The sequence below is a fragment of the Hemiscyllium ocellatum genome, chromosome 6 (genome assembly GCF_020745735.1).
Source record: "Hemiscyllium ocellatum isolate sHemOce1 chromosome 6, sHemOce1.pat.X.cur, whole genome shotgun sequence".
Lineage (NCBI taxonomy): Eukaryota > Metazoa > Chordata > Chondrichthyes > Orectolobiformes > Hemiscylliidae > Hemiscyllium > Hemiscyllium ocellatum.
This window is the reverse complement of record NC_083406.1, coordinates 73,109,457-73,253,635: the sequence shown is the minus strand read 5'-3', so window position 1 is coordinate 73,253,635 and position 144,179 is coordinate 73,109,457. Positions and strand designations below refer to the sequence as shown.

The 144,179-nt window shown below is 40.8% G+C and overlaps 1 protein-coding gene across 1 annotated transcript; it reads right to left on the bottom strand.

The window, feature by feature from the left end:
* Window positions 1-28,824: 28,824 nt before the first annotated feature.
* LOC132816752 (high-affinity choline transporter 1-like) lies at window positions 28,825-125,876 on the bottom strand. Its single transcript, XM_060826666.1, has 8 exons — window positions 125,693-125,876; window positions 124,204-124,317; window positions 91,180-91,335; window positions 50,486-50,634; window positions 50,236-50,379; window positions 33,284-33,437; window positions 32,536-32,753; window positions 28,825-30,398 (listed from the first exon to the last, which is right to left on the bottom strand). The coding sequence occupies exons 1-8, from the start codon at window positions 125,874-125,876 to the stop codon at window positions 29,787-29,789; spliced, it is 1,731 nt and encodes a 576-aa protein (XP_060682649.1). The 3' UTR covers window positions 28,825-29,786.
* Between the last annotated feature and the right edge of the window lie 18,303 nt (window positions 125,877-144,179).

The window sequence follows — 144,179 nt, the reverse complement described above, 5'->3', positions numbered from 1 at the left end:
TGGAGGAAAAAATGGAATAAGTTAAACCTGTTATAATTCTGAATCACTTTTTTACTCCACAATTATTTCACTTGCATTGTTGCTGAACTAGTGTAGAATTTGTAATGGTAATAAGCTCTACTCAGGCACCTTTTGAACATCTAAACTGACTCTTCTGCATAGAACTGGAACTGAACTAAGTTATCATCGAGCATGTCACAGATCACCAGAGGATACCCACTAAAGTCATCTGAGGCAAGCCAGCAAAACAGTTAGCATTGCCTCTATTCCTTTCCACCTAGGCTCCAATTAGCTCAATATGAGTCTTGACCCCTTTATTATTCCACGCGATGCAGCCCAACAGCCTTGAATCACCAGCCTGGTTAACAGTTCATGCCCTGCCCTTTTACTTGCAGACACACAGGTCGGTGAATGGTGACTGAGTGTAGACTAATCACTGCCACTGGGGAGTCTGAGGTGTTGGTGGCAGTTTTGGTGGGCTTGGCACAGGATGTATGGCAGCAGCAGTTAGCTCCAGGCCCATGGCAAGCTGGAAAAGTCCACGGAATACCGGCTCAGGTGCTGGAGATGCTAATTGTTGTGAGCCGTAACAAGAAGGAAATGTGAAGATGAACTCTTTTACTTTATTTTCTGATTTTATATTCTGTTTCTTGTCTTGTTTTCTGTGTTTCAAGATAGCACTGGAGAGTGATGACACTCAACAACACTTTTCACTGTATTTTTAATACGCTTAACAATAAATAAATTGAATTGAATCAAGGTGTCCTTCTCTTCAGCATTGAATGAATCCCAGGACATGGTTGGGATGCTGATGTCAGGAGTCATAGAGCTGTACAGCACAGAAATAGACCCTTCGGTCCAACTCGCCTAAGCTGAACAGATATCTGAACTTAATCTAGTCCCATTTGCCTGCACTTGGCCCATATCCCTCTAAATCTGTCTTATACATATACCCATCCAGATGCCTTTCAAATATTGTAATTGTATCAGCCTCTACCATCTCCTCTGGCAGCACATTCCATACACATATCACCCTCTGTATGAAATTGTTGTCCCAGAGGTCACTTTTAAATTATTTCCCCTCTCAACTTAAAACCTATGCCCTCAAGTTCTGGACTCCCCCACCTCAGGGTAAAGATCTTGTTTATTTATCCTATCCATGCTCCGCAGGATTTTATAAACTTCTATAAGGTCACCCTTCAGCCTCCAACACTCCAAGGAAAATAGCTCCATCCTGCTCAGACTCTCCCTATAGCTCAAACCCTCAAAGATTCAAAGGCAATATCCTTTGAATATTTTCTGAACCCTTTCAAGTTTCACAACATCCTTCCTATAGCTAGAGACCAGACTTGCACACAATATTCCAAAAGTGGCTTAACCAATGTCTTGTATAGCCACAACATGACTTCCCAATCCATGTACTCAATGCATTGACCAATAAATGAAAGCTTACCAAACACCTTCAGTATTCTATGCACCTCAATAGAGCTTATTCATCGTTATTCAATATAGTGTAACCTTTAGTACGGGGGCTTTGACTAATTACTTACACAACAGTATATTTCAGTTTTTATTTAGCTTGCCTCAGTTAAGAATATTTGTGGGAAATTGTGTAAGTGGATCTCAGATCCCTTCCATTTGTAATGTCTATTCTCTTCTAGGCTTGCCTTTGGGAGAACTGTTCATGCTTTATTTGGTTTGGTTGATCTTTACCCTCTTCCACTACACTATAGATTTCTCCTCATTACTCTAGATGATCTTCTCCTTTCCTCTGGCTCTCCCTGCAATCTTTATCGATCTCCGTAACTATCAGCCCTTTCACTACCTCCCTTTGATATTCCTGCTTTTATTGCTGACACTTTGTATTGCACTGGATGAGTGCAGCAAGCCCAGGACAGAATAATCAGCATGACAGCACGGTGGCTTATTGAACTGGCAAGCAACAAGAAGCTTGAGGTCCATCCTATGGACAGGGTGGACATGTTCTGCAAGGTGGTCACCCAGTCTGTGTTTGGCCTTGCTAGTGTCAAGGAGACTGCAATGTGAGCAACAAACATCGGAGACTAAGTTGAAAGAAATACAAAGAAAATTGGAAGGTGTGTTTGGGCCTTGGACAGATGAATGGGCCAGTGTTACACTTTCAGTGATTGAATGGGAAGTGCCTTGGGCAGGGTGAGGAAGTGTTAGGAGTGATAGAGAAGTAGACCAGGGTGTCATGGAGGAAACAGCCCCTGTGGAGTATTGATATTGGAGAGGAGCTGAAGAAGTGTTGTGGTGATATCCTTCTGGAGGTGGCAGAAGTGGCAGAGAATGATCCTTTGAATGCAGAGAACATTGGGGTGTAATGTGAAGCCAAATGAAACCCTACTGTTGTTCTGGAAAGGGATGAGGGAAGAAGTGTGAGAGACGGTTTGGAAATGGCTCAAGGCTCTGTCAACCACAACTGGGGGGATCCTCAGTTGAACAAAATTAAAGTCATGGTGTATGCATCACCAGAACAGATGTGATAGATGGAGAAACTGGAAGGATGGAACTGGATCCTTGCAAGAGGCAGGATGTGAGGAAGTGTAGTCAAATTGTCTGAAGGAGTTAGTAGGCTTGTAATGGATATTGGTGGAAAGTCTATCTCCAAAAATTGAAATAGAGAAGTCACAAGAGTGGGGGGGGGTAAGAGCTAGTGTTGGACAAGGTGAAGGTGAGAGAAGGATGGAAATTGGAAGCAAAACTGATGAGTTGTTCCAATTCTGGCCAAGAGCAGGAAGCAACAACAGTAACATTTTTCATGTATTAGAAAGAAAGGTTTGTATGGTTACCTGAGTAGGACTGGAACAAGGAGTGTTCCACATTCCCCACTAAGTAACAGGCATAGCTGGGAATCATGAGGTTGCTTTGACTTGGGGAAAATAAGATGAATTAAAGGGAAAGTTGATCAAATTGAGAACAAGTACAGCCAGGTAAAGGTGAATGGTAGATGGAGACTGTACAGGTATCTTTTCAAGGAAGAGGTGGAGAGCCTTTAGGCCATTCCTGGTGGGGAATGAATGTGAAAAGGGATTGTACATCCATGAAGAGGAGATGGCTAGGACCAGAAAACCAGAAATTGTGGAACTGGTGCATGGAATTAAAAGAAGAAAAAAAATGTGGGGAAAGACCGAACAGTAAGGGAGAAATAGAGTCAAAATAAAATGAAATATTGTCAAGGGGGCAGGAGCAGGCTGAAATGGCAGGTCTTCCTGTGGTTCCTGTTTTTGGATTTTGCAAAGGAGGTCAAAGTGAAGTCAAAGTGTGCAGGCTTGGGGGACAATTATGTGCAAAGCTATGGAGGGGGAATCTCCAGAAGAGATGAGCTCTATGACAGTCCAGGGAACCACAGACCAATGTTCAACCAAAGTTGGCACAGCCTCTGCCAGATAAAGGTCAGCAAACCAAACAACAACTACTCCTTCTAACTGGCAGATTTAATAACAGAGTCAGGATTGGTCCTGAGGAAAGAGAGTACAACAAGTTTAGAGGGAGACAGGTTAGAGTGGGTGAGGGGACCAGACAAATGAAGGTGGCCAAAGTCAAGTCAGAATCTCTCGATGATCGAGTACAGTAAAAGGCCAGAGACAGAGTTCTAGGTCTGGTGGGAACATTACAGACAGTGTGGCAGGGGATAGGACCCTTGTTGGAAGAAGTGAGCGCTCACGTACAAATCCCTATAACTCACCTGAGTGTAACACCATTCCGTATTCACTTGGCCGTTCTCCCTCCACTGGGTTCCTCACTCTAAATATGTAGCTTCCATCCTTCCTTGTTCCCCTTGCTGCTATCATCATGACATTACCATCTGCATCCCAGTTTCCTCTCTTCATCCCACAGAATCCTTCTAGCGCTCTTTGAAACCAGCCCCCTTACAATCCATTCCCTCTTGTTCCTTTGTACATAGCTGACCTTTATCTGAACACCTTCAGTTCAGCCTCTTTTGGTGTTATGCCACACACACTTGCTGTAGTCAGGATTTCTGGTCTCAGCCAGTGTGATTGCCTCACTTGGGCAGGCTTGTTGACCCAATCAGTCTTCATCTCTTATATAGTAAGCATTTAACAACAAGTACCATCGTATAGAGCTGAGACTTCTCAAAAGCCTGTTGACTTGGTCAGACTTCACTCTTATACTGCAAGTGCTTGCACAAATAAGTGGCTCGGTTATGAAGAAGCTAAGTAGTTGAAGAAGTTTGTACTCTCTGAAGTTTGGAAATAGAAATATACCCCATGAGATAAGTGTTTCATATAGATATTTGGATTAGTGAATGGAATATATGTGTTGTTTATGCTGATCAAGACTGCACCTTGTGATTGTAAGTCCCGTGGTTTGTGTTGCTAATGAGTATTTACGGTGTGCTAATGAAGAGAAAGGAAAAAGCTAACCGACATGAATGCCTTTGAGAGAACTTGAATTTTAAAGCAGGAATGTAAATCTGAGGCTCTATAAGGCTCTGGTCAGACCACATTGTGCCCAGTTTTGGGCCCAAAATCAAAAGGGTGTACTGGCCAGGGAGAAGGTTCAGAGGAGGTTCACGAGAATGGTCCCAGGACTGAAAAGCTTAACATATGAGGAACATTTGAGGACTCTAGGTCTGTACTCAATGGAGTTTAGAAGGATGACGGGACATCTAATTGAAACTAACAGAATACTGAATGGCCTGGACAGAGTAGATGTTGGGAAGATATTCCCATTGGTAAGAGAGACTAGGACCCGAGCTCACAGCCTTAGAGTAAAGGGAAGACCTTTTAGAACAGAGATAAGGAGAAACATCTTCAGCCAGAGAGTGGTGAATCTATGGAATTCATTGCCACAGAAGGCTGTGGAGACTAGGACATTGAGTATATTTAAGACTGTGTTAGATAGGTTCTTAATTGTCAAGAGGATCAAGGGTTATGGGGAGAAAGCAGGAGAATGGGGTTGAGAAACGTATCAGCCATGATTGAATGTCGGAGCAGACTTGATGGGTTGAATGGCCTAATTTCTGCTTCTGGATATTATGGTCCTACGAAAGCTTCTGAGAACTTCAGACCACAACTGTAACATGCTATGGGGAAGCTGCATTTTTAACTCCTGCCCAATTAAAATTAACCCAACCCCTGCCCATTTTCACTTTCAATTGCAAGAAGTGGATCGGGTCAATTCCCTTCCAGGGAATTTGTGCAGCACTGTGAGGTTGGAAAGGGCTATTTTTGGTGATGAGATCGGAACACCAAAATCTGTTAGTATCAACAGAATGAGCTATCTGCAAAGAAGATAAAATGGATTTAAACTTTATAAATGCAATTTCCCTTACCCATGTACCTCTGGAGAGAAAGTCTCGCCTTTGTCTTCAGCTGAGGTCGGTCTGAAAATGCAGATGTGGGCTTTCCTCTCAGCTTTGCCTTATTTATGTGGGCATCTCTCTGCTGAGGCTGTCTCCAAGCCATTTAATTGGATACAACAGAAGGCAGAAGCATGTAAGGACTGCACAGATGCAGTACTCTTCAGTGCTATCCTGTTTAACCCCTAGGAACAGAACCTCAAAATAAATTGGCCTTCATAGGCAACTGATAGAGGGCCTCTCTTCTGGAGTCATGTTTAGATTCAGAAGTCATTATCTGTGCTCACCTCATTTCTGCTAAATCAATTACATCAATTTGCTAATGCATAGTACTTCAATAAAATAATCACAATTACTTAAAGATAAACCAGTGGCCCTGTAGGATTTTTAGGTTGAATTTCCCAGCTTAAGTGCATACTTGCCACATTCCAAGTTACCTGAGCTCTGAATATACGTTATTCTAACCATCTTCTTTTTTTTTATGTTGAGAGGAGAGGAGCTGAATCCAACATGGAGGACAGGAAAAATTTCTGGATGTAGCAGGCTGCTCCTTTTTTGAGGTATTTAATGTGTTGGGGATGATTTCCGTGAATTCCAGGAGCAGCAATTACTGTTTTATATACTGTTGCAATTATTTTGGAACTTGGGAGAAAAATCAAAACAACAGCACTTTTAAAAAGGAGAAAGACAGACAAACGCAGCAAGCACATGCTCTGTAAGCAAGAGAGAGAAAGAAGCCCACACTACTAACTGACACAGTGTATCTGTGCAGTTACTGTCTTTGCTGTTTGAATTCACGTATTGCTGGACATCAGAGTGTGTCGAGGAAAAATTCATAAACAGTGAAATTCACAACTCATCTTGGAGGTTGGGAGAGGTCACAGCACAGAAACAGATAAGTGAATACTTTTAAGAATAGCCTTGCTGTAAATCCACAATAGCGCATAGAGTGGGTTCTTTCTTGATTATATGTTCTATTAGGATCTGTCTCTTGATTAAATTTTAAAAATATAAGCTGTAATTAAATTTGCCTGGAGCGGTGTTTTGTAGAGCAATAAGACTATACTATTGTCTGGGTCTGTAGATTGGAAGGAGCAAAATGGTCTTTAGTAAAGTGATATACTCTTCTTGTCAGATGTGGGAGTTTCGGGAGAGCTTAAGGGTTACTGAGGATTATATCTTCAACAAATATTGTTGGTTGCAGATCCTGTCAGATCGAATGGATAGGTTGGAGCGGTAGTTGGGGGAAATGAGGAATTTACAAGAACAAGGAGGTGTGATGGACGCCAGTTATAGGAAGGAAGAAAAGCTGCAGATATAGTCACATAGATGGGTTAATTCCAGGAAAGGTAAGATAGGAAGGCAGATAGTACAGGAATCTCCTGTGGCTATCCCCATTTCAAGCAAGTATGCTGATTAGGAAAATGTAGGGGGTGATGGATTTTCAAGGGAATGCAGCATGAGCAGGAAAGTTTCTGTTATCAAGAATGGCTCTAATGTAATGAGGCATAGATCGGGTTCCAAGTGATTGATTGTGTTAAGGAACTCTCTAGTGCGAGAGACAGGCAGACATTTCTGCGGCCAGTAGCGAAAAATCAGAATGGAGTGTTGTCTCCCTGGTGCCAGGATCAAGAATGTCTCAGAGAGGGTGCAGAATGTTCTCAAGGGGGAGTGAGCCCAGCAGAAGGTCGTTGTATACATTGGAAACAACAACATAGGAAGGGAGAAGGATGAGGTTCTGAAGGGAGAATATAGAAAGTTAGGCAGTAATTTAAAAAGGAGGTCTTTCAGAGTAGTAATATCTGGATTACTCCCGGTGCTACGAGCTAGTGAGGACAGGAAGACGAGGATAGACCAGATGAATGCATGGCTGAGGAGCTGGCGTATGGGAGAAGGATTCACATTTTTGGATCATTGGAATCTCTTCTGAGGTAGAAGTGACTTGAACAAGAAGGATGGATTGCACCTCAATTGGAAGGGGACTAATATACTGGCAGGGAGATTTGCTAGAGCTGCTTGGGGCAATTTAAACTAGTGAGGTAGGTGGGTAAGACCTGGAACGGGTGAGATACTGAGTTAAGAGATCTGTCTGACACTGGTACAGTTGAGAAAAGAAGTGAGTCAAACAATCAGGGCAGACAGGAACTAAGCAGAGAACAAGGTAGGTTTGATAAATTAAACTCTATTTATTTCAATGCAAGAGGTCTAACGGGAAGGCAGATGAACTCAGGGCATGGTTAGGAATAAGGGACTAGGATATCATACAATTATACAAATGTGGCTCAGGAATGGACAGGACTAGCAGCCGAACGTTCCAGAATACATATGCTACAGGAAGGATCGAAAGGGAGGCAAGAGAGGACGGGGTGTGGCATTTTTGATAAGGATAGCATTACAGCTGTACTGAGGGAGGATATTCCCGGAAATACATCCAGGGAAGATATTTGGTTGAAACTGAGAAATAAGAAAGGGATGAAAACCTTATTGGGATTGTATTATAGACCCCCCCTAATAGCCAGCGGGAAATTGAAAACAAATTTGTTAGAAGATCCCAGTTATCTGTAAGAATAATAAGGTGGTTATGATGGGGGATTTTAACTTTCCAAATATAGACTGGGACTGCCATAGTGTAAAGGTATTAGATGGAGAGGAATTTGTCAAGAGTGGACAAGAAAATTCTCTCATTAATGTGAATGTACCTACTAGAGGAGGTGCAAAACTTGACCTACTCTTGGGGAAATAAGGCAGGGCAGATGACTGAGGTGTTAGTCGGGGAGCACTTTGGGGCCAATGACTATAATTCTATTAGTTTCAAAATAGTGATGGAAAAGGATAGAACAGATCTGACAGTTAAAGTTCTAAATTTGAGGAAGGCTAATTTTGACATTATTAGGCAATAACTGTCAAAAGCTGATTGGGTGCAGATGTTTGCGGGTGAAGAGATAGCTGGAAAATGGGAAACCTTCAGAAATGAGAAAATGAGAATCCAGAGACAGCATTTTCCTGTTATGGTGAAAGGAAAGGCTGGTAGGTATAGGGAATGCTGGATAACTAAATAAATTGAGGGTTTGTTTTAAAAAAAAGAAGGAATCATATGTCAGGTATAGACAGGTGAGATCAAATGAATCCTTAGAAGAGTATAAAGGCAGTAGGAGTATACTTAAGAGGGAATCAGGAGGGCAAAAAGGGGACATGAGATAGTTTTGGCAAATAAGGTTAAGGAGAATTCAAAGGGGTTTTTACAAATATGTTAAGGACAAAAGGGTAACAAGAGAGCGAATAGGGTCCGTCAAAGATCAGCAAGGTGGCCTTTATGCAGAGCCACAGGAGATGGGGGAAATACTAAACAAATATTTTGCATCAGTGTTTATTATGGAGAAGGACATGGAAGATATAGAATGTGGGGAAATAATTGGTGACATCTTGAAACATGTCCATAATACAGAGGAGGAAGTGCTGGATGTCTTCAAATGCATAAAGGTGGATAAATCCCCAAGACCTGATCAGGTGTACCCTCAAACACTGTGGGAAGCTAGGGAAGTGATTGCTGAGATATTTGTATCATTGGTAGTCACAGGTGAGGTGCCAGAAAACTGGAGGTTGGTTAACGTGAGAAAGTTGGTAAGGACAAGCCAGGGAACTATAAACCAGTGAGCCTGATGGCAGTGGTGGGCACATTGTTGGAGGGAATCCTGTAGGATGGAATTTACACATATTTGGAAAGGTGTGGACTGATTAAGAATAGAGAACGTGGATTTGTGCGTGGAAAATTGTGTCTCACAAACTTGATTGAATTTTTTTGAAAAGTACAAAAGAGGATTGATGAGGGCAGAGTGGTGGACGTGATCTATATGGACTTCAGTAAGGCGTTCAACAAGTTTCCCATTGGAGACTGGTTAGCAAGGTTTAAGCTCATGGAAAACAGGGAGAACTAGCCATTTGGATACAGAATTGGCTCAAAGGTAGAAGACAGAGGGTGGTGGTGGAGAGTTGTTTTTCAGACTGGAGGCCTGTGACCAGTGGAGTGCCACAAGGATCGGTGCTGAGTCCATTACTTTTCGTCATTTATATAAATGATTTGGACATGAACATAGGAGGTATAGTTAGTAAGTTTGCAGATGACACCAAAATTGGAGATATAGTGGACAGCGAAGAAGGTTTCCTCAAATTACAACAGTACCTTGACCAGATGAGCCAATGCACTGTTCAGCCACTTTTGGCATATTGCTTGCAATTCTGGTCTCCTTCCTATTGGAAGGATGTTGTGAAACTTAAAACGGCTCAGAAAAGATTTACCAGGATGTTGCCAGGGTTGGAGGGTTTGAGCTACAGAGAGAGGTTGAATAGGCTAGGGCTGTTTTCCCTGGAGCATCAGAGGCTGAGGGGTGACCTTATAGAGGTTTATAAAATCATGAGGGGCATGGATAAGATAAATAGACAAAGTCTTTGCCCTGGGGTGGGAGAGTCCAGAACTAGAGGGCATAGGTTTAGGATGAGAGGGGAAAGATATAAAAGAGATCTGAGGGGGCAACTTTTTCATGCAGAGGGTAGTACGTGTATGGATTAAGCTGCCAGAGGAAGTGATGGAGGCTGAACCAATTGTAACATTTAAAAGGCACCTGGATGGGTAGATGAATAGAAAGGGTTTAGAGGGGTATGGGCCAAGTGGTGGCAAATGGGGATAAATTAAGTTGGGATACCTGGTTGGCATGGACGAGTTGGACCGAAGGGTCTGTTTCTGTGCGATACATCTCGATGACTCTATGACTGTATAACAGGATTTACTCTTTGCACCTTCCCACTGATGAATTAATATAGAACATAATCAAATCCTGGTGCCATCAAAGGGGTTGGTATATTTACCCACAAAATAGTCTGCTGCTCTAATGTTGCAGAAACTCTAATTAGGTACTGAAAGACAACTGTAAAACCATTGTCGATGGTAGTAAATACAAATCTAGTTTACTGATGCTGTATGAGATTGGAAATCTGCTCACCTTACCAAGTCTGGCTTACAAATGTCTCCAGACCCATGGCAATGTGATTAAATCTTAACTGCCCTCTGAAAATACCAAGCAAGCCAACCAAATGATCAATGCTGATCTTGTTAGTGCTGCATGAAACCTTGAAATGAAACAATAAGTACTTTTAGGGATAAACATTAAATAAATTGTGCTATTCTCTGCAGAATTTATTTCTTTAACCAATCAGATAATGTGAAATAAATGCTGCTGTGTTCAGTTCAATGAGAAACAGCATATTTTTGGTTGTGTCCAACCAGATGAGATGCGGTCCAGATTAGCAACTGACGTTTGAACAAGATGTTGGGGAGAAAGGACTCAATCAACCATCAAAGGCTTTTTGCCCTTACTACAAGAGTATCGACATAATTGAGAAGCCATACTTACCACCTTTTTGTTTGAAGGAAAATTCAGTTTCAATTTAGTACATTGTACTAACTATCCACAATGGCATTTCCTCTACAGTGTTATGGATTCAAATGCAGGTGAGATGATTGTTTTGTGGAACACCTCTGTTCAGTCTGCAAACATGATCTGATTACCTGGTCATTTAATTCCCTGCCCCAATCCATTGTAACTGTCTGTCCTTTGCCTCCTGCACTGCATGTTCAAATCCAATGGAATTGTAAAGACGACACCTTATCTTTCTGTTAAGCACTTTACACCTTCTGGACTTAACATGATTATGTTTGGCATTGTGATTATGATACTCTCCATGTAATCAATGGTCTGAAAATATGAATCTAAATCCTATCAGGAGAACAGATGAATTTAAAACAAATGCATCAATGTGTCAAGAATAGATGCTATGATTAAACTGCTGCATTATTGTAAAAATCCATCTGATTCCCAATGTTCTTTAAAGAGGGAGATAGACCAGCCTTATCCAGTCCTGACAACGTGATTCTCATCTTCAGAAAGGTGTTTGACTCTTAACTGCCTCTGAAACAACTTTGTGAACAATTTAGTTGTGTTGAAAAAGGTGTCTTACCTTCACGTTCTCCAGTTAATGATCATTTTGCACGCATGATCTGAAATTAATGAACTCAATGTTTTAGATTCATTAATATTAGATAAGGACTGCTTCCAGGGTTTTAGTCAGATGTTTCTGGTTATGACGAGGCTCTTGTCATTTTCTGGTCTCCGAGATGCATCTTATCTTTCGCTGATTGTCCCATCATCATCGCATTTGGCCTTGCACCATCATTAGCTTTCAACCCTGTCACAAACCTTTCCCCTTGCTCTGTCTTTTCCTCTCAGCAATTCCTGCCTTTGAAGTTTTTTAATATCAGATACATCTCTTACTTTCAGTTCTCACTGAACTAATAGATTAACTGTTTTTCTCTTAAATTTTCTCTGATCACTGGAGTGTTTCCAGTGTTTTTCTTGTTGTTTCAGTTTGGCTTACTACTCGGAAAGGTATTAACATGTTCACATTGGTACTAAATGGTTCATTGTTCTGGGTGTGAGAAAAAATCCTTCATTTTTTTGTCCCATTTTTGAGTGGACTAGCAGTGATTCAGGGGAGAGACCTTTCTAATATTCTGAAAACAGCAAGAGCGTTGGAAGCTCCAGGTATCTGATGAAATAACAATACATTCACTCCGATGAGTATTAAGTGATGTCATTTGAGGAAGGTATTCTAAAGATAAATTACAATTCTCAGCATTGTTAAAACCTCAGGAGATAACAGATTGCTTCACAGCCAATAGAATGTTTGTTGAAATCTACTTAATATTGTAATATATGGAAACATGATGGCTATTTGTGTACAACATGCTCATACAATGAAGTCAATCTGAAGTAATGAGATTAACAAAATCTGTTTTAGTGGTGTAATTAGAGGGGTAGATATTGACCAAGACTAAGGAGTATTCTGTCCTTTTGCAAATACGGATGTGGAGCCTTCTAAATTCATTTAAGAATGTAAACAGAGTTTTGTTTTAACATCTCATCCAACACAGTGCCTCATGTTTGACTGAAGTGTCACCTTGGTACAGGAAACCATTCAAGCAGAGAGAGCAACAATGAATGTATTGGTAATAGGGGATAGTTGACACTGTTCTTTGCAGCAAAGAGCATGACTCCAGGTGTTGTGTTGTCTGCCCAGTGCCAGGGTCAGGATATTTGTTCTGGGCTTGAGAAGAAGCTGCAGTAGGAGGGAAGAATCTAGTGATTCTATAGTCACTGTCAGTTCCAACAACAGAGAATGAACTAGAAAAAAGGTTCTGGTGAAGGTCTACGAGAAGCTCGGCTGTAAAATAGTAAGCAGAACTTCAAAGACAATAATCTCTGGAGTACTACCAACTTGGCAAATAAAAAATCAACATGTGGCTTTGAGTCTGATATGGGAGTAGAGGCATGGGGCATTGAAACTGGTACTGGGGGCTGTGGGATCTGTATGGTCATATGGCTTATGTTTGAACTGTGCTGGGATAAGTGTTCGAGTGAGCTTCACTACTAAGAAATTATAGAAGTCTTTAACCTAAACAAGAGGTTGGATGAATAACCTTGCAAAGATGTCATTGGCAAACATTCACTAATGAGTATGACTGTTCACCTAGGAAATTCTGTGTCACTGGTAATGGATTTGATGGCTTCTTGTGTGGCTGATTAACCAGATCCTAGAGCCACATCTCTGATCTCACCCTTGTGTTTCCAGGAGGTGGAAATGGATCTTGACCTTGAGATTGGTACAGGAAGCCATTCCTTTTCCATACTTCCTCTTATTGACTGGTGTTCTTAAAGAATCGAGTCCCTTCATGCAGGAGTTTCCTCCAAACTGGTTTATTTTGAATGAGGGTCTCCCATGCATTGATATCTATGTTGCATGACCCCTTCAGTGAATCTTTAAAATCCTTCCTTGTCCTCCTCCCGCTCGAGTGTTTTCCTTGAGCTGGTAAAGAAGATTTGTCTGGGTAGTTGGAACTCAGGCATCCTAAGCACATGGCTGGCCCAGCAGAGTTGGTTTCAGATGATCAAGACCTCAATGCTGTGTCATTAACTGCATCAAGGTTGCTGATATTAGTACATCTGTCCTCCCAGCTGATGGGAAGAATCTGCTTCTAACAGCATTGATTGTACTGCTCAGGGATCCTGAGGTGGTTTCTATACATAGTTTAAGTTTCTGAGCCATGAGGAAGACTTAGAAGGAATATTGTTTTATGTACAAGGATCTTGCTATCAGCACTGGTGTCATAGGCATTGAAGATTTTCATCTTCAGGCATCTGAAAGCAGCTCTTGCAGATTGGTTGCAGTGTTGAATCTCTGCTTCAATGTAAGCCTTAGATGAGAGGTAGCTTCCCAAGTAAGGGAAATATTCCATGCCTGGGAGAATTTCTCTATTGATTTTAATGGCGAGACGGACTGGAACTTGTTAGAACAGATTAGTAAAGGATTTGAGACGTCTTGAGTTTGAGGCTGAGACTCCTATGTTCATCCCAAAGGATTTTGTCATAATTACCATCAGTGAGAACATTGCTGAAATCTTGACATGGAGATGACAGAGGACATTGATGTATTTCTCTGGACAGCAGACCTTTGACAGGGTTTTCTATCGCATTTCCCAAACGATGATTTAAAAGCCTTGGTTAGATTGAGGAAGGCAATGTAGAGTGGTTGGTGTTATTCCTCTTGGAATTGCTGAGCAGTGAGAATCATGTCCATTGTTCCATGGTTTGGTTTGAAGCCACACTGGCTTTCAGGAAGGATTTCCTCCACAATTGGGAAAAAACGTTGAGGAAGAATTTGGGCGATTATGTTCCCAATGACGGTTAGTAGGGTATTCCTCAGTCATGCCCACAGTCTACTTTGTCTCCTTTCTTAAAAGTGATGGCTGCATCCGTGAGATCGATGGAGATTTCTTCTTATTTTTCTCTAAGTGTAGATTTACCGTATCCCATATTATTGCTTCCATCAGTTTGCCCACTATTGATGTCAAGCTGATGGGTCTATAGTTTCCTGGGTCATCCTTTGTCCCTTTCATAAACAATGGTGTCACATTTGTAATCCTCCAGTTTCCCAGGATTAATCCTGTGTTCAGAAAGGCCTGGAAAATTTCTGCCAATGGCTCCGTGATTTGCTCCCTTATCTCTCAGCAATTTTAGGATGTATCCCATCTGGGTGTGGTGCCTTCTCTACCTGGAGTGCTGCCAGCTTTTTTAGCACCACTTCTTCATCTATCATTATACTGCTCAGTTGCTCATCTCCCACATTTTCAACTGGGTTATTGTCATCTTTTTCTAATTTGGGAAAGATAGAAGCAAAATATTCATTTAGTACCTCTGCCATATTCTTTGCTTCAGTGAGCATTTTACTCTGCTTGTTCTGTATGGGCCCCACACTATCCTTCAATTACAATTAATATGTTTGAAGACAATTTTATTGTTTGTTTTAGCGCAGTCTGCCATGTTTTCCTCAGGCTTCCTCTTAGCCTTCTTTATTCTAGCCTTAGCCTCTCTCCTGCATTTGCGATATTCCTCCTGAATTCTACTGTTATTATTATTTCAATATGCATCATATATCTTTTTTCTCCTTCCTTATTTTTTCATCCAGGGTACTCTAGCTTTGCATACCCTATACTTATTGCGCGTGGATATTAATCTCTCTCCTGAAATTCTCCCATTTTTTCATCCACTGTCTTATCCATCAAAATGTGATTCCAATAAACGTGTCAAAGTTCAACTGTTAGATCCCAGAAACATGCCCTTTTCCAGTCTGGGATCTTAAAAATTCACTGATTTTTAATCCTTTTTCAAATTAATATCGAACCTTATTATGTTATGAACACTACTTCCCAAACACCTCCCCACCTCCCCTCCCCCACCCGTCCCCACACACACAACCACTGCCGAAGTTCTCCAATTCACTTGCCTCATTTCCTAAGACCAATTCCAAGACAGATCCCTCCTGGTAGGAATGGAAACATACTGTTCCAGAAAGTTGTCCTTCACACCTTGCAGGGCTTTCCCTCCTTCCCTGCCCGACATTCTACCTTTTATCCCAGACTATTCTAGGGTAATAGAAATCACCAAATATCAGAACACTACTTGTCCTGTAGGCTTCTATAATCTGCTTACAAATACACTTTTCTATCTCTTATCCCCTCTTCAGAGGTCTCTGCTAAATACCCAACAAGGTCACTACTCCTTTCCTGTTTCTCACCTTTAACTATTTAGATTCTAATTCAGAAGCTGCATCTGGGTTAAGGGAAATTATTGTATTTTTGACCAAGAATGCTGCACCTTCTTCCTTTTGTACCCACTGTGTTTCCATTAAAAGTCTCACAACTCGGGATATTAGGTATCCAGTTCTCTTCTGTCTTCAGACAGGTTTCTGTCAATTCTACTATGTTATATTCCCCTCGAGTAATTTCCGCTTCCAGTTCCCCTATTTTGTTCACTATGTGCATGCACGTTCAAACATCGTCTTCTCATCAATATTTCAATCCTTCCTGTAGAGAGTCATGTGACTATTGTGCTCTTGTTAAATACTTGAGTTACATTTTTTTTTGTCCGTTGGTTTTCCCTCAATTTCCAGTACAGTTTAGGATGTAGGTTTGCTCGCTGAGCTGTAGTTTTGATATCCAGACATTTCATTACCTGGCTAGGTAACATCATCAGTGGCAACCTCCAAGTGAAGCAAAGCTGTTGTCTCCTGCTTTCTATTTATATGTTTGTCCTGGATGGGGTTTCTGGGGTTTGTGGTGATGTCATTTCCTGTTTGTTTTCAGAGGGGTTGATAGATGGTATTTAGATCTATGTGTTTGTTTGTGGCATTGTGGTTGGAGTGCCAGGCCTCTAGGAATTCTCTGGCATGTCTTTGCTTAGCCTGTCCCAGGATAGATGTGTTGTCCCAGTCGAAATGGTGTTTTTTTTTCATTTGTGTGTAGGGCTACGAGGGAGAGAGGGTTGTGTCTTTTTGTGGCTAGCTGGCGTTCATGTATCCTGGTGACTAACTTTCTTCCTGTTTGTCCTATGTAGTATTTGTGGCAGTCCTTGCATGGAATTTTGTAGATGATGTTGGTTTTGTCCATGGGTTGTACTGGGTCTTTTAAGTTTGTTAGTTTTTGTTTGAGTGTTGGTGGGTTTGTGTGCTACTAGGATTCCGAGGGGTCTTAGTAGTCTGGCTGTCATTTCTGAGACTTCTTTGATGTATGGTACACCTACAGCTCAGCGAGCAAACCTACACCCTAAACCTCAACCTGAGCTCCAAACTTTCACAAACCTTGCAAAAATTACAGTACAGTATTTGTTATAACCATTGAGTAAAATACCACCACTATTACAAGAGTGGAATTGTTATTACACCAGTATGGAAAGTGGTATGTTTGTTTTGTAGGGAAATAGCCACAGGGGATTCCTGCACTGCCTGTCCAGTCTGCTTTCTCTGCATGATGGTCATCCATCCCCACAATGCCTATGCCTGTGGAGTTTAGCCTACGGAGTGACCACATCTCTATACATGTTATCCATTAAATGCTCAGCCTAGTCTATGAATTAGACAGACAGTACAGGAGTCCTGCATGGCCATTTCTCTACAAAATAGATATTCTACTTTCCATATAGTTGGAAGAAACATCTTCTCAGAGTAAAGTAGTAGCAGCCAACTTAATTGCACTATAGTTAGCCCTGCTGCACAGGAGTTGTGGGGTATATGTGGGAAGGCTAGAGTAATCAGGGGTTCAATTGTAAAGGGAACAAATGGTTGTTTCTGTGGCCACAAATAGATCTCCAGGATAGTCTGTTGCCTCCCTTGTATGAGGTTCAAAGATATCTTGGAGCAGCTGAGGAACATTCTGGATTGGGTGAGTGAACAGCTAATGATTGTGGTCAAACATTGTTGTTATCTCTGGTTTGTTACCCATGCCACATGATAGCGAAGCAAGCAATAGGGAGAGATATCAGCTGAACACGTGGCTGCAGGGATGATGCAGGAGGGAGGGTTTCAGGTACATGGATAATTGAGGCTCAATTTGGGGAAGGTGTGACCTCTAGAAACAGATGTTTTTCACTTGAACCTGAGGGGTGCTAATATCTTGGTGGGAAATTTGGTGGCGCTATTTGGGTGGGATTAAACTAGTTCAGCAGGGGGATGGGAACCTGAGGTGTAGTTCCAGTGCACAGGAGGATGAGCATAAGGAGGGCATGGACAGGGCTTCACGGTCACAGGAATGTGTTGGTAGATAGCAAGCTGGTTTGAATTGTGTCTACTTCAACGACAGAAGTATCTGAAATAAGGTAATTGAGCTTGCAACATGGATAGGTACCTGGGACTTCGATGTCGTGGCCTTTTCAGAGACATGGCTAGAGCAGGGTCAGGGATAGATGTTGCAAGTTCCAGTTATTAGATTTTCATTAAGAACTGGGAAGGCAGTAAAAAAAGGGGGCAGTGTGGCCTTGTTAGTCAAGGGCAGTATCATGGACTTGTCTACTGAGGGAGTATGGGCTGAGGTTAGAAACAGGAGAGGAGAGGTCACACTGCTGGGAGATTTTTATAGGCCTCCACAGAGTTCCAGGGAGGTAGAAGAGAGGATTAGTAAAATGATTCTGGGTAGGAGTGGAAGGAATAGAGTGGTCATTATGGGGGACTTTAACTTCCCCAACATTGACTGGGAATGTTATAACTCTGATACATCAGATGGATCAGTTTTGTCCAATGTGTGCAAGAGGGTTTCCTGACAATGTATGTCAAAGGGCTGACAAGAGGGGAGGCCACACTTGATCTGGTTCTTGGTAATGAACCAGGCCAGGTGTTTGAGTCAGTGGTGGGTGAGCACTTTAGAGAGAGTGACCATAATTCAGTTACATTTAGTTTAGCGATGGAAAGCAATAGGTACATGCCACAGGGCAAGAGTTATTGGTGGGGCAAAGGCAATTGTAATGCGATTAGGCAAGACTTAGGATGCGTAGAATGGGGTAGCAAAACGCAGGGGATGCAGACAATCAAAATGTGGAGCTGCTTTAAGGAACAGATATTGTGTGTTCTTGATAGTATAGGGTAAGGGAAACATGATTTACTAAAGAAATTGCATTTCTTGTTAAGTGGAAGAAGGAGGCTTATATGACAATGAGACGAGATGATTCCGTTGAGGCGATGGGGAGTTACAGATTAGCTAGGAAGGATTTAAAAAGAGAGTTAAGAAGAACAAAGAGAGGACATGAGCAGTCTTTAGCAAGTAGAATAAAGGAGAACCCTAAAGCTTTCTATAGGTATGTGAGGAATAAAAGGATGACTAGGGTAGGAATAGGGCCAGTCAAAGACAGAAGTGGGAAGTTGTGTGTGAGAGATCGGAGAGGTGCTAAATGACTATTTCTCATCGGTTTTCATTCAGGAAAAGGAAAGTATTATAGAGGAGAAGAATGAGATTTGAGGTATTAGACTAAAAAGGATAGAGGTTAGTAAGGAAGAGGAGTAAAAGTAGACAAGTCCCCTGGACCGGATGGGATTTACCTGAGGATTCTCTGGGAAGTTAGTGAAGAGGCGGTGTTGGAGCCTTTGGCTTTGATCTTTGAGTCAGCATTGTCTACAGATTTAGTACCCGAGGACTGAAGGATTGCAAATGTTGTGCCTTTGTTCAAGAAGGGTAGTTGAGATGACTCAGGTAATTATAGACCAGTGAGCCTTATGTCTTTTGTAGGAAAAGTTTTAGATTTGGAAAGTTTTGGAAAGGATTATAAGAGATAGGATTAATACTCATCTAGCAAACAACAATTTGATTTCAGTCAACATGGTTTTGTCAAGGGCAGGTCATGTCTCACAAACCTCATTGAGTTTTTTGAGAAGGTGACAAGCATGTAGATGAGGGTAGGGCAGTTGACATGGTGCACATGGACTTCAGTAAAGCCTTTGATTAGGTTCCACATGGTAGGCTGTTGGAGAAAATGCAGCGGCATGGGATTGAGGGTGATTTAGCAGTTTGGATTAGAAACTGGCTTTCTGAAAGATGGCAGAAAGTGGTGGTTGATGGAAAATATTCATTCAGGAGTCTAATTACTAGTGATGTGCCACAATGATCTGTTTTGGGACCACTGCTGTTTGTCATTTTTATAAATGACTTAGACGCAAGCATAGGTGGATGGGGTAGTAAGTTTGCAGACGACACTAAAGTCGGTGGAGTAGTGGACAGTGTGGAAGAATGTTGCAGGTTGCAGGAGGACTTGGATAAACTGCAGAATTGGGCTGACAGGTGGCAAATGGAGTTCAATGCAGATAAATGTGAGTTTATTCACCTTGGGAAGAATAACAGGAAGGCAGAATACTGGTCAATGGAAAGATTCTTGGTCGTGTACATATGCAGAGGGATCTTGGAGTCCATGTACGTAAATGCCTGAAAGTTGCCACCCAGGTTGATAGTGCTGTTAAGAAGATATACGGTGTGTTAGGTTTTATTGGTGGAGGGATTGAGTTCTGGAGCCAAAATGTCATAGTGTGACGATACAAGACTCTAGTTCTGTCACACTTGAATATTGTGCACAGTTCTGGTCGCCCCATTACAGGAAGAATGTGGAAGCCTTGGAAAAGGTACGGATGAGATTTGCCCGGATGTTGCCTGGTCTGAAGGGAAGGTCTTATGAGGAAAGGCTGAGGGACTTGAGTCTGTTCTCATTGGAAAGAAGAAGGCTAAGAGGGGATTTGATACAGGCATAGAAGATGATCAGAGGATTAGATAGGGTAGACAGTGAAAGACTTTTCCCTTGGATGATGGCATCAGCTTGTATGAGGGGGCATAACTACAAATTGAGGGGTGATAGATTTAAGACAAATGTCAGAGGCAAGTTCTTTATTCAGAGAGTGGTAAGGGTATGGAATGCCCTGCCTGCCAATGTAGTTAATTCAGCCACATTAGGGAGATTTAAACAATCCTTGGATAAGCACATGGATGATGATGGGATAGTGGAGGGGGATGGGCTTAGATTAGTTCACAGGTTGGTGCAACATCAAGAGCCAGAGGGCCTGTTCTGCGCTGTATTGTTCTATGTTCTAACAGTGCCAATGACATGCGTGAAAAAATGGATAAGATCCTAAAAGAAGGAAAAACAGAGTTAGAAAGCAAGTTAACAAATAATATTTGAAAGATATGGATCTCAGAGTTGGTGCCAGTGCCATGTGGTAATCAGCATAGAAATAGCAGGATCCATTAGATGAATACATGGCTGGAGAAATGGTTAAATGAGGGTGTCAGATTCTGGGAATACTGGAACTGGGTGCTGTTGGCGGTCACATCAGTACAAGGGAGAGAGTTTGCAACTGGGCATGAATGGAACTGATGTCCGAAGAGAAGTATTTGCTTGTGCAGTTGGGAGGGTTTGAACTAAAATAGCACGGGATCGGAATCTATACAGGATAGGACAGAACAGAGGGAAACAAGGGCAAAGACAAAAGACAGAATGTGAAACAAGAAAAGAGATAAGCAAAGGATTCAAGAGCAAGAATCAAAGAAGGCCATGGTGCAAAATAATCCAAATGGGACTAAGAATGTTAAAACAAAACAAGCTTTAAGCCTTTGCTGTCTTAATGCATGGAACATTCAAAATGAAGTGGATGAATTAGTCACTCAAATTGATTTAAATGGTTACGAGATGTGGCTGTATGGTGACCAGAGATGGGAACCAAATATCCAGGGGTATCCAGTTTTTAGGAAGGACAGACAAAGCAAAAAAAAAGAAGGTGGGGTAACGTTGTTGGTTAAAGAGGACATGAACACAATAGAGAGGAAGGATATTACCTCTGATGAAGTGGAATCTGAATAGGTTGAGCTTAGGAACAACAAAGGGCAGAAAACAATAGTGAGATTTGTATATAGACCTCCAAACTGTACTGGCAACATTGGGGAAAGCAATAAACAGGAAATTAGAGACACAAGCATTAAAGGTACAGATGTAATTATGGGCGACTTTAAACTGTACGCAAATTTGGCAAATCAAATCAGTAACAGTACGATAAATGAGGAATCCCTGGAGTGTGTATGAGATGGTTTTCTGAATCAACATATTCAGGAACAAATTAGAGAACAGGACATTCTAAACTGGAAATTGTGTTATGAGAAAGGAAAAATTGGCAATCTAACTGTGCGATGCCCCTTGTTGAAGAGAGACTACAATCTGATAGAAATCTTCATTAAAATAGGCAGGGGATTAGCTGATTCTGAGACTAGAATCCTGAATCTAAATAAAATACACTACAGTCACATTAGGTGTGAACTGACATTGATAAGTTGGGGAATATTACTTGAAAGCTGGATCGGAAAAGGGAACCATTTAAAGTGCACATAGAGGAACTGCAACAACTGCTCATTCCTGTGTGACACAAAATTAAATGGAAAAGGTGGCCCAACCAGGGCTAATAAAGAACATGAGGGATACTATTAGATCTATGGAAGGTGCAAATAAATTGGGGGTGGGCAGAAACTGAATGAAAATGCTCTAATTCATTCTCAAAGATTTAATAGAAAAGCACTGGGAAAACAGTGACAGTATTGTACAGACTCAGCATGAATTATAAAGGGGCACTCAAATTTGAGAAACCTACTGGAATTTGTAGAGTATGTAACTAGTAGAATTGATATGGGGGAGCCTGTGGATGTAGTTTACTTGGACTTTCAGAAAGTGTTCCATAAGATCCCATGTAAGAGATTAGCATGTAAAATTAAAATGTGTGGGATTGAGGGTAGTATACTGACATAGATATAGAACTGGTTAACAGACAGGAAACAAAGAGGAGAAATAAACATGTTCTTATCTGAATGGCAGCCAGTGACTAGTGGCGATACATAGGGATCAGAGTACCCAGATATTCAAAATATGTATTAATGAATTAGATGAGGGAGCTAAATGTAATATCCCCAAGTTTGCAGGTGACACAAAACTGGATAAGAGATTGAACTATGAGGAGGTTGCATCAGTTGATGTGCACAAGTTGAGTGAGTAGGCAAGTACATAGGAAATGAATTATAATATGAATAAATGTGAGGTCATCCACTGCTAGTGGTCCTGACTTTCACTTCCACATTAATCCTCTTTCTCATCCAAAAATTCTGTGTTTCTCCATTCTGTGATGTTATATCTTGCTGAAATACTTGGTGTAGCTGCAGGAGGATGAAATGTAGAACGGAAAAAAAAACATGATTTTAAGCTTTATATTTAACTAGCAAGGCTTGGGAACCAGGAAAGTACTGAAGATGAAAGAAAGTAATTTCTTAGTCTTTCAAAATTAAACTTGTCAAATTTAGCAAGCTGAGAAACTCAAAACACATTCCATCAAAAGAAACATCAAAGATAATTTAGACTTGTGAGAGTCATTATCATTTTAGTTTATGTAGAGTGAGACTTGAATTGGTATAAAGTGGAGTGCTTTGGTACAACAAATGTGTTTTCCTGGAAAATTAGCAATAACAGATTTGACATAATGGAAATTTACTGAAGAAAATGAAAGAAACACAGACAAACATGAGTTAAATAAAGGGTCAGAATACAATTGGGTATTGTGCTCTTTAAAAATTTTCAGAGGGCGTTAAGATAATAAATTTTCTGTGAAAGAGCATAAAAATTGAATAAATCAGAGATCTTTATGGCAGGCATGAGAGATCAGCGTTGTAGTTGAGGAAAAATCTAGGGAGAGATTTTTGGGAGATTCTTGGAAAATCTGCAACCACAGAACTCAGACACGTTAGCTGCAGTGTCCAGTATTTTCCAAGAAAAGATGCTGCGGTGAGTCCAAAAAGATGTTGTCCTGCCTGTTGCACAATTCAGAATTCCAGTGCCACTCTGTTGCCAGGTATGTCATGTCCTGATGATTGGCAGATCGAATGTTGTTTACAATTGGAGGAATAGAGACTACATCCTACCAAGTCACACTTTTAAAATCCAAAACAAAAGATCTAGGGTTAGGTACGACTCTGAGATTGGCTAACATTGCAGAACAATCCTGAGCGCACTAACAGTTATAATCGTAAATGACATAAGGTCGAGCTCATAATGTGGCATCTATTTTTGTAGAAGTGACATTCATTAATACACAGGCACACATTCTCTGCTCACATATTGCACCTTTTTGAATCCCCTGGAAATCTAGGGAAACCTATCGAGTAATGGAGGTACACAGCATGGTATCATACCCTTTGGTCCAGCATGTTTGTGCTGACCAGATATTCTAATCTGGTCTAGTCCCATTTGCCAGCATTTGACTCTTGTCTTTCTAAACCATTCTGATTCATTTACTCATCCAAATGGCTTTTAAATATTGTAATTGTAACTGCCTCCACCACTTCTTCTGGCAGCTTGTTCCATATACACCCCTTCCTCTGTGTGAAGAAATGGCCCCTTTGGTCTTTTTAACATTTTTCCTCTCTTACCTTAAACCAATGCACTGTAGTTTTGGACTCCCCCACTCTAGGAATTTGGCTGTTCACCCAATCCATGCCCTTCATGATTTTATAAACCTCTATAAGGTCACCCCAAAGTCTCCAATGCTCCAGGGAAAAAGTCTGCAGTCTATTCAGCCTCTCCCTGTAGTTCAAACCCTCTAGTCCTGGCAACATCATTATAGATCTTTAATGCACATTCTCAAGTTTAACAACACTCTTCTTATAGCAGAGCGACCAGAATTGTATGAGGTATTCTAAATGTGACCTGTCAACCTGCAACTCCACTTTCAAGGGACTATGCACCTGCAGGTTTATTTGTTCAGCTCAACTCCCTGGGACCCTACCATTAACTGCATCAGGCCTGCCCTGATTTGCCTTACCAAAGTGCAACATCTCATTTTTATCTAAATTCAACTCCATCTGCCACTCTTTGGCCTATTCGCCCATCTAATCAAGGTCTCATTGTGCTCTGAGATAACTTTTTTCACTCTCCACTACACCACCTATTTTGGTGTTATCTGCAAACTTACTAACCATGCCTCTGATGTTCACATCCAAATCATTTATATAAATGGTAAAAGGCAGTGGACTCAGCACACAACCCTGTGGCACACCACTGGTTACAGGCCTCCAAGCTGAAAAGTAACCATCTACCACCATCCTCTGTCGCTATCTTCAAGCTAATTTTGTATCCAATTGGCTGGCTTTTCCTGGATCCCATGTGATCTAACCTTGCTAACCAGTCTACCATGTGGATCAATAGTTCACTGTTGCTTTCCCCATAGCAGTATCTCATTATCTTGCTAACCAATCATCACTCCTTTCTCCTTTAACCTAACTTGTGACTGTTTGAAAGTTGGCATTTTTGTGTTTTCCCTGATGAATGTCAAGATGAAATGCTTCAGCAACATTCAAGCAATCTTCAACTTTTAGTATTCAAGTTCTGTACTAACTTGCAATTGTTAAATGCAAACATTTAAGCAAAGGTGAAGCCTGGCCCAAATATCCCATCCTGTTGCTTCAAGCAGCAGACACTGTGGGTAAAACCACATCACAAAGCAGCAGTTCAAGAAGGCTGGTCATCTCCACTTTCTCAAGGAAATTAGGAATTGACAATAAATACTTGCCTTGCCAGCAATGTGCACAACTTATGAATTAGTATATATGTGTGTGTCAAAAAAAAAGCCAAAACCAAGATTTTAACCCTCCATGCCTGATAGGAACTCGGCATCTGGAAGGTTAAAATTCTTGCAAAGATGTATTTGCCACATAGTCATCAGCCTTGCAACCTGTCTTACTTCAACCAGTGTGGCTGGTAAGCTAAAAGTCTTGCAGCAAGCCAGTAGAGTTTCATTGAAATTAAGTCAAAGTCTGATGAATTCATTAAGAGCCCATCTGTATTTTAACACATACATTTGGCACCCAATGCAAACCCCACTTGGTACACCATACCTGAAAGAATAGCAAGCTTAAAAGAAATCCAATGTAGCAAATCTTTTTTTTTGTTTTGAAAGGATGACCTGAGATCAGGAATGCTATTCCTTTCAAATAACTCTAAGGCATTTTTACCCCAGGCGCAATCATTTACCTAAACACTAGCTGTTTGTACTGCCTTAGTCTATTTCAGAGTCATATAGCCAGACAGCTTAGAAACAGACCCTTTGATCCAACCAGTCTCCCCATGCTCACTGTAATCCCAAACTAAACTAGCCCCATCTGCCTGCCTGTGCTTGGCCTATGTCCCTCCAAACATTTCTTATTTACTTACTTATCTAAATGTCATTTAAATGTTGTAATTGTGCCCGTATCTACCACCTTTTCTGCAAGTTCACTTCACACATGAACCACTCTCTGTGAAAAAAAAAGCCCTCTAATCTATTTCCCCCATCCTAGGGAAAAGAAATCTGCCATCCACCTTATCTATACCCCTAATTATTTAATAAACGTCTGGAAAGTCACCCCTCAATCTCCTGTGACCCAGACAAAATACAATCTATCCAGCCTCTCCGTATAATTTAAGCCTTCCATTCTTGATAACATCCTGGTTAATCTTTTCTGAACCCTCTCCAGCTTAATAGTATCCTTCCTATAACAAGGCAAGCAGAACTGGACACAGTAGAACAGAAGAGGCCTCACCATCATGTTGTACTACTTCAATATAACATCCTAACTCCAATACTCAAAGGTCTGAGCAATGAATGCAAGTGTGAAAAACACATTCTTAACCACCCAAACTTGAAAAAATTATATGCCTGAACCTCTAGGTCTTCTGTTCTACAATTCTATTTAGGGCCCTACTTTTAATTGTAGAATACCTTACATTTATCCAAATTAAACTACATCCGCCACTCTTCAGCTCACTGACCCAATTGATCAAGTTTTTTTGTAACCTTAGATGACCTTCTTTTAATTTTTGTGCCACCAATTTTGATATAAATCTGCAAACTTACGACCAATGTCTTCTATACTCTCATGGAAATCACTTATATAAATGACAAACAAAAATGGACCCAACACTAATCCCTGTAGATCACCACTGGTCACAGGCCTCCAGTCCAAAAAACAACCCTCTACCATCACTCTCTGTCTCGTGCATTAAGCCAAATTTGTAACCAATTGGCAAGATCACCCTGAATCCCATGTGATCTAACTTTACTAATTAGTCTACTGTTATGCAGTTGAAGTCATGTACTGTACCTTTAAGGGAGAGTGAATGCTGTTCTGAACTGAGACATTACAAGCATCTGTGTATATGACTAGATGGCAGCCCCAGAGTGCACTGGAAAATTGAAAATATGTAACATTTGGTTGTGAAATGGGTACCTGATGCTGTTTTGACAACAACTTGAATTTAACGAATCAACTTCAATTATACCTCAGGATACTAAAACTCAATCGAGTTTGAATTTATTGTTTGCCAACATTGAACCAATGACATGATCTGATGTTGAGGATGTAAAAATGCAAGCATTTTGAAAATTAGCAAGAGTGCAACTTCCATCGAGAGAAACCTAAGAAATTAGGAAACACCCTCTATCCAAGACACCTTTTTATATGAAACATATTTGTAGTAAAAAGAAAGAAGATGGCCCAGGGAGATCTTTAGCTGGAAGAAGAACGACACCAAAGATGATAATGGCTGTGTGGTTTGAAATTAAGTTGATGTTATTTTAATAAGTGTCTTATTAGAACCGTATATTGTGATAGAGTTGGAGGTAGGTAATACGCAGTTAAGAAAAAGGGGGCTTAGTGTTGTGAATAGTTGTTGTTTAATGTTCACTTTGGGAGTTAAACATAAATTGATGTTATTTTCTTTAAATAGTGGAATTTCGGAGTTCTCTGTCACTCATATTTTACAGATTATGAGGTGATGTTAGCTTTTCTGGGTGTTTAGTTTAATTAACAGAAGGGTTCACTAGTGTGTTGTAATACTACCATGTGAAATTTTGTCAAAGGCTTTACTAAAATTCAAATAAACAATGTCTACCTCTCTGCCCTCACCAATCTTTTGGGTACGTTATAAAAAAACTCAATCAAGTTGTGAGACATGATTTCTCTTGGGTTTTCAGTTCAAACCATAATCTCTTGCTGTGCTTTCTTATTTTCTGAAAAATCTGTTGCTGGAAAAGTGCAGCAGGTCAGGCAGCATCAGAGGAGCAGGAGAATCGATGTTTCGGGCATAAGCCCTTCTTCAAGAATGAGGAGGGTGTGCCAAGCAGGCTAAGATAAAAGGTAGGGAGTAGGGATTTGGGGGAGGGGCATTGGGAATGTGATAGGTGGAAGGAGGTTAAGGTGAGGGTGATAGGCTGGAGAGGGGTTGGGGGCGGAGAAGTCGGGAAGAAGATTGCAGGTCAACCTTGTTATCTGCTGTTGACCTGCAATCTTCTTCCCGACCTCTCCGCCCCAACCCATCTCCGGCCTATCACCCTCACCTTAACCTCCTTCCACCTATCGCATTCCCAATGCCCCTCCCCTAAGTCCCTCCTCCCTACCTTTTATCTTAGCCTGCTTGGCACACCCTCCTCATTCTTGAAGAAGGGCTTATGCCTGAAACATCGATTCTCCTGTTCCTTTGATGCTGCCTGACCTGCTGCGCTTTTCCAGCAACACATTTTTCAGCTCTGATCTCCAGCATCTGCAGTCCTCACTTTCTCCTTTCTTATTTTCTGTCATATTGACACCATATTTGGAAACATTTTATGTTTGAATTGAAATGTTAAAAATTAATTCTAGGAGTTTAAATGTCCATATCTTCATGTCAATTAACCAACAAAAGGATAACACTTGCCAAATCTACATCATGTACTCCCTTCACTCACAATTAAAATACGGTTTAAATGACAGCAAGCTATCTGTGCAGATCCACTATTCGAGGAAACCTAAGTGCAAGTTCTATTATTGGGGCATTTCTATCAGTTGTATATAACTTAGATTGTTAATAGGTGTAATCAGGCAAAAAAAAACACAGCAAGTCAATTTAGGAAATCAAGAGAAGCAGTATTTAAGCACAAAACCGAGGAAAGGATTAACATCCATTTTACCTCTAACGTGCTGAAATAATTCACAAATTACTTGAGCTGAGGAATAAAGTCTCCTCTTACCTTTAATGAGTGGTTATTGTCCCCTACTGTTTAATGACCTTTCATATCACATTACAGAAAGAACTATAAATTGAATCAAAATACATTTTACATTGGTACTGCCTTATGAAGCCAGATTTCGGAGGAGAAAATCTTCTCATCAACTTACTATAAAAGGAACTTCTTTCGCATTACGTGGCATAGAGTAATTTTAGGAAGAATGCTATATTTTCATATCAGTGACTTTTTTATAATGCCGGATGCATTATACAGGATGTAGAAGAACACTTCAAGAACTGTCCATTTTGAGATTCAATGTTCACTTTGAAGATATTTGAAATGTAACTGCACGTATTGGCATGGAGCGAATTATACACCAATCTTGACTTCAGTCAGCTTTCATTTACTTATAGTAAAAGTTTAGCCATCCAATTATCATTAATAATTGCTTAAACACTGAAACAATATGGATATGAACCCTTGACTATCATAAGTAAGCAAACAGCAATAGAAACAGCAAAGCTGATTAGAAAATAATTAACAGAATTTTTTTTTGAAAATCCAGGAATTCCAGCTTTATTGAGCAAAGGTAAATGTGCTGTAGAAGGTCATAATTAAGTGTCTAACCTCTTCAATCATTTCCCTGACCTGTCTCGCTGCTTTTCCATCCATCCCCACCCGTGTATTGTTGGAAGTTTGATCTATGGTTTTGTTAACTTCAGTCTCAAATATTACATTTTTTTGGCAGATATCATACCTTTGACACTATATGAACATTAAGCTCTTTTAAACTTTTCTACCTATATCCAACCCTTTCTCAAGCCTCATTCATTCCATTTGTTGATGTGAATTGACTACTGGTCCAGCAACACTTTGATTTTAAAATCCTTATCTCATGGTTCAGCTTCTTCATGGCTTTGTTCCTCCCTATCCCCATAAACTTCTTTGGGCCTACATTTTACAAATAATTCTGATACTTCTACTTTTGGCCTCTTGTGTACCATTTACATCTTTCATCCTAGCATTGCTGTCAGAGTTGTCAGCCATCTAGCCTGTAATCTCTGAAATTCTCTCCTGAAGCTTTACTTTTCTCCTTTGAAACCTATCTTCTTGAGTAAGCCACTTTTCCCAATGTCTCTTTGTTTGACTTAGTATCAATTTTCATCTGATTACACTCCTGGGAAATGCCTCGGAGTGCTGTCCTACCTTAAGGGTGTTAAATAAATGCAAGTTGGTGTTGTAAACTAACTGGAATAGTAACTAGCTAACAATATCCAATGCTAATAATTGACTCAATTGGGATTTTTAGTCCACTAGCTTTACGTGTTTATCAGTGAGTTTTGTTTTATTTATTACAGCTCCTAACCAAAACCACTCGGCATTTGCTTCAGGTGTAATACATTTTTTTTTGCTACAATATCCACGTTTGAATTTACTTTCAAGTGAGGCATGTGTCAATCATCCATTTTTGAAGTCACTGGACTTGAGCTTGATGAATGTTTGGTTCCATATTTTCAGAAGTAGTATTAAAAGGGTCCATAGCTTCTTTATCTGTAGGTGTCTGTTCAACTATATCCGTGTTATCATTGTTCAGTGATCCTACTTTATTATTTCTTTCTTTTTTAGACTGTGAATCAAAGCCTTTAAGAATGTCCATTTTCTGTGATAACACTCCCCTATCGAAGAGAAGTTTGGTCAGATATGAAACACTGAGGTTCATCAGTAAACATGACAACATCGACAAAGTTTTGAATGGAAATGTTTGGATATATATTGGTCCACTTGGAAATGTGATATCCAAATAGCATCCAGCATAACAGACCAATGGTTGTAATCGTAGGTACGGTTCACCACCACTAATGCGGAGAAAAATACCTAAGATGTAACTAGTGAGGCAACCATAAACATTGGTTCCCTTGATATACAGTACGGATACCAGCTGAGGAAAAAGCAGAACAAAGATGAGATCCGAGCTTAGGTACCATAACCCATAGACAGAAGTGGACATCCATGTCATTCCTGCTGCTATTGATCCAAACATAATGATGCCTGCTCTCATTACCCACACCAGTTCATTATCTGTGGCCTGTAATGCACAAGAAGAGAAATAAAGGAAAAATAGTTGACTATTTTAATGTAACAAGTTTACTCTCAAATAATTTATGAAAAATATATTCTTTGTGCAGTTTTCACAATATCCTGAAATTTGTTGAGGTGATTGTAGTCAGATTTGTTACCTTGCCCAAATGACCAATTTTCAAATATGAACCTAAACAGTGATTGCCAGAATACTGGTTGTGATTTATCATTTCAGAAATAACCAATACTTTAAGTATTTTTAATCAAAAAGCTCAGGCATATTATGACACATCACGGGAGCAAGTGGAACTTGAATCCAGACCTTCTGGCCTTGAGGTAGAAGTAGTGATGTTATTGTGTCGCAAGAGACTTAACTAACTTTTTAAAGCATGTGGTTCCAAGTGAGAATCATTCAATGCTGATCAGGAATAGGATCCTTTAGGCTATTGTATCATTAATATAGCCATCTTGCCTGATGCTAGTTAGCCTGGAGCACAGAATCACATTCCTGCACTATGTTTTAATAATAGCTTCTGACATTTTCTCTATGCCAGATGTCAAGTTAACTGGCCTGTAGTTTCCTGTTTTTCTATCTCCATCCTTTTTTGAATAAAGGAGCTACATTAGCTATTTTCCAGTTTAAATGAGCCGTTCCTGATTCTAATGAGGTTTGGAAAATTAAAACTAATACGTCAACTATCGCACTAGCTACTTCTTATTAAGATCTAGGATGAAGTCCACCAGAGCCTGGGGACTTATCACCTTGCAGTTCCAACTATTTACTCAGTACTATTTTATCGGTAATTGCAATTTTCTTCAGTTCCTCCCTCCCTTTCAATTCCCGAGTTGCAGCTATTTCCAGGATGTTCTGGTTGTATCCTCTCTAGAGAAGATTAAGGCAAAATATCTGTTCAAATCGTTTACCATTCTTCATCTTTCATTACTAATTCCCCAGATTGATTTTCTATAGCACCAGCACTTTATCTTGTCTCCTTTTTAAATATCTAAGTATCTAAAGAAAGTTTTCCTATTTTTAAAAATACTTTTAGTTAATTTTCTCTTGCACTCTAATTTTTTCCTCCTTGTTAATCTTTTGTTGCTTTTCTTCTGTCCAATCTTCTGATCTGCACAACCACATATCTGTTCTTTTAGATTAATACTATCACTGGCAGGTCTGTCCCTTAGAATTTTTCTTGTTTGATCGAAATTACCTAACTATGCATTCTGGAATATCACCTTAACTGTTTCTCACTGCATCTCTATTGACCTACTCCTTTACTTAAATTGCCAGTTCAATTTTGCTTGTTCTGCTTGCATGCCCTTGTCAGAACTACCCTTGTTTAAATTCAAAATAATTATCGTGGACCCACCCTTCCCATGTGATTGCTTTATTTTATCATTCCTCAACTCTCTCCACACGGCTTTAATATCCTGATTTCCTGAATTTAGGTCATCCTTCTCTGTTGTGCTAATACCATCTTTTATTAACTCAGCCACTCCTCTACCCTTGCTGAGCTTCCTGTTCTTCCTAACTTCATTATTCAAGTCCCAATCTAGATCATACTGCAGCAATGTTTTAGTTATGGCCACTAGATAGTAGTTACTTATCTCAATTTGTACAACTAGTTCACATGCATTCAAATACATTATCCTTGTTTTGTTTTTTATTTTAGTAACTTCTAGTCTTATCTGCTGATTTTCTCTTAGATCTGCATTCTCTGTCCATTCATGTCATTATCTGCTTACTCTTTCCCACATTAATTCCTTCCTCTGTTGCAGTTTTTCCATTCATTGAAATACCATAACTTCCCAAATTTGCACCCGTGACACCACTTTTTAGGTTGAAACCCACTCTACTTCTCCTGCTATGCAATTAGCAAGACCATATATATTTGTGGATAAATATATTTTTAAAAAAGGTATTAATATAGATATACTGCAGTAACCACCTTCAGTAGTAAAAAATCAATCGACTTGATAGAAAATGCGGTTAAAATAAATTGTTACTCATATGACAGATTGAAATATAACTTTACATACAACTTAAAATCACATTACTAGGTAAAATACATGAAATATCATAAAAGAAAATAAATATGTACAATAAATAAACTTGAAGACTTGTAGGTTTAAGACATGCTCACTTCACGCCTAAGTACACCATGATAAAGATTCCTAGTAAACATGGAACTTGCTGATAGGATGGAAGAGTCAGCTGATGACATCACTGCAGCAGAAACTGCTCCAAGGCCAAAAAATGCAATATAACTTGGACAAAGGTGCCGCAGTATAATTGGCAAAATCATCTGAGTTTCATTTCTCCCCATAGGATCTGGAAGACCATAGTTTGTCTGATTCCAGTCTGTAACAATAATGTGAAACAAAAATAACCCTTAGACTTCTAGCAAGCAGAATCCTCTGTTTAGTTGTATTCTAGTGCCTGAATTTAAAAAAACAAAGTAAGTTGAAATTTGCATTACACATTTAGCAATCCATAATTTCTGGATAAATATTGTTTTGGTAAAAAGCAGCTTAAAATCAATGATCATATTGAAATAGGTCCACAGAGGCTGGTATCCTGTCAATAAGTCTTCCCTTATTTACACATGGAGAGACTTGACACTGATCCAATGTTCTCAGAGCCAGCTCTCAGAGTGATGTCTGACATTCCTATTCTTAAGTGTCAGCCAGGGTTCCCTGATTGGATAACAAGGAACAGTCCCAATCCGGAAATTCATATTTTGTGAGGTCAACCTGACTGACCTTGTTACAATCACTACATATGTGCTTTGATAATTTTGCTGTCTGTACACTTATATCTGTATGTTTGATTGTTTCACCCTGATTAGACATTGATGATTTTTCATATGATTTAGAACAGTTTCACATTACCAGTTGATGCTCCTACTGCGCCAATGATTACAGCTGGGAGAGCCAGTATTAAACTACTGAAAGCAGCCACAAAGGAAAGTATTTGTGCTTGAGTAGCTGTGGAGGCCGAAAGTACCCTTTGAAAATATGCCTGCCAAGGAATTCCTCCTAAAATCTGCAAAAACAGAAAAATAAAATTAGCCTTAATATCTATAAGTTGTGGGTCTTTGACACAGAAATATATCATGGATGAATATTTACATCCAGAGAAACACTTTTAAAAGGGAGGTATTTTTATTATACATACTTAAGTGTGTAGTCTTGATTTAAGACCAATTCTGTACATTTCTCATTAATTTGTTGATATGGTTGGATATTGATGAAAATTATGCTGTCATGTTTTATTACATAGTTGTCTTTGGTCCCCAGCTACGAACTTGGATTCCTAGTCATTGATTCCATCCCTCTGTCTAATTAAACTGAGGTTTATCAAGACTATTCACAACCTTGAAGTCATAGCTAGGCCTGTAATGAGCTTTTAAGCATGTGTTTGTGCAATCACTAAAAGTGCCTGACCAGCATTACCCAACTCCTTCTATGGCTCAGCTCATCTGCTGATGAAAACCTCATTTATGCCTTTGTTACTTTTAGACTTGACTATTTCATCCCTGGCTTTTATCCCATTTAGTCTTCCTCGGTAAACTTTCAATCATTTAAAAATCTAATACCCATGCTCTAACTCACACTATATATCAGTCACCCATCGCTCCTTTGCTCACGAAGATGTACTTGGCTCTGCCTCACTTAAAATTTGTATTCTTGTTTTCAAATTTATCCATGGTCTTGCCATTAATAATGTTTGTACTCTTCTCTAGTCTCAAGTCCACCAGGGTGACACAGTGGCTGAGTGATTAGCACTGCTGCCTCACAGCACCAGGGACCAGGTTTGATTCCAGCCTCAGGTGACTGTGTGGAGTTTGAACATTCTCCCTGTGCCTGCGTGGGTTTCCTCCAGGTGCTCTAGTTTCCTCCCACAATCTGAAGATGTGTAGGTTCTGTGAATTAGCCATGCTAAATTGCCCATAGTATTCAGGTATGTGTAGATTAGATGCATTAGTCTGAGGGTAAATATAGGATAATAGGGAAGGGGAATGAATCTGGGTGGGTTACTCTTCGGAGGGTCAGTGTGGACTTGTTGGGTCAAAGGGCTTGTTTCAACACCATAGGTATTTTATGATTCTGAAACATTCTGTGGTAACTCTATTTCTTGAATTCTGGCCTCTTGTTCCATTATTGGTGATCGTACCTTCAGCTACATTGATGCTAAAGACTTCCTTCATTCAATTCTCCCTCCTTAACTTGCTTTCCTCCTTCCAAATTCTTTTTTATATATCCACTTCTTACACGAACCTTTCAGTCATCTGTCCTTCTATCACCCTATGTGGTTTTATGTTGTATTGATGTGTGTTGATGGGTGATATTTATGACATTAAAGGCAATCGATAAATAAAAGGTTTTGTAATTCAACACTGGCTGAGTAAGAAGGTGAACTCTTGTCATTTTAGTAAAAATCTAGGTCTTTTAGATTTATACAGCGCAGAGGCAGGCTATTGAACTCGCTACCAATATTTACGCTGTGCACAAGCCTCCTTCTACCTTATTCACCTAACTCTACTAGAACATCCTTTTTTTCTATCTCATGTACTTCAAGTCATCGAGACATACAGCATGGAAACAGACCCTTTGGTTCAGCCAGGCAACTTACCTAGTTCGCCCTTAAGTATATTTATGCTATTTGCCTCAAGTATCCTATATAATAGTGAGTTCCACATTTTCATTACTGGTTAGCTGAAGATAGCTTTCTTAAATCTGCTATTGGAATTTATTAGCGATTATCTGATACTTAAGAGCTTTGGCTTTGCTTATTCCTACAAATGGAAAGACCATCTTTACACATCACCTGAAAAAAAATCATTGGTATTTTAGAGACGTCTAATGGGCCAGCCCTTCGTTGTCTCTGTTCCAGAGGAAAAGAAACCAACTTGTTCAGTCTTTTCTAACACAGTCAGTTCTGCTGTAACGCAGTGTGCTTGCATTCTTGTGTTACCCTGGGCTGCGCGATAGAAATAATGGGGCCTATGGGAAAAACAGGGTTGGGGCAAATGACCAAAAATATCAGTAAAAATCAAAACAAAAATAGTAGTTAGTCTAACACAAATGATAGCACAGTCTAAGTAAATGCTAATATCATATATTTTAATGAAATAACACAATAAGTTTAACACTTTAAGGGATTTTTGAGTTTGCTGAGTTACAGTACTGTATTAAGATGGGACTGAGGTCATCATTACTTTCAGGTGCAGTTCTGGGTGCAGGATTATGACAAAAAAACAATTTAGTCCAGAAGTGGATGGCTGCAGTTCATTGTCCTCGGAATGTTTCTTGAGGTTGGCTTTAAAAAAGGCATCTAGTTTTTGCTACTTTGCCATCTTTCTTTGTTCATGAAGAAGCTATTCGTAAGGTGCCAGATACAACTTATGCCACGAACTGCCACTTTGTTTCATTCCGGATTGTAATCATTGTCTTCTAAGAGCTGCAACAGCTTCTCAACTTCCCTCAGGATAGAAGACAAAAGAGAAGTGCAAAGTTCTTGCCTGTAAAATCATGAAGAAAATCTGGGAGAAGCTTCTGCCAAACTGCAAGCAGGCAGTCCTTACTGACATCACCCCAGGCCAAAATAATGTCAATAGCATCCTTAATGTTAAAGCTCTTCCAAAATTGAAGATCACTGTCCTCATTACCCCCCTTAGTTGCTGCGGTCAGCTTTCTGAATGTGCACCTTAAATAATAAGCTTTAAAAGTTGCTATTGCATCCTGGTCCATGGGTTGAATGAACCATGAGGTTGTGTTTGGAGGTAGAAAGAGCACTTTGATGTTTTCAGAAAGCTCACCAACAGTGGGAGGATGGCCTGGTGCTTTGTCCAGAATAAGGAAAATCGTGAAATCCAAATCTTTTCTCCAGCAATAATTTCTAAAATCATCCTCGAAAACATCAACAATGAGGTCAGAAAAAAGTTGTCCCATCATCCAACCTCTCTTGCTTGACTGAAATAAACACCTAGTTTGGACTTAAGGTAGCTGGGGATGGAATCACATAATAGCCAAAAGGAGTTTGTGTTTTAAAAAAATCGTTCCCCAATTCACTAATCATCTTACAGCCAAAACGCATTGATACTGACATGTTACTTGAGGTTGGATCCATTTCTGTCAGTTTTCTGAATTAAAACAGATGTGCTCGAGACACCAGTCATTGTTGGACTTTTAAAAATAATTCTTTGTTAGAACAATATACTTCACCCAGCAGAGAGTCAAAGACGGTGCAAGTTTCTACATAATGTCTTTTATGAAGAATTATCCTACCTGTATTGCACATACAGAAATGCACTGCGTGATGCCTTATTGAGAGCTCCATCATATTTAAAGCTATATGAAAACTGGATGCTCATCTAAAATTACCTGTACTAGAGGTATTATTTAGGTCATTCATTGTGGCTGACTGAAAACAGTCATTACAGGGAGATTTTTCGTAGATACATGGAAAGTTTCAGTGCAGATTCATACCAAATACCCAGGATATAGCTATTATTTAACATAAAGTGCTATATTGTACAGAAGGAATTAAAGACAGAATTCCATTGCCAGTTACTAATTCTGAAGATTCATACTGAAGAATCAATGATGGCACATTAGGGTGATCTCATAGCTGTGTTCTTTCTCTTAGTTTTTATGTGACAGTTGATGTTTGTATTTGTGGACAGTTGCCTTGTCAGATAATTTCAATTCATTATGAACTGTGGCCCACCTGGTCTTCAAAGCAGGATTGAAGCCTGGTATCCAAAAATAATCAAGAAATTTATTTCAATTTCACCTTCACTCAAATGAAAATACTGGGAAACATATTGCTTCCAACACCTCACATAACCAACCACTGCTGCAGACTTTTAGACCTTCTCCATGGTAGAAGTTTCAAACAAGAACATAAGACCATAAGATATAGGAGTAGAAAAAGGCTGTTCATCCCAGAGTCTGCACCACCATTTGATCACAGCTGATATTTTTCTCAACCCCATTCTCCTGCCCTGTCTCCATAATCCTTGGTCCCCTCACTAATCAAGAGCCTATCTATCTCTGTCTCAAATACACTCAATGACTTGGCCTCCAGAGCTTTCTTTGGTAAAGGGTTCCATGGATTCACCACTCTCTGGCGGAAGAAATTCCACTTCATCTCAGTTCTAAAGGGTCATCCCTCCATTCTGAGTACAGCTTGGATAGAAGAACCTGGCATTGACATTAGAATATAAAATAGGAATAGGAAAGTAAGTCCTATAAGCTGTTTCTTCACATAATTGGATGATTACTGTGATAAGGCATATATACTTGGGTCAGGTTACCAACAGCTACAGGTTTACATGCTCATGATTAAGTTGGGAGCTTTCTGTCAGGTTTGAACTTATCAGTTCAAGTGAAGAACTTGTAAGTATGTGCACATGTAAATTGTGTGACATTACTGAGGTTCAGAAAGCAGCACTTTAACCTATAGAAAACAAGATATAACTCTAATTGATATTGAAGGGGTAAGGGATATTTATTTCAGGCATTGAAATTGAGGCATTCAACAAGATAAGTTGTGAGTACGTGTTCTTTCTAATGTATATGTCTGTGTTATAGACATCAGTTCAGACTGAGGCAATGCATTGTGTGTTTTAGCAGATCTGTATCCAAAGAGGAACTGCACGTTCAAAGTAATTAAGCAAAATTTACTTTCTTGGGTTTCTGGTCTGGTTTAATTTTTATTATAAACAAGTCTGATATAGTTTCTAAAGCACAGAGATTCCTAATATCTGACACCTGGGAGAAAACAAAATGTTTGAATTTATTCAAGAATCATGTAACAAATGCTTTTGTTCAATTGTTGGACAATATTAAATCACCAGATTTAGTGTTTATAATGTGGTTCCTGGCTACAGGTTATATACTACCTAATCATGCACAGACTAGCTAATGTCTCAGACCAGAACTTGACCTCCAATCCTGACTTAGAAATATATTGCTGTTTCCTCACTTTCACTGGATCAACACCCTGAAACTCCCTCCCTAACGGCATTGTAGATCTACCTATAATACACGCACTGTGTCATTCAAGAAGGCAGCTCACCACCTTCTCAAAGGCAATTATTGATGGATCATAAATGTTGGCCCAAACAGTGAAGCCCATTTCCCATCAGTGAATAAAAAAATCTTCAAATCCCCCTTGCCATTGGATCCAGTTCCAATCTGCGGAGAATGTATGGCATGAAATAATCCAGTCACATTTTGTGAAAACAAAATCATATTGAGACATCTTTCCATTCATCAAAAGGAACTTTGGGATTTGGAGCATCAGAACCCTCGTGGGCAATTCAGTAATGACAGCCCTGAATGCTGCACTACCATTGTAGCTTGGAAACCTGATACCATCAGTGTCGCACAAAGTATGATACCTAAGGTATATTCAGGAATGCACAAAAACATTAAGAGATCTTGTCAGAAGCATAAAGTGTCAAGTTATAGGAAAGAGCAGACAAACGTTCAAGCAGTTCAACTGTGTAACCCTTTCATGCACCACCTGCTCCACATGTGATGCAGTCCACTGATTACACATCAGTCTTACCAACCATTTCAAAATTTGTCAAACACAAGTGAAACCAAGTCATCTTCAATCAAAGGGACTGCTTAGGTATGTATTGGGTAATGGCTTTCCTACAGAGATATCTATCAAAACCTTATATGCGTTACGAAAGGCCTTCCAAAACTCCAAAAAAGAGATTAGGAGATGGTTGGGAGACCTTAAATACTTAACGAATAATGGAACACATTGGCAGCAGAGCCTACCATCTACAAGATGCTCTACCATAACTCACCATGGGTTTCTTGGAGAAAATGTGCAGCAGACAATGGAGTCAGTAAGGCTGCTAACTCCCAACTTTTGTCTTGAGAGAAAATCATTCTCCTAATGTCACCCTTGCAGGTATTAAAAATGTTGTCAGGAAATGCAATACCAACACAAGATGTATACATCTGTGCTTAATGCATAAATGGACCTAGCTGGAAAATTGCTTATGGAAATAAATAGGAAACTTAAAGCTTGACAATCTATTTTTCTAACCCTTTTGCACCTGCACAATTTGCATTTATAAATATGAAATCTACTTTATAATATTATTCAGAAAGTGTTGGAATGCCCACAAACCAATCATATCTATAAGAGTAAGGTAGGCCAAATGTTGGGAGAAACCATCATCAGAGTTGATGAGTTAAAACATGGAACATCACTTATCATACAAATTTGACTGTCCTGCAGTGTAATCATGTCCCTTTGCCATTTCCTCAACATTTATTTTTATGCTTTAATTTGAAAATTTTGCTATTTATTGGTGAAGAAATTCAGAAGCACCATTCTTGGGCTCCCTCACCCTGTATTGCTGGGCAGGATAAGTACCTGAAAAAGAATGTTGGGTAACATGGATGTTTTGGGCTGGATTTGTGTCAAAAGTAAAAATTGAAAGATTCATAAAAGTGTTTGCATATAGAAGTTTCTCCTCATCTCAATCTTAAATGATTAACTCCTTCTGCTCAGGCTACGACTCCTGTGTTCTAAATTTCCTGGCCAAGGAAAACAGCTTTTACTGCCTACCATATTAAGCCTTTAAGAATTTTGTGTGTTTCAATGTGATAATCTTTCATTTTTCTAACATTCAGAGAGCATAAAACCAATTTACTCAGCCTCGCAAATAGGGCAACTTTTCCATTAGCATGAAAACATCTAGTGAACTTGCAATTTGAATTTCAAATTTCGTGTGCTGTTTCCAAGACATGCATGTCCTTCCTTGGTTATAGAGACCAAGTCTGTATGCAATTCTCTAGGTGTGGTTTCACTATAGCCTGCTAAAATTTATTTTAAGACTTCATTCTTGTATTCCAATTCTCTTTCAATAAAGTCAACATGCCACTTGCCTTCCAAATTCCTTGCTGTATCTTATGCTAGCCTTATCTGTTCCTTGCATGAGTAGATCAAAAATACCTTTTAACATTGAAAGAAACAGTGTCCAGCACAGATGGAATCCCCACAGAGGCACACTTGATATGAAACCGCAAACATATCACCCTTGTCTGGAAAGAAGACAGCATGCCAGGAGATACATAATTGTAACCATCTTCAAAAAAGGAGAAAAGTCCAAAGGATTTCACACCTGTCTGCCACAGAAAGATCATCATGAGAATCCTCCTCAACACCTCCTTCCAATGACTGAAGAACTCCTTTTCGAGTCTTAATGCAGTGTCTGCCCATCAGGAGGAGCAATGGACATGATTTTCAGGGCACAATAAATCCAAGAAAAGTGCATCAAACAGCACTGACTTCTGTACTTGGCCTTCTTCAATCTCACAAAGGCCTTTGACTCTGCCGACCATGTGGGATTGTGGAATATCCTTTCAAATTCAGCTGCAAACAGAAATTTGTCACCATTGCCTGCCTATTTAACAATGACATGCAAGCCATGATCCTCACCAATGGATCCTCCACACACCAAATGTGAGTGCAAACCAAGGTCACCTGCGTCATCACATCAATGCTCTTTTCCACCTTCCTCATGCAACACTTCATCCAATTTTTATGAAGCACCCCATTGGAGTGGGGCTAATCTACAGGGCTTGTGGGAAACTCTTCAAATGTCAATCTGACCACCCCAACTTCTGTCACTGGGCTGCAGTATGCAGATAATGCCTTCATGTGCATACACTCAGAGGTCATGCTGTAAGTCTTCATTGATTCATTCACCAATTTCAAAAATACTTCTATAAAAGAAAAGTTATCTACTGGCCATTCTTGCCCATACCTGCTACATAACAACAGACCCCCAACCATCAAACTCCACTAGGTGCCCCCGGATAGCATGGATTATTTCCCACACCTTGGGAGCCCATCTTGATGCGAGAAGCCAACATTGATTCCAATCTGCCAATGCATCATTTTGATGCCTGAGAAACAGAGTGTTCAAAGTCCAAGACGTCAAATCTAGCACCTACAAAACAGCCATGGTCCTCAGCCTCCTGCATGCATCAGAAACATGGACCATGTACAGCAGACACTTCAAATTCCTACAGAGTTATCACCAGCACTGCCTTCACAAATTCTGCAAATCCATTGGTAGGAGAGGCATACCTAGGTGTTCTCTTCCTGGCCAATATCCCCACTTTTGAGGCACTGGTCACATATGACCAGCAGTTACAATGGGTGGCCTATATTATTTAGCTATATCATCATGCCTAGCACATGACACCCTAAACAGGTGCTCTACTCTGACCTCTGCAATGGTAAGTGATCATTAGGAGGGCAGGTGAAATGCAATGAAGACAGCCTGAAAGCCACTCTCAACAAATGCAACTTCCCCACTGACATATCAGAATCGCTTGCATTAAAACACACAAACTGGAGGAGCAGCATCTCCAAGCAGCAGAAACAGTGTGCAGAATCCAGCGTGTGCCCCTCATCTGGATTGGACATTTCAGTCACTGTAGAACCACTGTAGAGTCATCCTTAACCCTGAGGGACTGCCAAAGAAGGAGTCACTTTAAGTCTCTATGAATATCAACATCAAAAAATCATAACGTCTTTTAAGAAATATTCTGTTTTTCTATCCTTCTGACTAAAGTAATTAATTTCACACTTCCTTACATTTTATTCCATCTGCCACATTGTTGCTCACTTAATGAACCTGTCTATATTCCTTTATAGCATTTGTGTCTCTTCCTCATTGCGTACATTTTACACCTAGTTTTGTGCCATCAGCAAATGTATAAATATTACACAGTCTCTTTGTTTAAGTTATTGATATAGATTTAAAATAGCTGACAACCCAGCACTGATGAAGGAAATTGCCTTTTTATACCTCTGTTAACCAATCTTCAATACATATTAATAAATAACTTCCAAGTCTATTGTGTATTAACATTTGGGTGAGGCACCTTATCAAATACCTGTTGGGAATCCACATATATTCCATCTGCTGGTTCCCTTTATTTACTCTACAACTTACATCTCTAATAAACTGTAATAAACTTTCCAAACATGATTTTTCTTTCATAGAGTCAATTTGGTTTTGTCTTCTCTCAGTTCATCAATAAAACTTCGTTAATAAGGGATTCCAGCAATTTCCTGAACACTGATATCAGGTGAACTGGCATGTAGTTCCTTGTTTTCTCACCCTTTCTTAAATAACAATTACTTCTGATGACTTTCCCTGTTGGAGTCATTCTAGAAAAACTCTGTAATGACCACTTTTAGCATTCTAGAGTGCTAGTTATAAAGTTCAGGAATTTGATATTGTGTTAGTTCCGTACACTTGTCCAATTTGTTTTCCCTCATGATACTAATTACCTTAAATTTCTCTCTTCTATTAGGCCTTTGGTTATACTTTATTTCTGCTGTATGATTTGTATACTTTATTGTGCTAATTGTACATACATTTTCATAATCACCTGTTCAGAGATATTATTTCACACCTCTGGCAAAGATGGGAATTGAATTTGGGTTCCTAGCTCAGACATAGGGGCATTACCACTATACCGTAAGAGTCTCTCTTCTTTATTTTATTTTCTATTTGGAAATGTTATCACATACAACTGAATGTCTTTCGCCATCACTAAATCACAGTGACTTCTTTAACTATTAATAGTCACCAGTAATTACTCTGCTAATTTTATGATATTTTTATATTTTTTATTTAACCTATTTTTCTACTCAACATGCTCAGAGATACTATTTCGCACTACTAGATAAACTTGATGAATAACTTGCAGGTTATTAACTAGGTTTTAACTTGAGCAAATTCTAAGAAATACTCATTAAAACAGGGTGTAGTTGAAATGGCAGACAATTAAATAAGAAATGGCAAGTCAATTAAATACATATGTTGTTTCTGTCTTCAAAAAAGAGGACAAAAATAACATCCTAAAAACATTGGGGAACACACGGTCTATTGAGATGAAGGAACTGAAAGAAACCAGTTAGGGAAATGATTTCAGGGAAATTGATAGGTCTCAATACTGATATATCCTTAGGGAATGAAAATCTACATCCCAGAAGGAAGTGGCCCTAAAAATAATGGGTGCATTGATGGTAATCTTTCAGGATTTTAAAGTCTCTAGAACAGTTCCTACAGATTGTAGAGTAGCTAATATAGTCCCATCATTTAAAAAAAGAGGTAGCGCGAAAACAGTACATTAGAGATTGGCTAGCCTGACATCAGTAGTAGGAAAAATACAAGAGTCCAGTACAAAAGTTTAATAGTATAGGACTTGGAAAATAATGACAGGACTGGACAGAGTCGGCATGAAGTTATGAAAGGGAAATCATGTTTGATAAATTTACTGGAATATTTTGAGGATGCAATGTGGTTTAATTGGACTTTCAGATGATTTTTGATATGGTGCCACATAAAAGATTAGCACGTAAAATTAAAGTGCATGCATTTGGGGGTGGAGAACTGTCTAGCAAACAGGAAACAAAGAGTAGGAATAGCCAAATCTTTCTTATGAGTGGCAATCAGTGACTACTGGGGAACCACAAGGGTCACTGCTTATTAGACACCAGCTATTCACAACAGTATAATAATAATTTAGATGGGGGACCTAAATATAACATCTCCAGGTTTGCAGACAGCACAAAACTGGTCTGTGAGGAAGCTGCAGAGATGATTCAGTGTGAATTGGACAAGTTGAGTGAGTGGGTAAATACAAGGCAGATGAAATGTATGTGGATTAATGTGAGATTTTCTACTTTTGTAGCAAAAGCAGAAAAGTGGATTATTATCTGAACAGTGAAAGATTGGGAAAAGGGGAGATGCAACGTGACCTGGTGTCTGTGAACACCAGTCACTGAAAGGAGGCTGTGACTGCAGTAAATGGTATGTTTGCCTTCATAACAAGAGGATTTAGATATACGAGTAGGAATATCTTTCTGTAATTCCTGAAGAAGGGCTTATGCCCGAAATGTCGATTCTCCTGCTCCTTGGATGCTGCCTGACCTGCTGTGCTTTTCCAGCAACACATTTTTCAGCTCTGATCTCCAGCATCTGTAGTTCTCACTTTCTCCTGTAATTCTACAGTGCCTTGGCCAGACTATACCTGGACTATTCTGTGACACCTGATCTTATCTGAGGAAGAATGTTCTTCCTACAAAGGGTGAGGAACAAAGATTTACCCGACTGATTCCACCGATAGTAGGATTGATGTATGAAGAGAGACTGACATAGGGTAAGCCATCTAGGACTGAGGTGAGAAAAACTTTCTTCACCCAGATAATAGTGAGCATGTGGAATTTTCTTCCACAGTCAGTAGTTGAGGCCAAAACAAAATGTTTTCAAGAAGGAGTTAGATATAGTTCTTACAGTTGAGGTGATCAAAAGAAACCAGGAGAAGATGGGAACAGGGGACTGAGTTGGACATTTAAACATGATCATATCAAATGGTGGAGCAGGCTTGAAGGGCTGGCCTACAGCAGCTCCTATCTTCTAGTTTCAACCTAGAGTTATTGTTTTGAGTGAAAATGACACTTATTTGGAAGTCATGCTGATTGAAATATTAACTATGTTTTTTTCTCTCCACAGATACTGACAGACAGGCTGAATGTTCCAGGCAACCACACTTTGAAACTACGAAATGTTACTATTCTTCCCGAAATAGAAAGTCAATTAATATGGAGAAATTCTATAGGATTTCAGTAGCCTAATAAGATGATTTGTAATGGTGACTTAAGGCTGTTTCTTAAGTGACTCATAGCGTGCAAAGACAAATGAGGAAATTCTGCAATTGAAGATGAGAAGGTATGAAAACAATATGTTAAAGCTCACTTGATCAAAGGCGTGTGACTCAAATATCTCCACAGAAGCCGGTATCTTGTCAGCAAGTCACCCTTTATTTACATGTGGAGCGTCCTTGACACTGAAGTCAGCTCTCTCAGAGCCAGCTCTCCAAGAGAACAGAGCCTCTGACACTGCCTTTGTTTTCCTTCCCAACATTAGCACAGCACCCAAAGGCCTAGCAGTGGTGCTTATATTTTCCCTATACTCCTGTTATTTTTTATCTGTCAGCCAGGCTCCCTGATTGGACCAGATTAATAGTCCCAATAAGGAATTCATATTCTATGAAGTCCACCTGGCTGATCTTGTTAGAAACATTACATCCTTCCTCCTCTGAGTCCAAGGATATAGGCCGTTTCTTTTATTTGCAGTGTCTCCTGGGGTGTTTTAACACCAGGTCAGTTTTCTCCAACTCTGCCTCTGATTCGGGCGGCATGTAACATACAATAGCTCACCTCCTGCGCCCGGAGTGTTTTGGAAAAAGTTCATTCTCTTCTTCAAGAGGCAAAGGCGTGAGGTGGTGACATTCGCTATGTCTATCTCAGATTCTGATGTATCTTCAAACTTGACAAAGCGGGAGAACCCATGGATTCTGGAACAGACACAAAACGCTGTCGCGGAGCCTAGCACATTTTGTTCCTGTACGGTTTGGGAGCTTGCAGCTTTCATATGGTCCACATATTTGTATGGTACTGTAGTAACTATCTAAACGTCATATGTTAATGGACCTGACCTTGTGTTGAATATGCCTTTTGCCCATGCAGGACCATTTCTGCTGTTCTTGCACCAAACTTTGTCACCTGAAGTAAACTGGCTCTCTTACTTAGCAGAGTCTTGTGTTCAGCATTGGCGTTCCAGATGCCATTTTTCTCTCTCCTTCCCAGGTCCAGGAAGATCAGAATTAATCTCTTGTGGAATCTTCTCCCCATTAGCGACTCTGCTGAAGCTAACCCTGGAGATGCAAAAAGGGTGATCCGATAATCAAATAGGAACCAGGACAGTTTGGTGTCTAGTGAAGCTGTAGGCTGTTTCTTTAAGCCTGCTTTCAAAGTTTGGACTGCTTTTTGGCCATTGGATGATGGATAGTATATGTCAAATCTCATTCAACTTTAGGAAATACTCAAATTCACTGCTGGTAAATGATGGCCTATTATGTGAGACCAACACTTCTGGGAGTCCGTGTACTAAAAAAGATGTGCACAGTTTTTCTATCATTATTGCTGTGTTTGATGAATGAACTCCATGCATGTTCAACCACTTTGAGTAAGAACATTTAGCCCATGGAAGCAGCTACCACAGTTGATGTGTAACTGAGTCTGGAGTTTACCCAGCCATTCTCATGAAGGTGGGGAAGCTGCGAGCAGTAACTTTTGTTCTTGTTGGCAATCTACGGCACTGTCCCACTAATGCAGCTATGTCAGCATCCAATCCTGACCACCAGACATAACTTCTCATCTGCCTTTTGGAAACTCCTGGGTGACCCTGGTGGAGTTCAGTCAATGCATGTCAGGCAGCATCCAAGGAACAGGAGAATTGATGTTTCGGACATGAGCCCTTCTTCAAGAATGAGGAAAGTATGTCCAGCAGGCTAAGATAAAAGGTAGGGAGGAGGGACTTGGGTAGGGGCATTGGAAATGCGATAGGTGGAAGGAGGTCAAGGTGAGGGTGATAGGTCGGAGTGGGGGGTGGGGGCGGAGAGGTCAGGAAGAAGATTGCAGGTTAGGAAGGCGGTGCTGAGTTCTAGGGATTTGACTGAGACAAGGTAGGGGGAGGGGAAATGAGGAAACTGGAGAAATCTGAGTTCATCCCTTGTGGTTGGAGGGTTCCTAGGCGGAAGATGAGGCGCTCTTCCTCCAACTGTTGTGTTGCTATGGTCTGGCGATGGAGGAGTCCAAGGACCTGCATGTCCTTGGTGGAGTGGGAGGGGGAGTTGCTAACTCCCTACCTATTGTTAGCCACTAATCGTCCCCATTAATAGGCATTCCTTCTCCAGGCTGGCCCTTATCCACTCCTTTGTCCGTCCAACTGTTCTTTTCTCTCTTTGGTTTCTATCTGCAACTGTTATTTACTCCTTACCCTGATTTCTCTCCACAGATGCTGTTAGATTTCCTGAGATTTTCCAGCAATTTCTGTTTTTGTGTCTGATTTCCAGCATCCACAGTTCTTTAGTATTTTTTAATTTAATGATATGAGCTGAAGAAATTTTCTTAAATTGGTTGAAGTGCAGGTATTAGCACATTCAGGTTGTTTTAGCAAGTGCTGCCCAATCGCAGAATCACATCAACTGTAAATATTTTGTTTCAGATTATATTAGGCACAGGCAAGTTAAATGAAGTCTGAAATTCATGCATGATATTACTCAATTATGTAGTTGGGAGATTGCCTTTTCAGACTGCCAGCAGTATCCTGACAGTAGAAAATGCCACTCTTGTACAGTGTCAGCATGGAACAGCTTCCAGAAGCCATTTTTCAAATGCATCTCAAATTACCTTCAGAAAGGCAAAGTATCTCAAAAATCTGAATGACAGGTTAATTTTACTGTTAGTGAGATGCAAAATAGATAGGCTGTATGCCCCTGTAATTGCCTGATCAAATTAAATAGCATGCTTCTTTTGTTGTTTCTGAAATGAAGTGATCAGAATTGAAAGCAGTGATCGGTTGTTGCCTAATCAGCATTTTATACAGTTCCAGCATAATGTCTGTGCTTTTGTATTCTATGGGTGGTTAATAAAGGCAAGTATCCCATATAGCTTCTTCATCACCTTATCTACTTGCCCAAATATCTCAAGGATCTGTGGAAATGCAAACCAAGATGCCTTTGATCTTCAGTGCTTTCCAGGGCCCTATTATCCATAGTGTAATCCCTCACCTTATTAGTCCTCCTTAAGTGCATTATCTCACACTTTTTATTCTATTTGCCACTTGTTGTCTACCTGACCAGTCTTTTGATATCTTCCTGCAGTTTATTGCTATCTTCTTCCTTATTTAACACCCTATTGACTTTTTGATGTTTTCAGACTTCCTGATCATATCTCCCCTGTTTAAGTACATTGATGAACAGCACAAACATGAAGGGCACCAGCAACAAGCCCTGAGAAATCTCCACTGGAAACAGAATTTCAGTTGCAGATGCATCTCAGTATATCCTTCCTTAGATAAGAATATCGATATGATACACAATAATTTGGGAACAGTCTCACCATAGTTCCATAACATTGTAATAAAACATCTTTACAATATTTACAAATCCCTCTTGGTCAATATTGGATCCAATGTGCCACTTTGTCTTAAATCCCCTGAACTTTGATTTTCTTGAACAGTATGCCATGAGGGACTTCTTTAAAAGTCTTGCTCAAGTCCACATAGACTACATCAGATGTGTTACCTTCATCAACAATCCTGGTTATCTCCTGAAAGAATTCCATCAAATTTGTCAAATACAACCTCACCTTGACAAATTCATGCTGACTATATAAGTTTAATCCATGTCTCTCCGAGTGCCAATATTTTCTGTCCCTCAGAATTTCTGATAATAATCTCCCCACCACCAAGGTTAGATTGACAGACTGTAATTTACTGGTCTATTACCTCCTCAATTTTTTTTATTAATGACTTAACATTTAACCTCAAGGATGCCTAGTTTTGAGATTAGATCTGAACAAAATCTAACCTATTTCATACAGCTGTGATAGGTGGGTATCTCCACGAGGATTGTAGGGTAAGCACTCTTACCAATATTTCAGCAAGTAAAATAATGGGCACAAGGCCTAATGGGTTTTGTTCCCCCTACCACAGACCAATCTAGCAGCAAAGTCATTTATGACTTGGTTAGTTCAGTTAGCAGCAGTTTTGTTTCACCACTTGTGGTGATGAACATTAAAATTCTCCTCCAGAGTGCATTCTTTGTCTTTGCCACAGTTGGTGCTTCATTCAAGTGTTGTTCAATGTGAAACAGGACTGATTCATAAGCCAAAAGATGATGGAGCAGGAGACGGTAATCACCAGTTTTCCTTGCTCATGTATAAACTGATGCTATAAGACTTCATGAGATCCAATGTCATGGATTGTCAGTGTCATCCCCTCCCAAATGTACATCACTAGAACATCACCTCTGGTGTTAGTCTGTATTAATCTGTGAAGGATGCTTCAATGAGTATTTTTATGTTAGAGCTTTGCTTGACTGGTTTGTGGGACAGCTTTCCTAATTTTGGCACAACTCCACATGTTAATAAGGTGAACATTGCAGCATTTATGGTGGCAGGCAACATTCCCTCAAAGCTTTGTTCCGTGTACACTGGTTGATGTACTGTCATTGTCCCGTGGATTCACTTCTGTTTTCTCCAGTCACTGCCACACATAGACCCCTGAGGTCAATGCAGTGGCTATTGAAATCAGAGGAAAGGGTGTGCTGTTGCAAGTTTGGTGCCAAGTGGTCTCTCAAGCTTTATTCCATTTTGACTTTGTAGTCATGTGATAAAGCTGACTAGTTTGTTCAGCCATTTCAATGAACAGTTAAGAATCACCCACATTGTTGCTGGTCTGAAGTCACGTGTAGGCCAGACTGGGTAAGATTTCCTTCCCTAAAGGAAATAAGTGAACCAGATTGATTCTGACAAAAAATGATTACAGTTTCATGGACAAAATTTCAGAGACTAGCTAATAAATTTCAGATTTACTAATTGCATATAAATTGCACCAACTGCCTTTTGATTATTAAACCAATGGTGTTAACATTCACTGCCACTTCCTTATCTGGATCTGCAAAATAGAAACTTGTCTTCCAGTGCTACAATTATTATCAGCAATTAAATATTTTAGCTCTCTGCAGCCCTGTGAAGGGAAATACCTTGTGTTATGACAAATAATGGCATCTTGAAATGTCACTGGAAACCATTCACATTGCTAATGTGGTACTCATGTATTTAAAGAAAAAAACAGAAAAAATCTTCAATTGGAGCCTGTGCTTTGTGTGAATTTATCTTAGACGGATTATAATCATTGATACTGCATACGTACCATCAGAATGTAATTGTCAACCCAAATCCATGCATTTCCAGGGCTTATGTATCCAAGCCAAGGTTCACGGTAAACATACTCTGTAGCGGTGATGGCAATACTTGTGACCGCAGGATTCAAAACAGCAAAAGGCAGGCTCATGTACTGTATGGAAAATTAAAGCAAGAAATCTTAATCCACCACAAAATGGATTCTCTACCAGAAGTTTTAAAGTTAAATGGATCATTTTAAACATAATTTAAAAACTCACCAATCCTACAAAGATACATAATAGTTGAGCCATGTCTGTATATGCGACTGAGTACAAACCGCCAATCAGAGTGTAACAAACTGCTATCACAGTAGAAATAATAATGGCCAAGTGGACATCAATTTCGAAAATTACACTCAATGATGAACCTGAAGGAGGAAATGTCATTAGCTATGAATCTGGATGTAATAGCTGGAACAACAATATCAATTTGTAGCTATCAAATGATAACGTCTTTAAATCAATTACTTTTCATGCAAGCTAAAACATCGAGTTATACATGTTTTCAGACACACAACTTTGTTAAGTCAGAATGAAGGAAAGGGCAAAGGATATGTCTAGCAACACAGAACTCTCAGCAGTCACAGGATTATGCATTACTTCAATCTTGCCTCATGGTCTTGCATATGCCTCGCTTGTTTATCACCAGTTAACTAGAAGACTGGAATAACTGCACAGAGCCCAGGTCCAGTCACCAAGTCACCTTTTATTTGCTAGTGTACAGTACACTGGCTATGCCCAGCCATCTCAGAGTTAGTCCTCAACTGAGGAAATTCTAATCCCCTGATTATATTGGTCAGCCAAGGCTTTCCTGCTTGGCCCAGGTGAACAACCCCAATCACGAACCTCAAAGTCAACCTGGTTCGAATCACTATACTCTTCCCCCTGCTAAGTCTGGGGATATAAGCCTTGTAGCTTTCACCCAGATGTGGTTCCTCTGAAACGGACCCAGACAGAGGTGGCGTGCACAAGACTGTGGCTTATCTCTTGCATTCGGAACGTCTGAGAAGAGATTAAACTTCTTTATCTTCCAGCAGTAACGGTTTTGAAGCTGCATCCTTTTCAGACTCTGAGGTTTCTTTGATGCGAGATGGAGAGGAAGCACACACGATTTCTGCCAGGCCTTCTGAGTGTAGTGAGGGGCCAGGCATGTTTGGAGTCAAGAGACTCAGGTGATCCATGTGGTTGCTCAGGACTGTTTCACCTACCTACACTTTATCATTCACAGGACCTGAGCTCGTGTCAACCTTGCCTTGTACCCATACAGGGCCAACTACATCCCCTGAATTAAATTGTCTCTCTCACTTAAAGGTGGCATTTGGCTGCCTTGGAGTTCCTACTGCTGTTTCACCTTCCCTTTCAGGTCCGGAAATATCAGGATAAGTTGGTGAGAAGTCTTCTTCCCATCAACGACGCTGCTAGAACTATCCTCATTGTTGCATGTGGGACGATCCTATAATCGAACAGGAGCCAGGACAGTTTGGTATTGAATGAAGCTGACAGCTGTTTGTTTAGGCCTGCCTTCAAAGGTTGGATCACTTTTTTCGCTAGGCCATTGGATGATCGATGATCTGGAGCTGTCCTCATCTGCCGAATACCTTTGGACTTTGGGAAATATTTGAATTCCCTGCTGGTAAATATTGTCCCATTGTCTGCGACCAATACTTCTAGGAGTCTGTGCATCACAAGTGATGCTCACAGCTTCTCATTCAGAGGTACCCCAAAATCACATGCCTCTGCCAGTCAATTATAACCTTGTCAAAAATCCTGAAATGGATTCCCCAGTTCTCAAACAGCCAAATAAAACTCTTAGCCTTTCAGGATTAGAAAAAGTCCAGGTTCATAGTATTCCTAAACCAACTCTGTCAACTCTTGGAAGATTTTAGTGTCTAGTACCTTTGAGAAAGTTAAACCCTTAAAACCAGAAACACTGCGGGTCTACACATAGTCAGAAGGATTACTTATTGCTTTTCATCTGCCCCAATGTCATTTGCCTAGAAAATGTATTGCATTCTTTTACATACTGGGCCCAGTCTTCCAGAGCAGATTCAAATGAGTCAAACTTCCCAAATAGAGGCATGAGGCTTTTCCTAACTCTAAGATGGCAGTTGCAAATGAATGTTCTAGAACCCTAGAATCCCTACAGTGTGGAAATAGGGCATTTGGCCCAACAAGTCCACACCGACTTTCCAAAGAGCATCCTGCCCAGACCCATCTCCCTAGCTTATACCTGGAACCCTGTATTTCCCATGGCTAATCCATATTTCGCTGGACACTACGGGCAATTTAGCATGGCCAATCTACATAACCTGCACATCGTTGGACTGCAGGAGGAAACTGGAGCCCCCTGATGAAACCCACACAGACACGGTGAGAATTTACAAACTCCGCACAGACAGTCGCCTGAGGCTGGAATCGAATCCAGGTCCCTGGCGCTGTGAGTCAGCAGTGCTAACTGCTGAGTCACCATGCCACCCCGTTCTTCAGGCATGTCTTGCTTCTCCCATTGCCACTGAAATAACTGCACAAAGGCCGAGTACCATCACCAAGTTACCCTTTATTTACTAGTGCACAGTACACTGGCTGTGACCAGCCAGCTTAGAGTCAGTCCTCAATTCAGGAGATTCTAATCTCCTGGTTATATTCTATTTTAAATGGAAGGCAATGTCTCCTTCATCCTGATTATATTTTTTTCTCCTGGTTATGTATATATTTTAACTTTATTAAACAATACAGTTTACAAAACAGTTAACATTAACAGCTGTATTCAGAGAAACAGCAATTTACAAGGGAGAGGAGCAGCAAAGCCAGGCCCCAAACCCTACCGACAAACCTCAAATCCCAGTTTCAGTCATCACAAAGCAGTAACAGTAACAAATACATATAACATAGTCCAATTAGATAAAAAAAAAGTGCATAGAATACAGATCTCCCCAGCAATCCAACAAGCCACCTGTCCGTCCATCCCACCTTCCCGCCACGCTAAGGCAGCCCGCCCCTATGCCTGTTCTGGCTCCTTGTCCGCCCTGACACACCTTCCTCCTGGTTATATTGGTCAGCCAGGTGTTACCTGATTGACCCAGGTTAAAAACCCCTATCAAAAACCTCATAGTCGACAAGGTCCACCTGGTCCCAATCACTACAAAGACCAAAAGTGCAGTTTTGCCCTTGTTGGAGGTGACGTGGAAGGGAAATAATGGAGTGACTTGGCATGGGAGAGAATCTCATTTCCTGTTCCTGGATGTCTCTTTATAAGCAGAAAAGACATTTCATATCAGGGCTGTTTACAGGAAGTGGTTTTAGCGTGTCAAATCTGTTGTCTGTTCGCCCATTGTCAGAGTCTTCGGTTATCGTTTGATCTAGATAGAAAAATTGTTATCCTTCTCTTTATAGAATAAGTTTCAGATTTAAGGTTTTCTTCCAACAATAACAGAGAGTTTGCCAACGATTCCCAGTGATTCCAATTTTGCTCCTGGGTGCCATACTAAGTCTCCAAATCAGCATCAAGTCAGGTAAAATCTTGAATGACATTATTTACTTAATTACTGTGACCACCATCTAATGACAGTAACCTACTACTATAGGCCTGTACATATTAAAGTAAATGTTTGAAATACATCAAAACTCAGCAAGGGAACAGCAACAATGGCAATAAAAACAAAAGAGGGAGAACCAAATGGACATAACAGTAAATGAGAATAAAAAAGAAATTCAACAAGAAATGGAGGTCCAACAGTAATGTATGGATAGGACTGCAATTTACATCTTCACTGAATTACAACTATTCAAGCAGTTCTGCTTTGCAAAGCAAGTGAAAATTATCCAGAGAAGAAATCTCTGCAAATCCTTCTTGCAATCAGCAAGTTGGGTCTCGCAGGATCAATCTTGTCTTACTGTGGAAAATGAGGAAAATCCAGAGAAAATCTGGATACCACCTGAAAAAATGCTCCAAGTGAGAATTAACTTCAGGATTAACAGATTTTAACTTGCCTCATCTTCAGTAACACTAGGTCAAAATCCTATAATTCTCTCCCTAACGGCATTGCGTCCAACTACAGCACATGGACTGCAGTAGTTCAAGTAGGCAGCTCACTACCACCTTTTCAAGAGCAACTAGGGACAGGCATAAAATGCTGATTAGCCCTCAATGCCTACATTCCACAAAAAAAAGAATAAAACTATCTTTTGAAAGTTGTATTTGATCCTGAAGAGTTTTGCACTGTGAACGCCTTTCAGCTTGCATTTTTTCTTTTAATGCAAGAAGCCTTTCCTTGGCCTTATTTTTATAATTTAATTAGGAAATCAAGCTGTCAGCTTATTGTTGTTGAAAAGGAGACATTATAATTAATAGAATATAAATGTTAAGGAGACAGAAGGCAGATTCACCCTCTGACTGTTTGATCTGCACTCCTTGAACTCTCAGAAATTGGTGCTGCTAATTTCTGCATGCTTTAAAGAATGGCATTGTTGTCTCCTGATCTACAGTGATGTTTCCAAGTGTTTACCACTAAGAACTTGGATTCTTTTGTAAATGGCCACTGCTGCTTATCACTATGCAACCATCCTGACCTGCCACTGCAATGTGGGACCTTGCCTTTAAGGGCAGCAGATCAGGCAGCATCCAAAGAGCAGGAGAATCAATGTTTCGGGCATGAGCCTGACCTGAAGAAGGGCTCATGCCCGAAACGTCGATTCTCCTGCTCCTTGGATGCTGCCTGATCTGCTGCACTTTTCCAGCAACACATTTTTAGCTCTGATCTCCAGCATTTGCAGTCCTCACTTTCTCCTTGCCTTTAAGGTACTTGCATTTGATGAGGTAGTACTTAAAATTAACTGACAATCTTCAACTCTCATGATATGATATTTATGTTAGCTCCAATAATATAAATATGAATGCAAAGTGAATCACACAGTACTGAAGGATTCAGTAAATATTTATTACAGCTCCTGATATTTACATATGTACATTAAACTCACAGGCACTTATGTCCTATTTAGATGACCTATAGCATACTTCCCTTAGAATGTCATGCTGCAAGAAGACAGAGCTCAGTAAGATGGGCAGAGGATGAGATCCTGTGAGTAGTTAAGAGGGAGGTTTCATTGAAGTGGATGAAAAGTTAAAACTTGAGTAAATTAATCTGACAGAGCTGAAAATGTGTTGCTGGAAAAGCGCAGCAGTTCAGGCAGCATCCAAGGAGCAGGAGAATCGACGTTTCAGGCATGAGCCCTTCTTCAGGAATGAGGAAAGTGTGTCCAGCAGGCTAAGATAAAATATAGGGAGGAGGAGCTTGGAGGAGGGGTGTTGGAAATGCGATAGGTGGAAAGAGGTCAAGGTAAGGGTGATAGGCTGGAGTGGAGGTGGGGGCGGAGAGGTCAGGAAGAAGATTGCAGGTTAGGAAGGCGGTGCTGAGTTCGAGGGATTTGACTGAGACAAGGTGGGGGAAGGGGAAATGAGGAAATTGGAGAAATCTGAGTTCATCCCTTGTGGTTGGAGGGTTCCTAGGCGGAAGATGAGACACTCTTCCTCCAGCCGTCGTGTTGTTATGGTCTGGCGATGGAGGAGTCCAAGGACCTGCATGTCCTTGGTGGAGTGGGAGGGGGAGTTGAAGTGTTGAGCCACGGGGTGATTGGGTTGGTTGGTCCGGGTGTCCCAGAGGTATTCTCTGAAATGTTCCGCAAGAAGGCTAAATGGAATATATTTCAATGCAAAGTGCAGAGGAATAAGACAGATGAACCGAGGGAACAGACATTCTGATGTGCTTTTCATGTCATATCTTTGACCAAACCTTGGCTGAAAGATGGGCTGGATTAGCAGCTCACCATTACTGGTTATAGGGGATTTCAGGCAAGATAGAGGGGGATCGAAGTGGAGTGGCAAGTTGTAGTTTGGGATCTAAATAATTGGAAATCAGTGGGGGGTCATTTTGGAGGTAGTGACCATAACTCAATTTGATTTAGGATAGTTCTCAAAACAAAGGATAAACTTGGGATGGGAATAAAATTCTAAATAGGAGAAAGACTAATTTTATTAAAATCAGATTCAAACTGGCCCAAGTGGACTTGGAACAGTTATTCACAGATAAAAATCATGTCAGAGTAATGGGAGGCACTCAAGGAAGAATGGACTAGTTGGACTGAAGGGTCTGTTTCCATGCTATATGACTCAAAGAAAACTGAATGCCACATGTATGAGATCTTAATGCACTTAAAAGCAAAATAATGTGGATGCTGGAGTTCTGAAATAAAAATAGAAGTGATGGAGAAAATCAACACCTCTGGCATCATCGATGCAGAGGGAAACAGAATTAACATTTCAAATCCAATCATGACACTTCTTCAGAACAGGATTCCTCGCCACTGACCTATCCTTGCCACGAAAGTAATGGTCTGGCAAGTCCAGTTCAGCGTATGAGCCAATGGTAAGGCCCAAGAATGTTGACAGTGGGGGATTCAGAGATGCTAATGCCATTCGATGTCAAGGAACTTTGATGAGATTCTCTCATTGCTGGCATTTGTGTGGATATTGTCTTGCAATTTGATGTGGATGGCTTCAGCATGTAAGGTGTGAGAATGGTGCTGCATATTGAACAATCACTCATCTGAGGACATCCACACTTCTGACTTTATGATGGAGGGAAGGCCATTGATGAAGCAACTGAAGATGGTTGGATAATTCCCTGAGGAACTCCTACGAGAGATGTCCTGGAACTAATATGATGAACCTCAAACACCGACAACCATATTCCTTTGTGGCAGATATGACACCAACCAGCAGAGAGCTTTCCTGATTCGCATTGAATTCAGTTTTGCTAGGGATCAATGATGCCACACTTTGTCAAATATGGCCTTGATGCCAAAGAGAAGCCACTCTCACCTCATCTCTGGAATCCATCTGTATTGATCATGTTTTATCAAAAGTTATAATGAGATCAGGAGCTGAGTAGCCCTGGCAGAACTTAAACTGAGCAATAATGAGCAGGTTATTACAAAGCAAGCGTTGCTGATAGCACTATTGATGACTCTATCACTTTACAAATGATGTGTAGACTGATGCGGTGGTAATTACCTGGCTTGGATTTGTCCTACTTTGTGTACAGGACACAACTGTTCAATTTTCCACATTGTTGGGTCAGTGTCAGTGTTGAAGCTGTACTTGAACAGACTGGCTAGGGAGCGGCAAGTATTGAAGCATAGGTCTTCATGCTGGAATATTGTCAGGGCCCGTAGCATTTACAATAACCTGCGCCTCTAACTGTTTCCTGGTATCATATGAAGTGAATCAAATTGGCTAAAGACTGGTATCTGTGATACTGGGGACCACAGGAAGAGGCCAAAATGGATCTTTCATTTGGCACCTTTGGCTGATAATTGCAACAAATGTTTTAGCCTGGTTATGTTGAGCTCTCCCACTACTGAGGATGGGGGTACTTGCGGAACCTCCTCCTCCAGTGATGTGTTTAATTGTCCATCAGCTTTACAGCTAGATATGGCAGGATGACTGAGCTTAGATTTGGTCCATTGTTGTAGAATTGCTCAGCTCCATTGTTGGCTGTTTGGCTCTCAAGTAGTCCTGTTTGGTAGCTTCACCAGATTGCCACCTAATTTTCAACTATGCCTGGTGTTGCTCTGGATCCACCGTCCAGAAATCTTTGGTGTACTTGATTTAATGGTAGTGGTAGAATGAGAGCTATGCTGGGCTGTGAGGTTGCTGCTGGTATTTGAATATAATGCTGCAGCAGCTGATGGCTCTCAGTGTCTTGGGGATGGTCAGCCCAGCATGGCTCCATCCGTTCAAAGTTTCTCTCATTAACCACATGATAGTGTCACATGATGTTTGAGATAATATCATAAATGTGAAGACAAGATTTTGTTTCCACCACAACTGGAAATTCAGCATTCCTACTGACACTGTAATGGACAAATACAGGCAGATTGCTGTGAATAGATAATAAATTATCTTCTTCTCTCTTGTTCATTCTTTCACCATCTGCTCCTGAACTTGGCTCACAGCAATGTCCTTTAGGACTCGACCAGATCTGTCTGTAGTGGTGCTGTGAAGACACTGGACATTGAAATCCTGCACCAGAGTACATTCTGCATCATTGCCACTCTCAGGGATATTACAAAATAGTGTTCAATGCGGAAGAGCATTAATTTACCAGTTGAAGGGTAGAGGATACGGGATTACCATCAGCAGCTCTCCTTGTCCACTTTTGAAATGGTGCCATGAGATTCCTGAGGTCTGGAGTCAATGCTAAGGACTTCTGGAGTAATTCCCACCCAATGTAACATCACATCTACTGACCTGGACTGATTGTGCGGCAGAATATATCCCAGGATGGTGATAGTGTTTTCTGGGCATTGGTTGTGAGGTATGATTCCATGAGCATGGCTGAGCTTGTTGATGTCACTGTGAGGCTGTTGTTTGACTAATCAAGTGCTAGCAGGGAGGATTTTACATAGTTGACAGTGCCATGTTTGATGTTCTAATTTCCAGTGCCCAGGTCAATGCCAGGTGGTTTGTCTGGTTTTATTCCTTTGAAATTTTTTCACAGTTTGATATACCAGAGAGGCTTGCTAGGTAATGTCAGCCACATTGCTGAGGGGCTGGAGCCATATGTAGCCCAACACATTTCCTTCCCTAACTGGCATGAGTCAATCAAATGTTTTTTTGCAACAATGGCTTCATGGTCATTTATCATTCAATTTTTAATTCAATGTTGTTAGAATTCATGCCATGGTGAGATTTGAAACTGGGTTATCAGGTCATTATCTGCCTCTGTACATTACCTGTCCAAAGACAATATCACTATGCCACGTCTCCCCTTTCTTTACAGCTCCAGGTTTCTCATTATTTATAAAGTATGTTGATCTAACAGTTCTCCACTTTAAATTCTAGCTGTTGTAGTTTTTTTAATTAAATAATGCATTTTGTTACTTAGCATTATCAGAAAGTTGAACACATTGCTCTGTTTTCCTCTTTTAGGTCATTTATATACATAGTGAAGAGCTAAGGCTGCTGTACTGATCCCTGATGGACACTAGTCATGTCCTTTCAATTGGAGTACACACACTCATTAGCCCAGAGTCCATCTCCTTCCTCCTAAACAGTTCCCTATCAATGTCAAAATATTATCTCCAATTCCATCTATTCCTATTTTTGGGAACAGTCCATTGAGTGGAACCTTTTCCATCTCTTTATTTGTCCATATTCTGTCACTGTCCCTAATAACAGTACCCATGACTTCCCAATAATATACATTAGACAGTTAAGCTTGTTATTTCCTAGTTTACCTCTCCTCTCCTAATATTCAGCATCCATCAATGCATATTTGTTCTGAAAGAGTATATGCTACTTGCACCAATAGATGTGGTTGCAACAAAGGAGGGAACTGACACTGTCCAGTATAGAGCTTTATTTTTTAATTTATTCATGGGCATCACTGGATGGCCAATACTTATTTCTTGTCCTTTGTTGCCCTTGAAAAGGTGGTAATGAGCTGCCTTCTTGAACCACTGCAGCTTCCACTGCTGTAGGGACACCAACAATACTGTTATGGAGAGAATTCCAGGGTTTTGACTCAGTCACACTGAAGGCACAACGATATATTTCCAAGACAGGATGGTGATTAGCTTGGCTATTGCAAACAATGTTGTTCTCATGTATCTGCTGTCCTTGTCTTTCTAGATGGAATTGGTCATGGAAGTTGGTATCTGAGGATCTTTGGCAAATCTTTGCAGTGTATCTTGGAGATAGTACATGCTGTTGCTATGGAGCATCAATGGTGGAGGGAATGGATGCTTGTAAATGTTGTGTCAAACAAACTGGCTGCTTTGTCCTGTTGTCAACCTTCTGGAGTTGTTGGAGCTACATGTGGGAAGCATTCCATTACATTCCTGGCTCTGCATTGTTGAGCATAGAGAAGCCTTGGGGAGTCAGGAAGTGAGTTATCAACTGCAGGATTCCTTCCCTCTGGACCTGCTCTATACTTGAGTTTCTGGCCAGGATGTTGTTTGTGGGGGAATCAGTGATGGTAATTTCATTGAATGTCAAGAGACAGTGGTTTGTCCCTATTGGAGATGGTCATTGCTTGGCATTTGTGTGACAGAAATTTCACTTGGCACTTTTAAGCCCAAGTCTGGGTCCTGTGTTTTATTGCAATTGAACATGGACTGCTTCAGTATCTGAGGACTCAGAATGTGTAGGACATTGTGCAATCATCAACAAACATCCCCACTTCTGACCTTATGACGAAGGGAAGGTCATTGATGAAGCAGCTGAAGATGTTTGGGCCTAGGACACTACCCTGAGGAACTCCTGCAGAGATGCCCTAGAAATGAGTTGACTGGCATCCAGCAACTACAACCATCTTCCTGTCAGGTATGACTCCAACCAGTAGTGAGATTTCCCCCAATTTCCATTGATTGTAGTTTTGCTGGGCATGTTGAATGTTGTTGCTGCCATGAGACTCACTAGTAACCTTTTCCATTTGTTCCCATACAGTGGCAGCAATGCACAATGTCCATAAGATATCCTTCAGCATACCTCAGTCATGCAACCTCAATGTCAAGTACAGCAGGCTTGTGGAAACAGCATCATGTGCAAATACTCTTTATAGCACACTGTTTTGAATTAGACATTGTCATCCCTTCATTACCACTGAGTCAATATGATGTAACTCCCTTCCTTAAATTATGGAGGAAATATCACCACAAAAACTGCAATAGTTAAAAAAGAAATCCCTCCCATCATCTTAGAATAACACGAGAAGTCATAGCTATAACTTTGCCACCGTTTTGCAGAGGAATAAGAATTACCAACAACAATTGGTTTCGACTGGTGAAAGATGCATTGGAACCATTCTTCATCAGGCATTTAAGAGGGGTTAAATTGGATAACCTCCGAAATGGACATAGGCACAATAAACATATAGCCAGCACTCCATGCACTGCTTTCTCAGGAACTCCTGAAATTATTACTGCACAACTCTATTTCCAACTAACAATGACTGATCATGGAAGAGCATGCATTTTAATGGACACGCAAAGGAGAATCTAGTTGAGGAGATGGAACAAAGAAAAGACATTTCCATCAAAAGTGCGTCAGGAGGTCCCTCCAGGCATTTACTGAGACAGCACTGGAAAGAGAGGTCAACTGAAGCAGTGAAGGAAGAAGATTATCTCACATGAGTAATCAGGTTCATTGAATATACATTCACATGTAATTGCATTACTAGCCTCAGCCATTGCTCAGATCTTCATTATCACTGTTGTATGAGGGCATCAGGACTGAAGGCCAAATTTATGATGGCACAGAGCTACACACCACTAAGCATAAATAGAGCAATGTGGGTAGAAAGAGAAGACCCTGCACTCTCTGGATGAAGACTTCAAGAATCTAGACTGGAAGATTCAGTTGAGCACACAAACACATGAAGATAAGTTAGCCCCTACCGTTATAAATATATTAGGTTAGAGCCCATTATATCTATGATAGCCATGGACAGCAGCATTCACAATAAATATGAAGTTACTTTGAAATTTATGCTTGAAGACATTTCTTGACTTTGACTTTTCATAGATCACCCTCTCTCAAATCCAAAATCATATTGTAAAATACCACCTCCCAATAATCTAAGAATATTTATCTTCTTCACCTCACCCTTGCACATGGAGCACTGCTACAGATCTCAGACCCATAACTCACAGCTTGCACACATTAGCAACTATTCAAACAAAATAGCCTTAAGGCACATGGGAAGCACTATGTACAATCAATGCTATTCAACGCCATGGGAACATTTGTCCAAACCCTTGTGTTCACCCTTTCTGTTTACTACACACAGGAGAGAATGAAATAAAAAGGTCTCTCTTTGCAGACAGCTTTAGTGACCTGTTTTATGCAGAATTGCAAATTGTAATTGCTGCTTTTGTCTGCTGCAGCAATCAGCCAGGAGTCACATACATAATAGTTTAGAGGCACAGTTATCTTGACAGGCATAGAAAATACAATCCATGTACTGCTCCGAAGTTGGATTTGTGACTATGGGACATAAGAACATAAAAATATAAGAACTAGGAGCAGGAGTAGGCCATCTGGCCCTTCAAGCCTGCTCCGCCACTCAATAAGACCATGGCTAACCTTTTCATGGACTCAGCTCCACTTACTCGCGTTTTCACCATATCTCTTACTTCCTATAGTTTTCAAAAAATATCTACCTTAGTTTGAAAAGCGATTACTGAAGTCGCGTCAACTACTTCCCTGGGCAAAGAATTTCATAAATTAACAATCCTTTGGTGAAGAAGTTCCTTCTCAGTTCAGTCCTAAACCTGCTTTCTCTAAGCTTGAGGCAATGCCCTCTTGTCCTAGTTCACCTACTTGTGGAAACATTCTATCTAGTTCTATTTTATTGATTCCCTTCATAACCTTATTTGTTTCTATAAGGTCCCCTCTCATTCTTGCAAATTCCAACAAATATAATACCAGTCTACTCAGCTTCTCCTTGTGAGCTAATCCTCTCAATTCCAGAATTGACCTAGTGAACCTCCTCTGCACCCCCTCTAGTGCCCGCACATTCTTTCTTAAGTAAGGAGACCAAAACTGCATGCAGAACTGCATGCAGTACTCCAACTGTGGCCTCACCAGCATCTTGTATAGCTGTAACATTACCGCTCTGCTTTTAACCTCAATCGCTTTAGCAATGAAGGACAAAATTCCATTTGCCTTCCTAATTACTTGTTGTACGTGCAGACCAACCTTTTGTGATTCGTGCACAAAGACACCCAGGTCCCTCTGCAAATCAGCACACTATAACTTTTTACCATTCAAGTAATAAATTATTTACTGTTACTTCTATGAAAATGTATGATTTCACCTTTACTAACATTGTATTCCATATGCCAAGCTTTTGCCCCCAATGTGGGTAAAATTTCACAGTCCTCCACGTACTTTGCTTTGCCACTCATCTTAGTGTCATCAGCAAATTTTGACACTGTATACATGGTCTCCAACTCCAAATCAACTATATAAATTGTAAATAGTTGTGGTCCCAACACCGATCCCTGAGGCACACCACTAGTCACTGATTGCCAGTCAGAATAGCACTCATTTATCCCCACTCTTCACTTCCTGTCAGTCAACCAATCCTCTATCCATGCTAATACTCTACCCATAACGCCATGTATCCTTATGCAGCAGCCTCATGTGCGGCATAAGGTTAGTTACGGGATATGATGAAATAGCTGAGGCATTAAATTCAATGGCAATCTTTCATGTGAAAGGCAATCATCACAGAAGATCAGGCAGGAGAATTATTTCAATGTGTGGTTTCATGCTGCGCTGAGTTTGGGTTCTTTAATGACTAATTAAGGAGAAGGTAAAAACAAGGACAGCCTTAAGGTTCAGGCTTCAAAGTAACATTATTTATAAATTATTAATGCTAAATATTGGTGACATGTGGCAATATACCAGGCTTAATTTAATTAAGTTAGGGAATGACTATGAGTTCAAGTCCATGTGCTCCATCCAGACAGTGAAGCGTTCTGGTGTGTAGTGTTATAGTCTTCTTCCATACAGCATTCCCACTCCATCTAATCTGTAAGGCTTATACTAGTGCTGTGCAGCTCTGTAAAATCACAAAGTCAGTCCAGGTTCCTAATCTTATACAACATACCCTGACAGCTCTGCCAAAATGTACCCATTCCTTGACATTAACATTGACTATAAGTTATGTACATATTCAAAGGAGTTACTTAGATTGCTGTATAATTTATGCTTGCTTCTCTGACTCTTCCTCAAATAATACTTGTTTAGCAGTAACCTGCTCAATGGCGTTCAGTTTGGGTTCTGCCAAGGCCACTCAGTTCCTGACCACATTATAACCTTGGCATACGCATGGACTGAAGTGTTAAATTCCAGAGGTGAGGTCAGAGTGACTGCCTTCGACAGTAAGGCTACGTTTAACAGAATGTGGCATCAAGGAGCCCAAGCAAAACTGGAGTCAAGGGGAAAACTTTCTGCTGTTTGGAGTTATTCCTGACACAACGGATAAGTGCTAAAGCGGTTGAGGTTAGCTGTATCAGTTTCAGGACAGTTCTGCAGGAGTTCCTCAGGATAGTGTTCTCGGCCCAACCATCTTCAGCTGCTTTATCAATGACCTTCCCTCCATCATAAGACCAGAAATGGGGATTCACAATATTCAGCACCATTCATAACTCCAGATACTGAAGCAGACTGTGTTCAAATGCAGCAGGATATGCACAACATGAAGTTTCGGTCTGGCAAGTGCCAAACCACATTCATGCTATTGAAGTGCCAGGCAATGATGATTTCCAACAAGAGAAAATCTAACATTACTCTTAACATTCAATTGCATTGCTATTGCTGAATTCCCCCAGTATCAATACCCCGGGCTGTTACCATCAACCAGAACGTGACTCCATTAGACATATGAATACAGTGGCTACAAGAACAGGTCTGTCCGAGAATTTAGTCCAATTAATCAGGGATTACAAACACACATTTTGGACTGAGACCTGACAAGGATTTATTTTTAAAAACAGCAATATCACAGAAGAGGCTCGACCCAGCTGAAACACTCACTGACAGGGTGTTCAGAAGGAACCACAGCTTCTTCCTCAAACAGAGAATAAAGTGGAGTTTTATACCTTTACTACAATGAAGTGTGAGTTATGAGAGTATGGTGTGAGTTGTACAACAAAGAGAAATAAAGTTCATTCATTGAAAAGATTTAAGTGTCCAGTGTCTGACAATAAGTTTCTTAATTGACTCAGGAGATTCCGATCCTTGGCTGGAGTGAACGGGTAGAAAGTAGGAGAAAATGAGGACTGGGGTTAATGGGTGTCATCCTAATATCAATGTGTTCGTATTGTTGAGGGGGTAAGCAAAGTATCTTTGGTGACTTCTTGTCTGAGTACCCTTTGTGAAGGCTTGACTCCTAGTGGGAGCAGCTGTATCCCAAGAACATCAGAGATGCTGGACTATTGTGGAGTGTGAGGCTCATTATCATTTACTCTGAAGAAGTATATTCTCTTGGTCTGGGGCTGGATGAATCATGTCCTGAGGTATGTGTGATGTCTGGGGCAGCTGGTTTGGCCAGTTTGAAGCATTGTGGGTAGGCTCATTGACTAAGTGCAGACATTTTGTGTTGTCTATTTTGTGGCCATGTCATGGGTGGCCGGGATCTGTATTTTCTCCCACAAGGTCAGAGGCTGGGAATATTGTAGCAAATAGCTCATCACTTCACTTCCCAGAGCCTGATCACCACTTACAAGGGACAAACAAGAGTTATAATGTGATTGTGATCATCAATGTTCTTTGGATGAATGTAGCTCCAAAACACTCAAGTTTGACACTATATGGGATAAAGCAGCTCGCTCATTTGGCATCACATGCACACATAAACATTCACTGCCTCCATCAAGGATGCTCAGGAGCAGAGGGGTGTACCATCTATAAGATGCACTGCAGTAACTCACACAGGCTTCTTAGATAGAAGCTTCCAAATCAATGACCTCTACCGTCTATTCAGACAAGTGCCACAGTCAACAAGTTCACCTCCAAGCCACTCACCAATTGACTTGGAAATATATTGCTCAGTGTTGCTGGGTCAAAGTTCCTGGAATCCTTCTTAAAAGCATTGTGGGTCTGCCTACAGCACGTGGGCTGCAGCACCTCAAGAATATTGTTAGAATTTTGATCTCCTTGTACTACACTCATTTTTGCTCTGTTGTATTCTGTGATGAATGTTAAATTCTGCTGTAAAGGCTGTTGCTGTCACATCAAAATTGAAAACAGTCACAGTTTCTGCTGGTTTAATTATGATTTTTAATGTGAAGTTCAGTTTCCTTTTCATAAAGACTTCTTCATGGAGCAGAGTTGAAGATATTCCTCTTCTAAGATGACTGAAGGTTACCCAAATGTCTGTGAGTGGAAACTTTTCAAAATGGCTTCATTTCAATTCATTAATTTTCATTTCTTTTTTAACCATATCAAATAGGTCCATTTCAATGTCATTCGTTCCAATGTTTTTCTGTATCTAAGGTATTTTCACACCCAGTTTGAAATCACATAATTAGATTAGTGCATTTTATCTTTACTCAATTTTTCATATTTTCATGAATAGAATCGATAAAACAGCTGAGTTGTTGAATAAAACTTGAATGTGTGATCCAAATTATTAAACTAATCAAAGTTTCATTAACCGTACTGTCAAAAGCTCTGTTAAAGGATTTTTATCTCTAACCTCTTAAAATTTTTTTTTCAATTGATTGTCTTTAAACCTGTGCCTGAAACTTCTTAATTTGCTGTTGTCAAATTTTTAAAAAATCAGGTCCTTATTTCACAATTTTGTGAATTCGGTTTTAGAAGTAAGCCATATTCCTCAAAGTTTTGATTTCATTTGAAAATCTAATCCATGTTTTTTCAGTGAAGATAAGAAACCTGCCCGACAATTGGCTTTGGATACGTGATTGAGATTTCTCCCTGGAAATGCTGATGGGCATTTACTGCTCTTACTGCTTTTTTTGTTTTTTCCCAAAGCTCCTTTGATGCTTCTAGTTTTTTTTGGTGGTTTCTCTGGAGAATTTTCTTTTTGGGAATATTTCCTCGCAAGTGCTGTTCCCCCTGTACTTTAAACCCACTTCTATGGGGGATCCAAGATGGCGGCGACCCAGCAAGTCTGAGTCTATAGTGCTCCTCCCAAGACTTGGGCAAAGTGGATCACCCGCCTCCACCACACTCACCAAATCATTCAAAATAGTTTTTACTTAATGTAATTAGTAGCTTAGTACTGAGTTTAAACAATTTAATCTCTAATAAAAAATGACTAAAGGGAAGGGAGCCCACAGTTCTCAGCAGGCAGGAATGCCTCCCCCACCCTCTCCAGTTGTAACAGAGGTATCTGCAGCCGCCCCGGGGGACTTACCTATGATAACGAGCCTCGCGGAAATAATCTCTAAACTCGATGCGAAGATCGACACCTTCATCGAAGAATCCCGGAGCCGATGGGACTCACTCGTGGCCGTGCGACAAAAGCAAGACTGAGACATCAAGGAAATTGAGCGCCGAGTCGAAGGGGCGGAGCTAACGGCCAGAACCTCTGAGATTACAGCAGAATCGGCCGTGGATTGGGTCCGGACTCTCGAACAGTGAGTGCAGCCCTAGAGAATCACATTGACGACCTTGATTCTCCCGAACGGGAAGAGGAAAGCCAGCTTACAGCATTCCACAGCTGTTAAATCTGGAGGCTGGATCAGGCCAGGTAAGGGTGGAATGGGCCTCCGGGTTGCAATATGCAGGCCCGGCTCAAACCAGCACCCCCTCTCGATCCTGTTCCAGCTGCAGAGCTACAAGGAGAGGCAGATGCTCTTAGAAGCTTCTAGAAATCTTGGGAAAGATCCCCAAACCATGATTTATAAAGGATCCAAGATTATGTTATTTCAGGACTTTTCCCCAGCTCTGGTCTGAAAGAGGAAGGCATTTGATGAAGTGAAGAAGTGTTTAAGAGACTTAAATATTCATGTTCCTTGCGCTACCCAACGACGCTACACTTTAGCCATGAAGGGTCTGTGTATAACTTTTGATCGCCGGAGAAGGCCAAGGAATTTTTGGACTCTCTAGATAAATTGATGTTGTTTTGCTCTCCCCCCGTCCGGTTTACATCCTCTTTTTTTAATATTAATCCCTTTTTTTACCTGACTGTTTAATATTATCTTTGGGGGGTGGGGAGAGGGATTTATTTATTTGTTCTCTACTTAGCGATTTTCTCCCTTTTTTTTATATATATATATAGGCCGGGGGGTCTAGTTAATGTTGGTGGGGGGAGGTGGTTACCTTATCCTGTTTTATTTCTGTCTTTAGGAGTGGGGTTGTTTTCCCCTGTTGTTTTGTATTATTATATTTAATTATTACTTTTTGAGGCTGTAATTTTATAGTTATATATGTTTATACATGGTATTAACATTACCAAATATATCCAGGTGTTGTTGTGGGTGGGGGGTGGTGGTGGTGGGGGTATGGTAGGTTGCTCACTGTTAACTCTAGCTCTTTAGTATATTTGAATTTTCTCCATCCTATTGAGGAGCGCCTGGATCAAGGGTGGGGCACTGGTTGGTAGAGGATACGATGGACTGTTGGAAAGGAAGTGATACCCCCTGGGAACAAGGGGGAAAATCTCCATTTACGTTTTTTTTAATTTCGAAATAGTTTTGTTATTATATTGATGTGAGTGCATTAAAGAGCCTTTATTTTTGTGAATTTTATATGCTCTACGCTCGGGATGTTCTGGATAGGGTTTCCCCTCCCGAGGGGTCTTGGACTTGCCCGGACGATTATGGTTGATCAGTCAGTTAAGTGGTGCACCTGGAATGTCAAGGGGAGTAATTCACCAGTCAAAAGGAAGAAAATATTACCAAACCTCAAGAAAAAAAGGGTTTATATAGCTCTCCTACAGGAGACACACTTATTGGATAAAAAAGACTTGAAATTACAACAGTGTGGATTTGATCAGGCCTTTTTTTCTTCTTTAGCTCAAAAAACAGGGGAGTTGTAATTCTTATTTGGAAGAATTTCCCTTTCAAAATCCTAAATCAGATAAAAGACGAATCTGGATGATATATTCTGATTAAAGCCCTTACAAATGGAGAGGAATATGGGATCTTAAATTCATATTGCCCCCGGCACATCCTTCTAAATTTGTAACGGAAGCCTTCTCAAAATTGATGGCTCTCAGTGCCCGTCATACAATTTAGGGGGAGATTTTAATTGCATTATGGATCCAGAAATAGACAGAATTCCCAAGAGTACTGCAGGAGTATCTCCAAGATCTAGACAATTGGTGGATTTGAAAAAAGAATTAGGATTAGTAGATTTATGGAGATGCCTTCATCCACAGGGCAGAGATTTTTCTTTTTACTCCAATCCACATAAATGTCATACCAGAATCGATATGTTTTTTGCCCCCTCAATTTTTCAAAATTCTATATCATCCTGTAAAATAGGTAGTATCGCAATTTCTGATCATGCTGCTGTATATATGGAAGGCGAGGAACAATGGGACATCCCCTCGGCATTGGCGTATGGACCCCTTTCTGATGAAAGATAGTAAATTTGTAAAGTACTTCTCTCAAGAATTTAAAATTTTCTTACAAATTAATTCAGGTACGGCTAGCAACCCATCAACGATGTGGGAGACCATCAAAGCTTACGCGCGAGGTTTGATCATCTCATACTCAGCGACCCAGAAAAAATTAAAGGGAGAACAATAGCATCTGCTCGAAGCTCGCTTAAAAGCAGCTGAAACAGCATATGCTGATAGACCTTCTATTATCAACTTGCAAAGGATTACGGCCCTTAGGACAGCTCTAAACACCACGCTTACCCAAACGGCTAAGAGGGAAATATTATTTGCAAAACAAAGGTTATATGAATTTGGCGTTAAACCTGGTAGATACATAGCATTTCTCGCAAAGAAAAAGGCCCCTCAAACTATCACGTCTATCAAGGAAAGTACGGGGTATTCTGAGTCATGATCATAAAAGGATTAACGCAATCTTTAGAAAATTTTATTCTGATTTATATAAATCGCAGGATTGCGAAGACAGGACTAGGAGCATGCAGTCATTTTTTAAAAATTTGACCTTTCCGAACCTAACTCCGGAACAGGTATCGGTCTTGAATGTTCCCCTAACAATCCAAGAAATACTTGACGCAATCAGGCAACTTCAGAGTGGTAAGGCACCTGGCCCAGATGGCTTTCAAGCTGAATTCTATAAATAATTTACAGGAATATTGGCTGGTCCACTTATGGACATGTATAACTATTCATACAGTCAGGGTTGTCTCCCGCCTTGGCTGAAAGAGGCAATTATCTCTCTTATCCTCAAAAAGGAAAGGACCCAGAAGATTGCGCATCATATAGACCAATATCCCTCCTAAATGTAGATTTTAAAATCCTCTCTAAAATGTTAGCATTGAGGTTAGAATGGGCATTGCCACATATTATAAAGGAGGATCAGACGGGGTTTATTATGGGCCATAGATCATCCAATAATATTAGAAGGGTTTTGAATGTGATTCAAGCCTGCCATCAGGGAAAGATACCAGGAGTAGTAGTCTCATTAGACGCGGAAAAGGCATTCGATAGGGTTGAATGGTCATATTTGTTTTACACATTGGAAAGGTTTGGCATTGGAAAGGTGTTTACCAAATGGGTCTCAACACTGTATAGTGATCCCAAGGCAGTTGTGGTTACCAATGGATTAGCCTCAGATAGCTTCAGTGTGGATAGGGGCTGCTGTCAGGGATGTCCTCTCTCACCATCGCTATTTACACTAATAATTGAGCCACTAGCAGAAGCTATACGGGCTGACCCTAATATAATGGCCCCAAGGATTGGTACAGGTAAACATAAAATTACCCTTTATGCAGATGATGTTCTTCTATTTCTCAGTAATCCTCTGATGTCCGTGCCTCGCTTAATCCAAGTTATTAATACATTTAGTGTATTTTCAGGCTAGAAAATTAATTTCTCAAAATCGGAGGCTATGCCAATGAGTGGCCTTGCTATGATACCCCACTTATTGGACAGATCCCACTTTCCCTTTCGGTGGTCCCTGGAAAGTTTTTTACATTTAGGCATTTTTATTACCCCAGTATTTGATCAGTTATACAAGGCTAACTTTGTGCATTTACTGGAAAGGATAAGGCAGGACCTCCAGCGATGGGAAGACCTTCCAATTTCCTGGCTGGGTAGAATAGCACTAATTAAAATGAATGTCCTGCCCCGTCTCCTCTACCCTATGAGACTGGTTCCGGTGATGCTGCTAAGGCTGGCACTACGTAAATTATATGGCTGGTTGGGTTCCTTTATCTGGAATCATAGACAGCCCCTCATTAAGCTGAAGAAGCTACAGCTTCCACAGGCAAGGGGAGGATTGGACTTCCCAGATTTTAGGAAATATCAGTTAAGTTCCCTATTAAGTTACATAGCTGATTGAGTCTTGTCTGACCCGCAATCAGTCTGGCTGGACATCGAGGCTTCTCAAATAAAATGCCCACTTATTAACCTTTTATTTTCAGACAAGAGGAAAATCATTACGGATCACTGTAAAAACCCTATAATAGTAAACACAATTAAAGCTTGGAACATAATGCGGCAAAATGAGGGCAACTCACATAAAACATCCCCCTATGCTCCGATAGTGGGAGCATGGGGATTTCAACTGGGCGTTTACAGATGTCATTTTCAAACTCTGGAGATCCAGGGTATCTCATGTTTATGGGATCTGTTTAAAGAAGGGGTCCTGATGTCTTTTGAACAGTTGCGTTATAAATTTGGATTACTTAATGGAGACCTCTTTTGATACTTCCAAATTCGAGATTATATACAGAAGAAGATTACGTTATTAGATAGTCTTTATAAATCAGATAGAGAATGTAGAGTGCTGTGGCCAATGGGGGTATCTTCTGTCAACACTATTTATCATTTACTACATGATGAAGTATTGGGAGATATGGACAATCTGCTTAAAACATGGGATCAGGATTTGGGACTGGAAATCTCAATAGAAATGTGGAATGACATTTGGGAAAACGCCAAAAGAATCACCATCTGCAACAGAACTCAGGCCATTCAGTTGAAGATACTTCATAGGGCCCATATAGCACCAGTTCGATTGGCAAAGTTTAAGGCAGGAGCATCTCCAATGTGTCCCAAATGTAAAATAGAGGTGGGCACTCTTGTACATTGCTTATGGACCTGTCATAAGATCCGTAGATATTGGACTAAAGTAGCAAGTGCTCTGACAGAAATCTTAGGAACGGAAATTAGAGTGGACCCTGTATCTCTCCTTTTGGACTTTTCAAACTTACCCTCCCTGGATATGCACGGGAAGAGATTATTTTCTATTCTCTCTTTCTGTGCAAGGAAACAGATTTTGGTAAACTGGGTGGCTGAGGGCCACCTGGACTTTCAAATTGGTACAGATGAATCATGGAATGTATTCCCCTTGACTTCCTTACAAATATGGTGCACCAAAAGACTGCATTATTCCATAAAATATGGCAGCTCTTCTTGAATTACATAAATACAGATATTTCGGCCATCCTAACAAGGGCTTTTATTTAATTGAGATGGAGGACCTGGCTGGTCCAGGGCTCCTTGGGAGAGGAATCGCGCACGAATATGGGTTTTGTTACGATTTGATGTTAATACATTCCGAGCATATATCTCACTATCCAATTTCTGTGTTATCCGTCGTTTTATTTTTCTTTTCTTTGAATAATATAAGAAACTTAATTATACATTCTGGTTAGTTGTAGGTTAGATTAGTAGTTAGTTGATTTTTGTTTTCTTTCTCTTGGTTTTTTTTTATTGTTTGATAAATTTTGATTATAATTTATTTTTAAGATTTAATTGTATATCAATGTTTATACTTGGGGTTTTTTTTATTTGTAAACTTGTAAAAATATGTTAAATTTTCAATAAAAATATCTATTAAAAAAAACCACTTCTATGATAAATGACCGAGGTCAGGATTTGTTTCCATTACTTAATTTTCCGTTGGTTATATGGCAAGCCATGGTCAGTCAAAATTACACATGGACTATTTATGGATGGCAGTCCTTGAACCCTTCTGTTGCTCACTAAATTGTTTTCTTATCCTTGTGAATTTATGTGAAGTATCGTTTTAGTAGAGTCATAGAGATGCACAGCATGGAAACAGGCCCTTTGGTCCAATTCATCTATGCCAACCAGATATCCTAACCTAATCTACTCCCATTTGTCAGCACTTGGCCTATATCCCTCTAAACCCTTTCTATTCATATACCCATCAAGATGCTTTTTAAATGTTGTAATTGTACCAGCCTCCACCATTTCCTCTAGCAGCTCATTCCATACCTGCACCACCCTGTGTGAAACAGTTGCCCCTGAGGCCCTCTCACCCTAAACCTATGCCCTCTAGTTCTGGACTCCGCCACCACAGGTAAAAGACTTTGTCTATTCATCCTATCCATGCTCCTCTTGATTTTATAAACCCCTTTAAGGTCACCCCTCACCCCTCTCCCTATAGCTCAAATCCTCTAACCCTGGCAATACCCTTGTTACTTTTTTCTGAATCCTTTCAAGTTTCACAACATCTTTCCGATAGAAAGGAGACCAGAATTCCATGCAATATTCCAAAAGTGGCCTAACCAATGTACAGTACAGCTACAACCTGACCTCCTAACTCCTATACTCAATGCTCTGACCAATAAAGGACAACATACCAAATGTCCTTTTCACTATCCTATCTACCTGTGACTCTACTTTCAAGGAACTATGAACCTGTGCTCCAAGATCTCTTTGTTCAGCAACACTCCCCAGGACCTTACCATTAAGTGTATAAGTCCTGCTCTGACTTGCTTTTTCAAAATGCAGCACTTCACATTTATCTAAATTAAACTCAATCTGCCACTTCTCAGACCACTGGCCCATCTGATCAAGATCCCATTGTACTCTGAGGTAACCTTCTTTGCTGTCCACGATATGTCCAATTTTGGTGTAATCTGCAAACTTATTAACTATATCACCTATGTTCACATCCAAATCATTTAAAGAAATGATGAAAAACAGTGGACCCAGTACCCACCCTTGTGGCACACCACTGGTCACAGGCCTCCAGTCCAAAAAGCAACCCTCCACTACTACTCTCTGTCTTGTATCTTCAAGCCAGTTCTGTATCCAAATGGCTAGTTCTCCCTGTATTCCATGAGATCTAACCTTGCTAACCAATCTCCCATGAGGAACCTTGTTGAATGCCTTACTGAAGTCCATATAGATCATCTAAACTTTATAGCTCTATTAGAGGGAAAGCAGTATTCAGTGAGACAGGGAATGAACACACATGCATTAAGATTAATTTGTTTTTTAAAGCTTCAGTCAGATTTCTGAGTGAACACCCTCATGAAAGGCCACAGACTACGAACAATCTTGAAGCACCTCCTTTTCCTCCTTCCATCACTTTTCAGTGTTTAATGTTTGTGAGGTCACATAGACTGCTGCATTGTCCTGAAATGCACGAGGATGCTGTGCTTTTAACATGAGTGACATCTCTTTGTGCAGTTTCTCTTGTTAGGCCAATGTGCAGTGAGGGAGCTGTGGACTGCCCACTATACACCTCCAAGCCTTGAATGGCAGTGTGCTCAATTGAATAGCTGAAGGATAGAAAGGGACTTTATCAAAGTGCAGCTATTTATGAACTCATGCAACACTACTTCACATACTAAAAATGATCCAAGAAGAGATGTCTTAAAATATTACCTGCTATTGACACAAGGGTGCTTTACAGAATAGAAAAGGATCCAAAGAAGGTCTGAGGAGTTACTTAAGGAGCAACTCAAGATTAGATTACTTACAGTGTGGAAACAGGCCCTTCGGCCCAACAAGTCCACACCGACCCGTACCCCTACATATACCCCTTACCTAACACTACGGGCAATTTAGCATGGCCAATTCACCTGACCCGCACATCTTTGGACTGTGGGAGGAAACCGGAGCACCCGGAGGAAACCCACGCAGACACGGGCCGAACGTGCAAACTCCACACAGTCAGTCGCCTGAGACGGGAATTGAACCCGGGTCTCAGGCGCTGTGAGGCAACAGTGCTAACCACTGTGCCACCGTGCCGCCCCATGTGAATCAAAATTCAGATTAATAGAGTCCAACTGATTTCATACGGACAGAAACTCAGAATCTATTGATAACTTTATTCCCAGATACCATAGGAAAAGGCGTAAGTATGATTTTTCTGAAGAACAACACATAGAAGGGCAAGTTGAATTGATACTACCCCTACTCTGTTCAATATTCTCAGGAAAGATCTGAGCGAGAAAAAGGGCTACACGATTGACTTCATCTCAAAGCTGGAGGCCAGCATGAAGCCATAGTATCATGCTAACATCATTTACTTACTTTGGGAGCAGCCAAAAACATTGCTGCAGTCACCAAAACAGTAGGATCAGTTTCACCTACCCAAAATTGTCCAGAATATTTACATATATGCAAAGCATAGTGCCACAGTGGCTCAGTGGTTAGCACTGCTGCTTCACAGTGCCAGGGACCGGATTCAATTTCAGCCTCAGGTGACTGTAGGGAGTTTGCACATTTTACGCATATCCACGTGGGTTTCCTCTGGGTGCTCCAGTTTCCTGTTACTGTCCATAGATGTACAGAGTAGGTGGATTGGCCATGCTAAATTGCCCATAGTGTCCAGGGATGTGCAGGTTGGATGGATTAACCATAGGAAATTCAGGGTTACACGGAGTAGGTCTGGGTAGCACTCTCCTTCGAGGGTCAATGTGTGCTCAATGAGCCAATTGGCCTATTTCCACACAGTAGAATTCTATGATTCGATGTGCACCAAAATTCATTGAGCAGGAATTTTGATTTCAAAAGCCAAACCAGACCCTGATACAAGAACCTGGAATCCAATAAAGTAGGTCAGGACATGATGCTGCAATAGGGAATTTTGTCAAACGCATGCAACTGACAAACCAAATACTCTTGGAAGATGACCAGGGCTCTCATGTTACCAACTTCACACACCATGCAGGCAGCATAAGTTGAGCAGAAGCTTTTTGATTCTTTGACATCATATGTCCCCAAGAAACAGGTTAACACATGCTGAAAGCCAAAATTGATACAGACATTCATACCAAAGTATTACCATGATGCATCCAAAAAGACACATACCCAAAAAGTGGTGCCTTATCATACAACCTACAGAAGACCATCCCAGGGAGTATCCAAATAGTACTATTTCATGTAGTGGCACAACCCATTACTAATATACACATGCAGACTGGATTGCTGAAATCTTCCACTTGGCAGATATCAATAGTTCAGCAATGACAAGACTACCAATGTGCACAGGTCTCAGTATCAGAACTATTCATAAGATTCAAACTCCACCCACAGTGCTCAGAATGAAACAGCCTCCTTTTCAAAGAATGAAAGCATGACACCAGCTGTGAGCATGCTGAGAACTACCACAACTATGTAGCCAACAGAGAGTGAGAAATACAATAAGAAATACCTGGATACCAACAAAAGTTCCTAAGATCCACAAGCAGCCTAGAGTTTTATGAAGTTGTTACTGAGCATGGTGCTACACTGTGAAGGAAAAGAAGACAGTTCAGGCTAGTGTATGACAGATTGACCATCCAACAGGGAGAGACAGGAATAGAACACCATTGGATCCTCGGTTTCCTGACCCACAGGCTATAATCAGTGAAGGTTGGAGATAATATTTCATCCTCATTAATATGCAACAGTGGAGCCCCCAGAGTTGCGCACTCAGCTCCCTACTGTACTCACTGTATACCCATGACTGCGTCGCCAAATACCAGACAAGTGCCATTTACAAGTTCGCTGATGACACCACCATAGTCGGCTGAATCTCAGATGGCAATGAAACAGACTACAGACAGAAGGTTGAAGACCTGGAGAAATGGTGCACTGAGAACAACCTAGCTCACAAAGTCAGCAAACCAAGGAACTCATTATTGACTTTCGGTGAGATGTTACTCATGCCCTCCTGCACATTAACAGAACAGAGTGTCAAGCTCCTTGGAATGGTCATCCACAACCAGCTTTCTTGGACTCTTCCTGGGGATGCATGATTACAAAGGCCCAACAACATCTCTTCTTCCTCAGGCAGCTGAGGAAATTTGGCATGATGGAGAATACCCTTGCCAATGTTTATAGGTGCGCCATCAAGAGCATTCTGTCTAGATGTATCTGGTATGGCAACTGTACAATTCAAGATTGGAGCTGGTTACAGAGAGTGGTGAACCCGGCCTGGACAATCACAAGGCCAACCTCCCATCTATAGAATCCATTTACCAGGTCCGCTATCAAGGAAAGGCTGCCAGCATTCTCAAAGATCCATCCCACCCTGACAATGTTTTTCTACAACCTCTACCATCGGGGAGAAGGTACAGAAGCCTGAACGCACACACCAGCCAGTTTTGAGACAGTTTCTACCCTACTGTTGTTAGAATACTGAATGGACTCACAAACTCTTAACAATTGCCTGTACCTGTGTTTTTGTTTTTGCCGCTGATTACCTATTATTTACTTATCTATGTTACTTAACTATGTGATCTGCCTATATTGCTCACAAGAGAAAGCTTTTCATTGTGCCTCGGTACACATGACAATAAATTCAATTCAATTCAATTCAATTCAATGATGCTTTTGCTGAGTGATAACAACCATAGCAAGATCACCAAGTTGTCAGCCACTAACAGCCAAGAATAACACATACCTCTCCAGAGGGTTGTGCAATCACCAGATCAGGAAGAGTTGTCAAACCGCCAAAATGTTCAATCAAAATCTAAAATTATTAATTCTGTTAAATCTATTTCTATTAGTTTTTTTGCTAATCATTTTAAATCAGTGTATTGTTTTACAGCTCTTTCACCAATAGGGCCAGTTTGTTTCCCTTTAACCTCTCTAGCTTTTTCATGATGTTGAACACTAATATATTCTCTCTCAACTTTCTCTTCTATAAGCCTTGCTTCTTTAATTTATTCTCAGTGTAAGTCTGTCATACAGTCATAGAGTCATAGAAATGTACAAGGTGGAAACAGACTCTTCGGTCCAACTTGTCCATGTTGAACAGATATCCCAACCCAATCTAATCCCATTTGCCAGCACTTGGCCCATATGCCTCTTCACCCTTCCTATTCATATACCCATCCAGCTGCCTTTTAAATGCTGCAATTGCATCGGACTCCGCCACTTCCTCTGGCAGCTCATTCCATCCATGCATCAACCTCTGCATGAAAAAGTTGCCCCTTAGGTCATCCCTGGAACATTCTAGTAAACCTCTTCTGCATCTTCTTAAGCTATCCCATAATTCCAAAAATGCAAAGTTCAGATTTGGGCACAATATGCCAAGTTGAGTCAGAATCAGTGTATAAGAATGTTTTAACAAACTTTCTAGCTTTTATATGCTATCCCTCTATTTTTAAAGCACATCATCCCTATGCCTTTAATCACTTTAGTTGCACTCTGTTCTCCAATGGATTCTTTAAATGCCCAGATTTTGTGAGGAAAATTTGGGTGATCATCCATGAATAGAATAAAACAGATGGCCTCACCTTACATACTTTAGTACAATGTAGGTAAAACTACAACACAACTTCAAATTAAACCTTGTCAATAAGAGATGGGGCATACATTCACACTTGAAAAGAAAAGAACAGTACTAATGTCTGGAAATTCTTCTCACAAAGATCCTGATCAACATGTGGAATGGACTTCTGGGTAGAACAGTGGATGCAAGCATCCATGAAACATTTAAGAAACAAGTGGATCATTTGATGGGCCTCAAAGGTTTTACGGAATGAATGAGCAGGGATGAATAACATGACCTTTTTCATTGCATCTTCCTTGTGAATTATTAACTTTACATTTAATTACATCTTTGTTCTTGGCAACTTGAATATGTACCATTAGGAATAGCTTTCTTTTCCTTCTATTGATCAGGCTGGTACTAATGCCCAGTCCATTCACATTCAAATGAAAATGAAATCTTTCAGTCAACCTCTCCACATTCTTGTCAAGCTGTGAAATTAAATTAACTTGGTACAATTTTTGTTTTTGTACACACTGTCTACTCCCTGAGCAACAGATGTTACTGACCATCTCTTCTGTCCATGTGGTAGACAATGTGTCGCTCCAAGTTACATTGTAAAAGGCAATTATTATCAATTAGCTCTCTAGATAACCATCAATACAAATGGCCATCAAATATTCCTTACTGATATTCATTTGAGCTCCATTTATCTTTTATGAATTGACATAATTGTAGCTATTTCTAGTGGCTCTAAATTTTACACATTGATTTGGTGTTGTGCCATGGTTCAAAATCTGGCAGTTTTTCTGTAAAGTTTTGTCTATTTTAGCTGGCTTTTCAGACAAACAATCTGAATTAAGAATCAGCTAATTTAATCCATGTTTAACAAGTGTAAACCCAGTACAATACATCAGAATTATAAAAGGACATCAATGAAAAACTTCAAATTTTATTTTCATAGTTCACTGGTGGCCTTATTTCCCTTTTTCTTACAACAAAAGATTCTAATCATAGAAGCATAAAACTGTAGATCTTTCCAGTGGAGCAGCAAATCATTTAATTTGTTCAGTCTGTCACAGCTGAAAATATCAACCTTGCCTGACCTTACTTTCTAGCAATTTACTTGTAGGTTACAACACATCAGGTGCATTCTCAAGTTCAAAATGATTCTTTTATTGATAAAAAAAAAGTCTCCTCAGCTGTTCACTAATCCTTCCACCTTTCCTGTATCAAGTGAAGATGTGAAAATTAATATCTGATTTCCTGAAATCTTCTCCAATATCTCCCAGTAATACATTTGATTTGGGTCTGGGGACATATCCAATTTTATGCACACTAAAGCGCTTCAGAGTACATCTCTGGGACACCCACACGAATCAACCCCACCGCCCTGTGGTCGAACACTTCAACACCCCTTCCCACTCCACCAAGGACATGCAGGTGCTGAGCCTCCCCCATCGCTACTCCCTAATCATTCGACGCCAGGAGGAAGAATGCATCATCTTCCGCCTTGGGACCCTCCAAGCACACGGCATTAATGTGGATTTCACCAGTTTCCTCATTTCCTCTCCTGCCACCTTATCTCAGATCCAACCTCCCAACTTTACACATGACCTGTCCCACCTGTCCACTTTCCTTCCCACCTATTCGCTCCACCCTGCTCTCTGACCTCTCACCATTACCCCCACCTCCATTTACCCATTGCACTCCCAGCTACCCTTCCCCCAGCCCCACCACCCTCCCATTTATCTCTTAGCACCCCCAGCCTACAACCCTCATTCCTGATGAAGGACTCTTGTCCAAAACATCGATTCTCCTGCTTCTCGAATGCTGCCTGACGTGCTGTGCTTTTCTCGCAGCACACTCTCGACTCTGATCTCCAGTATTTGCAATCTGCACTTTCTCCTAAAACCATTAATACCCCATCCCTCTCAATTGTAAATTTGTTCAAGTATGTCATAGCCCTCTTCTCTGGCTTAAATAACTCCATTTAACATGAATAGAAGTGTAGAGTACTTCTTTAAAACCCCATCTGTGTCTTCCATATCCACCCACAGTTTGCCACTTAAGCCCCTAATAAGCCCTACTCTTTCCCTGGTTGCCTTCTTGCTTATACTCTACTCATGAAATGTAGTGTACTTACACAATAACTTTTGGCATTTCATTTATTTTAACCATCAATTTTTTCATGTACCCTCTCCATTTTCCTTTTCAATATGCTTCCAGGGCATCTAGTCTACTGTGCCCTTGGTATCTATATTGCTTCTCATTATAATGGTCCTTTATACTTCTTGCACCACTCATTATGTAAAACATTGCCTAATTTCCCCTTCTCAAAAGCATTATCTCCCTTTTGTACAAACTGAACTCCGTTTGCCACTTTTTTTTGCTTACTTGATCAGTGCACTGCTTTATTCTGCATAATCAACTGCACCTTCTGAAAATTTCTTAATCAGGCCTCCTACACTGAAGCCTAAATCATTTCTACATAAACCAAAAAAAAAATGGATCCAGCACTGAAACTTGTGACACAGGAAACAGTTTTCCAGTCAAAAATCACCGATTAACGATTATCCTTTACTTTCTGCTCCAGGACCAATTTTTGATCCAACCTTTCTCTCTTGAATTTCATGCACATCTCAACTGAATTTCCCTTTATATTCCTGTTTCATCATATTTCCCCTTGGCCAAAAAATAAAACTGTCATTTTCTGTATTACAACTCTTAAAAATACTGCATTTATTTATAAAGTACTTTGGGATAGCCTGAATGCAAATCTTACTTTTCTTATCTCTGTTATGTTTAGTGAAGAACCTTCCGCAATATTTCTGTTTCTACCATAATTATAAGCATCAAAATAGCCAATTCAATCTGATCGGCTGTTTTCAAAAAACTGCATCTTGATTATTTATTATGATAATTATTAAATTCAAAAATCATGTCTCTAAACATTTTTGCCATTTTCCTTCAATTTATGTAATCTAAACTCATCTTGCAATGCAATGATAAAATTGCCATTATGGTCTCTATTTACCACAGGGAAGTTATCCATGCACTTCAGTTCATCAAGAACATATTACTGGGTGAGAAATTGATATAATTAGAGGTGATTTTTCACAGTTTCAAGCACCAAAAAAGCATCCAAAATGCACATACACACTTGTGAGTTAAAATGTTCCAGATATTGTGTTGGTAAGGAAGTTAGCGCATGTGCAGTTAATATCCACTGAAAGTCTGCAGAGTGGACAGATCAAGATGTCATCAGTGGGGAGATCCAAGATGAGCAAGTCTGAGTCTATAGTGCTCCTCCCAAGACCTAGGCAAAGTGGGCCACCCTCCTCCACCACACTAACCAAATCAATTAAAAATAGTTTTTACTTAATGTAATTAGTGGTTTAGTACTAAATTTAAACAGTTGAGTCTCTTGTAAAAATGACTAGGAGGAAAGGAGCCCACAGTTCTCAGCAGGCAGGAGCCCCTTCGCGCCCCCCCCCCCCCCCACCTCCCCAGCTGCAGCAGACGCGTCCACAGCCGCTCCGGGGGACTTCCCTACAGTGGCGAGCCTCGTGGAAATAATTTCTAAACTCGATGTGAAGATCGATGCTTTCATTGAAGAGTCCCGAAGTCAATAGAATTCATTCTCAGCCATGCTACTAAAGCACGGCCGAGACATCGAAGAAATTGAATGCTGAGCCGGAGGGGTGGACCTAAAGGCAGCAACCTCCGAGGCCATTGCAGAATCAGCCGTGGATCGGGTCTGGACTCTCAAGCAGCAAGTCCAGACCTTAGAGAGTCACATTGACAACCTCGAGAATCAAGGTCGTCGAAAAAATATTCGTTCCGAATGGGAAGAAGGCGGCCAGCTTACTAGGTTTCTTGAACAGCGGCTTCCGCAGTTATTGAATCTGGAGGCCGGATCAGGCCAGGTAAGGGTGGAATGGGCCTACCGGGTTGCAATACGCAGGCCCGGCTCGAACCAACCAGTCCTGTTCCGGCTGCAGAGCTATAAGATGAGGCAGATGCTCTTGGAAGCCTCCAGAAATCTTGGGAAAGATCCCCAAGCCATGACTTATAAAGGATCCAAGATTATGTTATTTCAGGACTTTTCCCCAGCTTTGGTCCGAAAGAGGAAGGCGTTTGATGAAGCGAAGTAGCTTTTAAGGGATTTAAACATTCAATTCTCCTTGCGCTACCTGGCTATACTACGCTTCAGGATTTCCTGAAGAAGGGATCATGCCCGAAATGTCGATTCTCCTTCTCCTTGGATGCTGCCTGACCTGCTGCGCTTTTCCAACAACACATTTTCAGCTATACTACGGTTCAGACATGAAGGGTCTGTGTATAACTTCGGATCACCGAGAAGGCCAGCGAACTTTTGGACTCTCTTAGACAAATTATAAGAGCTAATTGATGTCATTTTGCCCTACCCCCACACCGGTTTACCCCCTCTTTTTTTCCTTTCATTACGTTACTGTTTAATATTATCTCCAGGGGGCGGGAAGAAGGGCTATTTAGTCATCCTTTACTTAGCGATTTTCTTTCCCCCATTTTTTAAAATATATATATAGTCCAGGGGGTCTAGTTAATGCAGATGGGGGGAAGGTGGCTACCTTATCTTATTTTATCTTTGTCCTTGGGAGTGGGGTTGCTTTCCCCTGTTATTTTGTATTAATATATTTAATTATTATTTGCTGAGACGGTAATTTTATAGTCATATATATTCATATATGGTATTAACATTACCAAATATATCCAGGTGTTGGTGTGGGTGGGGGTGGGGGATAGGATACTCACTGTTAGTTTTAGTTCAGTAGTATACTTGAATTTTCTTTATCCTATCATGGGGTGCCTGGGTCAAGGGTGGGGCACTGGTTGGGAGAAGTTATGATGGGTTTTTTGGAAAGGAATTGATGCCCCCTGGGAATAAGGGGGAAGATCTCTGTTTAAATACGTTTTATGCTTTTTTGTACTGTTTAGAAATAGTTTTTTTATTATATTGATCTGAATGTACTAACGAGCTTTTAGTTTTGTGAATTTTATATGCTCTATGCTCGGGATGTTTTGGATAAACATGGGTTTTGTCATGATCTGATGTTAACGCATTCCGAGCATGCATATCACTGCTCATATTATGTGTTGTCCGTTGGGTTTTTTTTTCTCTTGAATAATGTAAGAATTTTAATGAAACACTCTGGTTAGTTGTAAGTTAGACGAGTAGTTAGTTGAGTTTTGTCTTTTTTTAATCTCTTGGTATTTCTGTTTTCTTGTTTGATAGATTTTGGTTATCATTTATTTAAGATTTAACTGTATGTCAATGTTTATAGTTGGGTTTTTTTAGTTTTCTTTTGTAAACTTGAAAAAAATGTTAAATTTTCAATAAAAATATATATTAAAAAAAAGATGTCATCAGTGTGCATTGCTGGCTTGATATCATCACTTAGTTTGGAGCTCATCATCCCAATATACTTCCAGTTAACCTCACATACTCAACATTTGTTCAGAAACAGAGAAAACCATCCCACTCACCCAGGCCACAGCCCACTTCTGCACCCCGTAATATATACCATTTAAGAGGACAAATAGCCAATGCAGATGAGTTGCCAGTTGATTTTGCCTTGCTTTTGCTATGATTCTACAAGGGTTTGGTGTTTTCTACAGTTATTTTAAGAGATAGAGGTTTAGAAAAAGTGATGAAGCAGATGATAAAATAACTTTTGCTGACTTTAAGGCTCCTGCAAAAATTAATTGCTTCCAGTTGCTATGTGCAATGGTAAGTATTCCACTTGGATTACAGCATAATTTGGGAAATAAGCAGGATGGGTAGAGCAGATCTCTCAGGAGGAGGAGTTATCTCTATAGAATGTTCATGGAGCATTTACCTACCCGATCCTCAGTGTGGAACATCATATAAGACATCTGCACTTTAACAGAGCTGTCCAGACAGAAACCTGCCACTGCTCACAAACCAAATCACAACTTCAACCTCCATTGAGCAACTATCGCATGGATGTGGAACTGACTATAGCAAAAAATTCTTTCATGAGATTTAAGTTTTGCTATCAGTAGTTTCCCCTCATTAAGTACCTTTGAGAAGTTGATGAGCCAAGTGCTTGAAGCACTACTGTCCATCTAGTACAGCTGTGTTGTGAGGATGTGGGTTTCAGGATTTTGACCTATTGACAGTGAAGGAGCAGTAATATAGTTCCAAGTCAGGATAATGTGTGGCTTGGAGAAAACTTGCAGGTTGTGATGTTCCCATGCTGCCCTTATCCTTCCAGCTGCCAGAAGTTGCAGATTTGCAAGGTGCTGTTGAAAGAATTTCAATAAATAGTTGCAGTAGCTGTAGATTGTATATTCCTCTGCCACTGTGCATTTGTATTGGTGGAGGGATTTTTAACATGTGGATGGTGTTCCCAACAAATGTTCCATTTTGTACTGGATGTGAAGCTTAAGGAGAATGTTGTTGAAGCTGCTTTCCCATTTGGGCATTTAGAGAGTACTCCAGCTTTCTCCTGTCACGTGACTTGTAGTTGGTGGACAGGCAGTGTGGATGGTTGAAGAATCTCAAGTCTCTGGTCTTCCTTTGCAGTATGTATTTATATGGATATTGATGGGAGGCATTCAGTAATGATAGGGCCATTGAATGTCAAGGGAGGTGGTTAGATACCCTCTCATTAGAAATCAACATTGCCTGGCACTTGTGGAGCACAAATATCCATGACATTTATCAGCCAAAGACTGAATATTATCTAGGTCTTGCTGCATTGAGATATGGACTGCTTCAGTATCTGAAGATCTCCACTTCTGACTTTATGATAATGGGAAGGTAATTAATGACACAATCAGAACTAGGACACTCACTGAAGATCTCCTGTTGAGATGTCTAGCGGCTAAAATAATTGTCTTCCTACAACCACACCCACCTTTGTTTGTTCTAGGTATGATCAACCGATGTAGACATCTCCCCCAATTCCCATTGTCTTCACTTTTCTAGGGATCCCTGATGCCTCAATGTCAAGAACAATTGCTGTCACTACCCCTCTGGAATTCATTTCAGTGTTTCTGAAGTCAAGTGCAAACTGTCCCAGTTGGAATCCAAATTGAGCACCCATGGTCCAGTTAATGCTGAAACAACTTGACTTGAAAGCAATTTTGATGACACCTTCCACCATTTTATTGCTTACTGGAAATAAAGTACTGGTGGTAAACACCAGTGGTCAGGGGTCAGTTACCTCAGTTAGTTGATCTGTTGGTTTGCATTGTAGAGTGACAAGGGTTCGCATCTTGTACTAGCTGAACTAGCATCAAAGTCCATCATTCTCAACTTCTCCCCTCACCTGTGGCATGGTGACCCTCAGGCTAAACCACCATCAGTTGTCTCTCTCTAACGAGAGAACAATCCTCTAGCACGACGAAGGCTTTCCTTTGTCGGGTGGTATTGAATCCCCTAGAAATTGTCCTGTTGTTTAATTCAAAGACTTCTTTTCCTCTTTTCTGGGTTTTCATCCCCTCTTTGTCTAAGCTGTAAACATAACATCCATAGATTTTTCTCCTACAAATTCAAATGTCACACTTTTTCTATACTATCTATTTTTTGTAGAATCTCAACATGTTGATTTCACAGTCTTTGTTTTCTCCGATAATATACAAATTTATAAGTTTATTGGCACCTATTTATTACTTCATGAATTATCACATCACCTCAATTCTTTTCAACCATAGATTTCCATTCACCTCATTTATAAGTTTAAAAAAGATTGTGCTGTTAGAATTGATGAAATTACTGTGCTTCATGTCTATTGGTTGTAAAAGTGTTGGTGAAAGATTCCATATCGTGCCAAATTGGTTCATTCCCCTATGCAAGAATCAGTTGGTCACACTCTCACCACTTCCAATCAGAAAGTGGAAGATTTAAATCCCTCTGCAGGAATTAAGCATATATAATTTGATATACTTAGAATATGAGATTCCACTGTTCCACTGTCAGAGATGCTATCTTTCAAATGGGTGGTACTTCGTTGACCAGGCCTATTCTATCTCCTTGGTAATCCTAGTTCCCTATTTTATTCCCCATAGCTTTTTATTTTGTTTATTTCCCTTCAGATATTTATCCAATTCTCTTTTAAGTTTGGGAGAAGATTTGTAGCTCGGGTGCTCATTGTTGTGGTTCTGTTCGCCGAGCGGGGAATTTGTGTTGCAGACATTTCGTCCCCTGTCTAGGTGACATCCTCAGTGCTTGGGAGCCTCCTGGGAAGCGCTTCTGTGATGTTTCCACTGGTATTTATAGTGATTTGTATCTGCCGCTTCCGGTTGTCAGTTCCAGCTGTCCGCTGCAGTGGCCGGTATATTGGGTCCAGGTCGATGTGCTTATTGATTGAATCTGTGGATGAGTGCCATGCCTCTAGGAATTCCCTAGCTGTTCTCTGTTTGTCTTGTCCTAAAATAGTAGTGTTGTCCCAGTCGAATTCATGTTGCTTGTCATCTGAGTGTGTGGCTACCAAGGATAGCTGGTTGTGTCATTTCGTGGCTAGTTGGTGTTCATGGATACGGATCGTTAGCTGTCTTCCTGTTTGTCCTATGTAGTGTTTTGTGCAGTCCTTGCATGGGATTTTGTACATTATATTGTTTTTGCTCATGCTGGGTATCGGGTCCTTCGCCTGGTGAGTTGTCTGAGAGTGGCTGTTGGTTTGTGTGCTGTTATGAGTCCTAGTGGTCGCAGTAGTCTGGCTGTCAGTTCAAAAATGTTTTTGATCTACGGTAGTGTGGCTAGTGCTTTGGGTTGTGGCATGTCCTCATTCTGTCATCTTTCCCTTAGGCATCTGTTGATGAAATTGCGGGGGTATCCAGTTTTGGCGAATACATTGTATAGATGTTCTTCTTCCTCCTTTTGCACTCCTGGTGTGCTGCAGTGTGTTGTGGCCCTTTTGAACAGTGTCTTGATGCAACTTCTTTTGTGTGTGTTGGGCTGGTTGCTTTCATAGTTTAGGACTAGGTCTGTATATGTGGCTTTCCTGTATACCTTTGTGGTGAATTCTCTGTTCAGTGTTCTCTGTACCATCATGTCTAGGAATGGGAGTTGGTTGTCCTGTTCTTCCTCTCTAGTGAATCGGATTCCTGTGAGTGTGGCATTGATGATCCGGTGTGTGTTCTCTATTTTTGTGTGTTTAATGATTACAAAGGTATGGTCTACATATCTAACCCAGAGTTTGGGTTGAATTTGCGGTAAGACTGTTTGTTCTAACCTTTGCATTACCACTTCTGCTATGAGTCCAGAGATGGGCGAGCCCATGGGTGTGCCGTTGATTTGTTTATTTATTTGGTTGTTGAATGTGAAGTGTATTGTGAGGCATAGGTCCAGTAGTTTGAATATGCAGTCTTTGTTAATAGACAATAGACAATAGGTGCCATTCTGCCCTCCGAGCCTGCACCATCATTCAATATGATCATGGCTGATCATCCTTAATCAGTATCCTGTTCCTGCCTTATCTCCATAACCCTTGATTCCATAATCCTTTAGAGCTCTATCCAACTCTTTCTTAAATGAATCCAGAGACTGGGCCTCCACTGCCCTCTGGGGCAGAGCATTCCACACAGTCACCACTCTCTGGGTGAAGAAGTTTCTCCTCATCTCTGTCCTAAATGTTCTACCCCGTATTTTTAAGCTGTGTCCTCTGGTTCAGCATTCTGTTGATAGGTTCCCGGTCTTGTTGTCTGTTCTGTATGTCCAGCAGGTTGGCTATTGTTTCTCTGGCTAGGGTTTTGTCGATAGAGGTGAACAGTGCCGTTACATCGAATGAGACCATAGTTTCTTTCTTGTCTATGTATATATTTCTGATGATGTCCAAGAATTCCTGTGTTGACTCTATAGAGCGTCTGGATCCGCTGATCAGGTGTTTCAGTTTCTGCTGTAGTTCTTTAGCCAGTTTGTGTGATGGTGTTCCTGGTAGTGATACTATGGGTCTGAGTGGGGTGTTTGGTTTGTGCACTTTAGGTAGTCCATAGAATCTGGGGGTGTTGTTGCTTTCAGGTTTCATTCTTTGTAGGTCAAACCTGGTTATCGGTCCGTTTTTTTGTAGGTTCCTCAGTGTGTTGTTTATCCTCTTGGTGAGCTGTGGGGTGGGGTCAAACTCCCTCTTTTAGTAGGTGTTGGTATCTGCAATTGGTTGTTGCATGTTTTGGATGTAGTCTGCTTTGTCCAGGATGACCGTCATTCTGCCTTTGTCTGCTGGTAGTATGATTATGTTCTTATCATTTCTTAGTGCTTTTAGTGCTTCCCTCTCCTTGGTGTTGAGGGTGTGTGTTTGTCTTTTCCTTGTTATCAGGGGCACAATACTTTGTCTCACTGCTTGTTGTGTCTCTTCTGTCAGTCCATTGTTTCTGAGTGTGCATTCTAGTACTGCTAGGAAGCCTGCTGTCTTGGCGTCCCTGTGGTTGTAGTTGAGTCTCTTGGCTAGTATAGTTCTTTCCGTGTCTGTGAGCTGTCTGTGGGAGAGGTTTCTAACCCACGAGTGTGTTGTGGTGTCCTCTCTGTTGTGTGTTAGTTTGGCCATTTTTTCTTTTAGTGCCGTTTTTTTGCAGATACCAACCCCTACCAAAAGAGGGAGTTTGACCCCACCCCATAGCTCACTAATAGGATAAACAAAAAAAGGGACAGATAACCAGGTTTGACCTACAGAGAATTAAACTTGAAAGCAACAACACCCCCAGGTTCTTTGGACTACCTAAAGTACACAAACCAGACATCCCACTCAGACCCGTAGTATCACTACCAGGGACACCATCACACAAACTGGCTAAACAACTACAGCAGAAACTGAAACACCTGATCAGCGGATCCAGACGCTCTATAGAGTCAACACAGGAATTCTTGGACATCATCAGAAATATACACATAGACAAGAAAGACACTATGGTCTCATTCGATGTAACGGCACTGTTCACCTCTATCGACAAAACCCTAGCCAGAGAAACAATAGCCAACCTGCTGGACATACAGAACAGACAACAAGACTGGGAACCTATCAACAAAGGTTTGCATATTCAAACTATTGGACCTGTGCCTCACAACACACTTCACATTCAACAACCAAATATATGAACAAATCAACGGCACCCATCTCTGGACTCATAGCAGAAGTGATAATGCAAAGGTTAGAACAAACAGTCTTACCGCAAATTCAACCCAAACTCTGGGTCAGATATGTAGATGATACCTTTGTAATCATTAAACACACAGAAATAGAGAACACACACCGGATCATCAACGCCACACTCACAGGAATCCGATTCACTAGAGAGGAAGAACAGGACAACCAACTCCCATTCCTAGACATGATGGTACAGAGAACACTGAACGGAGAATTCACCACAAAGGTATTCAGGAAAGCCACATACACAGACCTAGTCCTAAACTATGAAAGCAACCACCCCAACACACACAAAAGAAGTTGCATCAAGACACTGTTCAAAAGGGCCACAACACACTGCAGCACACCAGGAGTGCAAAAGGAGGAAGAAGAACATCTATACAATGTATTCGCCAAAAACGGATACCCCCGCAATTTCATCAACAGATGCCTAAGGGAAAGACAACAGAATGAGGACATGCTACAACCCAAAGGACTAGCCACACTACCGTAGATCAAAAACATTTCTGAACTGACAGCCAGACTACTGCGACCACTAGGACTCATAACAGCACACAAACCAACAGCCACTCTCAGACAACTCACCAGGGCAAAGGACCCGATACCCAGCATGAGCAAAACCAATGTAGTGTACAAAATCCCATGCAAGGACTGCACAAGACACTACATAGGACAAACAGGAAGACAGCTAACGATCCGCATCCATGAACACCAACTAGCCACGAAACGACACAACCAGCTATCCTTAGTAGCCACACACTCAGATGACAAGCAACATGAATTTGACTGGGACAATGCTACAATTACAGGACAAGACAAACAGAGAACAGCCAGGGAATTCCTAGAGGCATGGCACTCATCCACAGATTCAATCAATAAGCACATCGACCTGGACCCAATATACCGACCACTGCAGCGGACAGCTGGAACTGACAACCGGAAGCGGCAGATACAAATCACTATAAATGCCAGAGGAAGCATCACAGAAGCACTTCACAGGAGGCTCCCAAGCACTGAGGATGTCACCTAGACTGGGGGCGAAACGTCAGCAACACAAATTCCCAGCTCGGCGAACAGAACCACAACAATTCTCTTTTATTATCTAGTCAGCATCCACCACACTTTTTGGAAGCCCATCCTGGATCTAAATGACAGTGCAAGAAAGGTCACCTCTGATTCTTCTGAATCATCTTAAACTTGTCTTGAGGTTTCTTCGATTGGAAGCAGTTGCTTCTTATCAGAAATTGCTCACAACTTTGAACACATATATCAAATCTACTCTTAACCACCTCTCCTCAAAGGAGACATACCAGCTCTGAACTGTTGAGGGTGTTTAGGTTGGTTGTGCTTGCTAGGAATGCTAATAAGAAGATCAGGGACATAAATCAGTGTCCAGTTTTCATGTTGCAGAATTTTTACACCAAGATAATTATATTGTAAATGTTGAGGCTGAACTCAAGTCCCAACTTGTATGAGGAGTAGAATCTCACCAACATGGGCTGCAGTATTCTGCTGTATGTTTCAAAACTAAACAAACAGCCTTCTTTAGAACTATATCTTCATTACTTACAGCATATAATTAAGAAAAGTTTTAGAATTAATGCCATATTTTCTCACCAAGAGCAGACAGAACAGATGCTGACCAAAAGAGCTCTCCCATGACAGCAGGGATGAACATCAGGCCACCTATCCTTCCACCATAGGTTTCCTGAAAGGGGTCCAACATAGTCACATACCTTCTTGAACGCATTGTTTTAGCGAAAAACAAACCGCCTGTAAAAATGTTATTAAAGAACCAATTTGTTATATACCATTACTTTATTTAAATTGGCAATTATTGGCAATACTATAGTGTAAACTATTTGTGATGTAAATTGCTATGAAATAAATAAAATATTGCATTAGCTATGGCATGATACAACTGGTCATGCTGCTGACACTTGGGTCTAATCCAAGGTAAGCAAAGTAGGAGGAAAAAATTGTGGGAGGGTACAAAGATTTTGCAAATGGATTAGAGATAAATTCAATGAATTTGCGAAAAGTTAGTTGATGGAGTATAAAATGGGACAATGTGAGGTGATCTTATTGAAACTTAAGTTTCTGAAGAGGCTCAGTAGGGTAGATATTGAGAAGATATTTTCTGTCATGAGAAGATCTAGAATAATGGGGCAGAATCTAAAAGATAAACAGTCTCACATTTAGTAGTTGATGAGGAAGTTATTAGTCCTTAGCATTCTCTTACACAGAGAACAGTATGGGTTAGGTCATTGAATATATTCATATCAAAGTTGGACAGATTTTAATGAACAAGAGAGTCACAGGCAACAGGGAGCCGGCAGAAATATTGAGTGAATGTCATTGTCAGGTCAGTCATGTTGAATAGTGGATCAGGTTAGATGAGCTGAATGGACTATTTGTGTTCTATACCTAAGGATCTTATGATGTGACACTGCAACCCTACTGAAAAATAAAACAATGTTCTGTGGCTCTGTCAGGACTGATTAGCTGAAATTCCCTACATAAAACAGGAATGATTCTTCTTTGAGTTTGGAATGTTTTATGTAGCAAGTGAGGGAGGATGGCAAATTTTATCCAATGTCTATAATAATTAGAAAAGATTTAAGTTGAAATTTGGTATATGATGCTTTAAATTGTCATGTGATGGTATAATACCTTACATAAAAACTCATACTTTAAATTAACTGTTTCATATAAAAGAATGACATACTGTATTCTTGTTTTACTCAGTAACTGCATTCATTTCTATGTCTCATTTTTTAAAAAAGGCATTAAAATATAACCTTGGAATACCAGAAATGTTTTGTAGCATCTAAAGGTCATGCTGCTGCAAAAGAACAAACATACTGCCAATGTAATATGTTGGAGAACAAGAATCATATTTTAAGATTTTTGACTGACATATCATAAATCATAGAATTTATATTAAAATACTGCTGTCTTAAATTTCATTACAAGAGATTAAATTTACAGAACACATCTATTTTGGGAATGCCAATCAAGTCTAATTGAAACATTAGTCTCAGGACTGCTTTTCAATCTCAATATATTTTTGAGATAGTTAAGTTTTTCCACCCTTGTATTCTAGTAAACATTAACAATGTTTGTTGGAGCATGACCAGTTGAGCTTAGATGCCAGGGCATGACATCTAAGAATGAATTAGTAGGTTGAACTGGCAGCTAACCTGACCAACCTTCTAACAGTGAAAAGCAAAGGAAGATTAAACTACAACTGATTTTTGCTCTTTACCTAACTGAAAGAAAAGGGAGAACTTGCAGTAATCTATAATGCAAATCAAATGTAAAGGGTAAGTACTCACATTGCAAGCTGTGTGCTGATTAATTTCAGAATATGGTGGTCACCAAGCTAATAAAGTAACAATAGCTATTAAAAGGGCATTGTGGCATAATTTATTATGTGTCATTGAGGAGTATTATGAAATGGATACAATTTTACTGAAAACTTTTCTTTATTTGTTCGTGTGATGTAAGAATCATATCTAGCCAGAGGAAATGATGGTGAGTTATCTATTGATCAGCTGCAGTTCATGAAGTGTCTGTAGATAGTGCTGTTAGGAAGGAATCCCCCACCCCCAGGATTTTAATCCAATCATAACAAAAGAATGGGGATACATTTCCAAGTCACGGTGGTATTGGTTATCTTATACTGTTTTCAGATTAAAATGAAGTAATGCCATCTCTGCATACAGTACCATGTTATGACTGGAATTGTGCAAACATCTGCCCTCTTTCTAGCTGGACTGTCCATGATTAACTAATCATACTATGGTGCCAGTTCCTCTTTCAGCACTGCCATGGCCTACTTTCCCTCTATAATGGGTCATCACAGTGTCCACTGGCTAGGTTGCTGAAACAAAAGGCACTGGCTAATAACCATTCCAACCTGCCTTTATTAAACAAACAAAAGAATGAATAGTTTGCTTTTATGCAAAAGAAATGGTTTGAAGATCAATGGTAGGGGTTGCTTTTCAGACTGGAGCCCTGTGACCAGCAGTGTACCAAAAGGAATGATACTGGGTCTACTGCTTTTTGTCATTTATATAAATAATTTGGATGTGAATATAGGAGGTATGTTGAGTGAGTTTGTGAATAACACCAAAATTAATGTCATAGTGGACACTGAAGAAGATTATCTCCGAGTACAACAAGACTTTAATTAACTGGGTCAATGGGTTGAGGAGTGGCAGATGGAGTATAATGTGTACAAATTGTGACAATGCTGTGGCTTTCAAGAGGTTATGTTGTCCTGGTTATTTTGAAAAGATGTTGTAAGGCTGGCTACAGAATTGTTTGACCCTGAGGATTTTTTTCTAAAGGTGAAACAATGGAAGCAGCTCGGATGTGGCCAGCCCTCACAGACCAGGCTTTCTAGTTTCTTTTTTAGGTTTAACTTTAGGCAGAAGCTACTGGGGTCTCAAAAGAGTTGGGATCTTCAATGAATGTCTCTTGCCTGCTACTTTGTCTGAATTTTCTCTTGATACTTTTTCCTCCTGGATTGGAGAACTGCATGTGAGAATTTGTGTCTGATTTTCCTTTTAGCCAAGCAATGTATTTTTGATATATTAATATATAGGAACAATTAATTAGTAATAGCTTTTGAATCTATCATTCAGTTAAGTTTCTAATTAAGTTATTATTCTAAATTCCTGTTTCTTTGGTTGTATTTTAACTACAGTGTTTTCCTAAATTGTGTTTTGCTTAATGTCGAATAGTTTGACCAGTCACATTACAGCTGAACACTTTTGTTATGAACTCAGCCAGACCACTCAAAACAATCTTAAGCAGGCAGCCCAGACCATAATTTTACAATTTGTTTTGGTAAGTGTACAGTGAAAATTATGCAGAGTAAGATAGCTAGGTTGACAACTAGATTTTAAAACAGACAACAATTTATTCACAAAATTACACAATGAAACACAAAGAACAGAATAAAGCACCCCTACAGAACTCAGTCTATCCAAACTAGACTTAAATATGCTGTCTGGACATATACAACAATCCCAATAAGCAAATCCACTTTCAAAACCAATATAATTAGAACAATGCTTACAGGTTGAAGTTGAAGGCAGAAAGAGAGAGAGAGTTTCCACACAGCTCACTGCTGAACTCACCAGTTCAAGATTGAACTAAACCACTCAGCTAGAGAGCTGACCACTCCCTTTCCATTATATAGGTCACTTCTAAAACATGTCCACTTTGGCCTGAAGTCTCACCTGTTTACATATAAACAAAAGGCCTCTCAAAATCCTTTTCACCTCTGTATCAAACCCCATCTGATCGGAGCCCGGCCCGGTTTATTACCCCTCTGAAAAAGAAATCAAGGACAGAGTATCCTTGAGCCAAGGAACAGCTTTTAGATAAAACAAAAGGACTAGCTTTGTGACACCTTCCCCCTTAATAGAAATGAACCATCAATACCAAAATATGGCCTCATTTCTAACCCAGCAAAACCCAGTTGGTAGTCTAAACACACATATACACTATACTAACTACAAACATGCAAACGTGTATAACCAAATGCAAATTCAGGCCGCGATATACTCACCACCGAACACTTCCTTATCTCATTTGACTCTTGATAATGCATTAGCAAACATGTTTTCGTGACCTGCCACATGCATAATTGTCAAATTAAATGGCTGCAACAACAAGCTGCATCTAAACAGTCTGGCATTTTTGTCCTTAAATGTTTCCACAAATATCAATGGGTTGTGATCAGTGTATACAATTGTCTCAGATGCATTGCTGGTAATATAAACACTGAAATGTTGGAAGACCAATGCCAAGCTTAAAGTTTCTTTCTCTACCGTTGAATATTTCTGTTGATAAACTATCAATTTCCTGGAAAAACACCCAATGGGTCTTTCTAGTCCCTTGTCATCCACCTGCAGGACCACCACACCAAAACCCACATCACTGGCATCGATAGCCACCTGGAAAGGCTTCATGTAATCTGGTGTGGCTAATACTGGGGCAGTGGTTAACACAGTTTTTAGGCTGTCAAATGCCTTTTGACAGTTCACTGTCCACTGAAAGCTCTTGCCCTTTTATAACAATTCAGTGAGTGGAGCAGCCACATTGCTAAAGTTCGGCACAAGTTTCCAGTAAAATCCATTCAACCCCACGAACCATAATACTGCTTTTTATGCCAAATGTGAGAAATTCCCCAATTACTTTTGGTTTCACATCCTGTGGGGCCATTTGTCCATCTCCAATAACATGGCCCAGGAAGGTAACTTGCGCTTTATCAAATTCACTTTTAACAATGTTTACAACCAGGCCTGCCTTCCGAAGTCAATTGAACAAATCCAATAAATGCTGTAAATGTTCCTTCCATGAGTGACAAAAATCATCAGGTCATCAATATACATCACACAACTGGGTAATCTGGCAATGACCTTATTAGTCAGTCTCTGAAATGTGGCTGGAGCGTTTTTCATACTGCTTGAACTGATATAGCCCATTTGCCGTTACAAAAGCCAAAATTGCCTTTGCTCTCTCTGACAGAGGTACTTGCCAGTAGCGTCTGAGAAAGTCCAACTCAAAAATGTAAGTTTCTTGTCCCACATTTCAAAACAGACCTCCAGCCATAGAATTGGATATGCATTAGTCTTTGTAACGGCATTGATTTGGCAGTAGCCCATACATAACTGTTGAGTACTATCTGGCTTTGGCACCATGACTATGGGTGAGCTCTAGTCACTGTAACTCACTTTGATTATGCCATCTAGGAGCATGATCTCGATCTCTTTCTGAACCTGTGCTAACGTTAGAGGGTTATGCCGATAAGGATGTTGCTTATTTGGAACAGCATCTCCTATCTCTACATCATGCATAATTAGGTTAGTACTTCCCAGTTTATTTCCGCATATCTCCCCATGTGATAGTAATAACTCTTCTAGGTCATTGCGATTTCCTTGTAGAAGGTAACTCAATAATTTATCCCAATTTTTGACAACTTCCTCATTGTCCAATTTGATGTGAGGAATGTTCAATTCAGAATCCTCTGAGCTTGGTTCTTCACTCTGTGCTGTAATCATTAACACCATCTCCTCTTGCTTTCCTTCCCTATCAAAATACTTTGAGCATATTTACATGACATGCTCTGTGAGATTTCTTCCTGCCTGGAGTCCTTATCAAATAGTTTACCTCACTCAATTTCTTCTCAACTTGAAATGGTCCACTAAACCTTGCTTTTTTAGGCTCACCTGTCACTGAAAGTAACACCAGTACCTTATCTCCAATTGCAAAATTGTGAATTTGTGATTTTGTATCTACTTCCTGTTACATTGTATGCTGTGATACTTTTAACTGCCATCTAGCCAATTCTCCAGCTCTATTTAATCATTCTCTAAAATTTGACACATAGTCCAAATGGTGGTCTCTGAATTCTGACTTATTATTTTTTCCTTAATCAATTTTAATGGTCCTCTTACCTTATGCCCCAAAATTAATTCAAATCGACTGAATTTGGTCGATTCATTTGGTGCATCTCTGATTGCAAAGAGTACAAATGAAACTCCCTTGTCCCAATCATCTCGATAATCCTGACCAAAAGCCCTCAACATGGTCTTCAGTGTTTGATGCCATCTCTTTTGTGCTGTCTGCAATTATGAATGGTATGCAGTAGATTTGAATTGCTTTATTCCCAAGTTAACCGTAACCTCCTTGAATAGTTTTGATGTGAAGTTAGATCCTTAATCTGACTGGATCTCTATTGGCAGTCTGTATCTAGTAAAACATTTAAGTAATTCTTCTCCAATCCATTTAGCTGTGATGTTGCATAATGGGATTCATCTGGAAATCTAGTTGACACATGCATCATTGTTAATAAATACTTATTCCCATTTTTTGTTTGAGGTAGGGGACCTACACAGCCAATCAAGACTCTTGTGAAAGATTCCACAAATGCTGGAATAGATTTTCAAGTTGCAGGTAATATTACTGATTAGATTAGATTCCCTCCAGTGTGGAAACAGGCCCTTCGGCCCAGCAAGTCTACACTGACCCTCCAAAGAATAACCTACTAAGACCCATTTCCCTCTGACTAATGCACCTAACACTATGGGCAATTTAGCATGGCCAATTCACCTGACCTGCACATCTTTGGACTGTGGGAGGATACCAGAGCAAACCCACGCAGACAAGGGGAGAATGTGCAAACTCCACACAGACAGTCGTCCAAGGCTAGAATTGAACTTGGGTCCCTGGCACTGTGAGGCAGCAGTGCTAACTACTGAGCCACCATGCTCCCAACTGACTGTGGTTCTCTGACTACTTGACATATATGACACATCTAGCAAAATTCAACTGCATCCTTGTATAGTCCAGGTTAGTAAAAATGTCTTTGTATTTTAGCCTGTGTTCCCTCACCCCTAAATGACCTCTAAGTGATAGCTCATGAGCCACTCACAGCACCTCCTTTTTATAACCTACTGGCAGAACAATTTGATGACTCTTTGCCCATTTTGCATCTGCTTGAATGTGTGACGGTCTCTATTTCCTCATTAAGACATCATTCGTTAAGTAATAACACACAGGAATGCATTCACTTGCTTTCTCTGTAAATGCCCTTTGATATAACTATTTGAAGTTCTCATCTTTCTGCTGTAATTCAATCAGCTTAGCAGAGCTAAAGATACTTGTATGATTACCTATTTGCCCCTTCTCTGTTCCACTCATCTGCTCAAAAAGGGTCTTGGATAATGCTATGTCAGCTTCCTTATCTGTACCTTTGATCTCTCCAGTTTTAGCTTGTGCCTCTGTGATCTCCTGATCACACAATCAGGGAAAATTCCTCGATAAACATTCTTCATTTCTTCAGTTACCTGCGTCCCCACTGGCTTTTCAACTAGAGTAGCAGCACACCTACCTGTGAAACAGCCATATTATTTGCAAGGACAAATTGTATTCCTGGAGCTGAGAGTTTGTCCAGTATTCATTCCACAAATTCTTCACTCTTCTCTGGACTTTCAAACCTCACTTTACATAACTGAGCACTTTTTGTCTCACCAATAATTCCTGCTACCAATACCTTTTCTGGCAATAGTCCCTCAGGAGTACATATCTCCTCATCCTTCAGCATTAAGGACTGAGAAAATCCTGTGTCCCTTAATATTGTAACCACCTTACCTATTACTCCTGGCCTATGTGCATAAACATTACCATTGCATGTACATTTTTTAAGCAATTTCTGGTACTTGCTCCTTAATTAACCTCTGATCATCTTGTACACTGTGAGGCAACTGTCTAACTTCCCTTGTACTTTTTGTTACTAGTACAACAAAACTTCCAGATTTGTCTGGTTTTCCTACATCTGGCTTTATCCTAGCCCACCAACACTGTGATGGCCTACTTTATTACAATGAAAACACTGAAGCTTTTTAAAACTTCTTTGTCCCCCTCAACAGTTACTTTTTTACCCTGTGGTAAGTTATCCTTATGATCTTAACTGAGATCTACCTTTCCCTTTCCACGTGGGGATTTCTCTTTGCCCCAGTTTCTATCCCTCACGGACTGAAATTGATTCTGGAAGCCAAACCATGTTTTATGGACCAGCTCATAAACATCAGCCACTTCAGCTGCTAACCTTGGTGTTTTAACTCTCTGTTCATCCACATGAGTTCACACTACTTCAGGCAGTGAATTTTTGAATTCCTCCAAAATAATTACTGAAGGGCATCATAGTTTGCTTGATTTTTAAAGCTCTTATCCATCTATCGCAATTACTCTGTTTGATACTTTCGAACTCGATATAGGTTTGACCAGGGTCCCTCCTTAGATTCCTGAAACATTATCTATGGGCTTCTGGTACAAGCTCATATGCACTTAAAATGGCGTTTTTCACCTCCTCATTCTCCCCAGATACCTCCTCTGATAGTGATGCAAATACCTCACCCACCCTACCTGCACATTTTGTTTGGATCAACAAAACTCACATTGCCACTGGCCACTGCATTTGTTTAGCCACCTTTTCAAATGAGATGAAAATGACTTCCACATCGTTCTCATCAAATTTAGGCAATGCTTGAACATACTTAAACAGTTTCCCACTAGACATCTGAGGCTTGCTCATCCTCACTCTCTTTCTCACTAAGCCTACCCTCAGCCGTTACCTCCAGCCTTTTAAGCTGACTTTCCTTTTTAAGAGTCAGTTTTTGAAGCTCTCTCTTTTTCCTGCTCTGCTGTCTCTTTTGCCCTCTCCTGCTGCTCTCTTTTTTTCTCTGTTCTGCTGCTCTTTCTTTTTCCCTCTCTTCTGCTTTGAGTCGTAACTCAAACTGTTTCATTTCTGCTGCCCCTTTCCTTATCTCTCGCCTCTAACTCAAGCTGCTTCATTTGCATTGAATTATTGCCATCTCTATAGACGCTGATGGTTTCTCCAGTAAGTTTAAATGCTGAGCCATTGCTGGAATTATTTCTCCTTACCTCCCAGAAGCAGGCAGTTCCAATTCCAGCTTCTCTGGTAATACTTGAAACTTGGTCTTATTCACTGTTTGCAAAACTTCTAAAGTCACTGCATCCACATCTGGAAAACGTTTGGAGACTGAAAGAGCCATTACTATCCAAAGCTTTGTCTACCCAACCAACCAACACCCAAAATAAAGACACTAACACCTACCACTCACTGTGTAAAATCCCAGATGAGCCCCCAAACTGTTATGGACTCAGCCAGACCACACAAAACATTCTTAAGCAGGCAGCCCAGACCATAATTTTATAATTTGTTTTTGTAAGTGTACAGTGAAAATTATGCAGAGTAAGATAGCTAGGTTGACGGCTAAATTTTAAAACAGACAAACGATTATTCACAAAATTACACAATGAAACACAAAGAACAGAATAAAGCACCCCTACAGAACTCAGTCTATCCAAACTAGACTTAAATATGCTGTTCTGAACATATACAACAGTCCCAATAAGCAAACCCACTTTAAAATGCAATATAATTGGAACAATGCTTACAGGTTGAAGTTGAAGGCAGAAAGAGAGAGAGAGTTTCCACACAGCTCACTGCTGAACTCCTCGCCAGTTCAATTCTGAACTAAACTGCTCAGCTAGAGAACTGACCACCCCCCTTTCATTATACAGGTCACTTCTAAAACATGATCACTTTGGCCAGAAGTCTCATCTGTTTACATATAAACAAAAGGCGACTCAAAATTCTTTTCATCTCTGTACCAAACCAAGCTAATCGGAGCCTGGCCTGGTTTATTACCCCTCTGAAAAAATATCAAGGACAGAGTATCCTTTAGCCAAGGAGCAGCTTTTAGAAAAAAAAAGGAGTAGCTTTGTGAGACTTTACTTTTGCCTTTAAAATAAGAAAATGTTAGGGCCTAGGCTGCCTTCTTAGAATGTTTTGACGGAGTCTGATCTGAACCATAATAAAATGCAAGGTGTTGCATTTGTATAAAACAAACCGGGGCAGGGCTTATACAGTTGATAACACGACCCAGGGGTGTGTGGCTGAATAGAGAGACCTAGGACTTTCCTTGAAAGTCCCATTGTTCCTTGAAGGTGGTGCCACAGGTGGACAGGGTGGTAAAGAAAGCTTTGGCACACTTACTTTCATTGATCATTGTATTGAATATAGGAGTTGGGACGTCATGTTGCAGCTATACAAAACATCGGAGGAGCCAATTTAGGAATACTGTGTACAATTCTAGTCAGCCTATATGTTGAAAAGTGCAGAAAAAATTTACAAGGATGTTGCCAAGATTGGAAAGTTTGAGTTCTAGGAAGAGGCTGAACAGGCTGGGACTGTTTTCCCTGGTATGTCGGATGCTGAGGGGTGACCTTATAGAGCTTTATAAAATCATGAGGGACAAAGATAAGGTGAAGAGCCAAGGTCTTTTTCCCAGGGTAGAGGATTCCAAAACTCGAGGGCATAGGTGTAAGATGAGAAGGGAAAGATTTAAAAGGGTCTGAGGGGTAGATTTTTCACACAGAGACTGGTGCTTGTATGGAATGAGCTGTCAGAGGAAGTGTTGGAAGTGGATACAATTACAACATTTAAAAGGTTTTTGGATGGGTATATGAACAGGAAGGGTTTTGAGGCATATAGGGCAAATGAAGGCAAATGGGACTAATTCAGTTTAGGATATCTGGTCGGCATGTACAAGTTAGACCAAGGCGTCTTTATCCGTTCTGTATGACAGTATGACACTAAGCCGAAACATCCTTTCCACATCCATCCAGTCAAGTCCCCTTAGGATGTAATTTATTACATCTAAATAGTCAGAGGTCAGTTCTTTTCACAGAGAGTGGTGGGTGTGTGGAACACACTGTTTGTGGTGGTAGCAGAGTCAGATACATTAGGGAGTTTAAGCGAATCTTAGATGGGCACATGGATGATAGTTAAATGAAGGGTATATAGAGTAGTTTGATCTTAGAGTAGGATAAAGGGTCGGTACAATATCAAGGGTCGAGGGGCCTGAACTGTGCTGTACCATTCTATGTTCCATGTGCTATAACTATACACACGGTTACTAACAACAGCTCGGCAGGATGAGTGTGTCTTTTACTGTATCAGAATCCCACTTACTGCCTGAACTGTCCAGGATTGCTCAGTGCTCCCCCCAGTGGCTATGTTGGGTATCAGAGTGGATGGAGCTTCATCTTGGCTCCTGGATGAATTCTTCCATATTAATTCCCTTATAAAACAATTAAAACCACCTCCTGAGAGCTTTCATTACCTTCCTTCCTCCTCAACTCTGAAAAGCTTGTTCTCCTCTGTTCATTCTCTCTGCCAGGTAGACCAGTGATGGAATGGTAACTGCAGCTTTCTAGCAGTCACTAGTTTTTATCAGAGTGAACAGATCTTAATCTTAAATCCTAGAATAACCCTTTCATATCCATTCACTTATTTAATAGCCCCGCTCAAAGTAACTTGTTGCTGCAATTCTACAGGGCATTAGTGGGACCACACACAAAGAACTGTGTGCATGTTTGGTTTCCTTATCCTGGTAGAATTCCCCCAAGATGTTCTGACTTTGGAGGGAGTGCAACATAGATTTACTGGACTGATCTTGTAGGATGGCAGGTCTGATGCATCTAGAGATTGGAACAGTTAGGGCCACATTCACTGGTATAAAGAAGAATTGAATGGGGATGTGGTGGTGTTAGGTGAAGGAGGCTGGGATCTCACATACCTATAAGTTCTAATCAGAACTAGACAGGATGCTCCTCATGACCAGTGAGTCCAAATCCAAGGGTCATAGCTCAAGGAAATGGGGTAGACCATTTCAGACTGAAGTAAGGAGAAATATCTTCACTCAGAGAGTGGTGAGCCTGTGGAATTCTCTGCCACAGAAAGTAGTTGAGGCCAAACATTATTTGCTTAAGGAGGGGATATATGTAGTTCGTAGTGCTAAAAGGGCGAAGTTCCCAAGGTACTGAGTTGATTGATTTGCCATAATCATATTGAAGAGGCTTGAAGGCCCGAATGGCCTGCTCCTATTTCGAATATTTCTGGCTTTCCAGTTTCCAGCTCATTTTACAATGGCAAAAACAAACAAATTACATTCACCATTAATTCTTCTCCTCCCAAGTGTCTGACTTCATGGATTCAAGTGAACTATTGATTTGACAATTTTTCCAAGATGCATTTGGTTCTGACTTGAAGGCTTGATGCCTTGTTTGCTTGAGAATTGTTGATGCTAACGTTGCTTTTGAATGGTCTGTCAAACATTATTGTCATGATGTCCCTCTTTGAATTCATCCCAATGAAGCATTAATGAAGGTTGTGTAATGAGTGGTGCATTTCCTCCATGTGACACCCTCCATCATATGAACAATATACAATTGTTGCTGGTCCACAGACTCTTGGATTACCATATCATTCCTCTATTGGTCCCTTTCTTATACCCCTTAATCCAGTTACAGCAATGGTGGCGTCCATTGTCATGAAGAGCTTGCTGCTATTGATTAGCGTTCTCCTTGTTAGAAACATTTTTAGAGTCCTTTGGACTCAACTGTGGATTCAACCTCTTTAATAAGATGGGGCGTGGACTCATCAGTTTTCCTCATTCCCTCAGTAATTCTGATGGTGAAAGCTACATCAGATCAAAGTGGACCAGTAATTTCATGAGGCAACACAAGTTCAACATATTTTTTCAGAAAATATTTCATGATCCATATTCTATCTTCTTTTTCCCCTTTGGACGAGTTGGTAAACTGGTTACATGTTGAAATCCAAAAGTGGCTAGAAACTGGAAGACTTATTAAGGAACTGTGGTCGATTGTCAGATGCGACCACATCTGGGATCCCACGTATTACAAACACTGCATGTGTGACACCAATAACTGCGTCTGTAATGGTGGTATATAGTGCTTCTCTTTAAGCATCAGAAGATAAAGAACTATAATCCCTAAAGGACTAGAGGGCACCTTTCTCTATTAGAGAGAGAGAGAGAGAGAAAGACAGACATTTTTTTATGTGCAGCTTGAGAGTAATCACTCCACAGCTTGTGATAATATGAGGAGACAGGCCTCAGGAATTGCCACAGTCTGTACAAGGATTAACCCCATCCAGTTGATTTAGTTCTACAATAAATCACGAGTCACTTAGCCAAATGAAGAAATCAACGTCTCACCACAAAAAATAGTTGACAGCGATAAAGCAAGACGGTCTGTCAAACATAGCTAGGTCATTTCTGAGTCACTCTCATACTCCGATGGGGGAGTATTAGGAATTAATGGTTCTGTATTGAGACTTGTGAATAACAACTTTCACAGTCAGCTGCAAGGTCCCTGATTTCTTTTGAGATCTTGAGCCACAAACTCAATGCCTGAGTCCAGGTTCTGCACTTGGTAATGTGCAAGCATCCCTGATATAATTTGTTCAGAAAGTCATCTCTGATTAACAGTTTATTTATTTCAATTCTAAATAACAACAATTCAGTTTCCTCATTTCCCCTCCCCCACCCCGTTCTACCCCAGTTCCAACCTTCCAGCTCAGCACTGTCCCTATGACCTATCCTACCTGCCTATCTCCCTTCCCACCTATCCGCTCCACCCTCCTCTCTGACCTATGACCTCCATCCCCAACCCCATACACCTATTATACTCTTTGCTACCTACCCCCGCCCTCCTCTCTGACCTATGACCTCCATCCCCACCCCCATTCACCTATTGTACTCTTAGCTACCTTCTCCCCAGCACCCCCCCATCTGCAGTCCTCACTTTTGCCAATGTGTCACAGATGGAGTTAACATTAATAAGCAGTTTTGATTGGTCATCTAATGGGACCTGCTAGAGTTCACTGCTGGATTTAATTTAGTGAGAATTCCTCTGTTAGGCAATTTAACTAAGCTCTTGTCATCAGTAAACATGGGATGAAACTCCGTAGCATGCAATTTGTTGAGCTGAGTTGCTGACACATTGACAGATCCGGTTTATTTGGGCAAAGTGATCACTTGGGTGTGAGCACAAGGGAGGGGTCGTTAGTAAGTTTGCAGATAACACCAAAATTGGAGGTGTAGTGGACAGCGAAGAATTAGATTACAACAGGATCTTGATCAGATGGGCCAATGGACTGAAGAGCGGCAGATAGAGTTTAATTTAGATAATTGCGAGGTGCTGCATTTTGGGAAAGTATACCTTAGCAGGACTTATACACTTAATGGTAAAGTCCTAGGGAGTGTTGCTGAACAAAGAGACCTTGGAGTGCATTTCTCGTTGAAAGTAGAGTTGCAGGTAGATAGGATAGTGAAGAAGGCATATGGTATGTTTTCCTTTGTTGGTCGGAGTATTGAGTACAGGAGTTGGGAGGTCATGTTGCACCTGTACAGGACATTAGTCAGGCCAGTTTTGGAATATTGCATGCAATTCAGGTCTCCTTCCTATCAGAATGATGTTGTGGAACTTGAAAGGGTTCAGAAAAGATTTACAAGGAAATTGCCAGGTTTGGAGGATTTGAACTATAGGAAGAGGTTGAAAAGGCTAAGGATGTTTTCCCTGGAGCATCGGAGGCTGAGAGGTGACCTGATAGTGGTTTATAAAATCATGAGGGGTATGGGTGGGGTAAGTAGACAAGGTCTTTTCCCTGGGGTGGGGGAGTCCAGAACTAGAGGGCATAGGTTTAGGGTGAGAGGGGAAAGATATAAAAGAGACCTAAGGGGCAACGTTTTCATGCAGAGGGTGATGCGTGTGTGGAATAGGCTGCCAGAGGAAGTGGTGGAAGCCAGCAAAATTGCAACATTTAAAAGGCATCTGAATGGGTATATGAATAGAAAGGGTTTGGAGGAAATATGGTCTGGGTGCTGGCAAGTGGGACTAGATTGGGTTGGGATATCTGGTCAGCATGGACAAGTCGGACGAACGTTTTGTTTTCATGCTGCGCATCTCTACGACTCTATGATTTCTGAGCACGATTTGGTTGGTTTGATCATCAGGGAAAAGGCATCCATTTTGGTCATTTCCTGAAGATTTTTCTGAACTCAATTTGGTAAGAGAGCTGGAATCCTGGGTGCGTAGAGATGTAATGGTTTTCCATCTTGTTTTAAAGTGATGCAGTTTGCCTAATCTGGTGATCAACTTAATTCCATTTCAAAGAAATATCTATCTCTGTGCTGATGCAGTTTTGCACATTTTGAAGAAGGTGAAGGGCTAGAAAACACTTTCTTACTCAAGTGAAGTTTGCCAATTTGGAATTCCATATGGATTCTCCAAGCTGACATTCTTTATGTTATCGTGTTACTTTCAGGATCTCCAAGTTTGGGATTTGTTCCACCTGAACAATGCAACTCCAGATCTGTAGTTGTAATGTCTGTTTCTGCAGCTCTGGTAAACAGTCACATAATCAATGACACTCACATCTGTATCAAGCTTAAATTGAGCAACATGTAAATTGACATTAAGCTCTTTCTGTGCACTAAGTGTGATACTTCAGATGGATTTGTTCGAAAGTGGGATGGTATTGATGACATGTAAGTTTGCTAATTGGCTGTATAGTTCACAGTGAAGACAAAGGTGATAGGTAACAGGAGATTATAGATGGGTTGGTCAAATCAGAGACAGATAGAACTTAATCCTGCAAAAGGTGAGTTGATGTGCTTTGAAAGAAGTAACACAACAAGGAAGTACTCAATGAATAGCAAGATACCAGGAAGCTCAGAGGAATAAAGGGATCTTAGGACAGGTTAATAAGGTAGTTAGAAGGCATATACAACACTTGCCTTTATCAGAGTTGAGAGTGTGTTGCTAGGAAAGCACAGCAGGTCAGGCAGTATCCGAGGAGCAGGAGAATTGACATTTTGGGCCAGAGTCATTCATCAGGAATGATATCTGATGAAGGGCTCTGGCCTGAAATATTGAATCTCCTGCTTCTCGGATGCTACCTAACCTGCTGTGCTTTTCCAGCAACACTCTCAACTCTGATCTCCAGCATCTGCAGACCTCACTTTCTCCTATTTGCCTTTGTCAGTTGAGCCATTGATTACAAGAGCAGGGAGATTACGTTGGAGCTGTACAGAATTTTGGTTTGTGTGTGCAGTTCTGGTCACTGCACTATAGGAAGGATGTGATTGCACTGGAGGGGATTCACCAGGATGTTGTATGGGACGGAGTATTTTAGTTGAGAAAAGAGGCTTGATAAGCTTGGGCTGTTTTTCTTGGAGCAGAGAAGGTTGAAGGGCTATCTAGATGAAGTGTATATAATTATGAGGGGCGAGAACAGGGTTAATAGAAAGCAGATGTTCCCTTTAATTGAAGGGTTCATAACAAGGGGACATAATTTTAGTGAAAGGCAGGAGGTTTGGTGAGGATTTGAGGAAACACTTTCTTCCCCAGAGAGTGATGTGGTCTGGGACGCACTGCCTGAGAGGGTAGTTGATGCTGGAAACCTCACAACCTTTTAAAATACTTGGATGGGCACTAGAAGTGGCGTAACTTACAAGGCTGTGGGCCTAGTGTGGGAAACTGGGATTAGTGCAGGTGGTTGTATATTTTTGGAGGTACAGACTCAATGGGCTGAAGGCCTTCTTCTCCACTATATGATTCTATGATTCTGTGAATGTCTTTTTAGATCAATTTTGTTCGGGAGCGGGGATATTTCAAAAGAGACCTCCATAGAGATTTTAAAAATAGGTCTCTATCTGTCTTTCCAGAAAATAAAAGAAACTCTATAGTCATGAGAGAACTGTAAGGAAGTAGTCCTCTCTCTGACCCACACTTACTCACTCTCTTTATGATTGAAAGACAGTCCTCTGAACTGGTAGCTCAGCGGAGCAGGTAAGGGCTGTTTGGCAGTGGCTGCTTGAAGGCTCGGTGACGTTTGTTTAACAGTTTAAATTTGAAAGTTTTTTTTAATAAAGCGCGGAGCGGACCCGGAAGCTGGTGTAGCGCAAGCTTACCTGGGTAAGTTGTTTTCCTATAAAGGCGCACAGGAGAGGATTTTGTGGGGGAGAGAGAGACTCATGTTTGGTATGTTGCCTCCCAGGTGCAAGGGTACGTGATGTCTCTGATCATGTTTTCCGGGTCCTTAAGGGGGAGGGGGAGCAGCCCAAAGTCGTGGTCCACATTGGCACCAACGACGTAGGTAGAAGAGGGATGAGGATGTTAGGCAGGCTTTCAGGGAGCTAGGTTGGAAGCTCAGAGTTAGAACAAACAGAGTTGTTGTCTCTGGTTTGTTACCCGTGCCACGTGATAGAGTTCGAGGAATAGGGAGAGAGAGCAGTTAAATGCGTGGCTACAGGGATGGTGCAGGAGGGAGGGATTCCGGTTTCTGGATAACTGGGGTTCTTTCTGGGGAAGGTGGGACCTCTATAAACAGGATGGTCTACACCTGAACCTGAGGGGCACCAGTATCCTTGGGGGGAGGTTTGCTAGTGCTCTTTGGGGGGGTTTAAACTAACTCTGCAGGGGCATGGGAACATAGACTGTAGCTTTAGGGTGCAGGACCTGGAGTGTAGGGAGGTTAGGAACATGGCATTAATCTCGAAGGAGGGTGCCTGTAAACAGAAAGGTGGCTTGAAGTGTGTATACTTCAATGCGAGAAGTATACGAAATAAGGTAGGTGAACTTGTAGCGTGGGTTGGTACCTGGGAGTTCGAAATTATGGCTATTACGGAGACATGGGTAGAACAAGGACAGGATTGGCTGTTGCAGGTTCCACGGTTTAAATTTTTTAGTAGGGTCAGAGGTGGGGGTAAAAGAGGGGAAGGTGTGGCATTGCTTGTCAAAGATAGTATTACAGCGGTGGAAAGGACGATGGATGAAGACTCGCCATCTGAGGTAGTTTGGGCTGAGCTTAGAAATAGGAAAGGTGAGGTCACCCTGTTAGGAGTTTTCTACAGGCCTCCTAATAGTCCTAGAGATGTAGAAGAAAGGATTGTGAGGATGATTCAGGAGAAGAGTGCAGGAGAAGAGGTGGTTGTTATGGGGGACTTTAACTTCCCAGATATTGACTGGGAAAGCTATAGCTCGAGTTTGTTAGATGGGTCGGTGTTTGTCCAATGTGTGCAGGAGGGTTTCCTGACACAATATGTAGACAGGCCAACAAGAGGTGAGGCCATACTGGATTTGGTTCTAGGTAATGAACCAGGCCAGGTGTTAGACTTGGAGGTAGGTGAGCACTTTGGGGACAGTGACCACAATTCAGTGACTTTTAATCGAGTGATGGAGAGGGATAAGTGTGCACTGCAGGGCAAGAGTTATAGCTGGGGGCAGGGAAATTATGATGCGGTGAGGCATGACTTAGGATGCGTGGCTTGGAAAAGTAGGCTTCAAGGGAAGGGTGCAATGGATATATGGAGCTTGTTCAAGGAGCAACTATTGAGTGTCCTTGATAAGTATGTACCTGTCAGGCAGGGAGGAAAGGGTCATGTGAGGGAGCCGTGGTTTAATAAGGAATTGGAATCCCTTGTTAAAGGGAAGAGGGCAGCCTATGTAAAGATGAGGCGTGAAGATTCAATTGGGGTGATTGAGAGTTATAAGGTAGCCAGGGAGGATCTAAAGAGAGAGCTAAGAGCAGCAAGGAGGGGACATGAAAAGTCCTTGGTTGGTAGGATTAGGGAAAACCCAAAGGCTTTCTATAGGTATGTCAGGAATAAAAGGATGACTAGGGTAGGAATAGGTCCAGTCAAGGATAGTAGTGGGAAGTTGCGTGTGGAGGCTGAAGAAATTGGGGAGACACTGAATGAATACTTTTCATCAGTATTCACTCAGGAACAGGACAATATTGCCGATGTGAATATTGAGTCATAATTAATTAGAATGGATGGCTTTGAGGTATGTAGCGAAGAGGTGTTGGAAATTCTGGAAAGGGTGAAAATAGATAAGTCCCCTGATGGCATTTATCCTAGGATTCTCTGGGAAGCAAGGGAGGAGATTGCAGAGCCATTGGCTTTGATTTTTATGTCCTCGTTGTCTACAGGAATAGTGCCAGAAGACTGGAGGATAGCAAATGTGGTTCCCTTGTTCAAGAAGGGGAGTAGGGATAACCCTAGTAACTAGCGGCCGGTGAGTCTTACCTCTGTTGTGGGCAAAGTCTTAGAGAGAATGGTAAGGGATAGGATTTATGAACATCTGGATAGGAATAATGTGATCAAGGATAGTCAGCATGGTTTTGTGAAGGGCAGGCCGTGCCTCACAAACCTTATTGAATTCTTTGAGAAGGTGACTAAGGAGGTGGACGAGGGTAAAGCAGTAGATGTGGTGTATATGGATTTTAGTAAGGCATTTGATAAGGTTCCCCATGGTAGGCTACTGCAAAAAATACGGAGGTATGGCATTGAGGGTGAGTTGGAGGTTTGGATTAGGAATTGGCTGGCTGGAAGAAGACAGAGGGTAGTAGTTGATGGTAAAGGTTCATCTTGGAGTGCAGTTACCAGTGGTATTCCGCAAGGATCTGTTTTGGGACCACTGTTGTTTGTCATTTTTATAAATGACCTGGAGGAGGGGCTAGAAGGTTGGGTGAGCAAGTTTGCGGATGATACGAAAGTCGGTGGAGTTGTTGACAGTGAGGAAGGATGTGTCAGGTTACAGCGGGATATAGATAAGCTGCAGAGCTGGGCAGAAAGGTGGCAAATGGAGTTCAATGTAGGTAAGTGTGAAGTGATTCACTTTGGTAAGAGTATCAAGAAGATGGAGTACTGGGCTAATGGTCGGATACTTGGTAGTGTGGATGAGCAGAGGGATCTTGGTGTCCATGTACACAAATCTCTGAAAGTTGCCACCCAGGTAAATAGTGCTGTGAAGAAGGCATATGGTGTACTGGCTTCTTTTGGTAGAGGAATTGAGTTCTGGAGTCCTGAGGTCATGTTGCAGTTGTATAAGACTCTGGTGCGGCCGCATCTGGAGTATTGTGTGCAGTTTTGGTCACCATACTATAGGAAGGATGTGGAGGCTCTGGAATGGGTGCAGAGGAGGTTTACCAGGATGTTGCCTGGTATGGTAGGAAGATCGTATGAGGAAAGGCTGAGGCACTTGGGGCTGTTTTCATTGGAGAAAAGAAGGTTTAGGGGTGACTTGATAGAGATGTACAAGATGATTAGGAGTTTAGATAGGGTTGACCATGAGAACCTTTTTCCACGTATGGAGTCAGATATTACGAGGGGGCATAGCTTTAAATCAAGGGGTGGTATCTATAGGACTGATGTTAGGGGTAGATTCTTTACTCAGTGAGTCGTGAGTTCATGGAATGCCCTGCCAATAACAGTGGTGGACTCTCTCTCTTTATGGGCATTTAAACGGGCATTGGATAGGCATATGGAGGATAGTGGGCTAGTGTAGGTTAGGTGGGCTTGGATCGATGCAACATCGAGGGCCGAAAGGCCTGTACTGCGCTGTATTTTTCTATGTTCTATGTTCTATAATAATAATACGTAGTTCTAACTGATCAGCTACACAAACTGAGGATCTTCAATCACAGCAATGTGATCTCATCAACAGAAACCAATAGGACTGAAAAAGTCACCTCATTTCACCTTTCAGTTTTGGACTGTTCATTACCAAAACTTTCTCTTTTCCACCCATAATAAACATTGCAAAGCTATATGTCCTATCTCATCCTGTGTATGGATGTTTGTGTGTATTTGGGTTTAAAAGGGATGAATTTTAGGTTTACATAGTAACAGTTAATAACCCATTTTGCCTCTTAATAAAGACCAAGGTTATTCACAATTTGGTTTTATTGATGAAACCTGGTGGGAGTCCTTTTTTTATGGTGCTCGAAAAACACAGTAGGTCAGGCAGCATCTGAGGAGCAGGAGAATCGACGTTGATTCTCCTGCTCCTTGGATGCTGCCTGAACTGCTGTGCTTTTTCAGTACCACAGTCTCGACTCTGATCTCCAGCATCTGTAGTCCTTACTTTCTCCTAGTTTTCTTTTTTTGGCCCAAGTTAACAGTACCACTGAGGGGATTTAATCACCTTGGTGATTCAATTGGACATTTTTAGTTTTTGGACATCTATACTACGGTGGGGCATGCCTAACACTGCCCTCCATCTAACAATTACACTTACCTCAAGAAATGAACTCCTGTCCCTGATATCACAGCCAGACCCAGAAGATAATAATCTTCCTCATTGTTTCATGCACCAAGGTTGTGTAACCAGACCGCTTGTGATTGGATCTCACTTTAGGGCTACTCTTCAGATGTACATGTTGGTGTGGCTTCTCTGGAGCACTAGAAACCTGTTCATAATGGCAGGCGTACACTGTGGTGTTAATGCTGTCCAGCCTACAAGTCATGATGCAGGGGGCTGTGTGCTGTGTCAGTATCCAGACTGCTGAGTTTTTTGAATGCTAACAAGGGTTTGCTTAACAACTGTTAAAATTCTCCCCTGACTTTGATGATATGTACAAGAGGAGATTGCCATGCCTTAAAAGGAAGTTAAAAGGGTAATGGCCCATTATATAAGATACTTGACACCTACAGACTAATACCCAGCAGGATGGTGATACCTGGGAATTGATATCTGGAAACATTGAAAGAAGTAAAACAAATTATTAAAACGCACAATGCTGTAAGAGAATGAAACTTCATTTCAATCTTTCCTTTGGACTCTCATCATATTGCAATAGATGGTGAAAAGAGGATTTGTTTATGGAGAAGACTGAAGACACAGGCATGCTGCAGGAACTGACCAAGGCCCTAAGACAGCAACTTTCAAACCTGTGACATCAGAAGGACAAGGACAGCAGAGGTACAGGAGCAACATGACCTAAAGGTTCTCCTCAAAACCACACAACATCTTGCCTTAGAAATATATCGTTATTCAAGGGTCAAACTAATTATTTTGACAGTTCTTCTTGAGATTTTAATCAATTTTAATTAAATTTGTGCATTTCTTTAGTTTTTAGTGGTTACTTTCTGATTTTCACTAATTCAGTTATTCTGTAATTCTTCCAAAATAATAATACTTTCTGTATGTGTTGACCTAAGGGGCATTTTAACTCATATGTAGTTAGAGTATTTTATCAACATCCTCAACAATGATCAACTCTTACTTAAATGTATTGCTTTCCTTCTATGCTATGGTTTTATATTTCTGGTCACTACAGTATTTAAATTGAAGCAAGATAACTAGCCTGAACTAATAAAAGCTTTTCTTTCAATCAGAATAGCCACCACACTTCAGCAGTGGAAGAACTATCACTGTCAACACAGCTTCTGCAAATGGGTGAGGTCACAGTGAATGTGTTTTCATCTCATATTTAAACCAGGCAGTTACAGCCCTATATACTGCACCTCAGATCTCAACTGCAGATTTAAAATTTAACTACTGACAAGTGTTCAGTACAGGATAATCTATCACATTGTTTCTAAGTTTTGTAGCTGCTGAACAGCTGAAAACTAAACATTCAATATTCTTTCACTATGAATCAGTAATTTAATGTTTTGTTTTTTGGACACCAGTTAGCTTTGTTGAAAGGTTGAAGACTGTTCTCACTCCTTTATAGTCTCTCTCTCTCTACCTATATATCTCTATCTATATATCTCTATGTCTATCTTTATCTATATATATATATCTCATTGTCTCTCTCTCTCTCTCTCTCACACACACACTCTCTCCCACACCCCTCTTCATGACCCCATCATTCCCCTCAGTCCACTTAGGCCTCCTTCTTCCTTCTCAATCCCTATGTCACACATTCCTTCTCCTACTTTCTCCTCTTCTGCCTGATATCTCCATCCAGCAAATGGAACTCCTTGGATAATTAAAAGGCCACCCTGGAAAAAAGAACCTGCTTCCCAGCCAATGGTAGCTCTCAGGTTTACGCCATCAACTTTCAGCCTTTCCTTCACAGCTCTTTCCCCTTACCTCCTGGCTAAAGATTGTCCCAGGGACTTTCTTAATACCAACACATAATTTTATAACTGTTTGCTACTTATCCAATCACAGGCTGTTTCTCTTCTGGGTCACTAGTGAACCTATCAGCAGCAAGCATATGAGTGAAACAGATTTTCCTAGATTTATGGACTGAAATTTGCACACAAGTTGTAGCTCCATTGAACATGTGTTGCTGATTAAAGCGCAGCAGGTCAGGCAGCATCCAAGGAACAGGAAATTCGACGTTTCGGGCATAAGCCCTTCATCAGGAATGAGGAAAGTGTGTCCAGCAGGCTAAGATAAAAGGTAGGGAGGAGGGACTTGGGGGAGGGGCGATGGAGATGTGATAGGTGGAAGGAGGTCAAGGTGAGGGTGATAGGCCGGAGTGGGGTGGGGACGGAGAGGTCAGGAAGAAGATTGCAGGTTAGGAGGGCGGTGCTGAGTTCGAGGGAATCGACTGAGACAAGGTGGGGGGAGGGGAAATGAGGAAACTGGAGAAATCTGAGTTCATCAGTTGTGGTTGGAGTGTTCCCAGGCGGAAGATGAGGCGCTCTTCCTCCATCCGTCATGTTGTTACGTTCTGGCGATGGAGGAGTCCAAGGACCTGCAGGTCCTTGGTGGAGTGGGAGGGGGAGTTAAAGTGTTGAGCCACGGGTTGGTTGGGTTGGTTGGTCCGGGCATCCCAGAGGTGTTCCCTGAAGCGTTCCGCAAGTAGGCGGCCCGTCTCCCCAATATAGAGGAGGCCACATCGGGTGCAGCGGACGCAATAGATGATGTGTGTGGAGGTGCAGGTGAATTTGTGGCGGACATGGAAGGATCCCTTGGGGCCTTGGAGCGAGGTAAGGGAGGAGGTGTGGGCGCAAGTTTTGCATTTCCTGCAGTTGCAGGTGAAGGTGCCGGGAGTGGAGGTTGGGTTAGTGGGGGTTGTGGACCTGACAAGGGAGTCACGGAGGGAGTGGTCTTTTTGGAACGCTGTTGGGGAAGGGAGGGAAATATATCCCTGGTGGTGAGGTCCGTTTGGAGGTGGCGGAAATGACGGCGGATGATACGCTGTATACGGAGGTTGGTGGGGTGGTAGGTGAGAACCAGTGGGGTTCTGTCCTGGTGGCGGTTGGAGGGGCGGGGCTCAAGGGCGGAGGAGCGGGAAGTGGAAGAGATGCGTTGGATGCCATCCTCGATCACGTCTGGGGGGAATCTGCGGTCCTTGAAGAAGGAGGCCATCTGGGCTGTACGGTATTGGAACTGGTCCTCCTGGGAGAGATGCGGCGGAGACGAAGGAATTGGGAATATGGGATGGTGTTTTTACAGGGGGCAGGGTGGGAGGAGGTGTAGTCTAGGTAGCTGTGCGACTCAGTCGGTTTATAGTAGATGTCTGTGTTGATTCGGTCGCCCGAGATAGAAATGGAAAGGTCTAGGAAGGGGAGGGAGGAGTCTGAGACAGGGAGCAGGAGGTTGAACAGTTCATCAACTTTACCAACACTTTCCACCCCGACCTCAAATTCACCTGGACCGTCTCAGACTCCTCCCTCCCCTTCCTAGACCTTTCCATTTCTATCTCGGGCGACCAAATCAACACAGACATCTACTATAAACTGACTGAGTCCCACAGCTACCTAGACTACACCTCCTCCCACCCTGCCCCCTGTAAAAACGCCATCCCATATTCCCAATTCCTTCGTCTCCGCCGCATATGCTCCCAGGAGGACCAGTTCCAATACCGTATAGCCCAGATGGCCTCCTTCTTCAAAGAACGCAGATTCCCCCCAGACGTGATCGAGGATGCCCTCCAACACATCTCCTCCACTTCCCGCTCCTCTGCCCTTGAGCCCTGCCCCTCCAACCGCCACCAGGACAGAACCCCACTGGTTCTCACCTACCACCCCACCAACCTCCGTATACAGCGTATCATCCGCCGTCATTTCCGCCACCTCCAAACGGACCCCACCACCAGGGATATATTTCCCTCCCCTCCCCTATCAGCGTTCCGAAAAGACCACTCCCTCCGTGACTCCCTCGTCAGGTGCACACCCCCCACCAACCCAACCTCCACTCCCGGCACCTTCACCTGCAACCGCAGGAAATGCAAAACCTGTGCCTACACCTCCTCCCTTACCTCGCTCCAAGGCCCCAAGGGATCCTTCCATATCCGCCACAAATTCACCTGCACCTCCACACACATCATCTATTGCGTCCGCTGCACCCGATGTGGCCTCCTCTATATTGGGGAGATGGGCCGCCTACTTGCGGAACGCTTCAGGGAACACCTCTGGGACGCCCGGACCAACCAACCCAACCACCCCGTGGCTCAACACTTTAACTCCCCCTCCCACTCCACCAAGGACCTGCAGGTCCTTGGACTCCTCCATTGCCAGAACGTAATAACACGACAGTTGGAGGAAGAGCGCCTCATCTTCCGCCTGGGAACACTCCAACCACAACTGATGAACTCAGATTTCTCCAGTTTCCTCATTTCCCCTCCCCCCACCTTGTCTCAGTCGATTCTCTCGAACTCAGCACCGCCCTCCTAACCTGCAATCTTCTTCCTGACCTCTTTGTCCCCACCCCACTCCGGCCTATCACCCTCACCTTGACCTCCTTCCACCTATCACATCTCCATCGCCCCTCCCCCAAGTCCCTCCTCCCTACCTTTTATCTTAGCCTGCTGGACACACTTTCCTCATTCCTGATGAAGGGCTTATGCCCAAAACATCGAATTTCCTGTTCCTTGGATGCTGCCTGACCTGCTGCGCTTTAACCAGCAACACATTTTCAGCTCTGATCTCCAGCATCTGCAGACCTCACTTTTTGCTCCATTGAACACGTAGTCCTTTCGGACTTTGTAAAGGTATAGTTGTCAGAGATTGGAAAGTTTTATGGACTAGGCCAGACCACTCAAAACATTCTTAAGCAGGCAGCCCAGACCATAACTTTGCAATTTGTTTCAGTAAGTGTACAGTGAAAATTACCCAGATTATGTTAGTGAGGTTGACTACCAGGTTTAAACAGACAAAAAATTTATTCACAAAATTACACAATGAAACATGAAGAGCATAATAAAGAACCCCTACAGAACGCAGTCTATCCAAACTAGACTTAAGTGTGCTATTCCAATTATACGCAACAGTCCCAGTAAGCAAACCCACTTTAATACACAATACAAAAAAGGGTCAGATGCTTACAGGTTGAAGTTAGAAGGACAGAAGAGAGAGTTTCCAAACAGCTCACTGTTGAACTCCCAGCCAGTTCTGGACTAAACTAAACTGCTCAGCTAGAGAGCTGACCACTCCCCTTTCATTCTACAGGTCACTTTTAAAGCATGACCATTGTGGCCTGAAGTCTCATCTGTTTACATATAAACAAAAGGCCTCTCGAAATCCTTTTCATCTCCGCACCAAACCCCACCTGAATGGAGCCCGGCATGGTTTATTACCCCTCTGAAAACAATCAAGGGCAGAGTATCCTTGAGCCAAGGAACAGCCTTTAGATTAAAAAAAGGACGAGCTTTGTGACACCACCTCCCTTTAAAAAAATGAACCATCAATACCAAAAGATGGTCTCATTTTTAACCCTGCAAAAACACGGTTAGTAGTCTAGACACACATATACACTATACTAACTATACACATGCAAACATGCACAACCACATGCAAATTCAGGCAGCGGTACACCCACCACCGAATGCCTCCTTATCTCATTCGAGTCTCGATAATGCATTAGCAAACACACTTTCTCATCCTGCCACATGCATAATTGTCAAATTAAATGGCTGCAACAACAAGCTGCATCTAAACAGTCTGGCATTTTTGTCCTTAAATGTTTCCACAAATGTCAATGGGTTGTGATCAGTGTACACAATTGTCTCAGATGCATTGCTGGTGATATAAACACTGAAATGTTGAAAGACCAACACTAAGCTTAAAGTCTCTTTCTCCACCATTGAATATTTCTGTTGATGAATGTTCAACTTTCTAGAAAAATACCCGCTGGGTCTTTCTATCCCCTCGTCATTCTCCTGCAGGAGAACCGCACCGACACCCACATCACTGACATCGATAGCCACCCTGAAAGGCTTCATGTAATCTGGTGTGGTTAATACTGGGGCAGTGGTTAACACAGTTTTTAAGCTGTCAAATGCCTTTTTGACAGTCCACTGTCCACTGAAACCTCTTGCACGTTTATAACAATTCGGTGAGTGAAGCAGCCACACTGCTAAAGTTTGGCACAAGCTTCCAATAAAATCCACACAATCCCAGGGACCCGTAGTACTGCTTTTATCATTGATGGTAAGGGAAGTTCCCCAATTACTTTCATTTTTGCATCCCATGGGGCCATTTGTCCATGTCCAATAACATGGCCAAGGAATGTGACTTGCGCTTTGGCAAATTCACTTTTAGCAGTGTTTACCACCAAGCCTGCCTCCCGAGGTGTCGATCGAACAAATCCAATAAATGCTGTAAATGTTCCTTTCATGAGTGACTAAAAATCACCAGGTCATCAATATACACCACACAGTTGGGTAATCCGGCAATGACCTTATTAGTCAGTCTCTGAAATGTGGCTGGAGCATTCTTCATACCAAATGGCATCACTTTGAACTAATATAGTCCATTTGGTGTTACAAAAGCTGAAATTGCCTTTGCTGTCTCTGACAGAGGTACTTGCCAGTAGCCTCTGAGCAAGTCCAACTTAGAAATTTAAGTTGCTTGTCCTACTTTTTCAACACAGTCCTTCAACCATGGAATTGGATATGCATCAGCCTTTGTATCGGCATTGCCATTGCAATAGTCCACACATAACCACTGGGTACCATCTGGCTTTGGCATCATGACTATGGGTGAGCTCCAGTCACAGTCACTCATTTTGATTATGCCATCTTGGAGTATGCACTCTATCTCCTTCTGAACCTGTGCCAACTTTAGAGGACTATGCCTATAAGGATGTTGCTTAATTGGAACAGTTTACTTTGCATATCTCCCTATGTGATACTATAATAACTCTTTCAGGTCATTTTGATTTTCCTGTGGAAAGTAACTCAATGATTTATCCTACTTTTTGACAACTTCCTCATTCCAATTTAATTTGAGGAATGTCCAATTCAGAATTCTCTGAACTTGGTTCTTCCTTCTGAGCTGGAATCATGAACACCATCTCTTCTTGCTTTCCTTCTCTATCAAAACACCTCTTGATAGAGACACACTTTGTGAGGTTTTTTTCCTGTCTGGAGTCTTTATCAAGTAGTTCACCTCACTCAATTTCTTCTCAATTTGATATGGTCTACTAAACCTTGCTTTTAAAGGCTCACCTGTCACTGGAAATAACACCAATACCTTACCCCCATCTGCAAAATTGAGAATTTGTGATTTCTTATCTGCTTCCTGTTTCATTGTATGCTGTGATACTTTTAAATGTTGTCTAGCCAATTCTCCATCTCTATTTGATCATTCTCTAAAATTTGACACATAGTCCAAATGAATGGTCTCTGAATTCTAACTTATTAATTGCTCCTTAATCAATTTTAACAGTCCTCTTACTTCATGCCCAAATGGATTGAATTTAGTTGATTCATTTGATGAATTTCTGATCACAAAAAGTACAAACGGAAATCCCTTATCCCACTCATCTGGATAATCATGACCATAATGCCATCTCTGTAGCGCACTCTGCAATTCACGATGGTACACAGTAGATTTGAATTGCATTATTCCCAAGTTATCCATAACCTCTTTGAATAGTTTGGATGTGATGGCTGACCCTTGATCTGACTGGAACTTTATTGGTAGTCTGTATTGAGGAAAAACTTCAGTAATTCTTCGTCAACCCTTTTATCTGTGATGTTGCAAAATGGGATTGCCTAGGAAATCTAGTCAATACATCCATTATTGTTAATAAATACTTATTCCCACTTTTTGTTTGAGTTGGGGGACCCAGACAATCAATCAAGACTCTTGTGAAAGATTCCGCAAATGCTGGAATGGGTATTAAAGATGCAGGTTTTAATACTCCCTGTGGTTTTCTAATTAGCAGACATGTATAACTCGTCTGGCTAAATTCAACTACATCTTTGTGTAGTTCAGGCCAGTAAAAATGTCTTTCTATTTTAGCCTGTACTTTCCTCACCCCTAAATGACCTCATGGCACCTTCTTTCTATACCCTACTGGCAAAACAATTTGATGAATCTCTGCCCATTTCTCATCTGCTTAAATGAGTGATGGTCTCTATTTCCTCATTAAGACATCATTTGTTCAGTAATAACACACAGGGATGCATTCACTCTCTTTCTCTGTAAGTGCCCTTTGATATGACTGTTTGAAGTTCTCATCCTTCTATTGTAATTCAATCAGTTTAGCAGAGCTAAAGATACTTACATGTTTACTTATTGCTGCTTCTCTGTTCCGCTTATCTGAACAAAGACAATTTCGGATAATGCTATGTCAGCTTCCTTATTTGTGCCTTTTGATCTCTCTTCTTTCAGCTTGTGCCTCTGTGATCTTCTGATCACACAATCAGGGAATATTGTTGGATAAACATTCTACGTGTCTTCAGTTGTCTGTGTCTCCACTGACTTTTCAACTACAGTAGGCAGAACACCTACCGGTGAATCAGCTATATCATTTGCAAGGACAAATTGTATTCCTGGAGCTGAGAGTTTGACCAGTACTCCTACCACAAATTCTCCATTCTTCTTGGACTCTCTAACCTCACTTTACAAAATTGAACACTTTTTATCTCACCATGAATTCCTGTTACCAGTACATTTTCTGGCAATAGCCCCTCAGAAGCACATATCTCCTCATCCTTCAAAATTACAAACTGCGAGGATCTTGTGTCCCTTAATATTGTCACCTCCTTACCTATTACTCCTGGCCTACGTGAATAAACTTTACTCTGGCACTTCCTCCTTAATCAACCTCTGATCATCTTGTACACTCTGAGGCAGTTGTCTAACATCCCTTCTGCTTTTTGTTACTGGTCCAACAAAATTTCCAGGCTTGTCTGGCTTTCCTACATCTGGCTTTCTCCTAGCTCACCAACACTGTGATTTTGTGTGGCCCACTTTACTACAACGAAAACACTGGGGCTTTTTAACTTCTTTGTCCCCCTCAACAGTTTTTTTTTACCCTGTGGTAAGTTATCCTTATGATCTTCACTGAGATCCACCTTTCCCTTTCCATGTGAGGATTTCTCTTTGCCCCAGTTTCTATCCCTCACAGACTGAAATTGATTCTGGAAGCCAAATTTTTGAATTCTTCCAAAATAATTAAATAGATTTGCTCAATTTTTAAAGCTCTTATCCAACTATCAGAATTACTCTGTTTGATCCTTTCAAACTTAGGATAGGTTTGACCAGAGTCCCTCCCTGGATTCCTGTAACATTGTCTGTAGGCATCTGGTACAAACTCATATGCACTTAAAATGGCGTTTTTCACCTCCTCATATTTCCCAGATACCTCATCCAATAATGATGCAAATATCTCACCAGCCCTACCAACATGTTTTGCTTGAATCAACAAAACCCACATTGTCACTGACCACTGCATTGTTTAGCCAGCCATGAAAAAGCATCCACATCATTCTCATCAAATTTAGGCAATGCTTGAACATACTTAAACAGTTTCTCACTAGATGTCTAACTACCAGGGGCTTGCTCATCCTCACTCTCTTCCTCACTAAGCCTACCCTTAGCCGTTACCTCCAGCCTTTTAAGCTGACTTTCCTTTTTAAGAGCCAGATTTTGAAGTTCAAAAGCTCTCTCTTTTTCCTTCTCTGCTGTTTCTTTTGCCCTCTCCTGCTGCTCTTTTTTTTCTCTGTTCTGCTGCTCTTTCTTTTTCCCTCTCTTCTGCTTTTAGTCGTAACTCAAACTGTTTCATTTCTGCTGCCCCTTTCCTTATCTCTCGCCTCTAACTCAAGCTGCTTCATTTGCAATTGAGTTCTTGCCATCTCTATAGATTCTGATGGTTTCTCCAGCAAGTTTAAATGCTGAGCTACTGCTGCAATTCTCTCTCCTTTCCTCCCAGAAGTAGGCAGTTTCAATTCCAGCTTCTCTGCTAATTTCTGCAGCTTGGTCTTATTCACTTTTTTGCAAAACTTCCAAAGTCACTGCATCCACATCCAGAAAACTTTTGGAATCTGAAAGAGCCATTACTATCCCAAGCTTTGTCTACCCAACCAAACCAACATCCGAAATAAAAACACTAACACCTACCACTAGCTGTTTAAAATCTTGCAAACAGCCCCCAGTCTGTTATGGGCTAGGCCAGAACACTCAAAACATTCATCAGCAGACAGCCCAGATCATAACTTTGCAATTTGTTTCAGTAAGTGTACAGTGAAAAGTATGTGGATTAAGTTAGCAAGTTTGACTACTAAGTTTAAAACCGACAAGAAATTTATTCACAAAATTACACAATGAAATACGAAGAACAGAATAACGAACCCCAACGGAACTCAGTCTATCCAAACTAAACTTTAATTATGCTGTTCCGAATATACACAACAGTCCCAATAAGCAATTCCCCACTAAAACTCAGTACAAAAAAGGGTCAGATGCTTACAGGTTGAAGTCAGAAGTTCAGAAGAGAGAGTTTCCACACAGCTCACTGTTGAATGCTCAGCCAGTTCTGGACTGAACTAAACTGCTCAGCTAGAGAGCTGACCACTCCCCTTTCATTCTACAGGTCACTTACAAAACATGACTATTTTGGCCTGAAGTCTCATCTGTCTACATATAAACAAAAGGCATCTCCAAAATCCTTTTCATCTCTGCACCAAACCATCTGATTGAAGCCTGGCCCGGTTTATTCCCCCTCTGAAAAAGAAATCAAGGACAGAATATCATTGAGCCAAAGAACAGCTTTTAGAAAATTAGGACTAGCTTTGTGACAAAGGAAATTTCCTCCAAAAGGTCTTTCTTGGTCTCAGTATGATTTTAAGTGAAAGGTTGATTTGGATAACCATTTTTATTTTCATAACATTAGCCTTTTAAAGGAACATGGAGCTGTCGGACATTCATCCCCTTAACTCCACCACAAATGGCCAGAAATTCTGAATTAAAGTCTTGTTTTCAGTTCATGCAACGACAGAGAAAGAGAGAGAGAGAGAGAGAGAGAAAGGGCCAAATATATACAAACCAAGTACGTTAAATAATTCAACATTAAATTAAACAGTTAAAAGGAGTTGGATTGTTTAAGACTGAATTTGTTTAGAAATATTAACAATAAAATGTCATAGGACGGAGTGTTGGGAAATTAATGGTAACATAGTTGTTTTTGTATAGAGTTCATTTTTATTACTGAGGTTTAAAACATTGAGCTGAGGGATTGTCTTGGGTAAAATGAAACGGTCATGTGCCATATGCTAAAGTCTACCTGAGAACAGGTTTTCAGACTGGAAAAGACGATATAAACTCTCAGGAAATTAGAATCATCTGAACAGTGTTTGGGAGAATGTAATGTCTAATTAAAGGACAGCGTAATGTATACCTGTTTCAGTTGTTTTAAAAAGGGGGCGTACTGTGCTTTAAAGTAGAAGTTACCTACAAATGCATAGTTTCATCAGTCATGTTTTTGGTCTGTTGTTGCCAAGAATATATTAAAATGTCTTGTGTCATTCTTAAAGTTCTAAACCAGAAATTCAAACTTCATTCTAAAAGCTATTGGGATTATAAATTTGATGTTTTAAAAATCTTAATGGAAATTGTACTATGTGTATTTCTTCTGTTGTCCATGTTAATGAGGTTATTAAAATGCCTTGCATTCAGCACCTTTAATATTTTACTTCTCTATCGAACATAAGAATAGACAGCTTAAGAAATTTTCCTGGAGCTGTCCAAAATGCAAATTTTCAAACTTGGTCTCATTACATGAATGGAAATAAGAGAGATATCAGAATTTTATCCACCTGAATCCAGACACACTGCCCACTTCAGAATATTTTTCCCTACTTGTTGATTGATTTGTTATTTTTGAAAAAAAAACTCTGATCTAAAACAAAGCAGGTGGCACCAATGAGACTGTGGAGGAAGAATGGGAAAATCCACAAACTTTTGTCAGTATTTAAGGGCATTTCTCACAAAGAAAGCTACTGTCTTAAACATTAAAATAGAACATCATAACTATAAACACAAAGATTATATCTAACTGACATAAAGCAATATCCCAGCATTCTGATTCAACAGTTGTACAACATAATCCCTTGTTTTTTTAAAAGAAGTCTTATTTTCTCTTAGTAATTTTATGTTGAAGCAAAATTGTATTGTTATATATTGCATAGAAAATAATAAATTGTCCAAAGAACATGCAAAACATTTGTAGAAAACATTTTTTCCTTACCGATGATAAGACTTACTGCAAATCCTAAGGGAGCCTGTGTCCATATAAATCCATGTCCAACAACATAGACTGCCTCTGCTGTACCATTAATATAAGCACCACCAACCCATGTGGCTATAGGACAGATACAAGATGATTAGAAACTAGTCTTATTTATTTCAGTTCTTTGCCACTTTGTATCTACAATACTAATTATTATTCTTACCATTATCATCATACGTTCTGAGACCATTGTTTTGTTTTTAGCACTTTGAAAATGCCGATTTAATGTAAAGCCAGGAACTTGGGCAGAAATTATGATATAGAATATCTGCCATTTTGATTTTACCTTAGGATATCCATCTGGGTGCAGTGAGAGACAGAGGTCTCCTCTTATCCTCAATAAGCAAACAGTGGGGAAGTTATTCTGAGGGTGGAGCCAACCACTTAATCTTACATTCATGCCAGTGAAGCACCCATTTGAAGAAAGAAGCAAACCTTGCACACAGTTGCAGGCAGTAGGACTGCAGAACAGTGGTTCCCAAATTTTTCAGTAACATGGCATAATTCAATGAAGAACAATTCTTTGGCACACTACTTTTATCAACTGAATTGACTACACATAAATGTAAAATTTTACTTGCAGTTATGATGGTTATGGTCTTACTAAAGAGATTTGCAACATAGTGCATGCAACAAGCTAAAGGTTGAATTAGGGTTTCATATTTGTTTTATATTGATTTTTATTACCTTTGTACAAAATTTCACATCACACTGTTTGAAAACCACTGCAGTAGAGATGTCGCTTTTCTCGTTTTCATGATCTTTTAACTTTTACTGTCTAAGAGTGCCTCAATTTAAGGGCATCTTGATGTCAGTGGGCTGCTTCAGCAACACCCACATCTTCAATACTATTGATCAGGCTTTAGAGCAGCCAGCCCTTCGATTGGATTATCAGCATGAAGAGTCATCAGGGAGAGTGTTACAATTGAAATGCAGATTATTTCATGGTTTATTATTTGATTCATTATTATTTGATTATTACTATTTGATTATTTGAAATAACTATTTCATTACTACGTGTACTGTATTGGGAATTCCAATGAAGTGCACAATGGCATTCGTCTCTATCTTGAATTTAAATTCAATGTCAGAATGAGCAAAGTTATTTTGTTTGCTGACTCTAAATGTCCTTTGTAAATGGGATTGAGAGTTTCAATTAACCTCCCAAGTTGAAGTAGACCCTGTTATAATTAGTGCTCAGAGTGACTACAGGCTGAAATCGAGACAAGGAAGGTTCACTGTACATCAAACCAAAGTACACATGCTAACTAACGGTGACACTATAACCCTGAAAGTGTTCCCCAGCAGACGGAACCAGCATGTTACTAAAAAGTAAAAGTAAAATGGCAAGGAATGATCTCAAATAACATGGCACAAACTATAACATTTCTTCTCTAAAAAGGTACAGTTTTAATTATTGGAAAATGTAAGAGTAATTATGACTCACCAGTCATAGTAAAAATACCAAGAATTAAACCTATGTCTCTCCGTCCTATCATAATAATTTCATTTCGAAGTAGTTCACCATGGCTTGGTTTTGATTTATTTTTCCAGGCTGCCCATATTCCAATGGCTAGGATGATCAAGTAGAACAAGATGATTGCGATTAGCCCTCCAATGTCGACACTCATTTTTCAATTGAAAATGCAGCGGGTGCAGAATGCTGTCACCAATGGCTAGATAAAACAGAAGGATTAGTATTTATAAACATCAAACAAAAATGAAAATCATTATTCCTAAGCCAATCAAAATGCCAACCTCAGGTGAAAACAAAGAGGAACAGAATAATGGATATGAAAGAGAACAGCCATTTTTCTTATGTCACAGCAATCTGCTGAAATAAAAACTTTCATATTAAATTCCTCCTAAGTTCACTTCCCAAAGGCAGGTCCAATCCACAGTGCCTTTATCGCCAGCACAAGCAAGACCAGGAGGCAGGACCCATATCCACAACAGGTAAGATCAAACTGTGCGCCAGTGGCACCAATCTGATCCTCAATCACTTAACAGCCCCTTCAAGAAGCCTGACTCATTGAGATAAGATCACCTTCACATGAAGGTTCTTGCCTGGATCTATTCATCATGCTAGTAGAGGTTGCAATTTTCTTTCCAACAAATGGCTGATTGAAATCTCTCCTACACATATTGCAGACCATATTTTGGAAGCATTTATGAGTTGATACTCAAGACTGATTGGCCGAAGAATAAACAAACCTTTCTTAGTCATCAAGACCTAGAATGATCCTCAAATCTGAAACTCTGACTCAGAGGCAGGGATGCCCCCCATTATGCCAAAATATCTCCTATATTGTATTCATACATCTCATTTCAATAAGACAAAATAGACTTGAGTTTCCAAATGAGATCAGAGAGCTATGTTCTTTACTCTTCTTTTCTCTTCATTTATAGAACAACAATCCCAAGAATGAGGCATGCAGGTTACTGAGCTGGAATAAATATGATCATTCTGTAAAGAGGATATCGTACTCTACTATTAACCACACCAGTTTCCTATCCAGGATTTTCCAAGACATGAATATAACTCATCCACTCTACCATTATGACTTACCCTCATGTCATGATTGAAACTCATGAAGTTGTCTCAACATGCAGGAACTGGTGGATGTGGGTACAATTACAGCATTTAAAAGACATTTGGATAAGTACATGAATGGGAAAAGTTTGGAGTGATATGGGCCAAAAACAGGCAGGTGGGGCTAGTTTGGTTTGGGATTATGGTCGACATGGACTGGTTGAACCAGAGAGTCTGTTTCTGCGCTGTATGACTCTATGCTTCATAAGTGCTGAAAAATCTAATTATAGTTATTTTAATGAATGTGTAATAGAAGCAAGATCAAAGAAATAACCTTAAATAAATTTTGGAGATGGGGACCGATATAGTGATGGGAACTGTACTATGAGCAAAATTGCTAGAGGATGATAGCTGAAAGCTTGATCACTGCAGGGAGTTGGGGTTCGAATGCATAGTAGTTTAGAGTGAAAAGACTCAATTAAAAATGGAAATTGTTGGCAATATTCAGTAACATTTTGACTTGTATCTTGTAGGTGGTAGACAGGCATTGGGAAGTTAAGAGAGTTCCCAATCTCTGACTTGTTCTCATAGCTACATAAAACATGGCTGTTCAGTTCTGGTCAGTGGTAACTCCAATGTGGAGAGAGTGGGACCTGCAGGAGACACCTCTACTTGGGTTAAGTGTGAAAAAGAAATCAAAGAGTTAAATCACAGGAAATCTGATTGTACATTGTTCAATGAGAATCTGCTCCGAAGGAACGATTCTAAAGAGCTGAAAATTATAAAAATGTATCATTTGTAAATAAGAAGTATTCAATAAGGAACCTAACAAAAGGGAAGTAAAGTTAAATCAAGGCAAATTAAAATAAAATTACAAAGAAAAAACAAAGGGAAATAAAGTTAACACAAATGAAGTAAATTTAAGTTGCTTTTTTTTTGAAGTAAATTTATCATTACTCTAAGGGTGAGAAATAGTTTTCAAAGTTAGAGGGTGGCAGGTCAGTTGGACCAAGTGGAGTATATGTCTGGCAGTAATGTGTGAAGCGATGTACATGCCATGTGTCCAAGCCAAACATATTTTTAAAAGATAAAGCAAAGATCACAAAGATCTAAAACAAAACAGAAATGGCTGAAGAAAATCATCTGGCCTGGCAGCATCTTCAGAGAGAAAACAGAGTTTCAAATCCAATGACCCTTCTTTAGAACTGATAGCAGCTAGGAAAAGATAGTATTTTTGCAAATGATAGGGAGTGGAAGGGCAAAAGATTGAGCAGATAGAGGCAAAGAGAGTTAGGCTGACTAATAGTAAATCAGGGAAGGAAATAAATCTGATAATGGGGTCAATGTGGAGGTGGAAATGGATAGGCTCTGCTGAAAACAGCCCATATCATGACAGGGCCTAAGGTGTATCAGGCCTTAAAGTTATTGAATACAATATTGAATCCTGAATGCTGTAGGGTTCCCAAGTGAGATATGAGATGGGCTGTGTTTCCACTTTACAATGAGACTCCATGGAGCACCGCAGCAGGTCTGAGACAGAAATGCTGGCCAGGAAATAGGATGGTGTGTTGAAGTGGCAGGCAACTGAAAGCTCAGGGATATTTATATGGACAGAACATAGGTGTTCTGCAAAGTGGTTGCCCAGTCTGTATTTTGTCTTCCGAACGTAGAAGAGACTGCATTGTGAACAGTAGACTAGATTGAGTGAAGTATAAGTCAATCATGCTTCATTTGGAAAGTGTGTTTGAAGCCCTTACTTGTGAAGGGAGAACATCGACAAATGTTGCACATTCTGTGATTTCATGGCAAGGTGCTGTGAGAGTGAAGGTGGAATGGACCAGCATTTCGCAGAGGGAATGGTCCCTGCAAAATTCTGGGTCAACCTATTGACCACTAGAGCTGCGAAGGATGGATATGTTAGGGTTGGTTTCCTAGAAAAGCATGTTGAGAAGCCAACGAGTGGCTAGGCTATTTTAAATCAAATGTGGGAATGGGCAAACAAATAATCTTATTGTAACAGAGCCTTTAGGTATGAATGACCAGAATAAGATATGCATGATTTGGAAATGCCAGTGTTGGACTGGGGTGTACAAAGTTAAAAATCACACAACACCAGGTTATAGTCCAACAGGTTTAATTGGAAGCACTAGCTTTCGGAGCACTGCTCCTTTATCAGGTGGTTGTTGAGTATAAGATCTCCTGATTAACCACCTGATGAAGGAGTATCGCTCCAAAAGCTAGTGCTTCCAATTAAACCTGTTGGACTATTACCTGCTGTTGTGTGATTTTTAACAGAATATGATAGAATTTTACATGATGGTGAAAGTGAGATATTTCAGTCTGAAGCAAGGGTATTAAATTTGAATCAGGGAAATTATAAAGAAATGAGGCAGAAATTGGCTAAGCTGATTTGGAAAATAATGAAAGGGGACATGACTGTACAAAGGCTATGAACAGTCTTTAAAGAACTATTACATGACTTATTGCGACAATACCTTCCTTCAAGGTAGGAACATAAAGAAGGTCAGTCTACCATGGCTGAGAAAAGGAGTTAAGAATTGTAAATGATTAAAAGGAAGGATTTATAAAGTGTTTATAAAGTGTTCATCAGAGCTATGTTCAGGAGATTTATTCTCCTTGTTAACATTAGAGAAAATTATTATGATTGACCTGAGAAATCTCTCATTTCTCCGCCATTCCAAGGTAGCATTTTTTAGATTAGATTATTTACAGTGTGGAAACAGGCCCTTCGGCCCAACAAGTTCACACCGACCTGCCGAAGCGCAACCCACCCGGACCCATTCCCCTACACCTAACACTACGGGCAATTTAGCATGGCCAATTCACCGAACTTGCACATTTTTGGATTGTGGGAGGAAACCGGAGCACCTGGAGGAAACCCACGCAGATACGGGGAGAATGTGCAAATTCCACAGAGTCACCTGAGGTGGAAATTGAACCCAGGTCTCTGGCACTGTGAGGCAGCAGTGCTAACCACTGAGCCGCCGTGCCGCCCACTGAGCCACCGTGCCGCCCACATCTCCTTCTTTGCACTACTACTACTACTACTACTACAGTTTTTAACTTATATCCTTTCCTGATGACACCTTGTCTGAAGATTCCTTGGACATTCTTTTTACTGCAAACAGTCACCTATTTAACTTGCAGCAATTGACTTTGGTATGTTCCATCTTGTTACAATGAAAGCATATCACTTGGCTTCCAACCTTTCCCTTTACTTACTTGATATCCTTCTGTCTATTCCCTAAAACTAGTCTTTCTTCCATTCTTGACTTTATATTCCACCAATTTCCCTGAGAATTTCCATATAACCATCTCCACACCTGTAATGTTTTGACTGAGTTATCATGTGTATTTATCAGAACTGCTCCTTCTCAGATTCTGAACTTTTATACATCAAAGTAAATTTTTAAAAAATTGCTAGAATGTTATTTCTGAATTGTTCCATGGTCAAAATTCCCCTTTTGTTTTCATTTTCTTCTCCAGCTTGAAAGATCTAAATCACTGATCCCACAGTGCTTCTTTCACCCTTACAAATTCTAGAAATGTCTGATTAGGTTTCTTTTTTTAATCATTCTAAACTTTAATTAAGTTTGTAAGTAATAAATATCATTGTTTTGATAGTTTAATTCTCTACAAATTGCTATTCTGACAAGCTAACAAGTTATAGTTATTCCTGTCAAAACGTTTTTTAACGCTAAGATCCAAGCCTATTTTGGCCACATCATCTGCCCAGCTACCTTCTCAGGAAGACATAAAATACCTTTCAACTCCATTCTCGCAAACTTAGCCACAAAGCATAGATTCCCAGTGAAATCAAACATCTCCAAACTATTACCTCCTCATTTCATCTCTAATTACTCTCTTCCTTTGGAATTCAAGTTTGTCCCTCCCTCCCTTTTTGTCTTTGTCCTCACTTTCCATCTTCCTCTGCTTTTTTTTCTCTTTCCATTTCAAGTTGCCCTAGCTCCAAGTCCTTCTCTATTACCATGTGCTTTTCTTTTACTCACCACTTACAGGACATGGGCTGCAGTGGTTTAGGAAGGCAGCTCACCACCACCATTTTCTAAAGGGCAACTAGGGATGGGCAATAAATGGTGGCCAGCCAGCAAGGGAAAATTTCCTTAGTGTCTGATTTTCTTATAACTTAAGTCTTTTCATTTCTAAATATATCTTAGCTAATTCCAGCTGTAATAGCACAATTTTAAGTTTTCTTTCTTTAAATTCTAAATGCTGGTTAATCACTTGAACGATTTGGTGTTGTATGGTGGCTCAGTGGTTAGCACTGCTACCTCACAGCACCAGGGACCTAGGTTCAATATCCTGCCTTGGGCAACTGTCTGTGTGGAGTTTGCACATTCTCTCTATATCTGCATGGGTTTCTTCCAGGTGCTCTGGCTTCCTCCCACAATCCAAAGATATGAATTGACCATGCTAAGTTGCCCACAATATTAGGGGTAATGGAATGGTCTGGGTGGGTTACTCTTTGGAGGGTTGGTGTGAACATTTTAGGCTGAAGGACCTGTTTCCATACTGTAAGGAATCTAATCTCATCCTTATGAGATCTTTCTTTTACTTCTATCTTCAATTTATCTGCTAACACTCATAGCTTAGCTTTAGCCAAGGATTTCAAGGAATCTACTGCTTTACCTTCCACTTCCAGAAAACTCTTAGCAATGTCATCTTCAAATCCATTTCGTAACCTTAATTATTACAAAGCTTTTTAATGTCCAGAACCAACATATTTCCATTACTTTAAAAAGTAGGATAAAGATCCTTCCTGAATCCAGTGAAATCAATTTTTTCTAAGCGCCCCAAATGCTATGATCCCAGTTGAAGTCATTAATAGACAAGTCAGATCTTAGACTAAGATCTGGTTTGATAGATTATATTTTAGCTTTTGGGTTTTGGTGAGGTGGTCTTTCGTTGAAACACAAGCATACAATCTGCAGGTTTGGTTTAAACAATAAAGCATAGGTTTATTACACAAATGAAATAAAGAAAAACAGAAATTAACCAAACGATTTTCATGTAACACAAGTTTAAAGATTTTGGTAAAATACAATACCATTAATTTCAAACAGAATCCCATTCCAGTACTCATACCTCGAGAATTCCTTTCTCTACCTCATCTACAGGGCTTACTTTAATTATGGCTACAATTGCTAATCCTAAGAGTCTGATAGCCTCTTCTTTGAATCTTCACATAGTGCGCTTACATTTTCTCAGGTTCAAATAACACATTCATGGGTTTTAACCAAACACTTCTGCTCTGGAATGTAAACCTGACACTGAGATAATCTATTTCTTAATAGTTTTTAACTGTCTCCCTTTTTCATGAGACATTGACTACATTCAGCTGTAGGCAAGACATGTCAAATCAAAAGTAACGTTTTCTACAAGCCATGAATGTTTCTCCTAAGGGAAAAAAAATCATTGAATCTCGGGTTTGTTTTGTTCAGTCATAAAATTCTCCCAACATAAACAAATTCCCACTGAACTGCCAGAGGAAGTGGTGGAGGCTGGTACAATTACAACTTTCAGGCAACTATAATCACCGCAAATCCATAGAAGACAAAAACCATAACAATATTTCCACTTTCCAGGGATATTATAGAAATCCAATGGTTTATAGGAATGGTAAATCATGTGGGAAAACTTTTACTTCACTTAGATCAAGTTAATGAACCTCACAGGAAACCTTTGAAGCAATATCAGACGTGGTGTTGGATATTGCCTCTATAGTTCTCATTTGGCTGAATCAAAGACATGCTGATTTTATCTGAAGGTCCTTTCATATTATGGGCCTGATGTTCCAGTTATATTTGTGGTAGATGCATCATCCACAGATCTGGAGCAGTCTTGCTTCAGGCCCAATGTGATGGGATTGTGCAGACAGTTTGTATGAATCTAGAGGCCTTACCAACAGCGATGAGGTGGCACAGTGGCTCAGTGTTTAGCTCGGTTGCTCACAGTGCCAGGGACCTGGGTTCGATTCCACCCTCAGGCAACTGTCTGTGTGGAGCTTGCACATTCGCCCAGTGTGTCTGTGGGTTTCCTCCAGGTGCTCCGGTTTCCTCCCACGGTCCAAAGGTGTGCAGGTTAGGGTGGATCGGCCATAGTAAATAGCCCATAGTGTCCATGGTTCTGTAGGTTATATGGATTAGCCATGGGAAATACAGGGATAGGGTATGGGGTTTGGGCCTGGGTAAGATGCTCTTCAGAGGATTGGTGTGGACTTGATGAGCCAAGTGGCTCATTCCATACTTTACGGATTCTATGATATGCTGTCAATGAGAAAGAAGCATTTGCAACAACTTGGACACGCAGGCAATTCTCTGACTAGTTAAAAATGAAACTGACCACAGACCAATTTCAAACATGTTGAACATAAAGGTGTTCCCAACAGTTCCTCCCAGAATCCAGAAATTTCATTTGCTAATGATATGGTAATAACATTCCTTGGTCGGTAGAATTCTTAACTACTTCTGACATCCTATTAAAGGATATCCATTAATGGCCTGGGAAGGGAAAGAAAATGTTTACTAATGTAATCAAGGCTTTTATGGCCTTAAACAATCATTTGTCAGTCACAGTGAAGCAGTTGGAGGAACATAGTGAGGCTTCGCTGTGAGATACGTGCAGATCGCCATTTTCTGCCTTGATGGTTGGACAGACTATGTCCCCAATAATCCTGTCCTGCAGCAATATTTTTATAAGGGCATCACATCAGAATTTTGATGAGCTTTTGGGGTATAATGTGAGGTTGATTGTCCCATGAGCTTGGACATCCTCCATTAGATCCACTGGGAGCACTTGCATGTTTCCAAGTCTTGAGCTAGAGTGTTTTAATCAGTATAGTATCTCATGTTTCTCTAGACATGGTATCCAACTGCATCTGTATTGTTCACAAACAAGAACAGAAATAATGTCCTCTGTGCTCCTCCTTTCCAAATAGACCATTGGAATGCCTTAGCATCAATTTACTTGAAATTAAAAAGATAATTTTCTGGGCATTGATATTGGGAATCCTTTCTTTTCCTGTTGCATATTAATGATCTAGATTTTGATATGCAGGGGAAAGTTTCAAAGCTTGTGGATGATAAACTCTGAGGAGGATAGCGTATAACCTCAATAGAACATAACAAAGTTGTTGGAGTGGGAGAATAGGTGGCATGTAAACGTTCAGAAATGTGAGGTGATGTCTCTGGTTTGAAGAACATGGACAGTCAATAAAAATAAGGGCACAATGTTCAAGGGGGTGCAGGAGCATAGGGATCTGACTCTCTATATTCACGGATAACTGAAAGTGGTAGGAGAGTTAATGAGGGCAGTTAATAAAGCACATCGAATCATTGGCTTTATTATTAGAAACATAGCATACAACAGTAAGGAGGTTTTGATGAAATTATTCAAGAGACATGTTAGACCTCAGCTCCAGTATTATGTACATTTCTATTCCACACTATAGGAAGGTTGTGAGAGAGTGGAATAGATTTACAAAAATGAAACCAGCGATGTGAAATTTCGGTTATCAGGATAGATCAAAGGTGTTGGGAGTGCTGTTGTTGAAGAGATGAGGGCTGAAAGAAGATCTGATGAATGTTTTCAAAATCAAGAGAGATCTGAATAGTCAATAGGGTGAAACTATTCCGACTCCTTAGAGGTTTGAACCAGAGAAAGTCATTATATGATTTGCAAATTTAAGAATGTGATGTGAGAAAAACATTTTCACACAGTGAATGGCTCGGTTCCGGAATGCACTGCATGGAAACATGGTAGAGGCCAGTTCATTTGAGGCATCAGATGACTATTTGAATAGAATGTGCCGGACTGTGGGAAAAAACAGGAAACTGACACAGATGCATAATGCTCATTGGACAACCTGCAGGGACACATTGAACTGAACTGCCTCCTTCTGTGCTGTGAAAGTTCAATAATTCTGTGTTCTTGGTTGACTACTATTCCTGACGGATCAAGATCCAGGTGCTCGAGCAACTTACTTCATTGCTCATAAAAATAAATGCGTGCAAACCCAGGCATATTTGTCTCTGAGAATGAACTGCCATTTGGCAAAGAGAAATTACCTGTTTGTGCTCTCAGATCCTGACCTCACCACCACCTTGGCTCAAATAAATGAGCTGAATTTCAGAGGTGAGGTCCAAGTGACAGCCCTTAACATCAAGGTTTCATTAAACTGGAATCAATGACTATCAGGAGGCAAACTCTCCGCTGGTTGGAGTCGTACCTAGCACATAGGTTGTGGTTGTAGAAGCTCAGCCATCTCAGCTCCAGGACATTTCTGCTGGAGCTCCTCAGCGTAGTGTCCGAGGCCAGCTATCTTAAGCTGCTTCATCAACGACCGTCCCTCCATCATAAGATCAGAAGTGGGGATACTTGCCGATGATTGCACCATGTTAGCACTATTCATGACTCTTCAGATTTTGAAGCAATCCATGTTCAAAAGTAACAAGATTTGGACAATATCCAGATCATGGGCTGACAAATGGCAAGTAACGTATGTGCCGCACAAATGCCAGGCAATGACTATCTCCAGTAAGAGACAACCTATTTACCAACCCTTGACAGTCACATCACTGTGACATTACCATCATTGAATCCCAGATTATCAACATCCTGGGAGATTACTATTAACCAGAAAGTCAAGTGGAGTCACCAAATAAATATGGTCGCTACAACAGCAGCAGTGTGTACTATCTACACGATGCACTGCAGAAATTCACCAAAGATCATTACACTGCGCCTTCCAAACTCATGACCACTACAACCTAGAAGGGCAAAGGCAGCAGATATATGGGAACACCACCACCTGTAAATTCCCCTCCAAGCCACTCACCATCCTGATTTGTAAATATATGCCTGTTCCTTCACTGCTGCTGGGTCAAGATCATAGAATTCCCTCCCAAAGAGTATTGTGGGTCAGCATACGGCACATGGACTGCAACAGTTCAAGAAGGCAGCTTAACAATATCTTCTGAAGCGTAGTTAGGGACAGGTAATAAATGTTGGTCAGACACTTCCCACGAATGAATAAACCAAAAACGTTTCTAATCATTTGTGGTCACAGTGGATTTGTCCATCTTACAAGTTATTACGTAAGAAAATGGTTCTGAAGGGGTCAACATTGGATGTTGTAAATAGTTCCACCCAATCTGCTAATATCATTAGGACATCGATGGGTTGAAGCAGAACGTCTTAGAATATTGAAGGTGATAAACCTTATATAAGTCTTCCAATAATCCCTGTAGCAATGAGCTAAATGTTCCCAAAATTAGTTAAGCTCAAGGAATTTCACAGATGATTTCTCACTGTAAGCCCTAGTGGGTTCCCTCATGTATTTCACCACTGCTTATCTTGGCAAGTGTGCATGGCCTTCTGGTATTCTCTTGCAACATCCAGTGCACACTAGCTCAGAAGTGTTTGCCACTGATGAGACCTTCCAGGTTTTCTGCTGCTGTGCACCAGGTTAATGATGCCAACAGTTGATGCAGTGGGAGTGAGAGGAGAAAGTGACACTGAGAATACATAAATGCACCAGTGACTCTTCATTGTAAATAGAATATTTCATATGTAGGTTTTTCTTAATTCATTCACGGGAGGTGGGCATTGCTGCTTTGGCTATCATTTAATACCTTGAGAAGGTAGCGGTGAGCTGTCTTCTTGAATTGTTGCAGCCTACGTGTTATTGGTAGACACGAGCTACTAATAGAGAAACAGTTCCAGGATTTTGACCTGGCAACAATGGAGAAAAGTTTCCAAGTCACGATAATGAGTGAACTGGAGGAGCACTTGCATTGGCACTTCAAATCATCTCCTGAGTGATAAACTGTCATTTTACTGGCAGCTACTAAAATGAAGCTCGTCCTCAGTGCTAAGTCACATTAGAACCCAGTATGAAGGAGAGAGAGACTTTCTCCCTTATGCTCAGAAAGGTATAACATTTTGTCATTGTGGAATGTGGCAGCATTGCATGTGGCAAAACCTTCAAACATTGTTAATGTTAACTTTTATTAAACAACAGGAAAAGCAACCAAAATAACAATGTTCAAAGATTTATTCATGGGAAGAGGGCATCACTGGTTAGGCCAGCATTTATTGCCCATCTCAGAGAAGAGTTAAGAATCAACCACATTGCTATGGGTCTGGAGTCACATGTCAGCCAGACCAGGTAAGGATGGCAGATTTCCATCTCTAAAGAACATTCATGAACCAGATACGTTTTTCCCAACAATCGGCAATGGTTTCATGGTCATCATTAAACTCTTAATTCCAAAGTTTGATTGAATTCATATTCTACCATCTGCCATAGCAGGATTCAAACCCAGGTCCCCAAAACCTAGGCAGGTTCAGCACTAATACCACAAGGCCATCACCTCCTCCAAATAAAAAAAAGTTGCGTTTGCTTTGGGGATATACAATAAAAGATGTTTGCCTTTTAAACAGCAACAAATGTACAGACAATGAATGATGACTTCACACAACTATGATCTATTGGAAACTTGTGTTAATTAAATTCGTCTGGCTTGTTAAGCCCAATGCTGTAATGCTCCTTCATGCTACAAGTAATGTCTCTCCTGTTCAACAACTTTTTCCTTGGAAGATGACTACCAAGCTTTTTATTGTCCATCACCTCCCCTCTTTGCCTGCTTCAATTCTGCAGAGTACAATATGTTGGGATGACACAGTGTACTCTGTCTGCAGTGTACTACAAGGTCCCACTGGTCTCCTCTAATCTTCAAACCTCATCCTGTGGATGCCTATCTTTTGCTGCACAATGGCCTTGCTGGAAGAAAGGGTTGCATTGCATTTATGTTTTATCTCGACCAGGGAATTGTGCAGTTGGGGAATCCACCATGCCTGTACATGGTTTCCCAGGTTTCCAGTAGCCATTCTTGAAATTCAGGCCTTGAAATGAAGCAAAGGACTTGACAGCTAGGCATCATGGCAGCTTCTAGGATACCGGATGCAGACCTTCAAGATGTAGTACTGATGATCACAGATACATTTCGTCTTGAAGTAATGATATGGGTGCTCTCAATGAAATGTGCATAGAGGAATATCTAACATGTCTGTAGTATTCAGCACATGGTGGAAGCCAGCCATATTGGCAAAGCCTACTGTCCAGGCTGCAGAACTGACCTTGTCACTGGGAAATGAGATGTAGCAGTGTAGTCTGGCACAATTTCATCATTGACAGCCTTGATACATTTTGCGTTGATGATTGAGAGACCCTGCACAGATCCACAGTGGATCCTTGGAAGCATCCGATTTAGAGCAGTTGTCCCCTTGACAACCGTTGGGCTACAATGGCCATCCACCCCTTCAGAGTGCAGATCCTGCTTCAGCAAATGGCACTGTTCTGTGACAATGTTCTGGTATATCCTTAGTAATATGCCTCACTCATCAGGAAGAAACGTCATTGAGGATAATAGACTCTGGGCCTGCTGTACCTCCTTGACATCTGAGGGGATCTTCAGCTGTCACTACTTCACATGGAGGCTGTTTGGCTGCTACTGAACATTGCTTCTGATCCTGAGCATTGTTCATCGCCCATAGATGCAATTCAGAATGAAACCATTTCTCATTGTGTTTAGGGACATTCCAAGAATGTTATAAAAGGCAAATTCTTTCACCTTTTAATATTTATTACTTTTGTGCTATTTTTAGTGATATGCAATTGTTAGGCTCAAGAATTTGTTGATCTTTAAGTCTGTCACAATGCAACATCTCTCAACCAAAGAAGGTGAGCAAAATATTTCCAAGATTTTGACTATTCAATTTATAGGGTACCGAAGGACATGGAGATGCCAAACAAATGTGGCATGATTGCATGAGTTGAGCAAAGCCTATCTTGACTTCAGGAGCAACTAATTGTAATTTTCAGCAGATCTATGAACATCGAAATTAGGGTGGTGAGACATCTATTAAGTGGGATTATTGCTTGTCCTCACCATCATTAACTACAAATCTCTGATTATTAAAGTGCAGCTCCCTATTGCATCACAGGGCAGGTAGAAATTAGACACTGAGAATTCTCCACATGAAAGTCAGTTCAGGTACCTGGCAAATCCAGCTCACAGCTTGCTTCTCTGAATATGTCAACATGGCCTCCTAGTACCAACGTTTCAGGGCACAAGCAGCCTCCAATCCACAGGCGCTGGCATCCAATACCAATCACTCAGTCTGCCTGTACCATCGTGATACACCTCTGAAACATTACAGTACACTTCTTCCCTTCAATGCTGCATTTTGGAGTGCACCAGCAACTGTCATTGAAATGCTGCTACATTCTGTATCTTGCTTACAGACTGGACCATAGCGCATCTCAGGACTACTTGAGTTCTGTTCCCCCAGTTACAGTGTAAAGACTCGCAGCACTGCTTTATTCTCTTTCTGTTCAGCACAGCCACAAAGTCAGGCAGTTGGTCAGCAATCATCAGTCAAGGAGGTGGACATCTGGTTGTCCAGCATGTAGTTGCCTTAAGCTTACACCTGGACCATATACCAACAGTTTACATGGCAAACACACTGTCTCAAAGTCTAAGAGGAACGGTTTTCAGTGAAGTTCTTGGAGACATCCATCACTCTGGGGGTCTCAGTGCAATGTCAGGGGAAATCTCCATTATCAGCCCAGGGGCTTTGGCTGTCATCTGGCTGCTCTGCCGATCAGGCTCAAGATCCTCTCCTCACAGGGGAGCTCAGTTGGCCACCCCATCACCTGTCTTGGTTCTTTCTGCCCTATTTTGCACTGTTTTCTCCTAAATTGAGAGAAAGGGAGTGACTGAACATGATGGAAATGGGTGGTGCAAGTGTTATTGCTAATGCAAGTAGACAGCACAGGGCTGAGGTGGCCTGAGTGAGTGAGTAGGAAGCGTGGAGATCATAGAGCATGCTGAGTATGGGGGATTGGGCAGGTTAAAATGAGTGAAGCAAGATGTTTTGTGAAACAGTGAGGCTGATGGAGCATGAGCCTTTATGGAAGATGAGTGCAGTAGCAGAGATGGGATGATTGTGTGGAAGTCGGACGGTGACACTCATTGTACAGAGTGGTGGAGGCCATTGGCCTTCTTGCTACGGTGCTGGTATTCCTCCAAGTGGCTGAGATTGAGCTGACCTCAGTGACGATCTCTGATGGCACTAACAGAAATTGGGGTTGTGGTTTCACTGACAGGCCTGTGGAAAAATGACATTCCTCCTCTGCACCACCCCTTCTACCAGGATCTTCAGGACCTTATGTGCAAAGTGGGAGCACCACTTGTCTGGCATGCCTGGGGCAAGTGTCATAAATTGTACCATGCAGCTCCAGACTAAATTGAATGCACAATGGTTTTCTAAAGGCTGTACCAGCACCAGGGATTTCCTAGCAGAGACGAGAACTTTCAGTTAGCACGTTTGCCTTCATTGTTCAGACCATTGAGTACAGGATGTCACGTTGAGGTTGTATAAGACATTGTTGAGCCCACTTTTGGAGTACTGTGTATAGTTCTGGTTGTCCTGCTTTAGGAAGGATATTATTAAATTGGAGAGGGTTCGCAAAAGATTTACAAAAACGTTAGCTGAACTTGAGGATTTGAGTTATCGGGAGAGGCTGGATAGGCTGGGACATTTTTCATAGGTGTGTAGAAAGTTGAGGAGTTTAGTTTAGGAAACTTGTCGGTGTGGACAAGTTAGACCGAGAGGTATGACCATGCTGTAAGACTCTATTACTCTATGGTTCTATAATTACAGGGAATGGGAGAATTGCACTAGCATTGGATGAAAGGGATGCTATAGGCAAGTGGAAAGCAGTTAATGGGGTGCATTAGTGATAAGCATGAGAAAATTCATTAGGCCTTGCAGCCGGAAACCGTCCATGAACCTTAGCCAAAATATTATAAGATTCAGCCCTGTACTGCTTTGATGAATTCAGCAGATCTGTAAAAGCAATTCAATCAGGTGATTTGTTTTGCTGATTTTGATCTTTCCTTATTCAAAAGTTCTTCACCTATATTAGACATTTCCTTAAGCATCAGAAACTGGGAGATCATTTGCTGGTTGGCAACTTCAACAGTTTTTCAGACAGAGAACCATTTGCACATTAACATCATTTTCTTCACCGAATGCAGAGGAACCTCAATTATCCAGCATTCGATTATCCAAATATCGGATTATCTGGCAAAATTGCATGGTCCCGGTGCTTGGTTAAACAATGTTATCTAGCATTCGATTAACCAAACAAAATACTCCCCGTCCATGCCCTTCGGATAACAGCAGTTCCTCTGTATAACATAGACTTGTTGACGTATGTAGACAGGCAGGAGGTTGGAAGAACGCAGCGAGCCAGGCAGCATCAGGAGGTGGACATATGTAGCCATCTAGTGGTAATTTGGTGTAATTACTCCACCACATTTTTCTAGGCTTGAAATTCTGTATTAATTTGACCAGAAACAGCAGTTTCATTCATGTTCCATTTTCCAGTACATTTACACATCTCTAACTGTTATCAGGGCACAAGTTGCACTATCTTGCAGTGTCTGCACTACAAACATATTGAAAATTAAATAGCACATTTTTATGTTGATGCCAACAATTTCCTGAAGAAGGGCTCATGCCCGAAACGTCGATTCGCCTGCTCCTTGGATGCTGTGCTTTTCCAGCAACACATTTTCAGCCAACAATTGTTCACATGCAAATCTCACAATGTGTTGTGATATGAAGCAGAATCCCAATATAAAGCAAGACTGGGAGCTCCTTAGAAAGTGGAAATGTTTTCGAGTCCAGATTGTAAGAGGAAGACAGTTCAGATTCGGTTTTCCGAGTCCTGTGGTGGTGGCATGTAAAGACTGCTGTGGTGTGTATTTCTATCCAATTATATTATTTGTAATATGGAACAATTGCCTTAAAAGCTCTTGGCCTCTAAAGTAGCTTGGCCAGTGTACTTGACTTGGCATCTAAAAGCAAAATAATGTGGATGCTGGAAAAACAGAGAATCCTACAGAAACTCTGTATGTCTGGCAGCATTTGTGGAGAGAGATACAGGTTCAATCTTCAAGCCCAGTATGAGCCCTCTTCAGAACTTCTTCAGATTTATTAGTAGTTGTGATTTAAATAAAGCTAATGAGCACTGAAAGCAGTCTTGTTTCATTATTGAGTAGTGATTTGTTTCCATCTTGCCCAACAGTTAAAGTGAGACATGTCATTGCTTGTAGCAGGAATGTCACGCAAGTAACATTGTGCCTGCTCTAAGTGAAACAAGCACAGTCAAAGATTAAACCAGAACTGTGTTCCTACCACATTCAGGATCACTCATAGACAGCTCTGTTCTCAAGACTGGTAGGGCCCAGCATGGAATGTAAGAGATAAGACTCAAGTGTTTTCAAATGTTTTCATTCAAAAATGATTCCATTTGGCCACTTCCGAAGACCACACTCCAAAATAATTTAACAAACAAAGTTTAGTGCATTGGAAACAGCCAAGATGAACAACATCCTGGTTTCATGTGCAAGCCCTTTCTATCAGACAGGCCCTAGCCAAGCTGTTTTGGCATTGTTAAGACAGTAGTAGTAATCTAACAATATAAATAAATGTCCAGATATGTTTTACCAATGAGAATCAGGATGAGTCTAATCCAATCATTACCTAATAAAAACAAAATACTGCAAATATTGGAAATCTGAAGACTAGTTATATGGACTGAAAATGTTAACTCTGTTTCTCTCTCCCCACAGATACGGCCAGCCCTGCAGAATTTCTCCAGCCTCTCTAATTCTGTAATCCCCTCCAGATCTATTCTTGTATAAGTTAATGTTTCTGAAGGAGTTAATATTCACATTACATTGTGTTCCACCCTGTTTGATAATGTCAGGCACAGTCTGTGATGGAGACAATGAGTTTGAAACAAATCTTTGTGGACAACAGATGTATTTGGTACTATTCATGAGAGTTCTAATATTAGCAATGTAGTTGCATTTACTGACACCATGCAATAACCCCCTTGGGGCTACATGGAGAACAAGCCAAACACCTGATAGTAAGATTCATGGAAGAATACTACATTTGTAAAAACGTACGTTATTTCCAGAAGACATGGAAAAGTAAGATAGTTTCAGAATAGTGGAAATATTGGTGACCATACACAAAGATTGAACATTATTGTCTTCTCAGATCAGTTACCACGACTCAAGAGTCAGACGTGACAGTCTCTACAGCTCTAAGACTGTGTGGAGCAGATGTTATAACTATCCAAAGCCCGGGAATGTTACAAATTACACTGCAATTCAATGCACATAAGAGAAGCGAAATGTGAATCTTGTTTATAATCAAAAATCTTAAATTTCGAGCTTGTACTTGAGCGAGTGAGTAGGCAATGTGGAGGGCATGCAGGGCTAGTGGTGTCCAGGGTGTGGGTTTGATAGCAAGTGGGGAAGATATTGCGGGGAATAGTGAGAGTGGTAGAGCGTTAGTCTTGGTGGGAGGAATGTGCAATAGCAGAGACAGAGTGGGTGTAAAATATTGGAGAGATGGCGATATTTATGCCAGCAGAGTGAAGAAGGTTACTGACCTTTTCCTACGTTCCTGGACATTCTTCTAGATGGCTGAAAATCTGTTGACCTGGCTGACAATCATGGACCAGCCCAGCAAAGCCTGGTGTGTGGTCTTCACTGCTTCTACTTGGGGAAGAGGACATTGTGATTTTGCAATGCCCTGTCCAGCAGGACCTCCAGGCTACTCCCACCAATTGTGTCTACCACATCTGATGTAAATATAAGGAACCATGCAGGCCAACTCTGGACTGATAGTGATTGTGTGAGTGCACAATGGGCTCTCAAAGATAGCATGTGTCCTAAGGATATCCGGTCATTCAATAAATATCTGATGAATGTCAAGTTGTTCTGGGAATGTGGTAAGATGGGGCTAGGATTGTATGGGAGGGATGCTAGTGATAGGCTAGGTAGTTCATGAGGTAAATTTAGCAATATATGGTGGGAAATCTCACCAGGCCTTACAGCATTAATCCTTCCAATAAACTCATTGCACCTTCCACTTAGACAATTTCATCCATAAAAGACTATCAAATAAGTCAACCAATCCCAAACATTGACTGACATTGTTCAGCCTAATCATCAACCCGAGAGTTTTTTAGCTTCAAAGTTTGTGAGAAGATTTGTAGCTCGGGTGCTCATTGTTGTGGTTCTGTTCGTCAAGCTGGTAATTTGTTTTGCAGACATTTCGTCCCCTGTCTAGGTGACATCCTCAGTGCTTAATTAAGCTTCATTAAGGGTGAAAAGACCATTGCCAACAGAGTCAGGGCTTGGTCAAGAATACGAAATTCCCTGGCCCACACATTTCAGCTGGTATGAAGAATATACTTTCTCTTCCA

Coding starts and splice junctions, on each gene's coding strand:
- LOC132816752 (XM_060826666.1), bottom strand. CDS start 125,876: ATGAGTGTCGACATTGGAGGGCTAATCGCAATCATCTTGTTCTACTTG. Junction 124,318..125,692: donor TGGTATTTTTACTATGACTG/GTGAGTCATAAT, acceptor TCTGTCCTATAG/CCACATGGGTTGGTGGTGCT. Junction 32,754..33,283: donor CGCAGTAGGAGCATCAACTG/GTAATGTGAAAC, acceptor TTATTGTTACAG/ACTGGAATCAGACAAACTAT.